A 144,179-nucleotide genomic window follows, 5' to 3' on the forward strand; every position below is an offset into this window, starting at 1 on the left:
TCTGACTGTGCGATCGAAAGACTAGGGTTAGGGGAAAAAGTGGAATAATCATTAACAGTTTTATTCCCCTTGTTTTGCATACTCAAGTCGATAAGCATATCTTGTGTAAGCTTTTGTGACTGCTTGAATCGACTCAGAAAGGCATCGGCAAACTGCTTGATAGAATCGAAGGTAAAACTTACCTCGCTTGGAGTGGAAGCAGATGAAGCAACAGCCGTAGCCATAGTAGATGGTTCGGCGGCGGTGTGAATGTAGGCATCATGAATTCTTCCTTCTTGAACACGCCTTGTCGAGTCTTCTCGAAGCATGCAAGCAATCTATTCTTGGCATCCTCTTGTTCCTTCTGGAACGCAGCCTCGAATTGCTTGCGCGTCTCCTCAGGTATGTCTTCGTACTTGATGTCGATGGGAGTCGCATCTACCTTGGGATCAACCTTCTCACCGGCAATTGCGCCCGATGAACTCAGATCTTCCCCAGAGGAGTCGCCAAAAAGTATGTTGACGCAGAATTGGCCAACACACAAGCGCTAGAACACGCAGGATCGCAACAATCGCAACCGGACGAAGTCCCCTGGCGACCGGTCAGACCGGTCGGGCGCAGAGAGCTTCGCGAAGACCTAGAACCTCAAGCTCGGGAGGGATCCCGTCGGAGCTCGAAGATCTATGGTTGTCTTGATGTTGGCAGGTCACTCAAGACGCCCTTGAATGCCGTAGAGACGAGCAAAGAACAGCACGAGATTGGAAAAGCTAGGGTTTGGAGAAAAATAGGAAAAATGTAAATTGATTGATTCGATTGGGTAGAAGGACCTCAGTCGGCCGTGGCCTTTATATTTATAGGCCAGGGAAGACATACCCCTTCCAGTTTTGTCAGACTGCACAAGCCAGACCGGTCTGACCGGTCGGCCTGACCGGTCAGATCGGTCGGCCTTCGGCATTGCCAATTTTGTCTGCCAACAGGCACAAGAAGTGATTGCCGCACCTCACATTTTTTATTTATTTTTAGTAATTGTTTTCATTTTATTATTTTTCTTCTCCTTTTAGTCATGGCAAACTGGTCAAGAAGGTGAACTCATATCCATGCTCAAAGAAGAACAAACTCAAACAAATCAAAAGCATGGATCTCAACATTGCCAACTTTTATTTGCTTATTTGTTTTCAAGAGACTCTTTCATTTTAGGAAAGTTTTATTTTTCTATTTTTATTATTTTTATTATATATTATTATTCACCAATTTTATCTTTGCATGAAAACTCAAGCAAGCCTGTGGGAAAAATTGTATGAACATAACAAAGCATCATTTGTCCTTAAGCATATAGTGCACATTGAAATGGGAGTTATGCCCCCTTTGTCTGGCATGGAGATTTTATTATTGAAGTGCAAAACAGATCTTGTCTTATCTTCAGTATAAACTCGAGGACTTATGCAATCAATTTTAAAAATTTCCTTGCAGGGTTTTGTCCACAAAATAAATGCATCCAATGTTTATGAAAGTAATAGCACCAAAGCTCATTAACAAATATTCGATACAATGTCAAACTTTGATTAAAGAAGGCTATTTAACCTAAGCATCATGCTTAATTTTAAGGGTTAATTGGATCTGTGTCATTATAACTTTAGGGAAAATTCGATTCATGCCACCACAACTCCGTGAATTTGGGTTTCATGTTGAAAATCATGTCACTCAATGGCATGGATTTCAACATGAAATCCAATTTCAAGAAATTGTAGTGGCATGGATCCAACTAACCCATAACTTTAACATATTTGAACCGCACCATTATATCCCGAGAAACTATGCCAGTGCCATTTCAATTGCACACTTATTTGAAACATGCCATTACATACACTTTCCATGTGTTTATAAAAAAATTTGGACCAAATTGCCCTCATCTTCAACCCTCCACCTCTATCTTATTCCTCCCCCATCTCAGACTGCCGAGTGGCCACCGAGCTGCTGCATGCTCGCCGATAACATGGCTCCCAAGCTGCTGCGGGCATCCCGCGCGGGGAGCACCACCAGGACGAGGCATGGGACGCCACCCACTTGCACGGCATCAATTCCCTCTCTCTTCCACGAGGCACTCGGGTGGAGATTTGGGCTAGGGGCGGAGGCGGAGGTGGAGGTGGAGCCGTGGCACTGGCACTAAGGGCAAGCGGCAGGCTTTGGAGGCTCCAGCCCCAAGGGCGAGACAGCATGGAGTGGCAGCTCTGGCCCCAAGACAAGTGGGTGGAGTGGCAGCGCCGGTCTCAGGGGCGAGCAGCAGGCCCCGCTAGCTCCGGCCCCTGGGGCGAGCGACGCAGAGCAGCTGTGTCGAAGGGGCAAACGGTAGGGAGCAGCAGCGCCGGAGGCTTCAACCTAGGGGAGAATGGCAGGAGCGGCAGCGCCGGCCCTAGGGGCAAGTGCGTGGAGCTTGCAGGCGGGGAGCAGTGGCTGCGGGAGTCACGGGCGGGGCAGCCTTGTGGACACCAGATTTTAGCACATGTCAAGGAAGAGTGCTGCAGAGGAGAAAAAGTTCTGTCTAGCGCGAATGGTGGATTTGGAAGGGTGATCGTACATCGCCAATGGAAATCTTGTTGACTGGAGGAAGGCAAAGTTGACCAGATATTTTGGCTTCGGTTTGGTAGGAGATATCTTGTTTTAGAATTAGTTATATTTTCTAGATTAGAATCGTGCTTTGCCGTGATCGGCTAGGACTGTGTTAGCGTGGGGTATAAATATGAGCCCCCCGGCCATTGTAGAAGATTGATACACATCCACACAACAAGACTTTACTTGCAATTTACTTTTTCGTCGGCGGCTTCGCCATCTTTTTCTTTTTCGCGAGTTCTTTCGAGCTGATCAAGGATGCCTCACATTCGAGTGACTTGGTTTGCTGGTAAGTTTTCGTTTACTGAGTAAATCTGAGGTTTAGCTTACGGGCATATCGCTGTGGCTTTGTTCAGATATATTCAAAAGCTATCGAATTTATCTAAGCTTTGATCTCAGGCGCATCGCTGTTTTCTCGTTTAGATCTATTCACAATTTATCTGGCTTAGTAATCTGTTTAATCGGTTGTTAGCTCTTTGGCTTTCACGTTAGATCTTAAAAAGCTGATTAGATTGGTTATAAGCTAAGCTTTACTCAGATCCATACATTTGTGGGTTTGTGTATTGTTTTCTGGCATGTGTCGGCTTTAGATCTAGCCGTCTAGTTGCATACCGGTATCGGCAGCTTCTTGCTGATCCCTTGTAGATCGATTTTAATACACACTCTTTATACCCAATCTGCTGTTGTTTCTTGTATCGGTAGAGTCTTGCCGATACACTGTGTAAGAGTGATTCGGAAATCCAGCCGATACACTCTTGTATTTGACGGTTTGCTGTTTCCTTGTCAATTTACAGGTCAAATTGACTGGCACGTCTTGGTTTGAATCAAGTGCAGTCCGAGCTTGGCGTACGGGGCTCTCGGGCTTTAGTGTGTGATCGTTTCGCATCAACAGGCCTGAGCTGTTCTTGATGGTGGCCGGAGCTTGGCATGGGCGGTGGCTCGTGCTAGTGGTGCTCCCTGCTCGCGGGATGCTCGCAGCAGCCTGGGAGCCGTGCCGTCGGCCGGGCTACAGCGTCCCGGCGGCCACTTCGGCAATGGAGATGCATGGGGAGAGGAGTGAGATAGAGGTGGGAGGGTATGGTCACATATGTTCTTAAATGACTCCATTTCGACGTGGGCTGGAGGAAGGCACGTAGACCATACCGACTCAAGAAAACAACAAGACAAGATCATACACACGCCCAGTGTGTATGACCATCAGCCTTGGTGGCTTGATTTGTTGGCACAATGCTGTTGGATTGGAGGCACAAAGTACATCTCCTTTGGTTCATGTGAGCAAGCGCCTAACAGAGTGGAGCAGCTAAGGCTTGGAAAAGAAGAGGAGAATTCCTCGTATGTGCGCATGAGCTGCTTGAGTGAAGTTAGCTAGAGACAAAACTGGATGAAGGTTTAAGCCAAAGCTCATATGTGTGCGCAAGAGCCAGGATAAGTTCATCTCTCACTCCTTCCTTCTTCCTTTCTCTCTTTTTTTATCTCTCATTTTTTTACTACTGTAACCTTGCGCAAGGACATCCGTCTCTATCAGGAGCCTTAGTTCTAGAGCACCCAACTAATGGAGATGAAACCAAATTGTTTTGTTATCTAACTAACTCAAGTTGACTTGCAAGACAAATTACTCAACATATTATCATGAAAGGATCACACACATAACCAAGTATATGAATCCAGCATACCAAGATGAATGAAATAAACATTTAGAACAAAGTCAAAACATACATAAAGAGAAGATAGAAGACATACCAATTCTCCATGAAGACTCTAACTCCTTGAATTACAAATCCACACCTGAATTCCACCCCTAAAGCTTTACAAGTGAGGATGGCAACATTTCTATCTTCTACCCATTTAGGGGCCTCCCTCACATATTTATAGAGGGGTGAAACCAGTGCATCCATGGCAAAATCTTGACGTGTGGCACTTGGAAATGCCTTAAAAAGCCATCCAGGAAGCTTCCCTCCAAATGGGAAGGTCAGTGGCTGGCCCCACTGGCTGGCCAACTACCATGGTCGGCCGACCAGTGGGCCTGCCCACTGGCCACCGTCTTTGCTCTGTAGTCTTCCACGAAGCTTCCCATTGTATTTCCACGTGCCTGATCTTTTGTTATGTCGGTTTGGTGCTCTGGTGGGCCCTCCAATCCATGTGATGCCCGCGTGGCGACGTGTGATTGGATGGCATGTTTGCTCCTTGGATCAAAGGGTGTGATTGCCCTATGTTTTCAGCCAAAAACCTGCACTTATAAATGCTACAAGGACTTGTGGAATTTGATGATTTATTAGCAATATGAGTATAAGAAATGCAAGCTCATCCATTTTTTTTGAATTCGGCCCCATTTTTTTTGAATTTTGGCTGAGCACATGAATGCCTGCGAAAGGCTCCAAAAGTGATTGAATGCATGCAGGGGGTAGGCCAATGCAGGCCTAGGAGTGGCTCCGAATGCATTTGGACATGAAAATCATCCAAGTTCATGCATGCACTAGGTTCCAAAACAAGTTGACTGCCATTTTCTCCCAAAAATACCCTTAGGTTGCTTGTTCAAATTCAGATTTTATGAAGGATGCGAATGCAAAAGTTGAGGAATCAAATATGACAAGGGTCTCAATGCAAAAAGATGCAAAAATCATGCAAAAATTCGAATTGAAAACCCCTGGAATGCAAGCATGCAATGGTTGGAAATAAATATGAGATAACTACCGGTTTACCTATCGACAAGGGTTCATAATTTTAAGTCCTTTGAACAAGAGATTTATCCTCAATCAATTTTTAGTTTTCAAAAAGTTCCATTCAAGACATGATGAGGATTTGCCATGTAATTTTGTAGATCATCATGTGTTTAACAAATTACATATGATTCTCATATGGCATGTATTTAACATGAATCATGGATATTCATTGTATATTAGGTGTGCTTATCACATGCCATATGTTTCATTTTAGTGAATCATGGTTGTTTATTAAGTTTTAAATGTGATCAAAACAAACCATGTATAACATGTATTTTTGCTAAATATGTTTATCATGTTCCATGTATTTTTAGCATGTACCTTGTGTGTTTATGGTATCACTAGGCTGAATACTTACCTTAATACGATGTTCCGGGTCTTCGGGGATATCACTGCCTTTCTCTGAATAATATTGCAGATTGACCGTACATTTTTTTTTATTATTCCGAGCTAAAGACCCTGATAAATGCAGAGGGATGCTCAACTCACCATGGATTGCATCATGATACGGCTGGCCCCATTTTGTTTGCATAATCTTCCCTTACCATTACATCAAGCAAAAACAAAAGAAAACCATATTCAAAGAAAATTCGGGGCCTTGCTTATTAAAGGTCGATGATGCAATCAAGACTAATCCAATTGCCAAGAGTTGAACTCTTTTTGAAGTTAATGACCCTCGATCATGCTTTCTTGAGTCGACTCGGATTTCATCATGGAGTTTCCAGCGAATTGAATTCAATCGAACACTACCCTGTTCTCACTTAGAAAAGAGAGAACAACATGGTTGTCCCGACCGGATGTTGGACATTAACCATAGAATTTTTTTCCTGATATTAATAATTCTTTAACTTGTGCCTTCCCCGGCAAATCAACTATAGGAACATAATTAAAATACATGTCCTAGTAACGGCAGCAAGAAATGCTAAACATATCTTAACACAATTACTAAGGAACAACTGTACTTTGAATCATGAACTATTCCGCAAGCGCACGGAATATACCAGTGTTGCATTTTACCCAGTGAGTATACTGAGGTGTCATTTATATTTCCAAAGGGAAGGCGGTGTTATAAAGATACTATTAAGCTAGGGAGAATTACTATAGAGTTAAAAGCCAAGTCTGATCAGGTTTAAATAATAATGATAGCAGTGGTAGTGGGAGATAGAATGAGCTTAACAGATAAACATTCATGAGTAGCATGAAATGTTAACTAAGTCAAGGGAACTAGAGACATTTCATCATCTTTGGCAAGCATAAAACATATAGAGCTATTTAATCAAATCATTGTCAACAGGGACTAAAGATTTCATGCACAACGGGGAGAGCCAAGCATGTCTTACTGATATGACTGTATGGACATCATTGTCATTTATGCATCTCCTACCCTCCTAACCTAACATGGAAGATTACGATGGCACTAACAGGGCTATCACCACCGGCAGGCTACCTCCACAAACCATTGGAAAGGACAACATTCAAACATAAACTTTAACCCAGACACCACGTCTGCATTAACGATTACTACTCTAGCCTTGTGCAAGGACATCTGTCTCTATCAGGAGCCTTAGTTCTAGAGCACCCAATTAAGGGAGATGAAACCAAATTGTGTTGTTATCTAACTAACTCAAGTTGACATGCAAGACAAATTACTCAACATATTATCATGAAAGGATCACACACATAACCAAGCATATGAACCAAGCATACCAAGATGAATGAAATAAACATCTAGAACAAAGTCAAGACATACATAAAGAGAAGATATAAGACATATCAACTCTCCGTGAAGACTCTAACTCCTTGAATTACAACTCCACACCTGAATTCTACCCATAAAGCTTTACAAGTGAGGATGGCTACATTTCTAACTTTTACCCATTTAGGAGCCCCCCATCTCATATTTATAAATGGGTGACTAGTGCATCCATGGCGAAATCTTGATGTGTGACACTTGGAACCGCCTTAAGGAGCCCTCTAGGAAGCTTCCCTTCAAAGGGGAAGGTCAGTGGCTGGCCCCACTAGCCGGCCGACCACCATGGGCCACCGCCTTTTCTCTGTAGTCTTCCACAAAGCTTCCCATTGCATTTCCATGTGCCTGATTTTTTTAACGTCGGTTTGGTGCTCTGGTGGCCCCTCCAATCCATGTGATACCTGTTGGCAGTCCTTAGCCTAACAACATAAATCCACAAGCGTACGGATACCGATGTAGCTTTCACCTTGGAGTATTCTAGGGTATCGAATCCACGAGGAATGAGAAATGTACTGGCAGTGACTCTTGTTTATCCAGGGGGTCTGATGGGAGTGAAGAGGTCTAGATAAGATGGGTCGAGGTGTTCTAACATCGTCTTACTAACTACTCCTGTCAAGAATGCTTGACTTATACTCTAGTTGCTTCGGCGGCCTCAAAGAAGGACTCATACTGGGTTGAGAAGGGAGTCCAACGTCCGTCGGCTACTACTGCTATGAAAAGACCCGAACGTGGTGGACTACAAAGGACGGACAGGGCTATCACCACCTGCTGCCTACCACTATGGTTCCGTGGTGTGGAACACAACCCAAGGTAACTAACCAAGTCTAGGTACCACACCTAAACTATCGAGTTACTTACTCCTATCTCACGTTAAGACAAAGAGCAACCTCAAATAAGTAGAACTTGCTACTTACGCAGACGAGGGATCCTTCAACTAGAGAGATAAAGTATTCAAGTACTAATAAAGTAAAGGAGAGAAAGTAATACTGATGAAAGAAGAGGAAATTACTCGAATCAAAGCTTCATTCCTCGGAGGTACAAAGTTTGAGAGGGGCCGACATTCCGGCTCCTCTCCGGACACTCACCTCGCCTCTCTCCCTATTTTCTAAAGATATGTGGAGCGCTATGCTTCATCTTGGACTTGCTCCAATTCTCCGTGTCTTGAATGAGGGGTGTGGGCTCCCTTTTATAGTGCTTCCAAGGCAGTTGTCACAAAGTCTCCTACACTTCACGCAAGGAGGTCGGCATCGTAACTTCCACACGAAGGCTGGACATGTGGCGTGACAAAGTCAGGCCGGCAGGCCTCCCTTAGGCTGGCCGGCCTAGGAGTCATGCCATCCATCGACCGTCTTCGAATGGATGCTCTTGATGCTCTCTGGAGGTCGGTGCAAAAGGCCGTTTGTCCAACCGATGTTGTTTGGGCCGGGCGGCCTAAACTTAGTCTGGGCGGCTTGGCTCTGGAGCCATTTCGGCCCTCCGTTGTACTGACAGCTCCTCAACGGCTGGAGATCACTCCTGGATGGGTAGATATCTTGTGCTCTGATCATGGCACAGAATTCCTCCGTTTTACCTTAGGGGTTTAAGCCTTCCGGTTCCAACTCGTCCATTCTGGGAAACTACCAATTGCATTGGCCTGAATTCTCCCTCTAGATGGCTCTGGTAAAGTTTCATACCAAAATTCCACAGTAGCTAAGCCGGTCGGCTGGACTCGGGCCTTCCCGTCCAAATAGTGTCCGTTTTGGGTCAATTTTGGATATGTTGTTCCTGAGATCAAATATACACCAAAACTTGTGGAACTCATTAGATATAATGGTTATGTCATGATTATGACCTACGTTTCATGAAATCAGGCGGAGCGTTGGCGGCAAAAATCACCGATATTGACCGCCAACACACCCCCACTTCCAGACATTGCTCACCCCGAGCAATAAGGTCGAAAAAGAGCGAAGCCTGGTTTTATGAACTCAAAGAATGCATAAGAGTTATTTCTAAGCTTTCCTCATACCTGTTGGCATTTCTTAGCGTCACCACTAGGAGTGGTTAGTTCCTAGCAACGGCGCCTCGAAGATGTTGTGTGGTATGTCTTAACATTTACAGAAGGATCCGCAAGCGCACGGATATACTATTGTAGCATTTCACCCGAAAGTATTCAGGGTATCGTTATTTATATTTTCCCAAGGGATGGCTAGGTTGTGTAAAATGTATTTACTTATTTGCATAACCATGACACGTATGAGCAAGATGAAGACCACTGACTATATAGGGGTAAGTGATAAATGAATGATAATCAAGGGTAATGTGACACACACAGAACAGCCAACTCTCATGAATAAAGAATAAATAAGCAATCCTAAGGTTAGTGGGAGCATAGGCAAAGATTCCTAGTATACTATTCATGTTAGCGGATAAGTTACGTTAGCCACATTGCTTAGAGCTACAGGTGCCGGGAAATTAAGGACATCGGGGAGAATGACCTGCACTGGAGAACATCCAGGCCCATTTCATCTTTGGATGAGCTCCTACACTGTACCCGATGTTGGTATTTTGTAACGCCACGAATAAAATCCGCAAGTGCGCGGATACCGCTATAGCTTTCACCCAAGAGTATTCCAGGGTATCGTATCCACTAGGGAACATGAGTACACTACCTACGGGTTCAGGCTGTCCAAGGACACACACACTGGTGTTGGAGGATAAGAAAGAGAGGACTTTCTAAAATCTAGAATATATGTTTAGAACAAGAGATCACATCGCCGTTATACTTCGAGCTAAAGGTATCGACCGGCTTATACAAGCAGATAGCTCCAATATGATGCTCTATCCAATATCCGAACTTGGAGGATTACTAGTGCTCGAACAGGGCTGGCACCACCTGCTGGCTACCTCTAAAAATCGTGTGACTATCAGACAACTGAGTGGTATAGTCTAGCCTAGACACCACGTCTACGCCTTTCCCTACTATCTCTAGAGGCGTACATGGTTATCTTTTTCTATCCGGAGCTCACTCTAGAGTCAAATGCTACTCGCTAGCACACACATCAACTAATATAAGGCAGAGATGATAACTTACGATCTAGACTCTAATTCTAAATAAATAGAGAAAGTCTCGAACACTTATAACCGAATAAGCATCCATCGAGGTACAAGCGGAGAAGAGCGCCGACAGCCCGTCACTTCCCCCGACTATCTCTCTCACTCTCGTAGAGGTATAATTTGGAGAAGAGCGCCATTGCCGGCACCCCTCCTGAGTACCTCTACTCCTAAACTCCCTAAGACTACTCTCACTCAAGTGAGAACTCAAGAGAAGAGATGGTGTGGTGTGTGTGTTCCTGTTCTCACCCCCTCCCCTTGTATTTATAGGAGGGAGCCACGGGCTGAAACTCCTGGAACCGGCCTAAGCAACCAGTGAGGAGGCGCCACATGTCGAGGATGAGGCGGTGGGGCCCATGGGCCAGGTCGGCCGACCTGTAGGTCGGTCGACCTGCCAGGTGGGCCAACCGCCCCCATCTTCATCCAGCAGGCTATCCTGGGCCTCCTTGTCCTAACTCAGTTGATCTTGGCCTATCTTGAGTGGTCTGAACTAGGTTCTTGGGCTACACTTGGTCCATTTGAGCCTGAATCGGTGCTCTAATAATTTCTGTGATTTTATGTCGGGCCAAAGTGTGCTTGAAACCTGCAAAATTAGCTCAAAACTACATGCACACATTCTCAAGCACCATATGTGGAATTTGTTGATAAATAAACCTATCCTAGCATTTATTCCACATTATGGTTGAATTCGGTGCAAGAGCTGACAGTCAAAATGGGTCGTTAGTGACCGTCAACACCCGAACGTCGGGGAGTACGCTAACTGAGAAGCAGCTTCCCGGCGGACCAACAGGGATGTCACCACCTGCGGTCTACCCCAGTCACACCGTAGAGCACCATCATATCTAAAGGATCCTGCATACCCGGGCACCATGCCCGCATATGAGGTCACTACCCTAGCACCCCCAGGTCCCCCACCCTTCGGATGGACAGGTAAGATGCTAAGGCAAGCCCGAAAGTATAACAAACTGATATCCTTACCCAGATCATCTGGTCTAAGCATGCAACTACTACAACTTGGTAAAGTACTGATCAAGACTAAGCAAGCTACGAACATAGCAATATAACCAAGAACGAACTCTGAATGAATAGCATAAAGAAAGTCGGAATACAAAGCCATACCAGAGGCCGAGGATTGCTCGCCGACCCCGAGGACGACTAGATTCGCTAAGGAGATGAAGTACTAGCCTAGCTCCACTACCCTAAGGAGTACAATTCACAAGAGAGTGTAGAGAGAGAGGCTTCCAAGTGGTGTGTGTGGTGAGAGTGGTGGGAGGCCCCTTTTATAGCTTGAGAGGTCGGTTCCCGCCATATCTAAACATGGAAACATGCCAAACCTCCTTCAGGAGGATAGGATCAAGCTTCCCGACAAAAATCAGTGGGAGAGGCAGACAGGTGGGGTCGACCGACCCCCTTGGCGCCTTTTCCCACCGACCTTCTCTGGTTCACTACTCTGTGGATCCTGATGTTAGATGGTCAATGTCAGGGCTTGGTTGGTCGGTTTGTTCTGGTTTGTGGGCCTCCTTTGCTCATGTTACGTAGGACACGATCATCTGCGACTTCTGTCTGCGTATTCGTCGTGTTTTCGTCTTATTCCGAACTTCTGTTCCTGAAATCATAAATTCTCAAAAACAACTATAGAGCTAGGTTAGGGATACAAATATGCGAGTAAGAGGTATAGTTTTTCTTCTTTATTGAGTATAGTTGACGGTCATATTTCGCACTTAACGACCGTCAACAACACCCCCAAGCTAGCCTTTTACTCTTCCCGAGCAAAATAAGGTGCTCGTTGTTGATCAGGAGTTGCTACAATGTTGAATTTCTAACTCATACTTAGGCACAACCAAATGGTTATTACCTTGATTTTGAATAAGTTGGCCTTTTGTTCTTACCTCTTACCTTACTCCTGTGGAGCTTATAGCTTTACCTCATCTTTGGCAGTTGAGAGTTAGAACGGTATCATAGAGTGCTCATATTTCTTTCTCTTTAGCTCAACCGTCAATCCGGAGGTTTTATAAAGTTTTTCAAAAGAAATTTATAAAGTTCCTTGGATTATCTCTCGGATCGCTCAATGTGTATAATTTCTTACCAAGGCTTTTTATTGTGCCTTTCTTCCTCAACCTATCTCTAATGGCTATTTTTGTGGAGCTATAGGTATGGAGGATTTGAAGACATACCTGCTTCTCATATTTTGCTAAGTCAAAGACCGGATCCAAAGGAGAAACAAGTCATAAACCTTGATCAAGATGTGCAAGTGTGTGGATATTTTTGGTGGGTGGTGTATGAACTCCTTTGTATGCACCATCTCTCTTTTTCTTTCTTTTTGGATAAGGGGCTATCTTTTCTTTCTTCTTTTTTGTTTTTCTCATGCCGAAGCATGTGGCATACCTTCTTTGGGTATGCATCTTTTATTCTCTTTTTTTTTGACATGCCGAAGCATATGGCATACCTTCTTTGGGTATGCATCTTTTATTTTCTTTTTGCATAGCCCCATATCGTTGACATAATTTTGAGAGAGATGTGTCACACATGAACTTGGAGTTTTATTTTGTGGATGGATAAAATTTTGCTTACTTCTAGTGTAGAAGCATAGCATGTGGTGGAAATGTGTACGTGATCTTGATCATGGGAGTATGAAATGAATCTCACTAAGGGTCAAAACAATTTGACAAAACTCAATGAGATAGCAAGTTGCATACGTGGATGGTGTTGCAATGAAAATCAACATATGGCTTTGGATGGGAATTTCATATCATCGAGGAACTTTGTTATATTTTTATGTTTTCAAAATTAAATACTCCGAATGTCAAGTATCACATAAGAGAGGATCATAGCAACTCTACTTAACCATATCATAGCTCACAACAACTTAGATTTGGATAATGCTTTTTGCTACCCACAAGTTTCAAGTTTAAGGTATGAACATTTTTAGCCACCAAACTCAAAACTAGGTAGAGCATAAAGTTGTAACTAAGCATATGAAGAAAATTAACAGAGCAACAATTCATCATCTCAAAAAGGAAAACTTACACCATGCTTACTACACATATTAAAATAAAATATTTTTGGTATTTTCTAAGTTTTGCAAATTTTTATTTGTTTTTAGTTATGCAGATTTTTATGGATTTTCTGATTTTGCAAATTTTTATGGGTTTCATGCAAGGTTATGAAAGAAGTAAAGAGAAATGATACAAGTTACCTCTCGTGGGGGTCCTCCCCCAAGCTAGCTTTAGGCTCACTACGGCTGATCAAGGTTGCAACCCGTCCAGCGGCAGTACGCCCTCCACTCCTCTTGTCGCTGCAACTGCAATTGCTCTATGTCGTGGAGTCTTTCGCCAGTGTGACGCTGTTATGCTTCGGTATTGTCGATGTCTTGGTTCAGCGTCTCTTGTATATTGTCACCGTGCACCCGCAGCTCACCTAGCTGCTAGGTGATGGCGTCGAAACCTCGGGACGAACACGTCCGTCTGATGAGGTTCGGGGCTCCACCGGAACTAGAACTGCTGGACCGGCGGCCTAGTGCCTGCCGTGTCCACTCCTCAGTGCTGGCACTGTGCCATGATGAACCACCGGCCTCATGCTGATATGAGTGTTGTGGCTACTGAGGCGGTGGTGTCGGCTCTGCCTCCCTTCTGGTCCTGCTTCTTGTCATCCTGCCAGGCAAACCAGAAGATCTATGCCTACGACCCCCTTCTCGTGGAACGAGAGGGATGGTTAGCGAATGGCAATTATACAAATGGAACTCCGCGTTGGGTAGCGGAATCTCATTTGTATAGCCCAAGTAAAAGAAAATCAAAGAGTCATTCGGGCCTTTCTTAAGTGTGTGACCTTGGATTAAATAGTCCTCGTCGATATACGCACGGTCGCCCTCAGTGAAAGGAATAAATTCCCCTCTAAGGCACCGATACGTGTAGCGATACGAGTAATCAAAGAAGTGCACTCAATAGGACCCGTCATCTTGAAATTCGAAAGCCATTTCTTAACCAAAGCTTGCACGGGGGAGATTTTGATCTTGTTGACCATGGCATAAAGAATGAGCAATTCATCGTTGCGCACGGGTCGGACATCATCTCTTGGAAAGAGAGTGATGGTCAACCACTTATGCCTCAACTGAAGAGTTTGATTATGAATATCGCTGCACCGAGGTGCAAACTTGCCATGGACAACTTGACCTGAAATCCGACCCCAAAACTCATGACGATTAAAACCTCGGCAAGCTTGGGCCAGAGAAATAGGCCAGCGTTTGTTGAAATCGAGGTGGCCGGCAAAAGTTTTCCAAGAAAGCAAATATTCTTTCCCAAAAAGTCGAAAATAAATCCCGTTTTCCACCTTCCGAAGAGTGCAAAGAAATTGGATGGTGAGGAGTCGAGAACCATACTCCTCAACGAGAATGAAGTTATCCCATCCAATTTCATGCCAAACGTTAGAGAAGTCTTCGTACATACCTGTTTTGATAAGGAGGTCCGGATCGAATGCTTGGGTGTGGACGAAGCTTCTGTTCTTGAGGATGGCATAGCCTTGTCATTCACGATCATCTCGCAAGTCGAGGTACAGTGCATCTTCCGCATCAATCTCTATGACCTCGGCTTGCGGTTCGGCCTGCATCTCTTCGTATTGTTCTTCTTCCTCATAGTCCATCGTGTTTGGTGTAGGCGTAGGTTCGGGTGTGTACGAGCTTGAGCCACCCTGCGAACGGGATGAACTTCCACCCGTCATCTTCTTGAATGCGCCGGAGACATTCCACCCTATGCCTTTCATGATGGAACAAAAATGAATGCAACTCGAAAACAGGTTATGTTAGTGAAACTGAATTGAATGTTCTTACCTGTGAGTTACTTCTCCTTTCTTGCAGCAAAGAAATGAGAGAGAGAGGTCTCTTGAAATCAAATCTTGAACAAAAATCCAATGAAAACCCGAGAGTTTGAGAGGGAGTGAGTGAATGCGAGTTGAGTGTGACAGCTCAACACCCACCCCTCGGCTTGTATTTAAAGGGAGAAGCCCGGGCACAACGGCTAGAAGATGGGCATAACAGCTAGTAGCCGTTGGATAAAGCTGACATGGGGGAGCTGACAGGTGGGGTCGGCTGACCCTAGGGTTCAGCCGGCCCCCCTGTGGGGCCTTTGGCTGACATCCAGGGCCCAGGTGTCCTCCAACGGCTCTAAGTTTTGAAAACCTGAGTGCCCGGCCAAACTTTGTCTCGAAAGATGTTCAAATTTATTTTTCAAGGGACTTTCATGCTCGGAAGTATTTTTTTTATTTTTGTGAAAGTCAGAAAAAGTTCTAGAAAAGTTTCTATCATGCAATGATGTTTTAAAAATTCAAGTATGCAGTGGGAAAAAACAAAAAAGTAGAGAAAAACAAAATGATGGAGGGTGAACATGAGATACGTACCGATTTACCTTCGGCAAGGGCTCGTCGTTTAGAGTCTGACGAGTGGGACCTTTCTCCTGCTGTGATTACCACTGCTCGGCTCGTCCTAGAGAATTGGACGAGGATGAGCTTGCAACCTTATGCCACACCTTCTTTGCATGTCTTCTTTTTGATCGGATGGTCGTAGGTCTCGGTAGTTGGGATTCAGGTGCATCCCAAATTGCCTGCCCTTCGTCATCCTGTCGGTTCAGGATGTGTTGCTCTTCCCTCTATTTGAATTTGAAGAACATGTCCTCCTTCCCAACGAGGAAGCGGATTTCTCCTCTTCCCACGTCAATCCTTGCTCTGGCGGCCCTCAGGAAGGGTCGCCCAAGGATGAGCTCGATTCCTAGGTCACCTTCTATATCCATGACTACAAAGTCTGCAAGGACAAAGGAGTCTCGCACGCTAACTAGGACGTTCTTGGCTATCCCTTCGGAATACCAGATTGTAGAGTCTGTGGGCTTCACACACATGTATGTTGGGGTGTTGGGGAGAGAGCAGGGTATAAGAGTTTCTCTTATATCACCATGGGCATAATGTTGACACTGGCCCCCAGGTCGCAGAGTGCATGCTCATAGTATTGATCGAAGATTGAGCAGCTGATCATGGGGACCCCTGGATCTTCTTGAATTGCTGCTACCAGGCCATCCCAAGTGTCATTCTTCGGGGGATTGTACCTGCCTACACGGTTAGTTCGAGGAGTCTGCCGGGGAAGGTTGCCCCACCCGGTAGACACCATATTTGCAGTTTCAATGGGAGATTCGGGTTGCCCCAAGATCTTCCCGTTCTTAGAGACAGGGGCAACAGCAGCTAGTTGAGCCAGTTAAGTTTCTATCGTTTTGTTGAAACTTAGTTGGTTTTTATGGCCAGAAGAAAGAGTTTCAACTTTAGCATGTATGTTTTCTAAAATTTTATTATTGGCAGCAAGCTTTTTGTTTAAAGTTTCATTGATTTTAGCTTGGCCAAAAATAAGATCTCTCAAGGAGGGTTGGTTCGAATTGAAATTTGAGTTGAAATTGTTACCTCCTCCTTGGAATGGCGGGCGTGATTGACCCCACCCCTGGCCTCCTTGTGGACGGAACCCGGTGTTGTTGTTGTTGATGTAGGCTACGTCTTCACAGATTTCAGGGCAGTCTTTCCCCGAGTGTCCACCGTCACCACAAACCTCGCACGTAAAGTACGAGTGCATGGCAAGGACGGGAGCAGGCATGTGTTGCCAGTTCCCTTCATCGATTTTCTTCAGTAGGAGGTCCAGCTTAGCGGCAAGCATATCCGTCTCCTTGACGGTATGCATTCCGCCCTTGGTTCTGGGCTGGGAACGCTCCTCGTTCCAGCCCAGGTTGGAGACCATTTTCTCGATTAAGGCCGTAGCCTTGGCAAATGTGAGATCGAGATAGGCTCCTCCAGCAGCAGCATCAAGGTGGGGTTTGGATGTTGTTGTTAGCCCGTTGTAGAAGCTTTGGAGCATGAGCCACTCGTCCATCCCATGATGAGGACATGCGAGTATATATTCTTGCAGTCTCTCCCAAGCTTCTGGGATGGAGTCCATCCCTGTCTACTGGAAACTTTAAATTCTTCCATGTAGGGCATTTGTTTTACCCAACGGGAAGAATTTAGCAAGGAACGCCGTTGAACATTTGTCCCACGTGCTGACGGCTTCCTTGTTCTGATAAAACCACTGTTTCGCTTTCCCCAAGAGGGAGAAAGGAAACAGGCGGAGCCTGATGGCGTCAGCTGTAATGCTCCATATGGTTATGGTCTTGTAGAGCTCTAGGAAATTCCGGAGATGGGCGTTGGCATCCTCGTTCGGCTTACCACAGAATGGGCTAGCCTACACCATGTTAATGAGGCTGGACTTCAACTCAAAGTTCACGTCCCCAACATCAACGTTGGGTCCAGTTGCCACATTGGCAGCTGAGGGGACGGAGAAGTCGCGGAGAGTCTTCTCAGCCATGAGTTCAGTTGATGGTGCTTGGGAAGCTGGTTCACTTGTCGACTGTGAGATCGGAGGAGGAACGACGCGAGGTCGGACCCTTCTCACGAGCTTCTCAGGATTTTCAACAAAATTTGTTGGCAAGGAGAAACTAGACATACACTACCCTGTTTTCATCCAATCAGGAGAAAACAAAAAGATAGACACATTAGCTTGTATAAGCAGTAGCTACCTCTTGCTTATATTGCCATGTTTATGTACTTTAGTAAATAACTTTACACCTAGTGCCGTCCCCGGCAACGGCGCCAGAAATGCTGGTTGGTATTTCTTAGCATCGCCACTAGGAGTGGTTAGTTCCTAGCAACGGCGCCTCGAAGATGTCGTGTGGTATGTCTTAACGTTTATAGAAGGATCCGCAAGCGCACGGATATACCATTGTAGCATTTCACCCGGAAGTATTCAGGGTATCGTTATTTATATTTTCCCAAGGGATTGCTAGGTTGTGTAAAATGTATTTACTTAGTTGCATAACCATGACACGTATGAGCAAGATGAAGACCACTGACTATACAGGGGTAAGTGATAAATAAATGATAATCAGGGGTAATGTGACACACACAAAACAGCCAACTCTCATGAATAAAGAATAAACAAGCAATCCTAAGGTTAGTGGGAGCATAGGCAAAGATTCCTAGTATACTATTTATGTTAGCGGATAAGTTACGTTAGCCACATTGCTTAGAGCTGCAGGTGCTGGGAAATTAGGGACATCGGGGAGAATGACCCGCACTGGAGAACATCTAGTCCCGTTTCATCTTTGCTTGAACTCCTACACCGTACCCGAACGTCGGGGAGTATGCTAACCGAGAAGCAGCTTCCTGGCGGACCGACAGGGATGTCACCACCTGCGGTCTACCCCAGTCACACCGTGGAGCACCGTCATATCCCGAAGGATCCCGCATACCCGGGTACCATGCCCGCATATGAGGTCACTACCCTAGCACCCCCGGGTCCCCCACCCTTCGGATAGATAGGTAAGATGCTAAGGCAAGCCCGAAAGCACAACGAACCGATATCCTTACCCAGATCATCTGGTCTAAGCATGCAACTACTATAACTTGGTAAAGCACTGATCAAGGCTAAGCAAGCTACGAACATAGCAAGATAACCAAGAACGAACTCTGAATGAATAGCATAAAGAAAGACGGAATACAAAGCCATACCGGAGGCCGAGGATTGCTCGCCGACCCCGAGGACGACTAGATTCGCTAAGGAGATGAAGTACTAGCCTATCTCCACTACCCTATGGAGTACAAGTCACAAGAGAGTGTAGAGAGAGAGGCTTCCAAGTGGTGTGTGTGGTGAGAGTGGTGGGAGGCCCCTTTTATAGCTTGAGAGGTCGGTTCCCACCATCTCTTAACATGGAAACATGCCAAACCGCCTTCAAGAGGATAGGATCAAGCTTCCCCCCAAAAATCAGTGGGAGAGGCAGACAGGTGGGGTCGGCCGACCCCCCCCCCTTGGCACTTTTTCCCACCGACCTTCTCTGGTTCACTGCTCTGTGGGTTCTGATGTCAGATGGTCGGTGTCAGGGCTTGTTTGGTCTGGTTTATGGGCCTCCTTTCTCATGTTACATAGGACACGATCGTCTGCGACTTCTGTCTGCGTATTCGTTGTGTTTTTGTCTTATTGCAGACTTGTGTTCCTGAAATCATAAATTCTCGAAAACAACTGTGGATCTAGGTTAGTGATACAAATATGCGAGTAAGAGGTATAGTTTTCCTTCTTTATTGAGTATAGTTGACGGTCATATTTCGCACTTAACAACCGTCAACAATACCATGGACTCCGGGTGGCTAACACCTTCACCTTCGAATATTGATCCCCAGAACAACTGGATGGAGAACATGATTCACTTTCTTTTCTCTGTACTTGGAGGTTTTTACAAGATTTTCAAAATAAGAGGCATGCTCTCATTTTTTTCAACTCACTCTTAGTTTCTCACTTTATGTTTGAACCTCACTAAGGTCTTTTGAGAAAACCTCTCCTATGCTTAAAAAGGCTTTTGTGTGGCTCAAGGTAGGGATAAACTTGCATATCTTCCTCATTTATTTTGCAAGGTCAAAGATCTTGTCTTTGAGAGATTATGTCACCTTTAGAACTTGGTCATGTGTATGTGTGTGTGAGGGGTGAATGTCCTTTTGAGTGGTGTTTGACTTTGGCTTCTCCATCCTTCCGCTTTTTTTTTCTCGAGTAAGATTGTAAACTCACTTGCTTTTATCTCTTTCTCTTTTCTTTTCAGGGGGATTGAGAGCTTCTGGTGAACCACATTTGATGGACTTTATTGATGAACGTGTATAGTGGATGACCAAAGTAATCGATGATCATGACATTTCTCGAAACGCAATGATGTTTGATCAAGCTCAAAATGTCAAAAGATAGCTATGTGGGTTCAATTCTATTCATGTTTGACTCTGGATAGGACTTGTAAGGTTGAAAGTAAATGAGAGTTGCCTCGTTTTAGCTTTTTTTTAAAAAAAACTCTAGGACTTCGAATTAGAAAGAACATGTCTATCATTTTGTCATATCATGAGGGTCAACAAACAAAAGTTCAAGTGATCCTAAGATATAAGTTCCAAAGGTAACAGTACTCGCATTAGAAATAAAACTTAGGCACCCTTGGCAGTCATGTGTGAATTCATCTCTTCCAAGAATTTCATTCATGTTTTAATTTTATTTCATTTAGAACTAATTTGAATGAAAACCAGGAAGGAAAAAAGGATGGGGTTGCAAACCTCCGTGACGAGTTGTCATGTCGATGTTTTCGTTAGGCACGGGTGTAGTATGGCTACTTGGTCATGACTTGCATCACATTTTGCTCAACTTCGCCAAGGAGTTCGTCTCAGTGTTGTTCATGATGTTCATCTTTGTTTTGCCCTTAGTGTCGAGAGTCGTATTCGCATGTGGAGTTTTGGGAAGCACCTTCACTTTCGAAATATGTCCTCCCCCACGCTCAGATTTTGCAACACTTGGTGCCAAATGCTGAGCGTCGGAGGTTGTAGTTATCTTTCTCCGTTAAATCTGGAAGTGAGTCTCTTTCAATTGCACCAACTCTTTGCTCATTAAGTCCCGACCTGGAAGGTTAGTGACAAGAATACCCGAATTGAGGGAGTCCTAGAATTATGTCTTGAAGCTCAATTCGATTTTATTCTATTGGAAAGTAAAGATTTTTTTGTTCTTGAAATTGATGTGGATTTTTAATTTTAGAAGATTGAAAAAAAATATGGGTTACCTCCCGGCAGTGCTTGTTTATGGTCAGAAGCTCGACCTCGGGAGCTTGATCTTGATGTTGCAGCTAGCTTGGTGTTGTGGCTCCCGCCATCACCAATCTTCGAATTAAACTCTTGATAACTAGCTACAAGATTTGCACAACAAACTACAACGAGATTTTTCTAATGCTGGGGCATGGGATGATTGGACTCTGTGTGCGTGCTAAGAGCGAGAGGAGATGGAGTCTCATCAAAGGAGTATGTATCTTGTGGTCTTTCAAAGATGAAACTTCCAGGCTCCTCATTGACTTCCGAATCCGATATGGAGTTTACTACCTCAAGAGTATCCATAGAGCAGACATTTTCGACATCATACTCTAGCTTATAATACTCATGAGGCGTATCAAAATCAATCCCTGTGATTTGGAAATCCTTGGATTGCTCCGGGTCAAGAAGAAAAGATTTTTCCTCGGAGTCAACAAATGGATCAAGGCATTGATATGATTCTTGGGGTTTGGAGGAACTTGAAGAGATAGAAGCTTTGAACTCCTCATCAAAAAATTCAAACTCGTCCTTCGAGAATTGGAACTCCATGTTAGGGAATGATGAATCCTCCTTTACTTGATCAGTTTCGGACAAGGATTCTTCCTCCGAATTGGGAGTCACTACCTCAGATTCTCCATCAGCATCACTTTCTTCCTTTGGTAATGATGAGACATCACCATCTATGGTCGATTCATCATCGTCAAGACATCACCATCTATGGTCGATTCATCATCGTCAAACATGGACAAGAAGGAAGGTCGATGATTTTCGCTGAAGGGCTCACGATTTCAGGTGGAAGGTTTTGGTTCAACAATCTTTTGTGGGCAGGATGTTGGAATTTGGGCAAAAAGTTCCGCTCTTCGAGTGGGCTCTCGAGATTTTTTAGGTGGGTCTTCATATATTCTGGTATACTCGGTATTCTGAAGGATCCTACCAAGGATGGATTTTCCCTCGCTTACGGTTTTGTGCAAGGACCCTCCGGAGGCCTTGTCTAAAAAGGTCACACTATCTGTTCTAAGGACACAGGAAAAGTGCTGTAATTGCATAGCCTTGGGTATACTCAAGTCTGGGCCTGAAGAAATCAGCTCGGTATAATAAGCCCATGCTGCTACTAGAGATTCTCCCTCTCGTTGCTCGAAAGTTAGAACTTCTATATGAAGGGAAACAATCTTCTTTTTGGGGAAGTAACACACACAAAACTTGTCTTTCAGAATTTTCCAATCGCCCTCTACGCTTCCTACGATTATGGAATACCATTCTTTGGCACGACCAGTCAAAGAGAACTGAAAAAGCTTCCATTTCATGGTTTCATGGTGCATGCCTAGTATTGAAATGATAGAGAAGTTCTGCTCAAATTCACGTAGGTCTGTGTAGCGATTTTCATCCTTGCACCCAGAAAAAGATTGTGATTGAACCATGGCTACGAGACTAGGGCGGATCTCATTGCCTGGTGTAAGGATGGGATGACATGAAGGTGGACGCTCACCGTAATGAGGCCCTGGAGCTGAGAAACCACATATATGCATGGAATCCATGTGGAAGGCAGAGTGATACAAGGATAAACTTGAATCAATACTAGTACAGCTACCGTTTCCCGGCAACGGTGCCAGAAAGCTTGTTGGCAGTCCTTAGCCTGACAGAATAAATCCGCAAGCGTATGGATACCGATGTAGCTTTCACCTTGGAGTATTCCAGGATCGAATCCATGAGGAAAGAGAAATGTACTGGCAGTGACTCTTATTTATCCAGGGGGTATGACAGGAGTGAAGAGGTCCATATAAGATAGGTCGAGGTGTTCTAACGTCGTCTTACTAACTACTCCTGTCAAGAATACTTGACATATACTCTAGTTGCTTCGGCGGCCTAAGAGAAGGACTCAGACTGGGATGAAAAGGGAGTCCAACGTCTGTCGGCAACTACTGCTATGAAAATACCTGAACGTGGTGGACTACAAAGGACGGACAGGGCTACCACCTGCCGCCTACCACTGCAGTTCCGTGGGGTGGAACATAACCCAAGGTAACTAACCAAGTCTAGGTACCACACCTAAACTATCGAGTTACTTACTCCTATCTCATGTTAAGATAAAGAGCAACCTCAAATAAGTAGAACTTGCTAGTTACGCAGACGGGGGATCCCGCAACTAGAGAGATCAAGTATTCGAGTACTAATAAAGTAAAGGAGAGAAAGTAATACTGACGAGAGAAGAGGAAATTACTCGAATTGAAGCTTCATTCCTCAGAGGCACAAAGTTGGATAGGGGCTGACACTCCGGCTCCTCTCTGGACTCTCACCTCGCCTCTCTCCCTATTTTCTAAAGATATGTGGAGCGTTATGCTTCATCTTGGACTTTCTCCAATTCTCTGTGTCTTGAATGAGGGGTGGGGGCTCCCTTTTATAGTGCTTCCAGGGCGGTTGTCATGAAGTCACCTACACTTCATGCAAGGAGGTCGGCGTCGTAACTTCCACGCGAAGGCTGGACACGTGGCATGACAAACTCAGGTCGGCCGGCGTAGGAGTCGTGCCATTTGTCCACCGCCTTCGAATGGACGATCCTGATGCTCTCTGGAGGTTGGTGCAAAAGGTCGTTTGTCCAACTGACGTAGTTTGGGCCGGGAGGCCTAAACTTAGGCCGGCTGGCCTGGCTCTGGAGGCATTTCGGCCCTCTGTTGTACTGACACGCTCCCCAACGGCTGGAGATCACTCCTGGATGGGTAGATATCTTGTGCTCTGATCATGGCAGATAATTCCTCCATTTTGCCTAGGGGTTTAAGCCTTCCGGTTCCAACTAGCCATTGCATTGGACTGAATTCTCCCTCTAGATGGATATGGTAAAGTTTCATTCCAAAATTCCACAGTAGCTATGCCGGTCGGCCGGACTCGGGCCTTCCAGTCCAAACAATGTCCGTTTTGGGCCAATTTTGGATATGTTGTTCCTGAGATCAAATATGTACCAAAACTTGTGGAACCCATAGATATAATGGTTATGGCATGATTAGGCGGAGCGTTGGTGGCGAAAATCACCGATATCGACCACCAACAATGCCCGCGTGACGACGCATGATTGGACGACATGTTTGCTCCTTGGATCAAAGGGTGTGATTGCCCTCTATTTTCAGCCAAAAACCTACACTTATAAAATGCTACAAGGACATGTGGAATTTGGTGATTCATTAGCAATATGAGTGTAAGAAATGCAAGCTCATCCATTTATTTGGAGAATATTGATGCTCAGAATTGGTCGTTTATGGGCGTCAACATAGATCCAAATCTAAGGGAGGTGGCATAATAGGCTCACATGTGGGGATCGCCGCCGCCGACTGCCGATCCTCGCCCACATCAGGATACGGCAAATCCCATAGCATGGACGCCACCAGCTCTTCCGCAGACTAGATATCTGCATCTAGGGCTTCCTTGGGAGCCTGCTCTGTAGGTTTGGGGGCTGCGAACACTTTGCTGCTAGCATCCCCCAATCCATGGCTCGCTTTGTTGTAGGAAAAAAAGCAAATTAAGTACTTGATAAGAGTCAAATGATGATCCAGAACAATGGAAAGAGCACTTACATGGTCGCCTTCTTGATGGGATGCTTCCCTCGCATTGTCAGCTCGGGGAGAGGTTGAACCACCATGATGCCCGGCGTTGCTGAGGCCTTGCTGGCGTCAGCACCCTTCTCCCCTTGAGCGGTGACCTCCTTCTTGGAACCACCCGTTGGAATAGCAGTATCCGATGGAGTGGTCACTGTCTCCCTTGATGGGTCCACTAGGGCGGGGAAGACTTTTGTTCCCGCCCCGGCATCATCCCTAGATGCCGTCGGCCACGGTGCCTTGCTCGCTGGGCTTTAAGAAGAGGAAGAGAGAAATGGAAAAACAACTCAATGAAAATCCTCAAAAGTAGTCGAGTACATTGCAATACAACAGAAATCCAGACTTACATGGTAGCACCGGGATGTGAAGAGGCCTTGCACTTCCGTGTAGTCCTGCGCAGCGCCTTTGGGTGCCCAGCCGCTGCATCCTCGCTTGGGCTAGGACTCCTGTCACCTCCGCCCCCACGTTCAGCTGACCCCCCCCCCAAGCTTCTACACGGTCAAGTTCACTATCAGAACTATCAACGTAATCGTCAAGTATTGGTAGATCACTAGTGCGTGGCTTTGGCCTTGTATCAGCACTTGGGAGGAGATGGGAGGGGCGAGTAATGCCTGGCAAGGACGGAAAACTCCTATAAACATCTACTTCCTCCTATCAAAAGATTGGATGTCAGATATCAACATCCACAAAGTAAAAGTACTCGAATTTCATGAATCAACTGCTTTAACGTACCTGCTTTGGAGGATTTATCACAGAGAAAGTATCAGGGATGTGTGGAACTTTATCCACATTGTCAAGTACTCGCTAGACGCGATGCAGAGCTTCTTTATCAGAGATCTCTATAGTCGAGTAGCGGGATGGGTTGCTGCCCCTGATACTCAAATCCAAAACTTTCCCGAGCCTGTAATGGCTGAATCCTACGCTTCATCCAGTCCATAACTACAGCCGCCCTAGTCATCTTCTCCTTCTTCAGATCTACGATCTAGTCGAGTAGATCCTGGATCTGGCTATTGTCTGCAGGTTCCTTCTTCCACTCAGGCCTGAAGGTTGGGGGTCTGTTGTTAGTCAAAACCAACGGCGAGTAATGACAGGCAACACGATGAGCCGGGAGGCTGCCGGGGCGCTGGCTGGCACCGGTCCCTCGGTCAACGGCCCAGATCCTGGCACACGCCGTCGCTTCCGGAGATGAAGGGCGTGCCACCTGATCTATACCCGATCAGGAGGGTGCGAACGTACCTTTGACAATTTGCCTACAAGCACAGACATGTGTAAACATTAGTCCGAGCCGTGGTTGGCTCCCCGGGACGACTCTTGCATCAGCTTTAAAGAGCCGATCGAGTCCCGGTGTCAGATTGGATCGGCATATCCAGATGGTAATGGATAAAGCAAATAACTGCAAAAACTGCTTCAATTAAATCTAGCTAATCTAATCCACGACGGTAAAAGGTTCACTACTAGATCGGAACATCCTACACGTAGTTAGGCCTAATGAGTGTAAAAGATAACCAAACCTTGACCAGAAAAGAGGCCTAAGAACAAGCGAAAGCCGATTCCTGAATCAATCACTATTAAGATCAAGGCAAAGCATCTAATACGTTGCCGGATCATCCAACCCGTTTGCAAGGCCTACACTAGCAGATATTACGCCAATTCTTAAGAATAAGAACTAATCATAACAGATTAGATCTACTAGATAAAAAAGGAGCAGAGTGTCATCTCTACGCGACTAATTCCATGCAACGAGAATTAGTATAAGATTAAAACATGATCACGCAGAGATGACATGATGTTCGTAGATGATGATCAACAAAAGCACGATGAATCTACTAAAAATCATGCTACGAAAATCAGGATAACTAGTACTACTCGCCATCAAAAACGCTTCAGTGCGAGTAATACCAAGGTAAAAGCAAGAACAACACTGCCCTGATCGCAAGAAACGATCAGGGCAGCATGGCACTTACTTGGACGAAACCCTAGAATTAGGGGTGGCGGTGCGCCGAGAGTTGTTGTTTGCAAAATGTGATGATATTCTTCCTTGACAAATGTCATAGAGTACATATTTATAGTCTGGAGACTTGGACAACAATCTAAACTAACGTGTCCATATCAGACTCTATCTCTAACTCAAACTGAACTAAATCTAAAGATACATGGCCCACATGGCCCAAACGCTCACGCAGGAGCCGATTCGTAAGCCTCCTTTAATTTCTTCATTAAGCCCAACTCAATCGCGGCCCATTAATTAACCTGTTAATTTATGGCGATAACACATGCCCCCCTGGTTTTGGCAATGATAATTCCAAAACCACTTCGTCGCTTCATTTTCTCGTTGATACTCATTAAAATGCACTATAACCACCATGGAAGACGCAACGTCTCTGCAACTGGCTCCTCGTGGAATGTGAAAGTGCCGATTCATCTTCCATTTTTCTTATTTAATCTTACCCTGAACCGACTCCTTTCGCCACAAATTCATCTTCCTCCCTCAGCCAACAGCGCAGAAAACCCTAACTTCTTGTAGCCATGGCGATCTCCTCCTCCTCTGGCTCCAACTCAATCGGCTCTCCTCTCTCCCCCTCTTCCTCGAGTTCCTCTGCCTCTTCCCTCGACCCCATCTCCGAGAGCCAGGAACCGACCCGGAGTATGATCCGACGGCGGCGCACAAGGCACTCGCTTCTCTACATTGGGACGCAGAGGAGTTCGACTACGAAGTCGTCTCCGAGGACGACGAACCCTAGACCGACGACGAAGACCTCCTGCTCCTGTTCTAGGAAGAGCCGGAGGAGAACAGCGACGATTGCTTCTCCTGGGACGGAGCCGACTCCTCCTCGGAAGAAGAAATCGACTCCTCCTCTGTTGAGGAGAACCCGATGGCCGAAAGGGCCTTCCGTTTCCTTGGCTCCTCCGAGGAGGAAAGCAAGGAAAATAGTGATGGCGGCGGCGGCTAGAGCGGTGATGACAAAGCCAGCAATGGCAGCAGCGCCGACGAAAGCAACGGCAGCGACGACAACGTCGACGTCAGCAGCGGCAGAAACGTGCCGGCGCGAAGCCCCAAGCGCCGTAGGCATTAGGCACCAACGGGTGATAGGAAGTACTGTAGGAGTAGTACTGTAGCATAGATTGAGCCGAAAGATTCGTTCCTTTGTCAAATCGGCTCTTTCGCTTGAAAAGACTTTACCTTTAATGAATAAAGTCCCTCATCTCTCAGTTTCTTGCTCGGACAACCCTCCAAAAGCAGATGGCACCGCATCGAGCTTTACCAATAACCAAGAGCCGACGGAATTCAAAATTGGAAGCAACCAGTATAAGAACATAACATCACCTCTACTTTGAACCCAACTTGAAATAGATATTCCAAATTCGAGCGCAATTCAAGAATCCCGCTTCATAAGTTTGAACGAAAACTCACAGCATCCAAAACTTGAACCAAAGTCCGCAAAACAACCAAACCCTAAGTTAGTAGATCTGAACCATGGCGGACTCTGAAGCTCAAACAGCGAGATCTCCAAACATCGATACGGCAATCTTCGGCCTGATGGTAAAATTCAGCCCATCCTTTCAACTTTTTTCAGCTCATCAATCCTCCGAATAAATTAACCTCTGAAATATGACACAATATACAAATTTCTGAATTTTTGAAACTCCAGGCTTCAGACATCCTTTTGCCGCATCCTTCCAATCTCAACTCCTTTTGTCTTGGTCCACGAGCTTATGAAAATCCCACAGATCTGATCTCATGTGAAGCGAATAGAATCCCTTTCATGAGTCAAGACATCAATTTAAATTCCTGGGCCGACTGCTTAAGAGCCTGGCCTAATCCACCTGAAAGCTGGATTACATGGTATAGTAGAGTAGCAAAAACCTATATGCCCTTGTGGCAAGAACTGAACATAGCCGATGCACTCAGTCTATCATCATCCCCCCTAGATAAAGATAAAAACCTTCTGAAGACCATCAGCTATTTCTGGTCTGACGCTCTGAACTGTTTCCTCTTTGGTCATGGACCCATGACCCCTACTCTGCTAGATGTTACCATGATTACTGGCCTATACATTAGGTCCCCTGATCCTGCAGCTCACAGAATGGTAGAAGTCCCCTTCAAACTTTCATCTAAAACAGACTACACAAACTGGAGCACTTACATGAACCAGCACATGAAAATGAAAGGTCTAGTAGGTAAAAAGGAACACACAGCCTTTCTAAATCTTTGGTTACAACATTTCATCTTCTGTGGTCCTTCCTTAGCCCCAACCAAAAATTATCTTCCTTTGGCTTACCATCTGGCCCATGGCAACCGCACCAGCCTAGGCAAGCTTTTCCTCAGAGAAACATAGAGATGTCTCCATTTGATGACAACTAGCTTGCTCAGCCAAAAGAAACTCAGAACTGGAGGCCCTTGGTGGTTCATTCAGTTATGGGCACAACTCTACTTCCAGCACCAGATTCTAAACTTTCAAAGCCTAGCCAAGAATTCCTTCCCTGACGAGAATGGTAAGCCAATTAGATGCACCAGCTATGGCCAAGCCCTATTCAGCCTCCCTGACAGTAAACTGAACTCAACAGATGCAGCAAAATGGTTTAGAGTTTTCTACAAAGGCCTAGAGAATCCCCTCTACTTTCCATTCACTGAATCTGAAGCCTTTGAGAACCCAACTACCTTCAGGCTGGACAGCTTTGCCGATGACAACAGCACTCAGCATCTATATTCTCTGATGATCCGACCCGGCTTCCTTCCTGTCGGCATAAGCACTTCCAACAGAATCATCAAACCAGGTTATGAAACCTATCAACCAGTCATACCAGTCATAGCAATTCGGCCTAGGACAAGTCCCTCCCCACTTCCATATTCACCACTTAGTAGAGAGTAGAGCCGATCTACCTGACGGTCTTTCCAGTTCAAGATGCTACAGCATGTTTGACAATCTCCACATTCCAATACCAGCCGATCTATCATTTACTCCCTCGTCAACCGGCTTTAACACATGGTGGGGAATGTGGAAAACTAATGTATTCAGAAGAGTTTTAGGCCCTCTACTGCAACAAATTGATCCTGAATATACAATCCCCGAGGCAGAGGTACTGGATCCATGCACCTATTCTTTCTAAGCCTTCTATTGCTTTACTTGGCTAACCTTGCTCACCTTGTTTACAGCAACAAGATGGTCCAGAACCCATGACCAGTAACGGGGAGCCATTCCACTTTCTACCAACCGCCCCTGATGTTCTTTTTTTGCAAGGGATCGCCGCCAATGAAGAAAGTGATAATGACTGTTCAGCCAAACTCATCCCAGTCGGCCTCTAAGCGGAGATGAATTTCTGAAAGTGCTGCCCCCTGAGTCCCAACTAAGAAAAGGAAGATCTTCACACGACGAATAATCAAGAAGACAGCACAGCCTCCCTCAGATCCATCAGAATCCAATACCAACTAGGTAATTCACTCTCCGAAACTTTTTCTGAAAAATTCCTTTCTTATGCACATGTACTCTGGTTGATTGTAATCCTTCCTCCAGGACACAGCTGAAGACATCCTTAGCACTGGAAGCCCATCACAACAGAGAACCACCACTCATGAAGTCGATACTGGAAAAACTGAAGTCCAAGAACAGCGAGAACCACCCATCATCCCAGTAGAAATATGTAGTGAACAAACTGCAACAGCCGATGTCGCTGTTGTTGCCCCAACTGAGCCGATCACACTCGGACCGACCATCGCTTCTTCCGCACAACAGGTAACACCGCATGAGCCAATTCTAAATCAGCCGATAACTCTGTTGTTATACCTTGCTCCCAAAACTAACTCTGATATCTCCACAGGGCATCAATGGGTCTGATCGACCTTGGAGCGAAGGTACCACCACCACAGCAGCCGATTGACCTCGCGGATCAGCTTCAATACATCAAAAATCTGCTATCTGCTCCAATCAGTACCCTGGTCGATGACTCCAGTGAAATACAGAAAATCCTCGAGCAGATAGAATACCAACTCCCAGAGTCACTTTGGGTCAAGCTCTGGCCAGCCGGCCATCTTCCCTTCTTTCGGGCAGAGGTTAAAGCAGCGCAACAGAGGATAGAACTAAGGCATTCTCAAATTCCTCTGAAAGCCGACATCGCTGAAAAATGCAAGATGCTAAACCAGAAGAAGGCAACTCTAGATGCCAAAGTCGATATCTCAGTGAGTACAAGGCGACTCAGCCTCCTGGAGAAAGAACTGGCAGAACTCAAAGAAAAAGTCTGCACGACACAGAGACTAATCCAAGAGGAGAAAGCCTCGATTGCAAACTCCAAGCAAGAAGCCCAAGAAATAACCGAGCAAATACGGGCAGAGTTTGCAGAAATCAACACCTTGAGTCAACAGATAGTAACGGGCGATGACAAAGACGACAAAGCAGTCATAGCAAGAGCCGACACCATACGCACAAAAGACATCCATGCCATAGATGAATTCCTGAACTAGTAGAATAATTCGGAAAACATTTAGTGTTGCTTGTTAAACTGAAACTCGTATTTATTAAAAACATCTTAAGTCGATGGTTACACATCGGCGCCTTGCTTCTCATATAATTTTTACTTACTGGCCAACTCAACTTGTTGGCCTTTCTCACTTTTGCTTTTTTTAACTGGCCAACTCAACGTGTTGGCCTATCTCATTTTTGCTTTTTTTTACTGGCCAACTCAACGTGTTGGTCTATCTCATTTATTTTTACTGGCCAACTCAACGTGTTGGCCTTTTATAATGTAGCCAGATGGATCTCATCGGCTCTTGTTAGTCGCCTTCCCACATGCTCGAAAAATATTTCTTGAGGTGTTGGCCATTGACGGCTACAGGAAACTTGACACCATCTAATTCTTCAAGCATGTACGCATTTCCAGGCAGGACCTGATCAACCTTGTACGGTCCATGCCAAGTAGGAGACCACTTACCATACTTCCTGTCTTTAGTTCACTGCCTCCCAAACTAGGTCTCCAACCTGGAATTCTTTCGGCTTGACCTTTTTGTTGTATGCATGAGCAACTTTAGCCTTGTTTTCCTTGATCTTCTCGAGTGACCAAAGTCTTAGCTCTGTAAGATCGTCCACATTATCGCTCATCAAGGCTGCATACTTTTCAGCCTATAGATCATTCTGAAACTCAACACGCCTTGATCCGGTCGTGATCTCCCATGGCAATACAGCGTCTTGACCGTAAATCAGATGGAATGGTGACGTCTTGATGGATCCGTGACACGAAATACGATATGCCCACAAAGCCTCTAACAACACCTCATGCCAGCGCCTAGGATATTCATCGATCTTCCTTTTGATCAGCTTGATAAGGCTCTGGTTGGATGCTTCAGCCTGTCCATTAGCCTGGGCATAATACGGGGATGATCTGATCAGCTTGAACCCCGTGTCATCGGCAAACTTTCTAAATTCCTCTGATATGAAGACCGATCCTCCATCGGTCATAATGGTCTGAGGAATCCCAAACCTAAGAATGATGTGCTCTTTAACGAAACTGATCACATCTTTCGATGCCACCGACCTCATGGGTACCGCCTCCACCCATTTTGTGAAATAATCCGTGACAGCTAACACCCATTGGTGACCTTTGCTAGATGGTGGGTTAATCTGGCCAATCATATCCATGGCCCAACCCCTGAACGGCCATGGCTTAATAATAGGATTCATTACTGATGCCGGCACCATCTGAATCCTGCCGAATCTCTGACATGCCTGACATTCCATGTAATATTTAAAGCAATCCTCAAGCATGGTAGGCTAGTAATATCTCAATCGTCTAATCAGCCATTTCATCTTATGAGCCGATTGATGAGTACCGCAGGCTCCTTCATGAACCTCATGCAAGAGCCGATTCAACTTCGAAGGCCCCAAACATTTAACAACAGTCCTTCCAAAGTCCTGTAGAACATGTCGTCCCCTATCAGAACATACTTCATAGCTTTGAGTCTTATCCTTCTGGGTGCCCCCCGAGCCGAATCCTCCAAATAATTGAAGATATCGGCTCTCCAGTCTCCAAGTTCTAGAAACTGAACCTCTACATCGACCCCATCGGTTGTTTCCTTGTATCCGGAAGCCATCTGTGCCAAGTCATTGGCTTCACTGTTCAAGGTCCTTCGTATCCAGTGGAAATTAATGTACCTAAATTATGACATCAACACACGGCGCTGCATCCATATCGGAAAAAGAAGCTCGCTCTCACATTTATATTCTTCCGTGAGCTGAGAAATCACCAGTTTCGAATCCCCAAATATTTCCACTGGTTCTGCACCAGCTTCCAGGAGTAATTCCATCCCCTTGCGAACGGCCTCATACTCTACTAAATTATTGGTGCATGGAGTAGCTATCTTGATGGAAAAAGAATAAGTCGCCCCACGAGACGATACCAAAAGAATTCCTACGCCGCACCCATCATCACAAGCTGATCCGTCGAAAAACATGGCCCAGGCACGTACAAAAAATGCAGACACATCAGTGTTGACCCTGTCTGGAATGAGATCTGCCAGTGCCTGTCCCTTGACTGCCTTTGCAGGTTAATATCGGATATCGAATTCTGACAACGCAAACATTCATTTTCCTAACCGGCCATTCAGAATAGGAGCCGACAGCATATGCTTGATGACATCCGATTTACATATGACGATCGTTTCCGCCGAGAGCAAAATATGTCGAAGCTTTGTACATGTGAAGAATAAACAAAGGCAAAGCTTTTCAATCTCAGGATACCTGATCTCGGCGTCCAACATGCGCATGCTGAGGTAGAAGATAACCCTATCCTGATCGTCATGTTTCTGAATCAGAACCGAGGCGATGGAAGTGTCACCCACGGATAGGTACACGTAGAAAGGAAAGTCCTATTGAGACCGAACCAATACTGGAGGCTTCGACAAATATTCCTTGATTTCATCAAGAGCCTGCTGCTGTTCTGCCCCCCAGTGAAACTCATCCTCGGACTTGATCTTCACCAGACCCATGAACGGCTCGATACGCCCAGACAGATTGGAGATAAATTGTCTGACAAAGTTGATTTTGCCGATGAGCTTCTGTAACTCCTTCTTCGTAGTAGGCCGCTTCACTATCTTTACCACTTCTTGACTCTTCAAGCCGATCTCGATTCCTCGCTGATGTACCAGGAATCCTAAGAACTAACCGGCCGATACACCAAAGGCACATTTCTTCGGGTTCATTTTGAGCCCAAACTTCCGAGTCCGCTCCAAAACCTTACGCAAATTTTCCAGATGCCCCCAGCCGATGTGGACTTGACCACGACATCATCAATGTAGATTTCTACCAGCTTGCCGATGAGATAATGAAAAATATAATTCATGGCGCGTTGATATGTTGCGCCGGCATTTTTCAATCCAAAGGTACTCTGAACGCGGTCTTGCTTATATCCTCTAAATGCGGTCTTGCTTATATCCTCTGAATGCGGTCTTGCTTATATCCTCTAGGGCCATGAAGATCTGGTTGTAGCCGGCGTTACCATCCATAAAGCTCAGCATTTTGTAACCGGCAGCGGCGTTGATCAATGTTTCTGCCATGGGCATCGGATATTCATCCTTTGGCATTGCTCTGTTGAGGTCTCTGAAATCCACGCAGACTCTCCATCGGCCATCCTTCTTCTGTACAGGGACCACACTGGAGATCCATTCTACATACCTACATGGCCTAATGAACCCTGCGTCCAACATCTTTTGCACCTCTTTCTTGACCTCCTCCAGGACTTCAGCCTTCATCTGCCTTGCTCGTTGTTGAAACGGCCGAAATCCTTTCTTAAGCGGGAGTCGATGTTCGACGATGCTTCTATCCAGACCAGGCATTTCAGTATAATCCCACGCGAAACAATCCCGGTATTCCCTCAACAGTGCTATCATCGGCTCACACAAGCTCGGGTCTAGCTTCTTGCTGATGAATGTTGGTCGCGGCTTATCCCTGGGACCAATATCAACTTCCTCCAAATTGTCAGCTGATGTAAAAACGTACCCCAACTTGTCGTCGCCTGTAAAATCGACTGTGGACGCAGGCGACTCGGAATCATCTGCCACGTCGACAGCAAACACGGGGAGATGACAAAAGAAAATTTTCGGCAGACTGCACGGGCCGGCCGTCACTATATTACCCCTCGAAACTGAATGCTCATTAACTAACCAACTGCCAGAGTAGGCTAAAGTCTGTCCGCAATGTAACAATTTCGACTCTAAACAAGAATTGTCTATTTTTTGGGGCCGGTCGCTGGGACTGGACTCTCTAAACCCACTGGGCTCCGTAGCGTGCCAGGATGTATTTATTCTGTGCGGCCAGTGAATAAGACCAGCCTCAATCCATTTTTTGTCGCTTCGATCTGATCACAGTCTTCCAGCGCGATCCCTGAGATCGGCTCTTGCCCTACCGCGTCCCAGGCATTCATGTCTGCGAGCGAAACCTCGCTGGAGTCATCTGCACGGATCACCTCCACTTCATCGCCATCCCATTGGACCAAACACTGGTCCATCGTGGAAGGAACACAACAATTGGCGTGAATCCAATCCCACCCAAGCAGCACTGTGTACGTACTCTTACTGTTGATGATGAAGAACGAGGTTGGGACGGTCTTGCAGCCAACTGTCAACTCCACATTGAGGACACCCTATGCCTCCGACGGCTGGCCATTGAAATCATTGAGCATCATGTTGGTCTTGATAAGATCAGCAGTGGAACGACCTAATCGGCGCAGTACTGAGTATGACATTAGATTGACCGCGGCGCCAGTGTCGACCAACATCCTGTTCACAGGCTTGCCATCGATGAGGCCCTTGAGATATAATCCCTTCAGGTGCTTGTAGCTTTTCTCCTTGGGCTTCTCGAAGATAATCGGTTGTGGGCCAAGATCCAGCTATGTGACGGCCAATTCCTCCGGTTGGGGCGCCCGAAACTCCGACGGGAGCACGAACACCATATTCACATCAGCCGATGGCTTTTCATCGGCTCTTGGCTGCTTGGGGTGCCACTTCCTCCTTGGAGGGCGCCTTTCCACCCTTCGCGGGTGCCTGACTTGCTCCGCGAGATCCGGACGCACTTTCCTCAGCACATCGAGGTACTTTGCTTCTGCCTCCTCGAGATTGCGTAAGCGCTGCACTCTTTGCTTCTGTGAGCGGCTGAGCCCGTCAGGACACCATCGTGGACGATGATACTTATCCTCCCCTTCTAGCTCAAGATCATCCCTGGATGGCCGCTCAATATGGTCGTCGTGACTTGCTTTGGGCCCCAAGCACTGGAACACCAACGTCTCGCCTGGCTGGCATCCCCGAGGCCTGCACTCCAAGCAATCATCGATAGTAGGCAATCGGCTCATGCCGGAATTCCAACAGTACCTGAAGAATGGGCAATGCCAGTGGTCGCGTATACCCTGGTGCCTCCCCAGCGTCCTCCCTGTGCGGTGCTCATACTCCTCTTCCGATTCATATCGGCAGCGCAACTTGTACTGATACTGGTATTTTTCCAGAATCCGGTTGGAAGCTGGGAGTTGATTGCGGATGTGACGCACTTGTTCTTCAGTAACATGTTATTGCTCCGGCTCGTCTTCATCCTGGGGCCGTTTGCCAGAAGCGGTCTCTTTCCTCTGCTCGTCACGGCAGCACATGGATCCCGCCATGTTAATCTGGAACGCCAAGTTCTGGCCCTTAGGTCTAAAATCCGACAGCTCCACCACGTTAGCTTGTTGGAATGGTTGACTGTCCACCTTCATCATGTGTTGGGCTAGAATTAAACGGTCTTGCTCGATAGCCGATTGGATCTGCCGACGCAGCTCCTTGCAGTCATTTGTGGCATGGGTGAACGAGTGGTGCCACTTGCAGTACAGCCTCCCCTGCAGCTCTTGCGTCGTTGGCAGCTTATGATTCTCTGGGAGCTTCAACTATTTTTCCTTGAGCAGTAAGTCGAATATCTGCTCTGCTTTGGCCATGTCAAAATCAAAGCCCTTCACAAGCCCCTTCTGTTTGACCCACTTGCACGGGACGGGGTTTGCCCCCCGGGTCCACTCTGCCACAACCACTTCTTGTTCCCCGCTAGAATCATCAGAATCATCTGCTTGGGCCATATTCACATGGTGCTTGAATTTTTCCTGGTATAGCTCAGGGTGATAGTGTTCATACGTCGTGAGCTTCTGTACCATGTGCGCCAGAGAGGTGAATTCCAACTGAAAAGCCATATCCTTGATCGGCTTAGCGAGCCCCAGAACTGCCAAATCGACTGCCTCCTTTTCTGTGATATGCGACGAGTAGCATCGATTCTTAACCTCTCTGAAGTGCTGCATGTACTCCGACACACTTTCCCCCTCGCTTTTGCTTGACTTGGGCGAGGTCGGCAATTCCGGCTTCAGCAGCCTCTGAGTGATACTGGGTGTGGAACTGATCTTCCAGCTGCCTCCAAGTGCAGATCGAATCTGGGGCCAATGATGTGTACCATCCAAAGGCTGAGCCTGTGAGAGACTGACAGAAGAACCGGACCCTCAGAGGATCCGATACCGAAATCATCCCGAGCTGAGTTAGGTATCGGCTCACATGCTCGATGGAGCTGGCCCCTTCTGACCCGCTGAACTTGGTGAACTCCGGGAGCCGATACTTGTGTGGTAACGGGATCAAGTCGTATTCGCTTGGGTACGGCTTGGAATAGCCGATCGCCTTTCTCTTGGGCAGAATGCCGAACTGATCCCTTAGTATTGCGCTGATCTGATCCACACTAAGAACTCCTGGGGCCGAGGGCTCAGCACTCGGCCCGGTAGCGTACTTCGCTAGCCATGCCTGTTTCTCCGCATCTGCCCCTGAAGCTCCTGTACCCACCAGATGTCCCGCGCGCGTTGGACTGATGATGTCAGGTATGTACACGCACGTGTAGCCGTGCGGGATCTCCTTAGGCGGCTCGTTCAGGAACTGGCCCTCCCCGGGATCACCGCCGATCTTGTAGACGACGTAGATCGACGAAGCCTACGGACCTGGATTTGTGAGCGAATACGATATTGGCGGCCTAGACTGAAGTGAGTTCTCTCCCCTGTGGCTCCCCAGGATTAGTCCTGATGGGGAGTACCGGTTCTTGATCACCTCTTGGACGACACGATGTGCCACACGCTCGAGCTCATTCACCAGGCTTTCTGAGTGACGTTGAAGCGTGTGAGCCACCATGTAATTCATCTCCTGGCACAGGGCTCTAGTGCGCTCCTCTGATGGTACGAACAAGTCAACGTTGTCGAGAGCTCCTTCGGGTGAGAACCCCTTCCACCTGATGCCGTGGTTGCGGGTCCTCTCGAAAGAGCCGATGAGATCGGCTTCGAACTGAGCTTTGACCTCATCGTATTTCTGCTTGTGCTCGGGGGTCCGCTCTTCATACGTGACAGGGCTGGTGACCGGCGCTTGGCTCTGAGGTCCAGTCATTCCGGCGGTGAACGTTGTTGCTGATGAGGGTCGTCCCACCGGGTGTGCCAGAATGTGTTGTCGGTCAAAACCCACCGGCGAGTAGTGACAGGCAACACGAGGATCCGGGAGGCTGCCGGGGCGCTGGCTGGCACCGGTCCCTCGGTCAACGGCCTAGATCCTAGCACACGCCGTCGCTTCCGGAGATGCAGGGCGTGCCACCTGATCTATACCCGATCAGGAGGGTGCGAACGTGCCTTTGACGATTTGCCTACAAGCACAGACACGTGTAAACATTAGTTCGAGCCGTGGTCGGCTCCCCGGGACGACTCTTGCATCGGCTTTAAAGAGCCGATCGAGTCCCAGTGTCAGATTGGATCTGCATATCTAGATGGTAATGGATAAATCAAATAACTGCAAAAACTGGTTCAATTAAATCTAGCTAATCTAATCCACGCTGGTAAAAGCTTCACTGCTAGATCGGAACATCCTACACGTAGTTAGGCCTAACGAGCGTAAAAGATAACTGAACCTTGACCAGAAAAGAGGCCTAAGAACAACCGAAAGCCGATTCCCATATCAATCCCTATTAAGATCAAGGCAAAGCATCTAATACGTCTCCGGATCAACCAACCCGTTTGCAAGGCCTAAACTAGCAGATATTACGCCAATTCTTAAGAATAAGAGCTAACCATAACAGATTAGATCTACTAGATAAAAAAGGAGCAGAGTGTCATCTCTACGCGACTAATTCCATGCAACGATAATTAGTATAAGATTAAAACATGATCGCGCAGAGATGACATGATGTTCGTAGATGATGAGCAACAAAAGCACGATGAATCTACTAAAAATCATGCTACGAAAATCAGGATAACTAGTACTACTAGCCATCAAAAATGCTTCAGTACGAGTAATACCAAGGTAAAAGCAAGAACAACGCTGCCCTGATCACAAGAAGCGATCAGGGCAGCATGGCGCTTACTTGGACCAAACCCTAGAACTAGGGGTGGCGGTGCGCCGAGAGTTGTTGTTTGCAAAACGTGATGACGTTCTTCCTTGACAAATGTCATAGAGTACATATTTATAGTCCGGAGACTTGGACAACAATCTAAACTAACGTGTCCATATCGGACTCTATCTTAACTCAAACTGAACTAAATCTAAAGATACATGGCCCACATGGCCCAAACGCTCACGCAGGAGCCGATTCGTAAGCCTCCTTTAATTTCTTCATTAAGCCCAACTCACTCGCGGCCCATTAATTAACCTGTTAATTTATGGCGATAACAGGGTCCTGGGGTGACCTCTAGGAACGTGGCTTTATGGTTCCCGATGTACAACCACTTCTGCTTCCAGTCGATTACTTTGCCCGACAACTTATACAGAATATAAACTCTATCTATCCCCAGACGGAGCTGGATGCCTGCTCCACCAACCATAGCAATCTCTTTGGAGTTTGGTTGTGGCTTGAGGTAGAAGAGATGACGAAAAAGTTCGAAGTGGGGCTCAATGCCCAGACAAGCTTCACACAAATGTATGAAGATAGAAATATGGAGGATAGAGTTTGGTATAAGATGACGCAACTGGATTCCATAAAAATATAGAAGACCAGAAAAGATGTTGGAGCAAGGAAGACCAAATCCGCTCTCAAAATAAGGCGCAAAAGCAACAATTTCGCCCGTATTTTCATGCAGACAGTAGTGGCCTAGAGATAGACGCCACTGGACCACAAATCTAGCGTGCAAAAGACCCTCACAAACAAGGGATTGCAAATGAAGCTCTATACACTTAGTTGGCAGCCACCCATCGTAAAGGGTGGATCCAGATTCCGCCTCCTTTCCCTTCACGAATTTCTTGGGCGCCAAACGGATGGTGACCAGTCGCTTCACGCGCATGCACTAGGCTATCCTACTGGAGAGTCAAGGAAGGTGCAAAGCGCGAGAGATGAAGAGGATCTGGACGAGTGCGAGAGCTAAAGTAGATCTAATCTTGCAAAGTGGCGGAGAATGGCGGCCGACATAGTAAAACCCTAATTTACCGTACACTTAAATAGATAGTAGCGGTGGCAAGAGGGTAAATATCGAGAAGTCCAAGCGACAGTTTACCCCTTGCGGTAAATAGGGACCTTCTGAAATTCATTTTACATCCTAGAAAAAAGAAGATACTCAGATATTAGATCCTTAAAATGATTCGATTATTGCATCCAGAGTAAAGATACGGGGAAACATTGGCCATTGGCCGTTACAAAGCTTTAAAGCTTGCTATTCCCAGATTGGGAATAACTATATTTGTATTCTGGGAGAAAAGTTTCAAGAGCAAGGAGGCAAATTACAGTAAGAGCCTTCCAAGTTCTCTTTTTGCATCTTGAAAAGGAATTTCTCCTTCTCCCTGAATTTGCAACAAGGTTTAGTCTCTTTACCGGAGCTGCCATTTCCTGGGAACTTCCATCCTGGAAAACCCAAGAGTATGACACAACCAGATCGCTGATATCCTTGGAGCTCCTTCCACCAGTGTAATTGCAGGGGCAAGACGCCCAGAACAGCTAAGTTGGGAGCCGCACGGATGCAGGTTTTGGTAATGCAGACTATACTTGTCACTCGCAAGTATTCTTCTAGCACCATTCGCTGGAACGTATCTACTTCTATTAGGAGGACGGGAGCTTTTCGAGTGGGAGCACCAATTAAGAGCCATGGCTTCCATGGATGGATGTCCCTGGATGGAGCTCTTGCCCATCTTTTATAGACATGTGTGATTCACTGGTATTCAACCCATGACACTACATCCATAGCGGTCACGGGTGAAATAGAGTAGATTCCTGCCACAGTAAAGCCACATGTGAATGAATAGGAAAGCTATAAACATCCCCTATTTTATTTCTGAGAGATATTTCAGGTAAAAGCGGTGTGGGGTATCTATTTGCACCATTTTTCTGGGATACTTTTCGAAAAAGAGGTCTTTTAGATATCGGATCCGATTTTACTTGCTTATGTCATCAGAATAATATAGATGCCATGACTTAGATCCTTAATTCCAAATCTTGGCTCGGGGGCTCCTCACAAGTATTGGGATTTAGATTTAAGGCTCGGGGGCTGCGGGCCGGGATATGTTGCATCATCAAAGCTTTGTTTTTCAATTTTTTTGGAAGATAAAGAAGAAAAAGACTGAAGTGACCCTCAGCTTGATTCTACAATTCAACCTAAGGCTCGAGGGCTACTCCATATGGAGAGTGAGAACATCGCGCACCATATATAAGAAAGGATTTAGGGCATTGAGCACCTCACAGACTCGAAGCAACCAGAAGTACTTGTAAGACTACTCGAAGCACTTGATAGAAGGTTCAGAAGGGTTCGAATGGATGATCGGAGCACTCAAAGTACTCAAAGATGTCTCCACAAGTATTTGATGCCTGCAGGACTTGGCTACGAAGAGGTTGGGGGCTTGTTAGACCCGGGGCAGCGGGACTGCTTACAGGCATAGAATGTTCTAGAGTAAGGGATAGCGCATGGATGTATCTTACCTCTTTTGTAACTACTCGAACAGGCGTAGGACTAGTTGTAGTACAAGGAAACTACCCGACCCAGTTGAGATTGGACTCCAACAGTACTCAGTCAGGACTTTTCCATGTAACCCTATCCCCCCAGAGTATATAAGGGCGGGTAAGGACCCCCTCGAAGGCAATACAAGCAACCACACAGGACGTAGGGTATTACGCACCTCACGGCCCGAACCTATCTAAATCCTGTGTTGCCTGATCCATCGGGTTCCAGAGCTAGTCGATCCCTTGCCTACAATCCTACTGCTAAGGGTATCCCTGAGCAGGCTTGGTGGCTAAACATTGACATGGGCCAGCTGGGAGACGCCATGTGTCAAAACCCTAAGGCGACATGTGGCCAAATAAGAAAGGAACACTGGACACACACCAACAATCCATGTGTCACAAGCAAGAGGCGTCACATGGCCGGATAAGAAAGTGACACGTGGACAAGCAGGAAGATGCCATGTGTCACAAGCACAAGGCAGCCTGAAAGTGCCACATGGGTAGCTAGGAAGAGGCTATGATGCATCCGCCCCAGGTGGGGTTGGCCGAGGCCCAATAAATTAAGGTTGCTCGGATCCCAATAGTTTTTAGTGCACACCCACTCAGAGAAAGGCCCAATCTCCCTAAAAGACTAGTCCGATAGGGTTAGGGTGGCTCTCCCTTTTAAGGTGGCTTCCTTCTCCCAAGCTAAGCAAGGTGAGATTATTCAGAGGCTCACACGGGTCGCTGCCCACCTACAACTGGGCCACTTGACCCCTTTTTGTTGTGTATTTGCTAGCGGGTAATAGTGGAGGATGTCCTCATCATTCCCACCCCCTTGAACAAGGGCCCAACTCTGATACTAAATGATGCATCTGGCCCGGGTGGGGTTGGCCGAGGACAAATAAATTATGATTGCACAGACCCGAACAGTTCTTAGTGCACACCCACTTGGAGAAAGGCCCAATCTCCCTAAAAGACTAGTCCGATAGGGGAAGGGTGGCTCTCTATTTTAAGGTGGCTTCCTCCTCCCAAGTTAAGCAAGGTGAGATTATTCAAAGACTCACACGGTCGCCGCCCGACTACAACTAGGCCACTTGACCCCTTTTTGTTGAGTCTTTTCCAGCGGGTAATAGTGGAGGATGTCCTCATTAGGCAACGTGTCTCATCCTTAAGGCACCATGTGGCCAAATAGGAAAATGACACATGGTGGAACGAGAATGTGCCATGTGGACATAGAGGAAGATGCCATGTATCCGAACCTGGAGGCGACACGTGGCCTAATGAAGAATGTGACACATGGACCTGTAGAAAGATGACATATGCTGGAACCTGGATGGGACACGTGTTCAATCATGAAATTGACACGTGGCAAGCCGGAACACGACACGTGGTCGAACCTGATGGCTCCTGACTTTTGACACGTGGCATTTCCCAAGCTCACCATGTGTTCGTCTAACGGCGCCTAATGGTGAAACGTGCTGTTGTCACGGCGCCTAACGGCGTGGTGTGCCATGTCATCTACCAGCACGGATGGAGACACGTGGATTCGGTCGTCCAGTGTCGTTTTTACAGTAAGTCACAGAAGCAAAAAATGGTTCGGTGATGAAAGTTGCTTCGTCATAGTAAAAAACAGTTTCATGACGTTATCGGGGAATAAGTTGCGGGACACCTAGCTTGGCGCGTCTTTCCTGATGAATCAAAAATTGTCATTAATTTGTCATTGAACGGTTTTTACGATGAATTTGGCTTATGTCTTGATGAAAACTGTTCGTCACATAAGCAACTATTTCCACTAGTGTTCCATGTCGGGTTAGTTTGGTTTGTGAGTCCTTGGATCTGCATGATCGCCTCTAGTTATTAAGGTGTGTGTTTCCTTGGATTTGAGTTGTGTTTTCTTTTCTCACTAGTACAAAAATGGTCTTTGATTTTTGACATTATTCCCGGTTGTTGTTGGGATCGGGACTAATGAATATTTTAGCTCCGGTCCAACGGCTAGGGGCCGAGGCGAGGACGGAGGGGCCTTTTTGTCCTGGTTCATACCCCAAACTGGGACTATAGGTCTATCTTTAGTCGCGGTTGAAGCTACCAACCGGGATAAAAGGCTCTGATACCCATTAGTCCTAGTTGTAGCTTCGGACCAAGACTAAAATGACCCTTTTAGTTCCGGACAAAGTTAACAACCGAGACAAAAGGTGAGCCGCCCGAAGCACGATCTTTTATTATTATTTCATTCCCCAACTCCCCCCCTCTCTCTCTCCTTGTCTTCCTACTGCAACTCCAATCCACTTAGTCATCATCTACCCATTCATATCCTCTTCTCTCTCCCCATGCTTACCCTCTAGCTGCTTCCCTCATCTCCCACATGCCACGAGAGCGGCCGCAAAGCAGCCGGCTCCCTGGCATGGCCAGCCCCGTTGGGGGCAGCTCGGCCTAGACCTGGTGGGTCGCAGTGCGGGTGGGGGCCAGCACCTCCCCGCCCCTTCCTTCTACCTCATGCACAGGAGCAGCAGTGGGCACGTGGGAGAAGCAGCGCAAGGCCGCGGCAGCCGGCATACGACAGGCATGCGGGACCCGTTAGTTGGCGTGTTGGACCTCCCAACACTACACCCTCTCCTCCATTCCTCCACTTCCCCTTCCCCTCCTCCTTCCTCACGCACGGGAGAAGCGGCGGGCAGGCAGTTGTGGCTGCGACCAACGCAGCAGGGGAAAATGGTCCCTCTCCCTTCTTCCCCTTCATAGGAGCAGCGGCAGGCGGCGCGACCAGACTTCGCTCGCCCTAACCCCAGTGGGCGGCAGCGCGGGTAGCCTGGCTAGGCACCAGCGAGTGGCTCGACCAGATCCTGCTTGGCCTAGCCATGGCGAGTGGCGGCATGGACGGCCTACCAGGCCCTGACGGGCGGCCCGGCCAGACCCCACCTCAGCCTAGCCCTGGCGGGCGGGGGCGCAAATGCTGAGATTATTTTTTTTGCTTTTTTAAATATGTATATGTGGCCGAATTGATTTGTGGATGTTTCGTTTGTAGTTGAGATTGATTTTATGAATGATTGATATGTGATTGTAATTGATTTTGTGTTTGCAATTTTAGAGAAATCTTTCAATTTTGAGAAGCTGGCCCGCCTACGAGAGCCAGACAGCTGATTTTTTTTGTTTCCGAAAATTACATAAATCCCGGTTGAATAGCTACCGGGACAAAAGGTCAGGCACATTAGTCCCGGATAGGTAGTCCCAGTTGGAAAACCGGAACTAAATTAAAGCCGGTTCTAACCGGGACTAATGAAGGATTCTATACTACTGTCTTCCTAAATTCTTCGGCACCCAAATTACGCCAACACTTGTAGAAATTGTTTGTTCAGCCCTATTACCTAGGTTGGTGCTTCATACTTTATATTATTTATGCAGGTTTTGACAGATACTTAACAACTGTCACCGGTCCCTCTCTCTTCCTTTCTCAACAGTGTTTATTTATGAATTTGATGTTTACATGAAAACCTCCCTCGTATATAAACTTTGAACAAGGCATAGAGTTTTGGTAATAACCGCCAAGCAATATGATAAATGTTAGGACTCCTAGTCCTCATTTCCTTCTTCAATCTAATTTCTAGAAATTTCAGAAACCAGAAGTCCAGAACCCACAGTCAGGTTGTTCTACAACAGTAATAGCCAGAACATAACAGGTATATCTCGGGCGTGCTAGATGGGTTGGCTACCTATTCTGTAGCCTGCTACGAGTATACGTACATTCCGTACATTTATAACGGAATATATGTAAAGGCAAAATATGCTATTAAATATATTGCTTGGCTGTTGGTAGGGCCAGGGATATGCCACGGAAGCATCAGGTCATGTTACAAATCTATTATCTTATTATTTGGCCAATAAATAGAGCCTCCACGTGCATTCTCAAGGCCTAAAAATTCCCATGTTAATCGGAGAAAAATAAAAAAATAAAATTTACCCACCACTGCCATTATAATAAAAATTAGTCTAAAATACTCGTGTGCCTATTAAAAATCACCCACCAATGCCATTATGCAAAATAAAATATAAAATATCATTTAGCTATGTATCAGTTACAAACATATACTATTAATAAAAACTAAAGTTAACAACAATCAATCAAAATAAAATGAAAATAAGAATAATTATATGCATAATAGTATTAAAGCTCAGCAAATCAAATTGTTATTATAGGTAGATCATATTTGAATTGTTTTAACCAACAATAAGGTATAATTTAAATATGGTGATATATAGTAAAAAAAAAGTATAATCTTGAACTAAGGATACAACGACATGCAAATATTTAAATTTTCAATACCAGCCGCCCAAATGCGCGGGCTATACGGCTAGTTACTTAATTAAAAGAACGCGCACATGCATACTTTGTAAAGAAACTTTGTATATATATGCCTTGATGCTCTATATATGCCTTGAGTGCATATATACTTATACTTTTGTTCTATCTTCTGGATCCACCTACATGTATATATATGCCTTGATGCTCTATCAATAGCTTCCAGCGGCCACTCAAAGCTTCATGATCATCTGATACAAGCTTCAGCTCTCTATGCATCCACTGAAAGGTTAGTGTGCTTCTTCGACGTTTTTTTGCTTATGTTTCAAGTTTTTATTAACAACGAATGGTGATGTTCTAATCGATCTAAAAAATGGTGATGTTCAAGTTTTTCTACTATCAATATTATTTGTCTCTTGAGTAGTTATCCGTGGTAGATGACCATATATTCAACCACTCTGGCAAAGCAATGAAGTTTGAGGAGCATGGAGTAACGATGATATAATATATTTCTAAGTATACCTGCTACCATCCATTACTAAAAATAGCTAGAAACATAACATGAAACTGATTTGGACCGCTTAGCAGAAATTCACATTATTAAATATAGATTCTTGTGCTATCTAACCGTGTTGATTGACAATTTGTATTTTTATTTATGGTGTTATTTACTGGTGTATTATACACGATCCCAAAAGCTTTGCCGGCCTCGGGTTCCCCTTGTTGACTACAGGTTCCCGAAGTTCCACGAAAAAATAAAAAATTCAACTAAAAATATAGTTGGGTAGATGTTGCAATGATCTATGTTCATATAAAATTTGGTATTGAATAAAGTTTGTGCAAGGAGGAAAAAAAAGAGAAATCAGCATATGAATAGTGCAGGTGTACTGTTTACCTGATATCCATAATAACCCACTAATGTCTCAAGGCTGATTTCACTTTTTTGTTTCACCCCCTGTAACTCAAATATCGCATGATGATATATGCATATTTGTTCTATCCATCCATATATTTATTTTAAATTTTCATGTGCATCTTCTGGTGTGTGTTTTAACGGGAGTAAGAAATCTCCTGGTGTCTTCTTTTAACGGGAGGACACGGAACTGGGGGGAGCACAGAAGTGCTCTATCAGACCAATTTGAACTACGCGTAGACCTGCAATCCAACTAGTTTTGTCTTCATACGTCCTGACATCCAAGACCCAACAGCTCAAAAAACCCGAACAGATCGAACTTGGGAGGATTGCTACACAGAAGTCAACCACCAAATCATGATCTAGTCACTCCCAAAATTGGAAAGACTTCTTCCTCCTTCCTACCATCCTTTTCTTCTCTTTCTCCTCCAACCTCTATGCTCTAGCTGTCTCAATCGATCTCCTGCACCCAAATGATGATCGCATCGGTGTCCTGAATACCTGACGAGCGAGGCCTCTATTGGCCTATGAACACCTTCACTTTTGCGATACTTCTCCACTCCAAACAAGTGTCCATAACTTCCTCTCTCTGTCCAGAGCTGAATTTGTAGCTTGATTCCTCTGGGCCACTTTGATATTGAGGGCCAGATTGTAGGCACTCTGTACAGAAAAAATGCCAGTTTTCTCCATATGCCAAGCAATAGAGAATGAGGCACTTGAACTCTGTGATGCCTTGCTATCAGCAAGGGCCACGAATTGAGCAGGAATGCAGAGACCGTGTGATGGAAACGAATTTAGGAAGATGGGTAGATGATAGCTCTAACAAACGACTGCCGTTTTTCAACCATTTTTTCACCCTGCTGTCTACATTCTTGGATCCCCGTGCGAGGCAAGAGGTTGCGGGTTCGAACCCTATGTACCATATGCGCGCATATTTCATACAAAAAATTGCGTGTGAAGACCTCATCCTATGTTTGAAGTTTTTTAAGGTTCTTGCCATTTAATACATAGGTACTAAAGGTGCATTAGTACCGGGTAAGTTGAGACTTTAGTCTCAGTTCCTTATTACTAGTTGGGAATCGGGTACTAATAGGAGTTCCCAACCAGTACTGATTACCTATTTTCTAGTAGCGAAGGTTGTTATCGTTAGTCAGAAAAACCCACAATACAAATAATTATGAACCTTATTGCATAGATAAATTTGTTAGCTGGCCGTAGTTCCTGCATCGCATGAGTCACGTCAACACAAAAAGCCCCTCTGAATACAACTCTGTCCAAAGCTCCACTTGGACTTCTGAATTTCCAAGTCTTACTTCGAAAGTTCTGGTCCACTTGGGCATTTTCTAACCCTTGCAGCCTTTTGGTCTTCAATATTCGGAACTTATAATTGTTGGGACTGATTAAACTGATCGACCTCCCTCACAAACTCTCAGTGCAAATGCAAGCAAGCACTCCTTTTGCTAGCTTCACTCGTTGTGGATGGAAAAGACACAAGCTAATAGAGATCACACATACACAAACGAGAGTTTTTGTGGCACTGCACACCAGCACCGTATTTCTTTTTCACTTCACCACACCACTATTCACAGATACAGCTCGATGACTTAAATAGTTGGATGGCACAGGCTCACACAGCTCGCCGATCTGGAATTCACTCCACTAACTGCAGCTCACGTACGCGTACTTGTCGGACTCCACGCTCGGCCGCATGACTCGGCCACGCAAAGCCTGCTCATGGACTCATCATGCACACGACAGCTAACCTGCTGGACACAAACTAAAACTCTCACACACACGTAAAACAAGATTAAATCTAACACTAATATCCCCAGAAATTCTGTTGTCCTTCGAAAATTCTGAGTTATGAGTTTCGAAATCAAAATGTTGCCAATTTCGATTATCAACACTTCAGACAGTCATAATCTTCATATCCATTTCAATTGTCTGTTGGAATTGATCTCAACCAGTTGGCCCAACGGCCAACTGGTCCCTTGACCTCGCGCCCTGATCGTGGGCCCAGCCTAAGACGAGGCTGGTGGGCCCCCGTCGCGCAGCCTATAAAGAGGAGGTGGGGACTCACGACTCACAATACGAGGTTCGCCTGCCGCCACTATTCCCCACCTCAAAACCCTAACCCGATCAGAGAGGGGGCTGCAGCGGCGGGAAGCGCCACCATGCCATCGCCGGAGCGCCGTCACCACCGCGACGTCACTTCGCTGCACGACTACGCCATCACTACGCCGGCTCCCCTGCACAGCGACGTCCCCGTCCGCGACGTCATCGCCACCTCGCCGCCCTGCATCGCCAACCCCCCTTGACAAGGACGCTATGGCAGGTGGCTAGTGTAACAGCAAGGTATTTCTCACGATTAGTAAAGTCTTCCCACTGATCTACTGCTAGATGATCCAAAAGTATATCTTACAATGGTATCAGAGCCTATTCTAATGAGTAGATCGAAATTGGGATGGATCCGAACAAGGATCGAAAGAATCAAAGGAAAGAAAATCGATTTCAAATCGGAAAAGAAAAGAACAGAAGGGATTCGATTCGACGAACCCTAACCCTAGCTAAGGGACAGAGGCGGCGGAGACCGACCAGGGTCTCACCGCCGGGGCTACTGCCGGCCGTTGCCGCACGGGACAACAACCAGAGGCGCCGGCTTGCCGGAGCATTACTGCCGTCGCGCGGGTGAGGACACGAACCTCCGCGCTCGAAAGAACTCCGCCCCGCCATGAGCTCGGGGCTCAGGGCACCGTTGCCCAGTCCGCTTGACGGCGGCGTGCTCAGCCAAGGGCGAGCACGAGCACCGGCAAGGGGATCGGCGGCGGCACCATCACCTCCCTCCCTGGTCACCATGGTCGGCCGTCCCTCCATCTCGGGAGATAGAAAGGGGAAGGAGGGCAAAAGAAAGAAGAAAGAAGCCCCGGCCTTGCGCGCGACCATGGCGTGGCGGTCGCTGGCCTGACGTCGGCCTAACCGAGCGCGCGCACCGGCTCCCGTTCGATCGAGAAAGAGAAAGAGAAATGTTTTAGGGTTTTGGGGGGAGACGGCGCCCGCGGGTTTTGTTCCTGCGAAGAACATGGGCAACCGTCCGATCTGATCCAGCGGCCAGGAACGCACGGCGCCAGTCGGGCTGGATTTGGCCCAAGAGGGAGCCACGCGGGGGGCCGAAATCCCGGCCCAGGCCCATGCTGTAGCCTGGGCGCGGGGGAGGCGCGCGCCGAGCGGGCCGCGGGCCAGTGGGCCGCCGGTCCACAGTGGTGATTTTCAATGGGTTTTTTTCAGAAGCATTTTCTATAGAATTTTGAATGAATTACTTTATAGTTTGATCTCTATTCAATTTTGCACCAACTGTATATTGTTTAGAGATAAAACTTCACAGTATTGCTTCTGAAAATATAAATTTCTACATGTTTCCGCTGCAAAGTTTAAATAGTTGCTCTTTACTTTAATTCGAACCAACGAGACAATTAAAGTTTAAGAGCATGATTAAAGAGTTTTTTTAGTAAGTTTTGTACAGTTTTATCTCTATTCAATTTTGAACCAATAAGATAAATTGTTCAGAGAGAAAATGAGTATAAAGTACTGTTTCTAAAAGAAAAGAAAAGTTTTCCGCTGCCATAAAAGAAAGGAAAAGATTCCGCTGTTATACTGTTACTATCTTTCAATTAAGTCGGAACCAACGAGAAGATTTAATTAGAAGAATAGTCTAAATGTCTTAAATGAGACTTTCTATGTGGGTAAAAGACAGAAAAGCTTCCACTATTTAAAGTCACAATTGAGTTTTGGTATTTTTATGCCACTTGAAGTCTCAAAGTTGAGCATCATTGGGATCATAAAGATAATTCTCGAGGAAGAGAAATTTAATGTTAATTATGACATTGTTATTTTCTGACCAACGTTGATGATAACAATATTATAATTTTTATGATTCAAAGTTTAAAGTATCTAGCAATATTTTGCATCAAAGTGATTTTTTTTGAATAGTTAAAGAACTGCTATCAAACTAGAGAAATATATTTTCCTAGTATTGCGCTGCAATAAAGTTGATTATCCTCTAATTAAATTCGAACCAACAGGAGAATTTAATTCTGAGGAGCAAATATATGGTTTTAAAGTTTATTGAGTTTTTCATACGTTAATTCCGTTTCTGCCCAACGGTGATATGGAATTAATGTAAAAGAATATTCTATTTCTGCCCAATGGTAATATAGAATAGAACTTAAAGTTTTAATTGTTGTCTGTTCAGACAAAGATTTTCATGTAGTCCTTCTTAAAGAGACAAAAGAAAATGAACGGAGTACTTGCGACTCATAAAGAAAGAAGGTCATCACAAGAGAAAGTGTATTCTCTTTAAAGAATGTCTTGAAAAAAAAGTACTTATGGATATTGATCCAAGGAAAAGAAGATAGAGCAATAAGAGATTGTTTTGAGAAATATCTATTATCTACTCTCTATGAAGTAGAATTTATTTTGAGCTCATTCAAAGTTGTGATAAGTATATACATGTTTAATTTGACCAACGTCAGAATAAACATGTGTGTCATGGAATATTCGGATTAATTTCTGAATTAATGATTGAACATGATCTAATCTTGGCATTTATGTCTAGGAAGAGTATGGAATAATACCCGCATTGCGGTTAAAATTGGTATAGTTTTATCCTGTATGGTGGGAGAAAGTTGTGATGACTCATGTGCTTTTGATGCATCCCATACTGGGAGAGAACTTTTGGAGTAGCTCTTATGCTATTCTAAAATTGATCGGACACTTCTATTGTGTCACAGTGATCAAGCACTTAATGAGTTTAAGAAGAATGGAAAGTTATATACGAACCTCAAGATAAGGATGATATGCGAGCGTGACTCGCTAAATTATTGGTCATAAAGGACTCTGCTGAGTTCTCGAAGTGAAATGTGGAAAAAGTACTCCCATACAAATTAAGAAATTACTTTGTCCTGCATGACGTAATTATGTGGATGAAGTAATAAAAGTTTCCCCATTCACAAGAGTTATGAATAGATTTCGAAATTGTGGCAGAAAAGTTCATGCCACATTTCGAGGGGGAGAAATGTGAAACAGTTAAGAAAGATACTTCCCTGCACTTTAGATAATGGACAATATGATGCATACTATGCATTGAAAGCAAAAGATGATCTATCAAAGATAAATGTGACCGCAAGGGGGAGTACAACGGTCACTATATTGATACCCCTATATCAAGAAATAGCTAAATTCCAGAACCTTTTTACAGTTCCAAAAGGAAGATAGTGAGTTTGCCAGTATTCATATCGGACAACCCTCAAAGATAGTAAGACGGTGCTTTAGAGCATATATAAAGTGAACCCAAACAAGAGATTTACTGATATGCCATTTTTACAGAAGATGGAATAATCTGGGGGAGCATGGTATGTAGAGACCTAAGACTTGAAGAGAAGTTAGAATGTGTGTCCACTTCGATGATTCAAGAGCAATAAGTTTCTCATACTTGTTGATGTTGTATACAACACCTGTTGTTAACTTTTCAATAGAAGATCAATTAATAATGTAAAGAAGGGTCTTGTTATGCAAGAGCCTATAGAGTCCATTGCCTTTTGGCAAAGAGTAACAACTGCCCTATACAAAGTAAAGAAAATCAAATGGAGGTTGATTCCACCTCATTTGAAGAAGTCACGAGAATTTTATGGGCTAAATCCATGGAAAAGGAAAATAATTCCTAAAAGAGTCACCACAATAGGTTGTAATGGACCTAAAAAAAAGGAAATGTGACTCTAGAGGGAATGGTAAAAGATATAACGCAAGGCTTGTGACAAAAGTTTCACACAAAGAGAAGAAATATTTACATGACACTACTTGACGTTTTGTCATGGAAAGAAAGAATATATGAGATACCACAAGAAGAAACACATTTAAAGCCTTGAGATGGTGGTATCTAAAGTTCATAGAAATAGTAAGAAAAAATTTGGGTTTAAAGAGATCGAGGAGGACAATAGTTTTTAAGGAAAGTTTTAAAGAAAGTTAAAGAATGGGAAATTTTATTTCCACAACTTAAAGATAACACCCTACCCACTAGTGGTGGTGTTAATATGCTATTTCAGATAAAGAATTCTTGTCCTCAAGTTTTTGATCTCGGTGGTTGGTTTTCGTTCTAATAATTGAAACTCATTGAGATAAAAAGAAAGGGGTATTATGGTTACAACAAAGGCATACTTAGAAAGGATTCTAAAGAGATGAAGTATGCATATGAGTAAACCTACGCCTGTTCCTATCGTCAAGGGTAATAGTTTTGGAAATGTTAGTGTTCCAGGAACCAATGAGAGATGGAAATGGTTCCATAAGCTTTAGTTGTTGGAAGTTTTATGAGCGCGCAAGTAAAGAATTTACCCTGACATAGTTCATGTATCCGGGTTATTTTGGCAAAAGCTCAATCCAGATATAGATCACTGGAATGAAATTGAGAATATCGGCCTCATGCTAAGAAAGAAATAACTAGTGCTCTCAAAGGGTTGTGAGTACGAAAGTAGAGCTTGTGAAATATGTAGCGAAATCCACAATTGTCGCTAACTTTCACACTTCGAGTTTTTGTGTGGAAAATCTCCAAAATAAAACAATTAACATCAATGTGTTGCAAAAACATGGTATAGCATGATACGAGGCCGAGGGACAGGCAAAATGGTTAAGGGAACCTGTACCCGGAATTTGATAATGGTTGACAACAGCGATAACCATTTAAGTAGTTTGCTCCTATGACAATGAGTTAAGTGTGGTGCCAAACACATTGACACAAAGTTATACGTTGTAAAGGAGAAAGTCCGGAATTATGTTGAAATGCATTGATTAAAAGAATGACAGACATGTGTTTGTGGATCCACTTATTAAAGGCTTGCCTGCCCAGTGTGTACAGAGAACACACAGTCGACATGGGTCTATGGTATAGCCTATATTTTCCGGACAATAAAGGGCCCCAAAGTTAAAGTATCTATTTTAGAACAGAGACATGTATTGTAGCTGTTGAATCTATCGGCAACCGACCGTGACGATGAAACTGCTCTATGCATTAATCTGTGATGAAATATAAAAAAAGAAGTAAAAGATATAAAGGTGAAAGTACAAAGAGGAGATCAAGGGGGAGAATGTTGGAATTGATCTCAACCAGTTGGCCCAACGGCCAACTGGTCCCTTGACCTCGCGCCCTGATCGGGGGCCCAGCCCAAGACGAGGCTGGTGGGCCCCCGTCGCGCAGCTATAAAGAGGAGGTGGGGACTCACGGCTCACAATACGAGGTTCGCCTGCCGCCACTATTCCCCACCTCAAAACCCTAACCCGATCAGAGAGGGGGGCTGCAGCGGCAGGAAGCGCCACCATGCCATCGCCGGAGCACCGTCACCACCGCGACGTCACTTCGCTGCACGACTACGCCATCACTACACCGGCTCCCCTGCACAGCGACGTCCCCGTCCGCGACGTCATCGCCACCTCGCCGCCCTGCATCGCCAAGCCCCCTTGACAAGGACGCTATGGCAGGTGGCTAGAGTAACAGCAAGGTATTTCTCACGATTAGTAAAGTCTTCCCACTGATCTACTGCTAGATGATCCAAAAGTATATCTGACATTGTCATGAAGTCAAATATGTGATTTGGCCTCATCTTGCTATAGGTTTGTGTGCTTGTCTACTCTGTTTCAAACTGAAACAAGCCAAAATGTGCGGATGTTCTATTTCCGTGCCAATTTTAGTTCTCAGCCTAACCCAAAGTAAGGATACAGCAATTTGTCCCTTATCTACCTGTAGCAGCATCAGATTGCGCTCGCACAGTTGTCGCAGCAGTTTTTCTTGTGCCGGCAATTGAGTTTGTCAATAGGAAGCAGACTGAAAGAGTTACATTGATCATGAGAAAGTAGCGCATATATGTAACTAACAATAGTTCAGAATCCGCATGAAAGTTACTAACTGTCGTTACTCAGCTCATTTAGTTTTGTACTGCCTGCAATGCGATGAACCCATCAGTGAACACACATTAAATAATTACTCCCACCGTGTCAAATTATAGATTCTTTTGATTTTTCTAGGAACATATATTTTTTCTATACACCTAGATATATACTATATTTAGATACATAATAAAAATAATATATCTAGAAAACAACAAAGGTTATTCACGGCAGTCCGGTTGCACGCGTGATGTAAAATAGATCAGTAGCTCCCTGGAGGCCTCCTCGCGCATGCTAGGGCGTCCTCGTGCTGGGGCGTCATGCAGCCTCCCTGGTGGTCCCAGTTCTGCGCATCCCTCGTCTGGATGTGCAGGGTGAACCCTCTGCAGTTCCTTCAGCTCTTCGGCTCTGGGGAGGGAGTGGTGCCATGGCGAAAACCTAGGGCCTGCTTGCGGGCCAATGACGGTGACACCTTCCGGCACCTTTTACCTTCTTAAAGGCATCATTTTTCCCACTTCTCTCCTCTTCAGTGTGTTCTTCGGGCAAAAGTCTTGATCATGCTGGTCGGACGATGATGGGGCATGTGGTATCGCTCCCTCCTTTGAGGCATCATCTTGGAAGCTCTACTGATTGCCGATGGAATCGTTGCCGTACTCCGGCCTGCTTTTGCCTGGTTCTGGTGGTAGTCGTCTGCTCTTCTCCGAGAGTCCCTACTTTGGTACCTGCCTTCACCTTACTTTGCCCACCTCGTCTGGGTTGCACAGGCTATCATCTGGCGGATGCTTTGTCGCCCCTCTTCGCTAGCAGATGCTTTTGCCGCCCCTCTTCACTAGCGGATGCTTTTGCCGCCCCTCTTCACTAGCGGATGCTTTTCCGCCATTGTTGTTCTAGTTGTTGATCGTTTCGGGTGGATGCTTTGCTATCTTGATTCATTGGTCGGATGGATGCTTTGTCACCTTTGAGTTTGGAGACCTTTTGCAATCTTAATGTTGGTGTAACTTTTAGCAGCCTCAGTTGTTTGGTCATGGCTAGGTTCATGTGTTGATGTGTGTTCCCTCCCAGTTGTTCTTCTTGTTCTTGATTGGTGTTAGATTTGCACGCCACTTGCTTGGTGTATCCATCTTAATAGCCTTAGTTTAAGGATTGTATCAGTCGTACAGTTTTCCTCTTAATGAAATACATGCTCAGGTACGTTCGTGAAAAAATAACACTTGGAGACCAGCTAGGATAACAAAGGAACGGATACGGGATACACAGAGACATATTCGCTAGATAATCATAGCTAATCGCTGACGTTCCATGAGAGGAAACGAAGGTCTTGTAGCAGCTCCTACGGCTTTGTTCCTATTGAACGAATATTTTGGTATCCCAAATAAAATAGCAGTCAGCACCTCCTCACGGGTAGCCTAGTTGCTCCCTCATCAGACCATTCACCGGCCCTGCAACAAGGACTGGTTCTATTCTATTTTTTAGATGGAGAAAGGAGAATAATCTTCAAGGCTGTATGGTGATAGATGCAATCATCCCCATTGGCATATTGCATTTACCATACTCTAAGCCAGACAAGGCCGTTGCTTGGTTCAACTTAGGAAGAAATATCCTGGCTAACAATCTGTTAATTTTGTCTGCTCTTATTTTTTTTTCAAATTCAAGACAAGCTGACTCAAGTATTTCAGATATTATCAAGTCCGCTGAACTGCCCGGTTTGGACCAGCCGAACAAAACGCTGGGCCTGCTAGAGCCAATCGTCGACGAGCTGAATGGCGTCGGTCAGCAGGAACAGGAGGTAAGCGAACCAGTCTTCATAGGGCTGGACAAGTCTGCCGAGACACAAGTATTTCAGACACTAACTCCTCGTTGGCTGAACCGGACGTGGAGATGGACGAAGCTATCAAAAGGGCTGTGGCGAAAAACCTGGATAGTACAGGCTCAAGTAAGGCAAATCGAATCAAACCATCCTCGCCTTCTGCTCCCCACGCAGTGATGCCAGGTATAGCATCGCCTTCCCAATGCCCATGTTTATTTCGCCATGCATACATATATATATATATATATATGTATATGTATATGTATATATATATATATATATATGTATATATATATATATATATATGTATATATATATATATATGTATATATATATATATGTATATATATATGTATATATATATATATGTATATATGTATATGTATATATATATATGTATATATGTATATATATATGTATATATATGTATATATATATATGTATATGTATATATATATGTATCTCTATATATATGTATATATGTATGTATGTATATATGTGTATGTATCTATATATGTCTATATATGTATGTATATATGTATGTATATATATGTGTGTATATATGTGTATATATATGTATATATATATGTATGTATATTTATATGCCACAAATATCCTTATAGTTTTTCGCTTTGTATGCCCCAAAAATAATACAATAGTGGGATATATATCTTCGTGTTCTCCAATGCAGTGCCCATGGACTCGAAGATGAGGACAGCAGCAGAGCAAGGGGATGTGGTTAGCATGCAAACACTCGTGGCTTCCAACCCAGAAATGGTTTACTCGGAGACTCTCGAGGAAAAAAAACACGGCCCTCCACCTCGCAGCATCAAAAGGACATACTTGGTTTGTTCATCATTTACTCATGTTCATTAATTTGAATGTCGAGTTTGTCGTTAAGGATAACTATGACGGCGATACGCCATTGCACATGGCCGTGAGAGCGGGGCATCTTCAAGTTGTTGAGCATCTGATTGAATATCTAGCATGGGCACGGAATATACAGAAGAACCTAAAGGTGATCTGCTCACAAATGTGTATCTAATGTTCATTCGGTACATTCTTTGAATCATCCACTTCTCTCTTTGGTATATCTTTTTTAATACGGATCTGCTATAGTTGCTATTGTATGTTGCACAAGCCATTAAAGTGAACTCATTTTTGTCCTGCCAAGTTTGCTAACACAAAAGATTGTTCTATAATTCCCAAATCCCAATAATTTATACACCGTACCGCAGCACAACAAAAGCCCTGTTTGGATACTCTAACTTGGTTAGAAGTTAGAGTTAGTTTCTAACTCTAGACTAACTCTCAACTAACTCTAACCAAAGTGGTGTTATGATGTAAGGGCTAGAGTTAGATTAAATGCACTTTTCCAATTATTTGGCTCCTTTAAAGTCTCTTTGAAATGTGGGGCCCATCACTCTAATCCAAATAAGCACCCCATAGTGGGGATAGTTTTTTGGGTGGGTTAGATACATCCAACCCACTCTAACCCACCATGTTTGGATATTTTTGGGTTAGATGACTCCAATCTAACCCAATCTAACTCTAACCCATGGATCCAAATAAGGCCAAAACTACAAAAAAAAAGTCTATTACTGGGCGTAGTAAATTGCAAAAACTTTAAATCCACTTTTGCAAAACTGTACGTCGATCGAGGCCCATTTGTGGTGCAATGCGGCCTGACTTTGTTTTCACCCTAACTTGGTTGTCGGCATTGGCCTAGGGATTTCCTAATGCCCAAGCAACTACCGTTGCATTTTTTATCTTCAGAGTTTGCAAGAAGTGTTTTATATATCATCCTAAGTAAAATAATTTTATCTTCAATTGTAGCAAATTCCTTTTATTTTTCGAAGAAGTGGTGGCACATCGACATCTGACATCTGAAAGATGGTCGGAGTGATAGTACATGGGAGAGATCGGCCCTGCTACTAGGACGTGAGGGACTGAGGGGGAGGAGGTTGTTGGTTGCGTGGCGTGGCTACGTAGTGGCAGTGTTAGGATAGAGGTAATGACATACGTGTTACGTTCCCATCTAGTATAGATTGAATAATTAGACTACTTGAAGGTTGTAGTCTTCATAGGCTTATTTTTTCCTTTGTTCTTGCCTCGTGGGGTACTTCTCCACATTGTCGGTGCCACTCAAACCTTCTTTCAAGAGTATCCTTGGCCCAAACTTTCTTCTCAACATCAAAACTAAGGCTGTTAAGTTTTTTTAAAAAAACAAAAACTGATATCTTCTTTCTCTTATGTTTTAGAATACTGAGGGAAGTCCTCCACAAGAAAAACAACTTTGCAATTATGCATCTGGCCACAAACATGACAAATAAAGAACTCTTAATGGCGGAGCTCAAATTTCTTCACAATGTACTTCACCTCATAAGCTTGATCTGCCACTTAAGAGTTATTAACCCTATTATAGTCATGTGAACTCTATGGTATAAAGTTCATTAGCAGAATTTAATTCAATGCATTCCACATCTCTTTCAATATATGTGGTGAATGTACGTACACCTCACATAACTGGTTGACTGGAATGCCAACAATGCACTAATAAAAAGAGTATTGGATCACTACCACCAGTTCTCATAGCTGTGAGCCAGATAGACCTTAACTTACCATCTCTTCGTCTGTTTCCATGGATGACACTACCAACTTTCAATGATATCTCCGGTGAGATAAATCTAGGAGAAATCAATTACTACCTCCGCTATTAAATATATGACACCATTGATTTTTTTCTTTCATTTGACTATTCATCATGTATATCTCTACAAATAAATAATTCTACAAGTTCAATCAAAATACTTTATTTAGAGGAGCTCATAGTGGTACTCATTTTACTTTATTTAACTAACTCATTAGATAAATATTATTGGTCAAAGCTTGAGAAAAAAGTCAACAGTGTCATATATTTAATAATAGAGGTAGTATATCGCATAGTTGGTGCGTGTCATGAACCATGATAGAAACCTTTTAATAGTTTTAAATGAATTGTGATAAACAAGGCGTTCAATATTACGGTTTGTGTAGTAGTGATGGGTCAATGAACAATGGTCCTTCTCCTTCCGGTACTTGGTCTATGTTAGAGGAGCTGCCTTTACAAACAATTGCTTCAACTAGCTTCTGGATCGGATGTACAATCCCTATAAATTAGGATTATTGTACATTGCAAAAAGAATGAATATATCCATTGATCAAATGTCATCACAAAATAAGGATATAATGCTAAACAATTGTAACCAACAGTTTAACAGCATCCTGATATGCACTCATTTCTTTGTTAAAACTTAGCAATGGTCCGAATATATATATGGGGCTGTGGTATAGTGAATGTAATGAAACTTAATTATATTTCAAACTTACTAAGACCTAGCTAATTTAAATTAACATAAATGATTGCTAAATTATTAACTGCACTAGAAATAAATAAAATAAAAAATCTCCATATATATATGGCCTTCTTATTGAACACCATATATATGTAATGAACCTATGTATCCATCCTATGAGGGGTATGGGGTGAAAGACTATTGCTTGTCTCCAGCTTAAACATGGTTGTCTAAATGTGTTTCAAGGTTTATCAATTGTGTTAATTACTCTATGGCTCAAAGTGTTTTACAACATATATCTAACCTGATCAAGATATTACTCTATGGAACTAATTAAATGAACACAAGATTGCATAAAAGTAAATGTAAAAATGTAAATGTGGTAAGAGATGAGCAAGAGGGCACAAAGTCCACACAATGACTTATCCTATGATATTGGTGAGAAAACTTGAAATCCCTAGTCCAAGTTAGAGCTCCAATAATTATATGTTCAGTCACTAAGCCTATCCTAATCAAGATGATATTAAGGTCCATCAATGCACTTCACTCAATTTTTTTATGAAATGGGAGGGGCAAGCCGCTATTGGTTGACATATTTATTTGATTAGGCTATATCGAGAATATGTTAAAGTCATACTATGGCTGACATATTTATTAATGTTATCATGCCTTGAAGTGTAAATATAAACACACGGTACCTGTAGCAAGCTTTAAGTTGGAGCTCACTTGGATCATATATACACTATTTATTGCCCAAATGAATGTTTATATTACTAATTTTGAAAATTGAAAGAATTCATTGTTATTCTTCTTTCATGTACAGGAACCACTACTATTGAAAAATAAGAAAGGGAACACCTCGCTGCATGAGTCTCTGGTAAATCACAGGTATGATCTGACTATTAAACTATTAGAAGTTGCCAAAGAGGTCACACCCACGAGGACAGCACTTGAAGCAATAGCCACCATGCATATAGTTGATGACAATGAGGTTGTCACGTTGGACACTGTGCTTCTCCATCTCAGCAATGATGATGGGGATACACCATTATTCCTGGCAGTTAGGGTGGGACGTCTAGAAGGTTTTGAGCGACTGGTCAAATATGTGACAAGTGCAACAAATATCCCGGAAAAAATCATCAAAGGTATCCAGCACACCTCACCTCAACTCACCTATATAAATCTATAATCTTCAGTTCTTCAGAGAGATTTAATTTTTATCGAAGTATATGCTTGAATTGTTCTGTTGCGTTATTGAACTATTGGGACTTAGTGTTGAGTAAAATGCGGGATAGAGGTAAGAAGATATGTGCGATAGGTGGGTAGGAAGGCCATTGTTTCTGCTCGCAAGAAGAAAAAAAAAGGAAGGCCTTTCTTTCACATCTCGATATTTCCCCAAGCTGGGGGTGGGATTTTGGGACGGAAGGAGTACATAACAATCTGAGGTGACTTCACCTAATTTCTAGGATACGGGCCGGGATCAGCTTACCATTACATCAACAACACTCTAGAGTACTATTTGTTTGAATAGCAACCACCCCTCAACAAGCTCCAACCTTACAGGCTACAGCTATCGCTGCAGCTGCGACCGTGGAGACAGCCGTGGGGGTGTGTGTCCACGAGATGGAGCTTTCCAGGAATTCCATGAGGCCGCAGCTGGATGCACCACTGCATAAATCATTTCTAGGGACAGTTAAAACAATATTTCTAGAAGCAGATGCATATGCTTTTCACAACTAAAATGGAACATTTGTAGGGAACCCGCCTTAAAAATGGATTTTTAAGGCCGGAACATGCTATGACCCGCAACACTAAAATCCATTTAATAAAATCAGCAAAATGGAAAAAAGAAATTAGCATAATAAATATAAAAGTTTTTCCTCACACAGTGGCTACTAAGTAGATGGTCCCAAGTCGTGCTATTTATTGCGCACTTGCGCTCTCTAGGGTTCAAACTCTAGAGTTAAAGTCTCGCACATGCTCTCCCATCTATTACACCAAAGAAGTCCCTTGTGGGTAAGGTATGCTATTTTCTTAGGTATTAACTTTGGCAAGTTTTTTTAGGTGCGGGCCACAATACGATTTCTTACTAGAAATAAATTTATAGGGGTGATCCTTATTGCGGCCCATACCTAGAAATTCCCTATTTCCAGAAGCGGTCCTAAACACCAACCGCTTTGAAAAAATGATGATTTTCAAGGGTGATTTGTGTTTTGATGCGCCCCTGAAAATGGAGGCGACGACCCCATCTTTATGCTATCGCCACGTAGATCCAAAGAAATAAAGGAATTAGTGTAATACAAAATAAAAATAGTGCAACAAATGTCAACACTTGGAATACAAATGACAAGAGAAAAATCAGAGGAAATATATCACAATGAATTATGGTTACACCACATCAACACAAAAAATCAGAGGGTGATGGTCAACGGGGAGCTATAGGCCGGGGGAGGGGGGGCGCAATTGGCGTGTTACAGGCATGAAGAGGTCATAGCTGAGTTGGGCAGTACAACCTTTTTTTTTGAAAGAACTACGGCACCCCTTAGGGTGCCTGTAGGAAGTACAATAGCCTAGATGAGATGGAGAAGACGGTGGCCTACCGCATATCCGACCACCGCATCCCCATACAGGTGGGGATGATACGAAGAAGGATCCAGAGGATAGTCGTAGGTGAGGTCCTCCAGTGCCCTCCGCTAACAAGGGGCCCAACATTTGCTGAGGAACATCTTGTGGGCAGTAGCTTGGAGGATGGGTTTCCGTGCATCATGAACAGAAGCTCGGAAGGGTGGCTACTGATGGCCGTGTTCGTGCGGTGCATAGGAGAGGGGCCATCACCCTATTCCTGCATGCGATTTGTAGGAGACACTGGGGGCGAGGGAGTGAGGCGCAAGCTGTGCCTGGCCGCTACTACCACTCCAACCACCTCCTCCTTCGCTGGCTGTTGCCGCTTTATTTCGGTTTGTCCTCCACATGGAAATGGAGAACCCACAACATCCCTCTGCTCCGCCCTAGGATCCTAGCATCTCCCTCACCAATGTCATCTTGCAACTTGATCAGCCGCCTCACCATGGCCTCACGATGTGGGGAGAGGAGGAGGGCCATCGGCTTCGGCTGGACAGTGGAAGCAATTAGTTTTTTCCAGCAATTATTGAAGGAGGTCGATATCGGGGGAGGCGCAAGAGGGAAGGGAAGAGGGGAGGACGGAAGCCCGTGCGTGGGAGTGCAATGCATGAAAGGGGCAGAAACGAAGGGGAACAAAACAATCGGTGAGGGGCAACGATCGGACAATGCTTGTTGATGCAAGCAGAATGACGAAGTGGAGGTGGGGGTGAGGGTCGCATGGAAATTTTCCCCAATTGTTCTTTTTAGAAGTATAGAGATTACCATGACTTGAAGTGTAAATATGAACTCGTGGTATCTACAGAACGAATAGGTTTTCAATCTGGGAGATCACATGTAACATATATGTATCCAAATTCCTACCCAGGTAGTTGTTATGCACCAAGTTTAATGTATATACACAAAACTCATAAACAAATCATGTTAACAAGGGAATAATTCTTACATTGAAATTGAAAGATTGACACTGATATTGTTCTGCGCGTGCAGGAACTACTACTATCAAAAAATAAGAAAGGAAACACCTTGCTGCATGAGTCCGTGGAAAGTCACAGGTACGATGTGGTGATTGAACTATTAGAAGCTTCCCGAGCAATCAGGCTCAAGGCGAGACCACTTGAAGCAATGGCCTCCATGCATGTAGATGAGGGCAATGAGGATGTTACAATGGATATTGTGCTTCTCAGTCTCAGCAATGCTGATGGGGATACACCATTATTCCTCACAATGAAGGTGGGACGTTTGGAAGGTTTTAAGCGACTGATCATATATGTGGCAAGTGCAACAAATGTCCCGAAAAAATCAAAGGTATTCAGCACACCTCATCTCACCTATATAAATTTAGTCTTCAGCTTTTATGAGGGATTTATTTTTTATTTAAGTATATGCTTGAATTGTTCTGCTGCGTTAATGAGATATTGGGACTTAATGTTGAGTAGAATAAGGGAAACAGTTAAGGAGATATGTACATAGGTGGGTAGGAAGGCCTTTGGATTATGTCTCGATATTTTCCCAAGCAATGGCGCCTAAAATGCTTGTGACCAGTATGTCATTACGTTTACAGAAGGATCCGCAAGCGCATGTTGTAGCATTTCATCCAGAGAGTAATAGAAGGATCCACAAGTGCATGTTGTAGCATTTCACCCGGAGAGTATTCAGCTATCGTTATTTATATTTTCCCAAAGTATGGCTGGTGGTAAAGAAACTTGGTACATAATCATGATATTATGCATAAGCTATAGTCCACATCTCATACTGGGGTCAGATGATAGTAGGGTAATGTGACACACACCATTAGCCAACCCTCACGGATAAAGAATAAATAAATAAAGAATAAAACAATAACACTTAGGTTAGCGGGAGCATAAGCAATGAACAAGTGGCCTAGAGCATCTATTCATGTTAGCAAGGGTTATGCTACGGACTCGATTAGGGCTGTAGGTGCCAATGTTTAGCTTTTTACCAGGATGCTCATGACCAAGAATCACAAGGGAGAGGAAAATATACTCAGGCCATAATAGAGTGCCAGGAGGTAGATTTTGTGGAGTCACAAAGACCGTCCAACATGAGTAAGGAGCATCATTGATATTGAATGGGGTGAAACCATCAATTGCTACAGAAAGTTTTACATTTCTCTTATCCATTGCCAAATCTAGAAAGTCCACATCAAATTGCTGCCAAGCTTCTCCATCACAAGGGTGCACTAGCTTACCACATGTTGAGGGATTATATGAATGCATTAGCGTTGTAGTCTCCTGGTGTGCATATAGACTTTGCAACCTATCAGTGATGGGAGGATAACGCAAACTTTGCATGGAATTTTATTCCGTCCTTCCTAATACTGATTATCACCAGAAAAGTCACATTTCTCTTTTTCCTTATTATGTTTGCAAAATAGCATGCAACTGTTATATCAAACATCAATTTTCACATGCGGCATACCAAAACCCTCTAATAATTATCGTGAGCGGTAGAAGTCATTCTGTAACTTCGAATCCGAAGGAAGGAGTTCCTGTATTAACTCTGTAATATCATTATATTTTGCAATAGACATGTTGTATCATGACTTCACCGCAAGGAACCGAGCAACAGCAGAACGACATGAGTGTGGGGTTCTCTCATGCACCAACTCATCTGCACTAACAACCATAGAAAGCATGGGCATATTCTGTTGGTTCATCATCCATTTCAGGTGGATGGCGCCCATCTAGACCAACCAGCATTTGATCCATCTGGTCAATCTAATCAAAACCATCGCCATTTGCAATGGTACCCCATCCATCATGCCTATCAAGCCTCTCACCATGCTCCTCCATGTTTCATAGCCTTTGTTAAAGCCATGCTTACACAAGTGCAGCTCCACAGTAAATGTTTTGTGCCTAAATTAGTTGCAGCACATGGCACAAGCCACTTAAGGCTATCAATTTTCAGCTAGACCCAGAATTGAAAATGCATGATTCAAGAACTGAGTGATTTGATCAATCCATTCATTAGACGGAGCTTTACCATGCTACCAACCACTATACATCCATGTGCACTGTAACATATTAACTAGTTCTATTATTCAATGGCTGCATAGACAAATATTGCATGTTTATACAACTATTTCATTGCCTCTCGTGTCAAGTGTACAGTCACATCAATATCAAAAAAATAGGACACGAGCATGAACCAAATATTACCTTAAGTCACACAAGAACAATCAATGGTCCTAAAATGAGTGCAGTGCAGCTTCCCACTAGGCTCCTCCGATCCTCGCCCCCCCCCCCCCCCCCCCCAATCTTTAGTGATACACAAAGGACACCAAATCAAAACTTTCAGAACAATCTCTATTCTGCCATGTGAATATTACATCAACAATTGCTGAGGTAAAATAATTAAATGAATGAGGCATTGCAATTGTATATCATTGGTACATAGTACAAATCAGAGTCTAGGCTAATATAAGAGGAACTATATGATAAATTTCAGGGGAAATACGAAGACCTGTAACCTTAACATGATTTGAAACGAGAACTTGTCACAAGCTGCATTGGGAAAGCGCCATGGGTCGGTATCAAGGGCTCCAATCCGCCTTCTCGATTTTGGGGTGGCAGCAAAGGAGGGAGTGATGGATTCCTCGACAAAAGCCAAGCTAGCCAAGGGGGTGGCGGCGCTGGGCGTGGGTGGGGACAGAGGCGGCAAAGTGTGGAGGCATCTGCTAGACCCGATGTGGCTTGGCGTGGGGTGGGTATAAATTTGGAAGGGCATTTGGGCCTGAAGTGGAGCATGTGCTCTCGCAGTGGCGGCGGGGACAGCCTCTCGATGAGCCCCGTGAGGTTAGGGTATGGGAGCAGACGGGTGATTTTCCTTCAGTGGAATCCCGGAACAGGAACCGGTGAATCAAAGCCGCATACGATTTGATTCGGTGAGATATAGGGGATGAAGGGTGGGATTGGGGGCATTAACTTGCGCTTGAGGTCGTGGAAGCGGGAGACAAGGGAGGTGAGGTGGTCGACGGCGGCGGGGCTGCTCATGGTGGGGGTGATGGAGGTGGAGGAGAGGCGTGCAGAGGAGTAAGGGAGGAGGTGGGGAAGAAGAGAAGAGGTAGACGAGGAGAGGGGAGGAGGCCGTGGTGACGAAAGTAGTGGTGGAGGTGAGCGCTATCGGGGGTGTAGGCACGACAGGCGGGGTAGGGTGGGAATCGCACGGGTGAAAAAAAATAATTCATTTTTGGCAGAAACATCCCCTAAGTTGCTATTTCTATGGGCCTATCCTTCTCCCACCTCCCTCAAGTGGGTCCTGCGTGAGGGGTACGACGGACCTAACATGGGTGAGAAATGCTTTCAATTGTTTTCGATCTTTATAATATGGAACATAAGGTGTCTACATATATTCACAATTAATTTTTCAGTTATACCACGGCCTCTAAAAATATGTTTTCTCAAGCTGCCCAAATGGGGCGCCACCAACAACACAGGTTATTCTCCATATATTTGGCATGAAGCTTTTGTTTGGGTGGTTAGTTTATAAAAAAATCATTTCTTAGGGCAGTCCCAACCCATAGTTTCCATGGTAGTTTCTATATATTGCCACATCATCAACACACCAGTTGAAAATCTAACCTTCTCAAATCATAATTTCCACAGTGTAGTTTCTATCCAGAGTAGAATTTAATAGCTTCATGTATGCTCCCAAACACAGCTTGGTCACCTGTGGCTACCAGCCGTGTAGCCTTCCTACCACTACAGTATATGCTCCACAATACATTGCACCGATGCCTAGAGCTCGGATGTCTGGAAGATCACCGGCGACTGATGGGCCGGAGACTAAAGCACCACAGGCGGCTAGAATCTTATTCCTCGTCTGGATCTCGAGAGAAGCTTTGCTCCATACATGCATGTTGATCTAATCTTGTAGCTGCCTGGAGATGCTTTGGGGAGGTCGATTGGGAGTGGATTTAGGTGATTGGTGCCGGTGAGCAATCGATTTGCGCCACACGAGGACTCCGTAAATCAGAGGCCATGCGAGGGATGAATTCTGGAGCGTGGGTGCGCCATGGGATGGCAGCGCGCGGGGTGGGTCGCGGTACTGCAGCGGTGTAAGGGCGGGCGGAGGGGAGCGCACCGGATCTGGGGTCGAGGGAGGAAGTCGAGGATAGAAACGATGTCGTCGCCCCAATGCGATTTCGGCAGTTTCTTAGCGCTTTGCGGCACGAGCCGACTTGGTTTCTCTCATGAGAAACGATGTCTTCCGTTTTTTTCCTTCTCTCCTCATTTATTTACATGCCACCTTAGCTTCTTTGCCTACATGGCACCATATTTAATGCTATAGAAACTATCCTAGCTGAAGGGTTGGGACTGGCCTTATACAAGTGAGGCCCACCAACGGCAGCCATGGCCCAAACCCAGCAGCAGCAGCAATGAAATCTTGGGTTGTGTGCAGCCGCACAGGTCACTACAGCACGGCATCCTGACGTCTTTATTTAGCTGGCCTCCTCCATATCTATGAGACTGACTCGGGAGTGTAGCTTAGGAATTCTGTTGTGCGAGGGACGGGACATCTCCTTTTTTTTCCACAAAAAATAGCATGGACGCAGATGCTCAGAAAATTGAAGGTTAGGTTGATTGGTTTCTAAGGAATAATTGGCCGTAGGTTATCCATTGATTGAAAAGAACTCGCTGTAGCATATGCCATGGCAGAGGACAGATGTGCCGTCCATGATGGTGATCGTCCCAAAGTGTGTGGCATGTGTGAAGAGTACGAAAGTCTACATATGCATTCATCTCATGTCCTGATAATTATAATTATATTTTTTATATTACCGTATCATGGTGTCTGAATATGGTATTAACTGGAGGTCACGTATATAGAAATTTAAAATGAACCATTTTAACATAGAAGACTATGGATTTTGCAAAAGAAGTAACGGAACAATTTTTATCAGAATGTTTCTAATATTTTTCTTTTGTTTACAGGAACTACTAATAATGCAGAATAAGAAACGGAATACTTTGCTACATGAGGCAGTGATGCATTGCAGGTATGACATTGCCATAGAGTTATTAGAAGGTGCCAAGAAGTTAACGCTCACACGGGAAACAATTAAAACACAAGTCCGGATTGATATAGAGGATGATGAAGAGGGTGTTAAGCTGGATCATGTGCTTCTCCTTTTGTGGAATATTGACAAGCATACACCGTTGCACCTGGCGGTAGAAGCAAAAGATTTTGAGATGGCTAACATGCTGCTTAAGTGTGATCAAGTGATGAAACAAGAAGTTATTAGCAGAAAGTATGCAAAGGTACTAACTTTTTTTAAACAAAACTAAAACTAAGCATGAACAAATGTCATATCTTACCATGTGGTACCTAAACAATGATTAAATAATTCTCGTGCTAGACTGAGTTACTAGTAAAGTGGGATTGGTACGCCTAGTATCTATAAGTTGAGCATTGGTTGAGTTTTATCTTGGAAAAGCACAAACCATGAAGCAGTTCTTTTACTTGTACTATAACACAAGTGACTTTTACACACACACACCCCACCTTCCTTTCCACATGCGGCTAAATTTACAGACCACTTGATAAGTGCCTGGAGGGCCGAGGGCCCCTATTGTCTTTGAACCACCTGCGAAAATAGGATAAATAAATGCGATACCAAATATGAACCACCTATGAAAAATTTGAAACATTATATATTTGTCCTTTCTATACATTTTTAATTAGTGCATTTTTTGTAATGAAGTAATATGGAGTGAAATATCCAACCCCCCCCCCCCCATCTATATCAGCAGGCCCCTTCTTTTATCTTGTCAATCTCCATCTCTAGCAAAATATATAAAGCATTTGCAAACTTTTTAGGACTACTGAAAATTTAATCCAAAAAACCTTTGAGACATCTTCAAGGTTAAAGTATGGTTTAGATGCCACAATACTTGACACAGTACACGCTGACCGGTGCTGTAGCAGTGTAGCGCATAAAAGCACAGTCTAGGGGACACGGAGAGGCAGTCGATATGTCTTCAGGTTTGGGCGTCTGTTGGATGGGAGCCTTATGTCCTTGTCTGTGAGTTTGGTATTCAGGTTTGGGCACCTGGTGGATGCATGAGAGCCTTAATTACGTCCTTGTCTCTGAGTTTTGTATACATGATATGAGTGAATGATGGTTGGATAGGTCAACGCTCATTGAGAGCCCAGGACCAGCAGGTGACAAGAGGAGAGAATATATATGTGTGTGTTGTCCAACCTCCTCCTCCAAGGCCAGCTGGGGCTGTGCGAATGGAATGTTGGAGGAGGAGAAAATATCTAAGGTTTCCATCGTTCAAGAAGGACAAGGGGTATTTCACGTGATTGCACAATTCTCCAAACTAGATATGAAAATCCACTCCTGCTCTTGGCTGATGGCCGGCAGTCTTGTGGGGGCTGCCTGTCTCGTGCCACTTGTGATGGTGTTGACGCATTGACCCTGCGTTTGCTGTCGAGAGATTGCTTAGTGTGCAATTCTCCCTACTACACAAAGATCAAATGTACTTATGGTAGGGGAATTTGTTAGGATTCCATCATGCATGCTGGCCGCCATGGGAGCCCGTACGTGTCCATCTGGGGTGGTCGCCAAATGGTGGCATGTGTTGATAAGGCATAGTGGCTGCAACTGGTGCGGCCAGTACTCACTCCTGAGGCCCTGGGCGGGCACATTAGTGCTTTGTAGGCCTCATGGGGTGGTCAGGGCCTGACAACAGGCCCCAAGAGCACACAACTAATTATGGTTGAGAGCCTCTCTCGTGCATGGCTCCAATGCCTAGCAAGGCTGACGTGTCAGGGGACGTCTAGATGCCATGCACTCTAGGTTCGTCCATGCTTGCGGCAAGCTAGTGGTCATCGCTTTATAGGTCTCATGGGGTGGTCACACTACTACAAAAACGTTGATTTGTCCCAGTTGGAAAACCGCTGTTGTCCCGGTTTCCCAACCGGAAACGCCTGTCCGGGACAAAAGGGGGTGCCCTTTTGTCCCGGGTGTGGCAACCGGGACAAAAGAGGACCTTTTGTCCCGGTTGGTAACACCAACCGGGACAAAAGGTGCAGCCAGCGCCCACGTGGCTGGCGCACCCTTTTGTCCCGGTTGGTGTTACCAACCGGGACAAAAGGTCTCTTTTTTTCATGTTTTTCTTTTCTCAATTCTTTTTCTATTTCAATTATACTTTTGCATTTCAATTAAACTTATGTATTGGAATTCAGTGTGTATGATCTCCACTAATATATACATATATATAGTTACTTATATAATATTTGTCCTAGATAGTTTTCATATATAAATTAATTCACTTATATATATATGTATACACATATCTATACATGTGAATTCCTTTACATATGAAAATGTCTAGGACCAATATTATATAAATATATATATATACACACATATATATTATTGGAGTGCTTATATATATAATACATACATACTCCATCATATTTGCATAGGTATATTCGTTCTTAATTACATAGTAGAATTCGCCTTTTGGAAATTTAATACATACATACATACTCATAAATAGAAATTTAATACATAGACACACATATATATTTACATAGTTATATTCGTTCTTAATTACATATATACGCGTATATTGTCATATTTGCTGTGATTGTCAATATTAGATATTCCAACATAGTAGAATTCGTCCTTTTGGATCGAGGACTTGCTCAACAATAAATCCGGAGAATTGTTCTTGAATCGCCATAATCTTTTCCTCCGGTATGAGTTTATCGCGCATCTCCCCGACCTATGGAAAAAGGGGATAATTAATTTCGACTAATTAAAATACGAGTTCAAATATTAACAAGTTTTTTTACTTACTTCCTCCTCCCAATCTGTCCAGCCCTTTGGAGGACCTACCAGACCATGGATGTTCTCGCATACATAGTATGCGCACAATACAGTGTCCTGGTTTCTGCCTCATACACTTTAAGAGAGAAGAAATTATCAGGTATTTACATGAATATATAATAAAACTAATGAATCAGTGCAACGAATCATCCAAGCGCGTACCGGAAAATCTGTCTTGATCTTCAATTCCTTGTCAAATTTGCCTGGATGATTTTTAGCGAATTCTTTCCAAACCCTGTGCATGATTAGAACAATTATAGTCAAGTAACAAAGTGATTCAAATTATCGGTCATGGACGGAGTAGTGGTAGGAATTACTTTTTCATCATGTTAAGAAGATTTTCGTATTGTTCTGGAGGTCTCCTCAGTGAGTCCATAACCATGAGTAGGCTCTTCTCGGGAATTATGACAATTAGGACAAAGTGTTCACTGCAAAATTATACGGAGGCAGTTCTTGGTAGTTAAGGTTTAAACAATTCGATTATAGAATAGAAAGAGTTAGACGGAAGGAATCACTCACGCAAAGTTGTAAGGAAACAATATCATTTGCTTGTTGTGATGAACGCTTATGTACTTGAACAAGTTTTGGAATATGTCATCGGGATTGTCACGTAGAAGCCTCCAATTACAAGTAATTGGGTCGATGAAGCCGAGGTGAGAGTATTCCCTTTCTTCTGCAAGTATGTATCTCCATTCTACATGATACCGAATAAATCAAGAGATCAGTATGTTGAGATCATGCAAAACAATACGTAAGGAGAGTAAAATACTTACAGAACCCACAAGCCGACCATAGAGATGTCGAGGGCCTCCTGATGAAATAGTTGGTAAATTTCTTCCCAGTTTATCCATATAATGGCCTCCCCCCGTAAGAAATCGTCATCTTTAATCTTTGCGCCCTGCATGAAGATGCAATCGGCCATCGCACGCATGTAGTGCTGGTGCAGCTTATACGTTTGCGTTGGAAGCACAGACACTACTTCGGGGGGTACAAGAGTTTTGCCGATCTCAAACGTCCATTTGACGACCACATCGGCCTTTGGAATATCTTCTCCCCCTGCAATCTGAGCGGCCGTCAGGTTTGATTCTTTCAGAAATGTAACAAAGTCTTGTTCTTGCGTCGTCTGTCCCACTACGAGAGGCTCTATTGATTGTCCAACAAACATACTTCTTCATGAAACCATTTGCGAAAATATGGCTGTGTAGGATTCTTGAAGATGAGTAATCCTTGTTATTGTTGCAATGAACACACGGGCAGCACATAAAACCATTCTGCTTGTTTGCCTCAGCCACAGACAAAAAATAATGCAGGCCATCAATGAATTCTTTCGAACGTCGGTCAGCATTGTACATCCATTGCCGGTCCATCTGCATTTTAAATAAATCTATTTGAATTCTTTACACGTATCGAATAAATAAAATATATCAAACCCTCCAGCTGCTGAAGCCATATTTTACTGAAAAATACCTTTATTTTCCACAAAATTATAAATTCTTACCATTACAATGCAAAAATTATTTACTATTACAATAACAATGATCAGATTAATAACTCTTGCAAATAACAATGAAATTATATAAAAAAGACGAAATGTATCATTAATCCTTAAGAAATCTCTAATTAATTGAAAGAAATCTCTATAACTTCTAATTACTTTGACACCCTTCAGTTCCAGGAGTACACTCTTTTCAATATCCAGAAACCCTCTAGAAGAAAAATAAACCTTTATTTCTGAAAATGTATATGTCAGTAACCTCAACCCTGCGGTGATGACACTGCCTTTCGGGGGGACACGGTGCGGTACAAGGATGTCACCAATCGGCTAGTCGCAACACCAACATTTACGATTAATAGGCACAGCACTTGGCACAGGCAGCATGCTCGTTGATATGCTCTCAGTACAACAACGGGCATGCTGACTGCGTCAAATGCTGTCTTCTTATCAATCGGAAGTGCTGGTGATGCGACCAACCGATTTGCGACGTCCTTATAGCGCATCGTGTATCCCTGAAAGGTAGTGCCATCACCGTTGGATGGAGATTAACGACGTATACTTGTTTCGAAATAAAGATTTTTTTAGCTTCTAGATGGTTTCAATGTGAGCCTGATTAAATACATCACTAGAGTGTCAAAATAATCCATTCATAATACAAAAAATTCTATAATATACTCATTTCATTAATTCATTCATGAATAAAAAAATCAACTATCCACAATATGGTCATATATACAAGTACATCACATGAAGTATCTACACTCATTCTAAAAATTTCTACTATCCATATACTCATCTAAATCTAAAAGAAAATTACACCTACATATGCAATCTAGCTAGCTAAATGTCCAAGAAATGAGCTAGCTACACATTTTCTCTATTTCTAAAGTATGAAATGAGCTATACAAGCCAAGGAAGAAGAGAAAAACAACCCCCAAACCTTTAGAGCAGATGGATGGACGGGGAATCAAAGATCTTCACAAATGTGGTGAAGAGATGAGCAAGAACTCCTCTATCCCGAGCCAAGAACAGCAAGAAAACAAGTGAGCTGAATGGCTCGGGCGGGGGGAGAGGGAAGGGGATAAGGAGCTCAAGGCCTTTTGTCCCGGTTGGAGGCACCAACCGGGACAAAAGGCTCCCATTTTGTCCCGGTTGGTGTCTCCAACCGGGACAAAAGGCCCCCGTCCCCCCGCTGGCCCGGCTAGCCGTTGGACCCGGGACAAAAACCACCTATTGTCCCGGGCCCAAAGACTGCCGGGACAAATGGCCAGCAACAAAGGCCTGTTTTGTAGTAGTGTCAGGGCCTGACAACAGGCCCCAGGAGCACACAACTAATTATGGTTGAGAGCCTCTCTCATGCAATGGCTTCAATTCCTAGCAATGCTAGGGTGTCAGGGATGTCTGGCTGCCATGCACTCTAGGTTCGTCCATGCTTGTGGCAAGCAAGTGCTCATCGCTAGGCACAAGATGGTTGTGGTGTTTCCTAGGTATGAGTTGGCAAGGGGTCTGCTGAGCTTCTTGAAGATGTCGATGATGAATGAGTTCAGGATTGACATATTCTTGGGGTCACCATGCCATACTTTCCACAGGTCTTTGGTAGCAGAGGTCATGTGGGCCTTTGTGACATAAGATGTAGATCTTGTAGGTCTTCACGATTGGCAATCAGTGATCCATGAATCCCATACGCCCATATGGTAGCTTTTCTTGGACACACTCCTGAGTCCTTGTGCTAGGGGCTTAGGTTGGGACTATACCGCCCTGGATCTAGGCCCATGTGACTTGCTCCAGGCGTCCTTTTTTTGGGATGGGATACCCAGTGTCTCGTGAAGCCGATAGTAGCCCACTAGTGCAGATCTTAGATTTGTATGCCTCATGCATTGTGATGGTGCCATGACTTGGGGAATCGGGATAAAAGGAGCCGAAGCGCCTCTCCCATGCTCAATATAATCGATAGGGATGACACCGGGCCACATGTTTGTGCTCGACCTTGCTGTTGTTATTGTCTTCTTCTTTGAGCACCCTACTTCTTGCTTGAGCATAGTTGGCCATGTTGGACCTCAATGTATCAAGGATGGATCTGACGCAACTAGCTGTCCTGGTAGACCAAATGGTGCTCGAAGACCAGCATGGGGCAACTTTGTTCTATGCTAGCAGCGAGGTGCCATATCTGTAGCATGATCAGGTAGTGACTTTCTAGTGCTTCATCTTGTTGGGTTTATCTCACTCTTCTCACCCTTCTTCGTCATGGTGTTGTGCATGTACTACATCAATCTCATCTACTTCAGCCCCAATTCCATGACCATCATTGAGCAATTCACATATCTTTGACATGCATCAAACTAGAGCAATGGAATAAGTGGGATGAATGGTGCCCGGATTGGTGCAATGTATTAATGAGAATGCGTCGCTCTTGCTAGAACACATTTAGCGCTAAGAGAGGTCGAAGGCTCCATTAACCATGCCTCTTGAGATGCAGCCAGTCCTGGATAGGATCTCCCACCTTTGCACACCAAATTGACTAGGTGAACGGTGGTGTTGTACTTTATCCAATGCACCTTGTCCCCGCTTTTCTAGTGAATGTGCTGGTCTGCTTCTATGCTGAAGCACAGATAGTACTAGCACCTTGGCAAGGGTGTTGTCAATCGCAGTGGTGACTAGCTGACCTGCCACGACAACCGGCCATTGTCGATTACTAGCAAGCTGGAGAAGGTTTTCGCGCTATTCTTATTGTATCACTTTAGACAACTTACATCTCAAGTGATGATCCTAACACTTTCTTGGTCTAATCTTAGTGTACATTGATGCCCAAAACATAAAGGCTTTCGCCAATATTACTTTTAATTTAATTTAATGATGATAGGAAATCTCTCAACATTAGTAGCATATTCTAATCGCCACTTTACTTAGTAAAGCATCATCCTCTTAAGTATTAGGATAGTAACTTTTCCACCTTAATCTCAGTACATACCTTTATCCATGAACATTTAATCATGGTAAGCTATAAGCTTAGTATTTTAATTTTCTTTCGGAATCTTGATCTTGGCAAGATATAATTTGATTCCATCACAAATTTATACTAAAGCTCATAGACTCAATTTATGGCCTCCTTTATAGTGACCTTCAAAACGAATGAGGTCATTCTTTTATGCCAACATCCACTGTTATTATATATCACATATTCATGTTGGGATTAATCAACTTATGAGAATCCTCAACAAAATATATGGCAGCTTAAGATTGAGGTTTACTTAACTAATGGCATGAGTTAAATATTATGAGATTCTGCTACTTGAATCATCGATGCAGGGTAACTAAGCCCACATCTCTCCAAATCATCTCTTCCTCCTTTGTGGGCTCCCACTGACTCCCACTAATCTCTGCATTCTTTTAAGAACACAACAGTTGAAACAACTGATCTTTGCATTCCTTTAGAAACACAATAGTTGAGACAATTATAGTGATAGAAATGGTACCCTTCAGACTTATTAGGATATCCATAAATGGTAGCTCATCATGACATAAGTTCTTTATCTTTAGTATACCATTGATCAATTTCCTTTACTAATCAAGCTCACACCAGCAATGGCTAGAAATGAACAAGAGCAGCAAAGTTTATGGTCAAATATTTACCAAACAGCAATGGCCAGAAATGATAAATATAAGCCATACTTCAAAAGTCTCGAGCTTCATTGAACTAGTCAAATAGCGATGGCTAAAATGAACTAGAGCAACAAAAGTTTGTGAACATGTATCCATTAATCAGCGATGGCCAGAATAATGAATAAAGTCACACTTAACTTTATTTGAGACAATTGGCTTTATGGAGAAATTCTCCTGTCACAATGGTTTTTTTTAGAGCGTTCTCCATCATATTCACCCTTTATATGAGCCGATTTTCTAATTCAGCCTTTTGAATATCAATCTTTATGGGCAAATAAAATATGGTGATAACTCTTTATAGTCTTACATCTAATGATTGGAGTATCTCTCATTCTTATGAGACATTACAACTGGAGTATCTCTTATACTTGATGAGACATTCCAATTCTCCCCTTCGAAATGTGATTTAACTAATAATATCACAATTTCGACAATGTCTCATCAACAACTTATTCAAGCATTGCACAATATGCAAGAAATAAATAAAATAATTCCTTGACAAGATAACAAAATCAACAATGATGATATACTTATTATCTCAAAACTTAACAATTGTTCAAAATCACATATTACTGAAAACAAATATGGCTAAATATATAAAACTAATGCGAAGCATTTAACATCTTCTTCATCATCATCATCATTAAACTTTGCTCCCCTTGAACTCCCCTGATTTTATGAGTCAGACTTAATGACCTACTGGGAATGCATCTCAATCAATCCACCAAAATTTAGGGGAAACTTTAACTTAAAAGAGCTTATGAGACAACTTTATTATCCTTCCTTTGCACTTGATAAAGTGACTCACATAACTTATATCTTACTGGAGTATCCACATTTTGAGCACGCTTATTATAATTCTCTAGTAGAGAAGCCATAAGATATGACACCAGCATATCATCAGAGATGAACCTGCCAAGTGCTTTCAACTCAGCAGCCATATTGTACATGCTCTTAATGTGTATACTTAGTCCATTGTGCCCATCATAACGTGAGGTAGACAGCTTATTTATGAGGAAATTGGAACAATTAATTTAATAACATTTCTCAATGGAGTTCATAAACTCCTTAACACTTAGTTCCCTATCATCCTTCCTATAAGGAAATGTTCCCCTTATGGCATATGAGATCGAATGTTTTATAACTAATTTTGCAAATTCGTTATTTTTTTAACTTAATTGCTCATTATGATTCTCAGTACTTATAGAAGGATTAACAGGTTTATACTCATAAAGTGCATAATCAAAGTCCAGAACTCTGAGAACTGCACACACCTCATTATTCCACTTAGGAAAGTTGGTCCCATTAAAGGGCCTCAATGGAACTTAGTAAGTCCTTATAACTCACTGAAAAATTATAGAATGATGTCTCATTAATCTTATACAATAAGATGCACATAAAAGGCACAATATTAACCCTACGATGGTCTGATTAAAAAACATGCCATAAGTTTCAATTTGCATCACCGATGGGGAAAACAAACGAAACTTATCATTAACTCATAATTAAAACAACGATGGTCAGAATTAATTACAAGTGTACTCTAATCAAACTTCTCGATGGTTCCATTTGATTAGAGAGCATCTTAATTGTACATGGTGGAAAACATATATTTTTTTTAGCTTAAACAATGCGAACTAATGCAATGTTCATCAATAAAGCATAATGAAAACATTAAGGCAAATACACTTATTCTGGAATTTTAAACTCAAACTTAAGCAGTGAAATAACACATAAATCATAAAGAGATTAAATTTCACTGTAGATATAAGCCTTATAAAATCTTAAACTTTGCATTATATAATCAGTGCATAAAACCTTATTAAACTTAATTGCACTGAAAATTTAAACTTTATTGCACTTACAAAAGATAAGGCTCATTAATCTTTAGATTTTTTCTCATTTAACAAGCACATCTAACATTATGAATTAATTGTGCTGAAAAACAAGACTCATCAATAGCCTGAAATTGAACTCATTATCAATGATGATTTTCCATAATTATTTTTAAATTGACCATATAACTTCAGAATTATGGAAAATATCACTATTCATAAGTGAGAAATATCTATCATAGATAAATTAAGAAATAAACTTATTTGCAAAATTATAAACAATAGATATCTCAAATATGAAATAAATACTCATGGACATTAAATAAACATAAAGCTGGTAATTATAGGTGCAACAGTAATTAATGAAAGCCTTTAACTTAAACAATGAGGAAATAAAACTTAAATTATTAAAACAGTAATGGAAAAGGCTTTAAAACTTAAAGTGGGCTAAAGGCTCATAAAAACCAGCCCATAAAACTCTTTGCGCGCGGCCCAAACTGCGCATACGGCCCATTTGGCCCATCTGCCCACAAACCCTAATGTGAAGCGATCTGGATCGTCCGTTCCGATCGGATGGTCATAAACTCATGGCAGCTCACATAAATAGGATATCTCGGTCCGAAGGAACCCTAACAGCTCACTCTTTTTCCCTTCTTGCTCCCTCAGATAGCAGCTCGAGCCGCTGCTCCTTCCTCATGGCACAGGCGCCGGTCTGATGGCGTGCTGCACTGCACACAACGCCGAGCGTCGCGCCTCCGGTTAGGCTCGGGCCGGCTGCCGCGTGCGTCGAGCTCCTGATAGCAGAGCCACCGGTGGTAGGGGGAACCTCGTGCGTCGCGCGCGGGCCTGGCAGGCAGCAGCGCCACCGCGCGTCCGCCTTGTGGGCTGGCTGGCCGCCGCTACCTCATGTGGGCGGGCCCGGCAGGCAGCGCCGTGCGCCTGCCCCTGGGAGCTGGCCGCGGGTCCGCCACGCCTGATGCGGGCCTGAGCTGCGCGTGCAGCTCTGTGGGGGCTGCGGCCACCGAGTCCCCCCGCTGAGTTGATGGCGTAGGCCCTGCAGGGGCACTGGCCTGCAGCTGCCACCTGATGCAGCGTGCCACGGCGTGCGCCGCGAGTGCCTCGCCGGCGCTGCCACCTCATGGCTCTGGACGGTCACTTGATGCGCTCGCCTGACGCCCTTTCGGACCCTCTCGCCGGGTTGCCGTGCGACCGAGTCGCGCGGCTCCCCGTCTGAGGGGCTCCGTTGGGGTGTCCTGCGCCTAATCTCATGGCTCAGATGCACCCTCCAGGTAAGAACTCCTTCAATCTTAGGGTTAGGGTTATAAAAATTGGGAGTTTTGCTTCATTCGTCATTATTTGCCCAATCCTCTCCTTCTCATTGCTTACTGATGCAAGAAAACTCATGGATCTGACTTCAATTGCGGAAATAACAGTGGACAGAGGCTTAATTTTGGGCAAAAATTAAGAACCGAAACCCTAATTGCTTAATTACTCAACTTAATCATGAAATAGCAGTAAAGTGCCTTTGGTCTAAACATGAATTAGCATTAAGCATAAGGATTTGCATCTAATCCGGGACACTTATGCATAAACAGATCAAGATTTCAACTTAAACTTGACTTATCTGAATCAATTAGATCTAATTGCATGATTAGGACTTAATTAAACACATGATTTAGATCTAATTGCATTTAATCATGCAGATAACCCTCAGTCTGCGTACTTAGGCACTAATTGATCACGTAACCATCTAGTACAGCACTGATTATTCAAGCACATTAGAATCTTGAACTGAAACATGATGTGCCGAACAAGATTAACTGGTCCCTGATGAATGTTCGCATGAAGCATCTAATTTGGTTTAATCCGAAAACTAATGGATCAACCAGATTGATCTAATTGCATAAACATGAAAAATTTTATATGTTCATCACTAATTGTAGCACCACAGAACCAATCTGGAACTGAGGTCACGTGAAAACCAATCTGATCATGTAGTTGGGCATAAACAGATCCAATCTGATATTAACAGAGGCTTAAAACTGATGGCTTTGGTTATTAGGATCATGACAGAACTAAAAAGGCTCTTGATACCGATTGTTATGATTTAATTAATCATGAACAGGATCTTAGCTTAGTCTAATCATGATCACTAATTACTTAATGCGGAATTAATTAGATTAATACTGACCAGAACCTTTGAATCCATAAACGCCTCTGTAGTTGTAGTAGTAGGGCTGATGTAGATGAAGTAGAGTTTAATCTTCACCAATTAGAGAGACTTAGATCTCTTGTTGATGAAGATCTTGATGTCGATGATGACCAGCAACTCCCGTCGGTGCCTGCCACGAAGTAGATGAGGAAGTCGCGCTTCCAGCCCCTCCAGTGCCCTAATTGATTGGTGTTTTGCTAATCGCGAGATTAACTGATTAGGGTTGCAGAGGGTACCCCTCTGTCTCATATTTATAGACAGCACTGTGGGACCGGGGCCGACTTATAGATGGAAACATTTGGTGTACCTGCCAATCACGGTACATGACTTATTTAGTATGTTATCTCTAATTTGTGGAAATATTTGCCATGCAAATCTAGGTTGTTATCCTGAGATCACAAATTTCCAACACAGCATTGTGACTTGATCCATACTTAACCATGGATGGACAAGCCAGAGTGCTAAGAATGCCTAGTAACGCTGCGCTGGCTCTCGAAGTGGTGCTAGAGGGCAACGATAGCTCTATGGTGGTGGTGGTGGTGGGGGGGGGGGGGGGGGGGGCATAGTTGGAGTCAGGGTTGATAGCCGTGCACCTGGGATCGGAGGTGCAAGGTGTGTGCCCTCCTCCTACTATAATCAAACAAGGTTTGTCTCCCATCTCTATTGTGGCCACGAGCCTATGAACTTGGATGGCACCCCCGATGTGCTTTTATTGCAGAAGCTGCTCATGCTGTGCTTTTATTGCAGAAGCTGCTCATGCCCGCCATGAAGAATGGTTGACGATCCAGGGATAGGCTACCAACCAGCATGTTTTGGTGGCCAACACTTATGGACGCTTTTGATGTTCTAGGACTAACTAGCCAAGAGGGAGGAAGCCTTGGAGCAGCAGGAGCTGGACATGTTCTTCTGTGAAAATGAGTTGGCAACCTATGTCGGGTCAGTAAATGTTGATGAGCTGTTTTGTGCCATCATGAGGTGGCGGTCGGCGAGCAGGAGCCCGTGATGCTACCACGAGTCCGAAGGGTGGAGAATACCTAAACCTAGTGAGGTAGATGCTAGATGCCAACACTGCAGAATGTGCCTAGGTGGAGTTAGGCACCCAATAGGTGATGGTTTCCTAGTAGGTAGAGCAGGAAATAGCTATCGTTATGCAGAGCTCCTAGCCTAGATTCGCCATCACTATTCTAGCCTACCACCACCCTCTTTGAGTGCCAGTATGATTCTCCTGGTTAAGCTGGTATCTCACTTGATTGTCCAATCAGCCATGTTGGATGCCCAGTTGTGGCAAAAGGTTAGTTAGTCACCGAAGAGATGGTTGCCTGCATCTTCACCAACCACTACAGCCATGACACAGCCTTCAACAAATTCAAAGCCACCAAGGGAGTCAATGCTGAGGATGATGCAAAGGAGGACCACATCTTTGATGAGGCGAGGACGGACACCCGTGCCATGGCGCAAATGATGGAATGCCTGCAGGCCAAGACTTGCACCCCATCCTCTACTAACGCTTCCATGGTCATACCATCTACATGGCCATTACCCGCCGGGCATATTCCATCCTTGGTAGACTTCTCTTTTTATGTATCTCTTGTGTTGGGCCTAATAAGTAATAATGGCCCAATGTGTCTAGTATATTTTAATCTTCTCGACTTGGTGCTCGACACCATAACATCTTGCTCTAGTTGCATTCTTGATGTAGATGTCAAGATGCACGCTTGATAGCATCCCTGAGGTCACTGGCTATGCTGAACATGAAGCCCGTCTTGAGGATCCCCGACCATGGTCATCGACAAGTTTGTGGTCAGTATAGCTGGAATGCTATGACGTACTATTGGTCCCTTCAAGGACTTGCTGCCATAGGCAATCACCCCCCCCCCCCCTTTCTTAATGCAAGAATAGGTTGGGGAAGAGCAACAAGGTATCATGGCACGACTTTGCTAAAAGCCCATACACCTCTCGATCTATGCACCGGAGCTATATATACATGGTTTTGGAGTTCAAATGAGATAGGGGATTAGAGGTGTCCATATCAGCGATTAATTTGTTGGTGTGGGCACCTATGTATAAAACACTACATCTTGACATAGAATCTCGCTCACCTTTATCCACCACTAGTAACTAGAAAATTCCTCACTTTCTACCATATCTAGTTTTAGGTTTTGACACTACCATATCAACACCACCAGGCCTTCACAAGGAAGGTGGAATAAGCATGAAAATTATAGGGAGCTGCCTTCTTTTTTCATGAATAGGTTCATGTATGCATAGAAACAACACTAGGTTACATACAACAGCAGCGCCAAACCATATCCAGAGAATTTGATGGCAAAAACCATGACTAGTAGGGATACTTACATCTTAGCTCACATGCAAGGAGGCCACCACAAGTGTAGAACTTCCACATGTGTGTGATGTTCTGAGCATTAGCTAGGTAGCAGGGATCATACCTCCTTTTACCAACCTTACTAAACTAGAACAGCCAGGTGGGTTGCCAACCTCTAAATACAGACCTACCTAGTGGGTTGGGTTGGGGTGGGGGGGGGGGGGGGCGGATCATCCTGACCGATGCTTCAACATAGTAGATAACATGGTCAACTTACTCGAGTGATCGTGAGTTACCCTTGTGCTGGTGGTACCACCGGACGTGCTTCTTGTATTGGTCAATGTTGATGCGTTCTACCAATGAGGCCTCCATGGACTTCATCTCCAAGATCGTCCGCAGGAGGTGTGGGGACTGCATCAACGAAGGAAATGGATGGTCGGTAAAGCCTTTCTATGGAGATTTCATTAGGGGACTGAAAGTTATCCCACTAGGGAATCGGAACGACTTCCAGGGTGTTGAAGCACTCAATCTAGTGTACTTCCAGCCTTGGAACTTCCTCCCAAGGAAAGCACAGCCCCTACACAACCATTGCGCTGAGGCCTTGGGCCTCTTGCACCCATCATGGGCAGGAACATGGTTTCCTGATTGGTGTAGTTGGGACTATGTTGGTGACAACAGTTCTGAATCTCCTCATCCATGTATAGGAAGAGGAAGTGCTATAGCTTTAGTGTGTCCCCGGTGTGGCAATAGACTCAAATGGAAGCCAGTGACTACATCAACCCCTACATAGTGTGCCTATAGTCAGCAGGCAAAACATTGAGATCGAGGACAACATAGTGATCGTACCCGAAACATTCCAAAGAGGGTTGACACCTGCTAGCTGCTGCCCTAGAAGATGAAAGCACGGCAAAGGGAACATGGAGAGGTCCTCAATTTGTCTTCAAGTCCTAGCCTTGGGGCGGCTAAGAGCCCTAAGTCACGATTTGTATATTTAATGAATTGTTTAAAGAGATGAGTGAACAAATGTGGGATGTAGATCTTCTCCAAGTCTGGCTGGGACCGATCAAGCTCGTCGAGAGCCCAAGAAAACAAGAGATTAGGGAAGAGTGTATGTGTATTTTCCATCATCGTCCTCCGAGGCTGATGCCACCCTTTATAGAATTAGGTGGGGAGCTATGCAAATGGAAGATCAAGAGGATGAGAAAACAACTAGGCAACTTAAAATTCAACTGCTATCTTGGGACAAGTGGCCTTCATACAAGTGCACAACTTTCTGGGCATGATTGGAAATGACACTCCTACGTTTTGCTGATGGCTACTCGCCGATTAGCGCCCAGTCATCACCCGATCTTATGGGGCCTTGCTTGGGCCCAAGTCTTGTCCTCTTGGCGCATGACACAACCCTTCATCGCTGGCTAGCAAAGATTGCTTACCATGCAATATTCCCTGCACTAAGATCAGATATGATATTGCGGTCAGCTTGTAGCTAGGCATAGCATGAAGGGAGGTGAATCCTATAGGATTTCAGCGCATGATATGGTCATCTTGAAACGCCGGGTCCATTATCCCCGATGGGAATGGCATTATCACAAACGGTCCACTGGAGGAGATACCTATGGAAATGATGACATTTTACGCACAAGTTTCACTTTAGCGGTCCGCCTGTGGTAATCGATTTCATAACACCGGGATGTAATTAATAGGGATCGGATAGCCTATAATAAAATGTGTTTTGTTACTAAAAAGAAAAGGAAAACTGAACTGCAACATTTTTGTAACTGCAGGTACAAAAGAATATGTATGTATATAAGAAACTACGTGAAGCAGCAGAGAACGGGGACATAGTATGCCTGATTGAGATCATGGCTTCCAACCCGGATGCAGTTTTCTCCGTGACAGCTGGAAACAATACGGTTCTTCACATTGCTGCAGCACATGGTCACGATCGGTTTGTCCAGGACACCCTGCTTTTTATGAACTTGGATGTGGAGCTGATCGTGAGCCAAAATGTTGATGGAGACACGCCATTGCACCTAGCTGTGAAAACAGGCCAAGTTGAACTTGTTCAGCATCTCTTGCGATATGTGACATGGGCAAGTGGCGTGCCAGCTAACTTACAGGTTAGTATCTCACAAAAAAAATATTAATCTGTCTTTTTTTCAATTCTAATGCAATCAATTAATATGACCCTTAACATGCAACGCCTTCAATGCAAGTGCTTCATCGTTTCCTTGGGCTTCTAAATTATAGCAGTTTTGGGACCAAAATATTGCTGGGCTTCCTCTCCTTCATCCCCAATCCAAAAATCAGCGGGCAAATAATATAAACATATTGATAACCATACCTTTAAGCTGTGTCGGCTCAGAATCCAGTCAATCCACCATCTCCTCAATATCTCCCAATGTAAACACTGCTGTGTCAAACCAAGAGTCACCTGTCACCATATTTGAGACTACGTAGAAATAAATTTTACAATGCTTTGTATTGTGCTGTTGTTTCCTAGGGTACTAAAACAATTTGTTGTTTATATGTATTGTTTATGATTAATTGCATATGTGTTGTTTACCATTGTTGACCCTAAACTTGAGAAACGGTTTCCTAGCTTTGGACACGAGACCATATACATGTCTATAGACATAGAGATTTATAATCGTCTTTCTCTTTTTAACTTTGTGCGATGTCGTTGTGCTCATTTATTATGCATGATATAATGCATTGGAATTTTCCAAATAAAGTCAACCTACCAGGAAATTCAACTGTATTAACATTTCCATTTGTAAGTAGGAACCGCTAATTATGTTAAACAATAAAGGAAATACCTTGCTGCATGAGGCAGCAATACAAGGCACGTACAATATGGCCCATACCCTGTGTGAATATTGTACAAAAGAAGGAAAATGGACCACTCCTAAAGCATACGTCAAGGAATTCAGCGAGTACATTGACCACTGTATCCAGATAAATGACGCGCTCAAGATTTTGGTAAAATAATGACAGTCCTTTTTATTTGTTTCATATTGTGGTTTATATTAAATATCTAATATGCTGAATGTAGCGTTTCATGTTTAGTAAAAGTGTAATCTCGGTCTTCTTTACAAAATTATGCTGCAATTTGGGCAGAAATTGCTTTTAACAATTATATTGCCTTCTACATCCACAAATATAAGAATTTTGATCAATAACATACATAAAATTGATTATCTCAAATAGAAAAGGTTGGATATTATTATAGTTGGTCTCATAGTGAACCTAGTAACATAATGTTTACGTTGTCAGAATCTATTAGTTTTTTGGTACTGATAGTAAAACTTGAAAAAATCTGAGTTAGGAAAAACTAGAAAGTGCTTCTATCTGTAGTTGGAGTAGTTCAACTTGCAATTTTTAGGCAAAATTGATTTGTATCCTGTAAGTTATGTTTATTCATAATTTGGGCTGGGCATCAACACTATTGCATTAACCTGGGTGCATTTTGTATAGAGAATGCACCCACCCTCTCAGTTGCAACTGGATTGTGTACAGTTGCAACTAGCTCGTGTTCAGTTGCAACCGGGTCAGTCTGAGTTGCAACCGGTTCGCGTCCAGTTGCAACCAGGTCGATTTGAGTTGCAACTGGTTCGTGTCCAGTTGCAACCACGTTGGCCTGAGTTGCAACTAGTTATCGCCCAGTTGCAACTGGTTCGCGTCCAGTTGCAACCGAGTCGATCTGAGTTGCAACTATATCATGTCCAATTGCAACTAATTTGTGCCCAGTTGTAATCAGTTCCGCCAAATTGCAATTGGTCAGACATATCAATTGCATCATTAATCTAGTTCAGTAATAACAGGACAAGAACAATTTGCGAATGCATTTAAAGCAACAGCTTTATCGGATACTTTTTCAAGCAACCACATAATCATGAACTTGTTATGCCATTCCAGCCAATTTGAGTAAATCAGGTATCGCTACTGCCATGATATGTGATGTAGCAAGCCACAAATTAAAACTGTACATGGGAAAACATAATAGGTTGGAATTGACTGAGCTAAGGGCTTGTTTGGCATAACTCCGCCTCTAATATCCATGTAAGCTTTGAGCTTGTAGCCAGACAAAATAATAAGGTTTAACATATCAACAAGTTTAACCCAAAAAAATAATTGCTGGCTTAGGTTACTGATAATCATTATTTCCAACCTGCTTGATTCTTGTACGTGCCACCGAGTGAACTGGACATGACCTAACCAGCAACCATGAGTTATGGTCATGGCTGCTGGTGATCGTAGTCATGTCCAATTATATTGTTTTCCAAGAGCACTAGAATGAAGAATTGTGAAACATAGAATCTTGGTAGGCATCTTTTGCAGTTCTACATTCACTACTACAGAAATTAAAGGGTCTGAAAGGATCGAGGCCCAAGAAGGGGGGTTGAATTGGGACTTTTTCAAATTTCTAGCAAGTCCTTAACCTAGACTAATGTTGCCCAATCTACAAAGGTTGATCCTATCAACTAGAGCACACTAGCATCAATATCCTAGGTTGGTAAGCATACTAACATGTTAATCTCCCTTAGGACAATCACACTAGCAAATAAGCAACCTAGTCAATAGAGCAAACTATCATGAGAAGCTTCTAGTCAAAGAGCTACCAAGCAAGAGACAAAGCAAGCACAAGAGATATGAAATGCTAGAAATATAAATGCTAGAGACACGAGACAACCAGATTTTTTTCCCGTGGTATCGAGGAGTTGATACTCCCCCATGTTGGCGGTCGATATCGGTGATTTTCGCCGCCAACGCTCCGCCTGATTTCATGAAATATAGGTCATAACCATGCCATAACCATTATTACTAATGAGTTCCACAAGTTTTGGTGCATATTTAATCTCAGGAACAACATATCCAAAATTGACCCAAAACGGACATTGTTTGGACCGGAAGGCCCGAATCCGGCCGACCGGCATACTTTCGGTGGAATCTTGGCATGAGATTTTACCAGTATCATACAGAGGGAGAAATCAAGCCATTCCAATGGGTAGTTTCCCAGAATGCACGAGTTGGAATCGGAAAGCTTGAACCCTTAGGCAAAATGGAGGAATTATGTGCCATGATCAGAGCACAAGATAACTACCCATCCAGGAGTAATCTCCAGTCATTGAGGAGCGTGTCGGTGCAACGGAGGGCCGAAAGGCTTCCAGAGCCAGGCCGCCCGGCCCAAGAAATGTCGGTTGAGCAAACCGCCTTTTGCACCGACCTCCAGGGAGCATCAGGAGCGTCCACTCGAAAGTGGTGGCCAAATGGCCGAGATCGTAGGCCGGCCGGCCTAGGGGAGGCTGGCCGGCCCCACTTTGCAGCATCTCAAGCTGCCCTTTCGTGTGGAGTGTAAGCCAAGAAGGTAGTTGCGTACACTTGCAGCGGTCTCAAGAACCGACCTCCGGAGCACTATAAATAGGAGCCCCCTCCCTCACTTCAAGACACGGTGAATTGGAGCAAGTCCAAGGTGAAGCGTAGTGCTCCACATATCTTTAGCAATAGGGAGAGAGGCGAGGTGAGAGTCCAGAGAGGAGCTGGAGTGTCGGCCCCTCTCCAACTTTGTGCCTCCGAGGAATGAAGCTTCAATTCGAGTAATTTCCTCTTCTTTCGTTAGTATTACTTTCTCTCCTTTATTTTATTAGTACTTGAATACTTGATCTCTCTAGTTGCGGGATCCCTTGTCTGCATAAGTAGCATGTTCTACTTATTTGAGGTTTCTTCTTGTCTTAATGTGAGGCGGAAGTCAGTGACTCGATAGTTTAGGTGTGGTACCTAGACTTGGTTAGTTACCTTGGGTTGTGTTCCACCCCACGGAACCGCAGTGGTAGGCGGCAGGTGGTGACAGCCCTGTCCATCCTTTGTAGTCCACCACATTCGGATGTTTTCATAGCAGTAGGATTTCCAAAAGTTTGTTGGGCCCCTTCTCACCCCTGTCTGCGCCCTTCGCTTAGGCCGCCGAAGCAACTAGAGTATAAGTCAAGTATTCTTGACAAGAGTAGTTAGTAGTACGATGTTAGACTACCTCTACCTATCTTATCTGGACCTCTTCACTCCCGTCATACCCCCGGGATAAACAAGAATCACTACTCAGTATACTTCTCGTTCCTCATAGATTCGATACCCTGGAATACTCCTGGGTGAAAGCTACATCGGTATCCGTACGCTTGCGGATTTATTCTGTTAGGCTAAGGACTGCCAACACCCCCTAATCCACATTGGAGCACCCACTAAGGGTATCGCTCCCTTGCTTCACCAAGAAGCAAGTATTTACTAAGAATGCTCTTTCTCCATATCCAAAATGGTGAGCTTCACACCATGTACAATCTTCTCTTCTTGGGGCTCCCACAATCTCCAAGAGCCCACCAAGAACCTCCCGATCACCAAGATCGTCTAGGTGTTGTCAAACACCAAGAGTAACAAGCTCTCAAGGCTTCACTTGACCCTCACTATGATGGCCATAAGCTCTAGCACACTTGCTACTCAAGGAATGGTTGAATTCTTCAAGTTTGGATCAATTGCAAGCACTAGATCTTCATCCAATGGCTCAAAGCACTCTCTTCTCTTCTCTGGAGTGGCCTCAGGTATATTCAATGCATCAAAGGCATCATAAATGAGCCAGGGGGTCAACTTATATAGAGTGGAGAAGCACCCCTAATCGTTGGAAGTCAAGGTGCACACAAGTCATAGGCACTGGTTGAACCGCAGGTATGGCAGCGGTTCAACCGGTCACACTGAAGCCAAATAGTAGCCATTGGATTGCTGTCAAAGTGTGCAGGCTTGTGTCATTGCACCGGTGCTTGCTCCTGTGAGGCACCGGTGTAACCGGTGCTGAAGAAAATCTTGAGCTGCTATAGAATAGTATGGTGATTAGACCGGTGCTTGATTTAAGAGCGTCGGTGTAACCGGTGCTGATGAGTCTTTTTTCATCCCCAAGAAAATGCTCTCTGAAGAATGGTACAGTGCTTAGACCGACGGATGACCTTGGGGCACCAGTTCAACCGGTCACACTAAAGGTTTTTTCCACTTGATCCCCACTGCACAGCTCGGTTAGACCGAAGCTTAGGCACCGGTTCAACCGGTGCGCTATGGTTGCACCGATGCCTTGGCGTCGGTTTAACCGGTGCTACCATCTTTTTTTTGTTTTCAGCTGAATTGACTTGGAGTTGTTTCTTTCTTCGAGCTCTTGTTCTTCCTTCTTGGCTTCTTTGAGCTGTCTTGAGTTGAATTGAGCAAGTATGCGAGATTTCTAGGGCCAAATTGATTTGAGTCAAGCTACTAACCCGAGAACCCTTCTTAATAGTACGATCACAAACTAAAAACTATAAAACTCAAACTAAATGAAGTGTCCTTCATCTCTTTGTGACACTTGAATTTTGAAAGGTCCTTAATCTTGAAAATTGAGTCTGTGGTTCGTTTGATCATGAATTTTGAGGGGTCTTTTTTCACATTTCATATGAGCTCAACTTGTAAATATTACTTCCTTCAAAATACACGTTAGTCGCATACGGTCGTCATTAGTAACCGAAACTTACCGAATACATCTACGGGCCTAAATGAGCTTCAGGGTCTTTGATCCTTTCCATTTGTTCCAGCCCGTATTGAACCCAAGACCAATATGGACATTAGTCCCGGTTCCAATGGCTATGGGACGAAAGGGCTCTTTAGTCCCGGTTAAAGCCACCAATCGGGACTAAAGATCTTTAGTCCTGGTTGGTGACTCTAACTGGGACTAAAGTGCCCATCTCTTTAGTCTCGGTTGGTATCACCAACCCGGATTAAATGATTTTAGTCCTAGTTGGTACCGCCAATCCGAACTAAAAGGCTCTCCACGGGTTAGTTCAAAAGGAAGACATCCCATGTAGAGTCACATGTGCTGCGTAGGTGGGGTGGCAAGTAAGTTGGGCGTGAGGCAAGAGGTCTCAGGTTTGATTCCCACGAGGCATTTATAATTATTACGAAAGAAGAATTGCATAAAACACATGCATTCAGTGTGGACGTGAGAGTGCATCAACCTAGTCATTCACAATAATGATGCACTCTACTAGTCATTCACAATAATGATGCACTCTACTAACCACCGATGCCTGATAATATCAATGGAAGTTCAAAGATAACTATGATGCATGATAATATCAATGATCTACTCTACTAATAACTCTACAAAATGTTATGAAATTGTCTCAAATATAAGCTAGATTAGCGAACTTCATGCAATAACAAAATACTCTGAACTTCATTGGTAAACACGAATGAACTTCATGCAGATCATACATTGATATCGTGTCTAGGTGATAAAATTTATGTTGATTGTAGTTTGATATTGAATCTGAGTGATAAAGTTCATGCAAATCAAGGGAAGAGGGCCTCACCTTGACTTTTCAATGGGAATGAAAATATGACTTAGCAGTCAACGATACAGACTGGGTTGGAGCTGAGCATTACTGAGAGCGATAGACTGAGTGGCAGTGTGGACATTGTACAAGCCATTAGAAGTTGTGATCAGGTTGATGCCATGGTGAGCCCTGTTGAAAGTGTTGCTACCACATCAGTGTTGGGACATGCTAGGGCTATAGAACACGATGGGGTCATACACTACAAAAAGAATAAATTATATATGGTTGGCATAGGCGCCAGTGGGCGAAGCACTGAGAGCGGGAACAATGCACTGGTTATCCGGAGACATCTTGGGGAGGGTTGGCACACACCCGCTAGCTGCTGCCCTAGCGGATGAGATATTCAGTTTGTCTTTAGGTTCAAACCTTACGGAGGATAAGTTGCCCAGACCTTGATCTCCCACAAGTCCAGGTGGGCTCTACTGCACCGGGAGTCCATGACCAGTGGAAATAAAGGGAGAGCGTCGCATCTGTTTAGAGTCTAATATAACCTCCTCCATTGAGGCCTATGTTGGTATTTTACCGGCAAGCCTACCTAGGTATACCCTTAGAGTAGGGTTATATGGAACACTAGGTTGGTGCGGTGCCTAGAGTCCTCCCCAAGTACTGCTTGGGTGGTTTCTATCTAAACCGACTAGTACAAGATTGATATGAGTAGTTACATGACGTAGAGATACAGAAAATACCCTACCCTACATCTCAAATGGGATCGTGCCATGTCAGGTATCCCGTGGCCCTAGGTCTGACAAGCCCCCGAGCTCTTCAGAGCCGAGTGGTTGCAGGTCTTCGAGTACTTCTTAAGCCATTGTTGAGTAGTTCGTGACCTTCACGTAAGACATGCCTTCTGAGTACCTCAAGATCGGTACTTAGGTTGCATGGTGCTCGTTCTTGAGTAGTCTTTAAATCTTCAGAAAAATTTTCATATAAGGGGTGCACGAATAGTCGCAGTCCATATGAAGTAACCCCCGAGCCGTAGGTTGAATCAAAGAATCAGGCTGAAGGTCCATCCTAAATTTTTATTTCAGTCTTCAGATATTTTTGAAAAATAAATGCCTGAGGATACGTACCAAGTAGCCCCCAAGCCTTCTATCCAAATTCCAAGATTTTGGGAAAAAGGATCCAAAAATATCATGGCATATCCAGATTTGTGCATGATTTGATAGAAATTCCAAATGCCTCTTTATTGGAATGAATCCCTGAAAAATGACTATGATAAGTATCTTCCCAAAAGTTTCATGTGCGCAGCCCCAAGAATGGGGGCTAAACAGGCCATCGATGTCGCGTCGAGTATCTTATTACGTCCAGCCCCCAAGCATAGGAACTAGACGAGCCGCCGATGTCGCGTCTAGCCCCCAAGCTTGCGAGCTAGACGAGCCACCAAAGGCACATCGAGTGGTAGGCGGTGCTAGCCCCCGAGCCTGGGGGCAAATGAAGCCATAGTAGATGTACCGAGCTGAAGTTTAATCTAAAAAATGGCAATGCATACATTATGTAGAATAATGCGAAGATACCGAGTTTTACTCAGTAATGAACAACTCTCGAAGTGTATGGTTGTATGAAAAATGTGTGTGACTCCCCTTCCCTCTAGCAAGGCACTGAATAGAACGCATGTGCGTCCTCTGCCCTGTCTCGCTACACACCTAACCTCGCTGACCACTACTCACGGAGAGGATGATGGCTAAACACAGGCAACATTGCTCGGAAGACTGGCATGTACGCGACATGCAAGAGTTTAAGGTTTCACGATTGGGGTCTGAACCATACAAGTTATCTCAGGAATTGCTAGAGGGATGTGGGGTTGGGCAAGGACTCGGAAGTCAGAGTCAACATCGACTCTCCAAGAAAGCAACGTGTCATGGTGGGAAAAAAAAACGCGCGCGGAGCGCATCCAGAAAGGGACAGCCCGACTGCCTATACAGTGGACAGACTAGCTCGGCAGTTGGGAGCATGCACGACAAATTAGTCGATCTTGTGAAGAACAAGTCTACAAAAGGTATAAGTCACTTAGCTTGATTTTTGGACGTGTTGTCGATGAAACTGTATCGGTCGTTGATGGAGCCGCGGCGGTTTGTTGATGAAGCCAACTAGGCGGAGTTATTCCGACTAGTTGTGATAATGTGAGGCCCGTTCTTGGTTAGTTTTTAATGTAAAATAGCCAAGAGGAGTAGTCGAAGTAGTCTTAGCCATGACACGATATGGAGTCGAGCCGAGTAGTCATACCTTTTACTGGTAGCTTTCTTGATGTGTGAGTAGCAATTTCCCCAGTTCTGGCATGATGCACGGATAGAGAAGCAACATCATACTCCCTCCATTCTTGATAGTCCTATTTCAAAAACTCAAATGTTCACAAATGCTAGTTATATTTGCTATTGGTTTGGGCTATGATAATAAATAGCACTAGTAACGAGGAGTTCCCAGTTAAAACTTTGGATGAGCAACAAAAAAGTTTGTGTTGCATTTATTATATGATAAGTAAGGTTGTTTTTCTTGGTCACTATATCAAGGTGAAATAGAACTATCAAAAGAGAATGGAGGGAGTATCATCCTTGATTGATGTCTAGATTGATTTTTTTTTCTCTCCGCCTCGGATGGCACCTTAACTCGGCAACACGAGGAAGCCTAAATCAACCTGGCGAGTTGCAAACCAATCTCACCAAGCTGACTGGATAGCCAGCTGCCGCATGCTCACAATGGGCCGCCTGCCCCGCACTGGGCCATGTGCATCCAGCACGCGACTGGGTGGCCAGGTGCTAGCGCAGCGCTTGTGAGGGAGAGCCACCTGCTCCGCTGCCCCTACGTGCTACCTTTAGCAGCTGCGACATGCAGTTGGCTACGATCATCTGTCTCACCCTTGCATGCCGCACTACTCCATCGATGTAGCATCCCTGCGCTCGATTGGAGGAGACCCACACCATGCGCACGCGGATTGGGGAAAAGAAAGAAAAATTGTGAGTTGCGTCAAAGAAACTAGAATGATCTAGTATCAATATTTTGAACGAACTCACCTAGTTGATGATTACTGTCATCGAGTTCACCACGGGTTCGCCGGAGATAAGCCCCACGGTGGGCGCCGGCTATTAGTGTTTTATCGGCAATCGTACCTTGGGATACCCTTTGGTAGTACTTTGTTCGTAGGGATCGCCAATATCAGGAACACGATGGTGCAAGCAATACAAGGGTATAGACAGGTTCGGGATGTGAGTTGCATAATACCCTACGTCCTGTGTGGTGGTTAGTATTGCTTGAGGGATAATGAAAGATGTGTCTATGCTATTCTATGCCTTGGAAGGGTCTCCGCCCACCCTTGTATCGGTTGGGGGAGCAGGGTTACATTAAACCCTAGGTCGGTGCGGCGCCTAAAGTCCTCCTCAAGTACTACTCAGGTGGTTTCTATCTAAACCGTCTAGTACAAGATTGATATGAGTAGTTACATGATGTACAGATACAAAACATGCCCCACCCTACATCTTGTACAGAACCGTGCAACGTCAACCGTAGCCCCTAGTTTGATAGCCTAGGCCTCCCCTTTAAAGAAGTCGCGGAATGGCTATGCGAGCGGTACATCGAAGGAGGGGGAAATTGGTGGTGAATCCAGCCATCAACACCTCTCCAAGGGACCGATGACCTTCTTGCAAGTGCACAACTATTTGGGATGATTGGAAAAAAAGTTTCTTACCCTTGGCCAATGGCTGCCAACTAGTCAGCGCCCTGACATTGCCCAATCAATTGGGGCTTGCCCGAGGCTTGGTGGCACACCGAGAATGCAAAGGCACAAGACTATACTCATCCCTGCAGCCTTGGGCTACGACAATAGGGCGTTGTGGGCCTCGGTGGGCTGTCGAGAGCCGACAACATACCCAAGAGCACACAAGAGATGGTGGTCCGGGGCCACTCCCAAGGACGGCTCCCATCAAAGATCTCCTGATATCACCTAAGAGCAAAGCTAATAGTCCCAGCCAGCAGCCAGCTGGGAGGCTGCCAACGCACCGTTCGATGAAGGCAGGTCCCACATCTATTCAATGTAGCACTCCTCACCAAGCCAATAGCAGTGTGCACAAGCCTCTCCGCCGGCGGAGAGCGAGCACGTAGCAAGTCGCCCGCCCGACTTTCTCTCTCTGTTTTTCTCACCTCCACGTCGGATTTCGCCGGTATCTCACCCATTACTATACTTGCTCTAAAGCGAAGTGAATAGACGAGATGGATTTAAATTTAATCGAATAAAATAGAAAAAATTCTGAATCAGTTCAACCGGCTCCAACATGGCTCCACCAGGTTTCGTGGTTAAGCCAGCCAGAACCTAGTTAAACAGCGATCAGAAAATTGTTTCAAATTAATCTCAAAATGGGAGGACAGAAGTGAATTCAAGAATTGCCAAAATCTTGGGAAGGTGTATGCTTGAAAACCATGGAACACTTGCACTTAAAAAGCTCAGAACAAGTAGATCAGCCTAGAATCCTAAAACTCAACATGAACAAGAGTATGAACGAGATGAACCATAAGAACTAAAAGATGCATTGCCAACCAAGGGAGGGAATGCATCATTTTGTTTCTTGAAGTTCGGTACTTCCAAGGAAGGACATATTATTGAGAAGCTTGGTAGCACTTTAGACAAATCTCTTTCAACACTTTTTCTTGCTTCAATATATTGATCTCTTCCCTTGTGGAGGTGAGATTGATGCCTTCACAAACTTACCATGGCTCGCCATAAGCTAGAGAGCTAATCGGGCAATGCCTTGCGGTCCAGGAGGTTCACCTGTAAGATAACAAATGCTTCATGATTGTTTGAGGAAGTCACCTGTGCACAAAAATGTGAATGGCTCACTCCTGTTCTCAATCACCCAATCTCATAGACTCTCACCCTCCCAACACAACTCACTATATTTCTATAGAGAACTCATAAAGAGGGAGTGGGGAGAGGTCTTATGGGCTCTTGGAGTGTTTTCTTCGTATTCGAATCAGCAGTCAAAGAAGGATAGGGGAGGGAGGTACATCCCCCAAAACCTAGATGTATGTGCTATCCCGACAGATCGCGGGTGAGCTAGGTCAAACCCAGTTGATTAGAGTCACTTACCATGAATAAATAGAGTAATTAATAATATGGTTGAACCAACATCAAGCCCAGTTGAACCAGGCCAAGTGGGTTAAAATGCAGATCCAACATAGAAAGGATAACTCGGTAGAGCCAAGATCAAACTTGTTTGAATAGAACCAGAACACAAAGCCAAGATAAAAAGGATATAACTTCTCACTTTGAATCCCTAATTAGGTGAGCATGAACTCTAAAGAATTCTTGTATAGAGGTCTATCCAACTCATCTACAACAATCTCTAAGATCACCTAGTGCATATATTGTGAAAAATGGTTGTCTCAAGTTAACAATTAGATTTTGTTAGTTTGAGCACTGAGACTAGTCAAACCATTTGGTGTCACATCCCCCTTGTTAGATTGGCATGCCTATACTCAAGACTAATGATAAACTATAACATAACATCTTGAGCTTGACTAACTTGATCATTGTTACTTCTCTTCAATTCCCACCAAATGAGGGTGCAACCTTTCTGGTCTCTTGAGAACACCATCCTTGAACTAGTGACCTTGGATTTCTTGACAAATATCTACAACTTCATGTCTACATGACACCATGATTCATCATGATTCAACAATGATTTGATGCTTTGAATCATGCGACTCAACATGGCTTGGATTCATGCCTTGGTGTTTGGCCAACACTTGCTACATCATACAATCATTCCTTTGTGCCAAGCCACTTGCTTGCCCTTCACACTTGTTTAGATTCTCATTACCAAGCTATTGCAAACACTTCATCACCTTCCATCCTCTATCAAACATAGCATTACAATAATAATAATAATAATAATAATAATAATAATAATAATATGCACTCGTTGAATTCCATTTCTTCAATACCATCACATTTTGCTTTTTAATATATGCTTTTATAACAAAATTGTGACCAAGTAAACTTGTACCTTAATTTTCCTAGAATTGCTAAGTACATGATCAAACATCTTTTTTCCTAATTAAAATACCATCCTTGTGATCAAGCAACATATATTCAACTCCCTTGGATTCACCATTGTTCTTGATCACTTACCTCTTCTCACCATAATGCACTCATGAATTCTATTTTCTCCACATAGTGTTCATTTCACTATATTTCACCATATTGATGTTGTGACCAGACAGGATTCTATATGAACTTCTTCTTGAACAACTAAGCACTCGATCACCTTTCTCCCGAATGTCGTATTATTGATCAATCATGATGCAGTTTTTACTTTTCTTTGATTATACAAGCAAAAAACCAATTAGTCCATACAAACTCATTTGCATCACTGTATCTTCTGCTTATTTCGATCTTTGCATTCCATAGCTTTGTTACTTTTGCATGATTTTGTATGATATGATCTTGACTTTATCATTTACAAGAAAAGCCTATCCCAAACTCAACAAGCTGATTGGTTCTTTAATTGTTTATGTCATTGAATCACAAAAACACACAAGGGCCAAAGATGCACTTTCACCTTGCGTGTAGCAAAGTTGGGGTGTCTATGGACCCATGGTTATAGGGTACTCTGGGGGGCCTCCATGCTTGAGAGTGCTTGTGGTCATCCTCGAGCATGGAGGCATCCACATTGAATCCTTCTAGAGGCTGCTAAAGGACTTGCGAAGCTTCTCCAAGATGTCAAAGCAAGGAGTTCATGATGGACGTGGCGCTGGAAGAGCAATGCCCTCCACTTCTGTTTGTCTTGATTATGGAGGCTCTATAGTCCTTAGACACCTTGAAGATGGAGATCCTATAGGTCTCCATGCTTGTTTGTGAGGGACTCAAGTGATATCCTATAACCACGTGGAAAGTTTCCCCAAGCACACTCCTTGTTCTCGAGATTGCATGGCGGGCGCTATGCCGGGCACACGCCATGGGCCGGGACAAGACACTCAGTATCTTGACACTGTCAATAGTTTATATTAAGAAAGGGATAACTCAATATTAGTGTTGGTAAGTCTCGATATTATGGTAGGAGGTGCATATGCCTCGGCATAACCTCCTTTGAGAACTGAAGCACACTCTGGATTGGTAATTGAGTTTGTGTGAGGCTAGTAAGGGGGGAAATTGAATTTTGTAGGGGACAACAATAGAGTTTTTGAAGTAGCTGCTTTGTCAGATACAGATTCTTTCAGTCAATCAGAACATATTTGTTTGATATACGTTGCATATGGAGAAGAAGGGGAGGACATCTATTTATTTAGAGGAAAATCATCTGGGGAGGACATCTATTTATTTAGAGGAAAAACATCCCCCTTTTTATCAACATCGGTCAATCTGGAACAGTTGGATGGCAAGGGAAGAGCAAGAAGATGAATCAGGCAAACGATGGTCCTCATAAAAATCTCTTTCCAACCCTTCCTCTTCTCCTAAATCATTTTCCTCATGTCCACCATTGTCTGCGTAAGTGGATATTCTTCTCCCTTCAATCTTCTAGATTGTCTGTGTAAATAGATTGACTTTAGTCTGAATAGTATGTAGGATTCACAAAGACAAGAAGTGCAAACAGTCAATAGCAGCAATAGATGGTTTGTTACCAATATCAATCAGTACTTATATAAGAAAACTTAATACTAACTAGAACTAAAGTGTTCTAAATCATGTTAGAAATGCAAAACAACCTAAAAATACGGATTAAACTTTACTCAAGGACAAAAATTGTAATCTTCTATATCTCCAAATACTACAACTAAATGTATTTAGTACTACCTTGGTAATCATACCCTAGGTCAATGACCCACAGGATTAATGAAATATTGACAAAACTAGTTACCACCTCTAGTTAGCACCAATGAAAGTACAAAGTATCGTTTTGGTCAAAACTTGTTAGCACCTCTAGTTGACACAACGGAGCAACTCAATGTTTTCAATATTAATTAGTAGTATGTCATAGAAATTCCAAAATATCATTGATACACAATCCAAAGAAACTGATAGAATATTGTCAGACAAACCCAAACTATGTTGTCCATCACTTTTCCAAGGCATTTGTAAAAGTCCATTACTTTTATAAAAGTCACTAATCACTTGTAGAAGTGATGGACAACATCCAATGACCGCCACCTTTCCCTTATCACAAATGTCCTAGGTAAGTCCTAGTACGCCACTAATTTGTGATTTGCCGTAATACTGCCCATCACATTCAACAATAGATTACTGGTGACAAGCAGTATTTTTTTCCCGTCACATGTAAGTTATAGATGACAGGTGAAGAACACACTGCCCGCAGCCTATATGACCGATGCTTGTTAGAAGCAGCAATTAATTGCACTTCTCTTCACGTACTAGCTATAAAACCTAGCACTAAACGAAAGCTAATGCCTCATGGATATCTTGTACCTGCTTGATAAGCATAATGCAGCATTCTAGTGAACCGGACATATAAGTCATCAACTCATGCTTTATAAAAATGGAAAGTTCAAGACATTATTGGACGCAAGAATGAGTCAAGACATTTTTGGATGCAAGATTGAGGAAATCACATATATCCACACGATAAAGACTAAGTTTAGTATTTTCTTGAGGCCCCAAATTCAATGTACTTGATACCTTTCCTTTTCGTGCATGGCTCTTTACATTCCAACATAGAGTCAGACATGATGACCGTGAGCTAGGCATAACTAATTCATGCACTTGAAGTTCCATATGATCCTTTCTTTACAACTCAACCATGAGGAAACATGTCATAGGATTCAAAGTTCAACTTGCATGTGACATGTTCCCTCTTGCTTGAATTGTAATGTAATTATTATATTGTGCAATAATTAGAATTGCTTGGCGCATCTAAGATTGTACTCCATGCGGGAATGGAACGGGCCATGCACAAAAATGAAAGCCGACAATGAGAGATGGATACAGGCAAGCTCCTAGTGGTTGATCTCAGGTCCTAAGAGAAAACCTAACTCAATCTTTGATCTTGTGAACAAATGATTGCCACACTCTTTTACAATGGTATGTCCATTTCTTTCTAGTGTTTCTAGAAGTTGAGGCCATGACTTAAAAGTCATATCTAGTAGAGGCACAAATTATTAGCTAAGCTTAAGTGACGGATTTTCCTAACAGAGTGTGATCAAGACTACCTATCCCCAACTATATAAATAGAGGATTGAAGATATGTCTAGAAGTGATCGAATTGGAGAACAGAAACTCAAGGGGCACGAGGAATCCAGATGTCCCTCAAGCAACCATATCATAAGTTCCTGATGAGTAATCTTAGACATAAACATCCATTATAATATACATATATTAAATTATTACTAACATATAGGACCAAGGGATAGTTCTATCTTCGAGCTTGAATAATTCCTTGTCAGTGTGTCCTTAGTTTTCAATATCCGGTAGTTGCTAGCCGGGTAGGCCCCTATGTCTTCCCTCTCATTGTGAGAAAATTGCAGGTTACCAATCACCAACAATACATAGTATACACAGGTAATATTACAAGAACTGTGCATTGCGAATCTTTAAAAAATTAGTATACATCTTCATTTTGTTTGAAGTCTCGGTCCATCATGTGGATTGTACCTCGATTACATATGAGACCATTGTATTGCCCAAAATACACATTCTCCCGATATGTTTTATACGTAACATTATAAATATTGCACTAACCATTACATCCTTAATATTGTACAACCTCCATTCTTAACTATATGACACAATTGGCTTTTTTCTGAAATTTTGACCACCAAGATTTACTTACTCAATAAGTTCAGTGAAGTAAGATAAGTATCACTAGATTTATCATCAAATGTACTTTAGATTTGACTTGTCGATATCTATTTCCAGAAATATGCATAGAAAAGATGAAAAGTCAAATGAACAAAAAAGTCAATGGTGTCATATATTTAAGAATGTAGGTAGTATTTCCTTACTAATACTTTTTGACATTCAATAATATTGACAATGTAGAGAGTAGCACATAACAAGTGATCTTTGTATATAAGAAAAGTGAAATAATTTATCACATATTCATTTGATTTGCGTGGGCTGTGTTGTGTTTTTTTGGCTATTTTGCTTTCATCTGGAACAACAAAACTACTTACTGAGCAGTACTTGAATTCAGGGGTCTCCTGTAATAACTGCAAATAAAGAAGGGAATATACCATTGCACCTTGCAGTGATGAATCGAATCTCCGATTCAGCACTAGCGCTATTGGATGCTGATCCAAGATGTGCCCACGAGCCAAATATGTCAATGCAGTCACCACTCTACATCGCTGTTATGAATGGTCTTGACCATGTCATCAACAAAATTGCCAATCAGGGGTTGTCAGTAGCCTCCATCTCTATCTCCATTCATGGCACTGCTCTGCACCAAGCCGTGTTGGCTGATAACACCAGTAAGAACATTTATGCGTATATATTTAATTACCCTATTTATTTTCTGAAATATAAACATAATTTATTCACAAAATTCCATTGGAGCAAGCCCGCCTAAAAAATGACAACTAATATATCTTTAGCCCCCTCAACTATCACAACTTGTGCCAAAGTAAGTATACTGTTCGCTTGGCTGTGGCTGATGGCTGGTGCTGATTTGTTATGTGAGAAAAGTACTACTAGCTGGCTAATTGCTTGTGGCTGGTGCTGATTAAGTATGAGAGAAAAACACTACTAGCTGGTTGGCTGTGTTTCTGTCTTCTTACACTGCACTCACCGAAACATTAAATTTTGTATTACCAAATTTCGTCAACTTTTTTTAATCTCTTCCTACTTGATAAATAATTGCTAGCAGCTACCCCCCCCCCCACCCCCTCTTGCCCATTACTATGAGATATTTTTATAGAACATTTTGGTACTTAGCTTTTTACGCTCTATACTGTTCTGTGTATTTGATATCACATTTCTATGCAGGGGCACTGGAGATATTGCTGACTAAATATGAGAAGCTACTGGAGGTTCCAGACTAGAAGGTAGCTCTGCCCTTCACTATGCAGCGAAGATGAATAACTCACGTATCATATCTTTACTGCTCAATAAGGACTACAATCTGGCCTATAAGCAGAATAATAAACAGCGTATCCCGCTCCACGTGGCCACTGAATATGTCTCGTTGGAAGCTGCAAGTGAGTTATTGAAGCAAAGACCTGATGTCATCGAAATGGTGGATATCAATGGGCAAAATGTCTACCACATTGCCGTTGTCAACAACAGGTTGAACATGCTCAAGTGGTTTCACCGGTGGCTACCGAAGGACCTTGTGAACCACAGGGATATGGATGGCAAGACACCATTGCATCTTGCAACCAAGCTAAGCTTGATTGAACATGCATTGTTGCTACTCAAGGATTCGAGGGTCAACCCTTGTGTTGTTAACAATGAAGGAGACACTGCATTTTCCATGTCTGACAGAATAGGAATATTAAATATGATGCCTGGTGAGGTAAATATCATCACAGAATAAAGCCATTACAAATTTTTTAACAAGAGCCTTACAGTTTTATTCCTTATTTGAAGTGGTAAATTATTTGTCATTCACCACTATTTGAAGTAAAGAATACATGAATAAAATGGCTTGCTAAATTTGCACCGGAAGCTTCTCAACATTTGATAATTCAACCGTCTTGTATAAATTAATGTCAAGTCAAATTCGATGCTTATTTCATAATTAGTTTTAAAAGAAATCTAAACACAGTTCCTCCTAGATATATACATATTTTTACATGTACCTGATTGTAAAGAGATGAGATAATATGAATATATGATACGAGCGAATCTGAATGGTGAGTCTGTTTAGAGGAAAAGTTGTTTGAATTATTCTATAGTATAATATGTATATATATACAATGTCTTGCTAAAGATGCCCTAGAAACAACCCTTTAACTCAAGTACAAGATAACAATGTGCTATCATAATCCCTTGTATCTTTTACCTATGGAAACAAAATAGCAATATGATGTCCTATATGTGGTAAAAGAATCTTTTACCTACAGTATAATATATAATAGTATGGTTAGCAACATCATCAATATGATTATAAAATCTATTACAAGCAACACATGAAAATATTAATCTCACCATGAAATAAATAATGTGCACCAAGGACTTAATTATAATGTTAATCATATCAGTACGTAAAGTACATAATTCTTTAAGTAATTGCCTGTCTCAATGCTAGCATAAAAAGTATTACCATTTGTATGTTCCTCCGGGAATTATTTACCTCTCCGTCCATTGCTGAGGTAAACAAGTGAACAAGCAGTTATCTTGTCTTAGGTCAACTGTTTGTCTACTTGCATCGCCGTCTCTATCTTATAAGCATAAGAATGGTACTATATATACAAGTTTTAAGTATATAGTTGAAATTGAGAAAGAATAAGTATTTCAATAATAAAAGTAAGGAATTAAACAATCCATGAAACTAACTAGATAACCCTTTAGTCCCGGTTGGTGGCTTTAGTCCAGGTTGGGGCCACCAACCGGGACTAAAGGGTGACTTTTAGTCCCGGTTGGTGGCTTCAACCGGAACTAACGCTCCCCGCTGCCCCCTAACCGTTGGATCCGGGACTAAATCCTTCATTGGTCCTGGGTCCAATGGTGGCCGGGACTAATGTGCAGGACCAAAGGCTATTTCTGTAGTAGTGTTTCTATAATAATTCTACTTATGATTATAGTTTTGTATGATATAATAATTGAACTATTAAGAGTAATAACTGTTCAAAAAAGTTCTCCTAACAAATAACAAAATACACAATGTGAAAAAATGGAGGGAGTTTTTTTTTGTTTTCGTACTTGATGGACGGGTTAGCAAAGACTCAGGAGAAGCTACTGAAGCTCTTGCTAGCTGTTAGCAACGTGGCTTTGTTTAGATGTATTGTGTGTTACTGCAGTATGAAAATTCATTCACTCCTTAATGTTTATGTGTTATAGACTTCGTTACATACATATATTATTTCTTATCTCTATAACAAGTTTCTCAGTAATGTACATCCGGTATTACATATATATGCCTACACACACACACACACAAAACAGATTATAATGCAATCAGTTTATAATGCTGAAGTTGTTATATGAATTTTATTGTAGGCTTACTTGTGGAAGAAGCTGAAGAAGTATCAGTCCACCAGATGCAAGAGGAAAAGGGCGGAGAAGGTTAATAACACCACTGTAGGGCAGGCTCTTCACCGTTGTAGGCCCATTGTTAACAATGATTTACCACTATTTTTGAAAAATCCATCCGGATCAGCTGACTCCAACAAAAGCACCTGCCTCCGTGGTCCTATTGCTACTTATCTCAGGAGATATGTTTTAGTACCCACCCTGATAGCCATGGCCACCTTCATGGCAACACTAAGGCACACCCGACAGTTTGGCTTTGCAATTGTCAAGGACCATCTGGCTTTCAAGATAATTATCATCTGCAATACCATATCGATGTGCAGCTCGATTGTTGTCATCTTGTCCTCCATATTGCAATTGTTTGATCCCGTAAAGCTTATGTTGCACGAGATGATTTGGGCCAGCAGGCTGATTGTCCTTGCCGGGTTTATGATGGTTATGTCCATGGTGACTACTATATACCTCACTATACCAGCATCACGATGGCTTGCATGATAATGCTGAAGAGGCTATTATTGTTGCCCAAGAACTGGTCAGTATGAAAACAAAATTATTATTCATATTGACAATATGTAGCATGTAATTAAATTAAGTTGGTGAGCATCGGGCCCATAAAGTCATGGACATGGAATATACAAAAGAACCTAAAGGTGATGACCTCACAAATGTGTATTTAATGTTTATTCAGTACATGCTTTGAATCATATAGTTCTCTCTATGGTACATCTTTTTAATTAGTACGGATCTGCTATAGTTGTGGACCTTTTTTAATTTGAATGTGGCTTCATACTCTTGCACTATTGTTCGCAGTCACTATAAAACATTTCGATTGCCACACATTTCAAATAATGAACAATACTGAAGAATGCAGTTCAGCCCAGAGCATTGGCACCGGAAAGTATGGACTCGAGATGAGCGTTAGTTTAGTATAGTAATAACCTAAAGGCACAAATGTTCTAAAGGTTTGTAATTTCATCGTATCACCTTTTATAGTTGCATGGTGTGTTTCTTGCTGTAGAGATAAATAAATTTATGGATTCAATTTTGCAATTGGAGAGAGGAGAATTTTTTTTACTCATACATTCATTTGAACTATAATTATTTGTAGTTCGCATATATAGATGTTTCTAGTTGAAGAAATGGATCAAATGATGATAACTAATAACTAAATTGGGAAAAACTAGAATTGTGTGTTTTTACTTAGAGAAAGAGAAATTTGTGGAATTTTTTAGTGGAGAGAATGAGAGATTTTTATTCATATATCCATTAGAACTCGAAAATTTTATTCTTACATACATGGAATATTGACGCTTGTCGCCTATAGATCTGCAGCATAGGCTGATGATAGTGCGTGTCCTGTTGGTGCCACAATCGAGAAGCAACGTTATATGCACCAGATCAAGTTACACATTCAGCGACAAATAGTGAATAACAGAAATAGTGCCACAAATAGTCGAATATAATTATTACAAAATGACATAAGTCTTGATGAAGGCATAATAAATAAAGCACTTGATTATTGCAGTAATTCTTGCAGCGGAACCACCAAACTGCACAGGCAGTCCACTGGGGGAACATAAGCCTAAAACTCTTGGAAAACCTCTGAAAACTCCACAAATGTCTTTTGTTTTGCGCAGCATTGATTTTGCAAGGACGAGTACAGTTATGATTGATACTCAGCAAGTGTATAAGTAAAGAAATGACATGCAAGCACTACTATAGAAATAGCCTTTGGTCCTGCAAATTAGTCCCGGCCACCGTTGGATCTGGGACCAATGAAGGCTTTAGTCCCGGGTCCAACGTCTAGGGAGCAGCAGGGAGCTTTAGTCCCGGTTGGAGCCACCAACCGGGACTAAAAGTCACCCTTTAGTCCTAGTTGGTGGCTCCAATCAGGACTAAAGAGCCCAACTCTTTAGTCCCGGTTGGTAACACCAACCCGGACTAAAGGACATTTTAGTCCCCGTTGGTGTTACCAACCCGGACAAAGGCCCCTCCACGTGATAGTTCAAAAGGAAGTCATCCTATACTGAGTCACATGTACTGCTTAGGTGAGTTGGCAAGTAAACTATGCGCGAGGCAAGAGGTCCTGGGAGCGAATCCCGCGGGCGCAAAAAAAAAATTTAGCGTCAGGGTCATTTTGTCCCACTACTAGAAAACATGCCAAACATCCACCCTAAAAGTACCAGTATGAAGATGAACTGGTACCTATGCTAACATGAGTACTGGTTCATCTTCATACTGGTACTTTTGGGGTGTATGGAACCTGTAGATGAGCCTTAAGTACCGTTTGGTACCTAAGGTTGTCCATAGGTACCGAGTGATAACTTTTACATTAGTACTGGGTGGTACCAGCAACCGGTGCCTATGGACGAGCCTTAGGTACCGGTTCGTGTTACCAACCGGTACCTTAGGAGCCTTAGGTACCGGTTGGTGGTACCAACCGGTACATTAGGCTCATCCATAGGTTACTTCAAAAGGAAAACATCTATCTTTCCATCAGAAGTTATGTGTAGGTGAGATGGTAAGAAAGATACACGCGAGGCAAGAGATATTGAGGTCGTATCCGAACCTAACTATTTTTGACAAAAATACTAGCCTTAGGCACCGGTTCTTTTACCCGGTGCTCATGACCGAGACTTTTAGTCTCGGTTTCCGGGTACCGGTTCTAGAACCGGTGCCTAAGGCTTGTATCAACCGGTACCAAAAGACTTTTTTCTAGTAGTGTCCCAGTTCTACCACCCGGGACTAAAGAGGCTTTAGTCCCGAAAGCCGAGTCCTGGTTCCAAAACCAAGACGAAAGGTAGTTTGGAACCGAGACAAAAAGCATGATCTGTAGTAGTGAAGGCACAAGGATTAAGGTTGCCTAACTGACTGTTGTTGGTATTTTAGTTGACAAATTATTAGCAACCTATTTACTGATATGACTGTTTTTGTTGTTGTTTCGTACACCATCTAGTACTATACGCCGTGATTCTCCATAGCTCATGGCTAACACTCAAAGACAAGGGTTTATACTAGTTCGGGCGATCGTCGTACGCATTCTTTGCATTCGAGCACTGGGTGCTTACCACAGGGTGCTTGCAAGCGTGCGAATATGGGTGTATGATATGAGTGTCTAAAGACCAGAGAGAGAAGGCCCAGCTCTGCCTTCTATATCCTGTGGGCTGCGCTACATTTTAGAAGAAAGGGTGCCTCACCCCTATGGTTGATATCCCAGAGGAGGAGGTCGTGAGCTATATACATGTCCTAGCTAGATGCTCCGGGATCGTTACAATCCATCACGTCTCGATGTCGGGTCTCGCTTTCCAGGTCTCGTTCACCAGTTCAACTACAACGTCCGACATGGCTTCAGTCTTGTCCGCCATCCCCTTGGTAGGACATGGTGTGGGCATGGTTGCTGTACAACAGCCCTAGTCTGTCGGGGCTGTCCTCATGGCTCTACTGGCTGGGTCAATGCTTTGCCTGGGGTTCGGGGGGTCGGATCACCTCTCCTATAGGATCAAGAACACCGACTAGAGGGGGGGTGAATAGGCGGTTTAAAACTAAAAACACCAACACTAGAGAAATTTAATTAGTAACTGTAAGGATCGATGGACCAAGAGGGGGGGTGAATTGGACCTTTTTCAAATTTCTAAAACAATTAAAGCAACCTTAACCTATGCAACGCTAGTAAGGCTCAATTCACCAACCGGTTAACTAAGCAAACTACACAAGCTAACAAAGATATGAAACTGAGCAAGGTAGAGCTAAGTTATGATCTCTAAAGACAAGCACATGAATAATTGCATGAAAGTAAGTGCTTGAAATGAAAGAGTGGGCAAGAGACAACCGGATTTTTTTCCGTGGTGTCGATGTGTTGGCACACACCACTAATCCACGTTGTGACACTCAATAAGAGTCTTGTCACCTCCCATGTCACCGAGACTTGGGCGCTCACTAAGAGTCTCCGTTCACCATCCCGGCGTGGTGGAGCTCAAGCCACGTACAACCTTCTTCGGGCTCCCACAATCCTTGGCAAGCTCCGGAAGAAATACCTTCAATCACCAAGATCGCCTAGGTGCTGCCAATCACCAAGAGTAACAAGCTAGGGCCTTCACTTGAGCAAGAACCGATCACCAAGAACGGATGCACACAAGCTTCTCTCTACTCAAGTCCTTAGTCTTGCTTCTTGATTGATTGAATGAACAAGTATGTGAAAGATGAAGCTCAAGGTGGATCTCAACAATGTATGAGTGTAAAAATGTGTCCAGGTGTTAAGAGAGAGCAAAATGACCCATTGGAGGGGTATATATAGGCAGCTCACACAAATAGAGCCGTTGGAGAAAAGCTGCCAGAAAACTGCGTAGCGCCGGTTAATCCGACGATCCTCCAATAGCCAGCGTCGGTTTAACCGATGAATGTAAACTGCCCCTTCTGAAAACTTGCCGTTACAACTTGGGCAGATTAACCGATGTATCATCGGTTTAACCGGTGAGTGTAGTTGTCCACTGATCAACTGAAAAACCAAGTCTCTGGACAACTGCACCGATGTTAACTCAAAACCATCGTCGGTTTAACCGGTGAGTACAACTTCAGAAATCCCTGGAAAAACTATCTCACTGGTCAATTGCACCGACGTCTCAATTCAAACAGCGTCGTTTTAACCGGTGTATAGAACTTGAAACACCCTGGAAAAACCAACTCTGGACTAATGCACCGATGTTAAATTCAAACACGTCGGTTTAACCGGTGTATTGACTTGTCCAGACTCTGCTGACTTCGTTTAACCGACGTATAGAAAAATGAAATCGTCGGTTAAACCGGTGTTAAAGACTTTTTCTGATTTTGCCTTTTCTGATTTGAGTCTTGAACGAAATCCAAATATTCTTGAGATATAAGTTGAAAACCACTTATTTGAACTTCTAGGAACCTGAGTGACCATAGTGTGCATCCATTTTTGATTGACCATGTCCATGCTCAAGTTACTTGGCCTTAACCCCTCTTAATAGTGCGATCACTACAAAACTATAAAACCTATACTAACCTAAGTGTCCTTCTCAACCTTATGACACTTAGGACTAGAAAGATCCTTAGTCTTGACATATAATTGAGTTGAATACCGAGATCGCCTTTTTGAATAATGAAATTGAGGGGCCTCTTTTGACATGACCAAATGAGCGGTAATGATACATTAAGCTGCACAAACTCATTAGTCACAATAATGGTTGTCATTAATCACCGAAACATACCATGAGGGCCTATATGCTTACAGTAACAAAGGAAAGCCCTATCTCATGCTACAACTATCTCTAGTTTGGGTTTGCAACCTAGGGTGACAAGATACAACTCAAGCTCTAGTAATGTAAATTGCTCAAAGTAAATGCAAGAATTAAAGAGAGCAAAAGAAATAACCGAGCTTGACACAAGAAGTTTTTCCCGTGGTGTCGATGACTTGCCGGTCACCCCTAATCCACGTTGAGGTGGATTCCATGAGTCAACCGCTCCTCTATCAAGAACTCTCTTGATCTTGAGCCGGCTTGAATCAAGGAACCACTCCACACCTCGATTCCACTAGAGTTGCTCTTCAACACTCCGGTGAGATGAGCACAAAACCTCTCACAACCGAAATCGGGGCTCCTCAACAATCTCCTTGGAGGTGCTCCACGAAATCCACGTCTCCAAGCCATCTAGGGAGTAGCAACTCCCAAGAATAACAAGTCGATGACGCTTGCTTGAAGTTTCCCTAATGCCACAAAGTTCAAACTCTTAATGCAATGCACTATGATGCTCACACAATCTCAAGAATGCAATCTCTAAGCAAGAATGTGTGAGAGAGGGATGGGTCAGCTCTAAAGAGTCAAGTATGCAGTCCAAATGGCCAAGAGAGCCTCCCCAAGGCCGGGCAATGAGTATATATAGAGATCCCCTCAAAAACTAGCCGTTACACTCTTTTCTGCGTAATCGCGGACCATCCGCGGTTCAAAAACCGGACCATCCACACTTAAAAATCAGTGAGTCAGAGTGCAATAATTGTGTGTCAGAACTAGCCATTGGAGCCCTGGCGTACCGTCCGTGCCCTAGGGGCGGACTGTCCGCGGTTACAAGTTCTAAATCATCAGAGACGAAAAAAGTCTCTGGTCACTTTTCAAATTGATTGGCGGACCGTCCGAGTCCCCGGGGCGGACCGTCCGCCGTTCAATCACAAAGCCCACCAGAGACCCAAAACGTCTTTGGACAATTTGTTAGCTGACCGGCAGACCGTCCGCGCCCCAGGGGCGGACCGTCCGCTGTTCAACCCATCGGCGCAACCAAAGATGCAAGGTCTCTGGACAAATCGAAGTTAGAGGGGCGGACCGTCTGCCCGCCTGGGCCGGACCGTCCGCCTGTCGTTTATCTTGCCCACCAGAGACAAAACATGTCTCTGGTCATTTTTCAAAGTGTATGGCGGACCGTCCGCGCCACAAGGGCGGACCGTCCGCACTTAGGCAGTCAGCACTCAATCTTTTGATCCCTTTTTCAAACTTTTCAAAATGACGTTAGCCCTCATGCATGCATCTAGACATTTTGAGCAAAATGGCACTAAAGACCCATCAAGCACGAGTACATGACCCATCTTGATAGTACGGCTATCTATCCAACAAACCCGATCATTTTACATCCACTAAACGCCTTATGACCGGTAAAATGCAAAAGCCCTATTTGATACCTTTGCCTTGAGCCCGAGCTTTGGACATCATCTCCAAAACATCATATGATCACAATCAAATCCCTTTCATCCGTGGATCAACCTATGCTCTTTATCTCAAATGAAATTGTTAATCCACAAACCGTTGTCATTAATTACCAAATCTCGAATTAGGAGCCTAGATGCTTTCAATCTCCTTTTTGGTAATTGATGACAACACTAATTTTGGAGTGATAAAAAGAGTTCAAGTCAACTTTATATACAAGGCATATTAGACTTGGAATTAAACTTTGGAAGAACTTACTCATTTTTCTTGAAAATTTTAGAATATGATATGAATAAATTCACCTAAGTCCTATGAGTAGAGAGAACTCCCACTTGATATGTGCATATAATTTAGAAATGAAATCCAAGAGCACATATATATGAAATCTGAAAATTTTGACGGAGTTTTCCCTACAAGTGAAAATCGAGGCATACAACATACAAGATATACATATGATATGAACTTCAAGTAATTAGCACAACCTCAACAAACCACAAAGATGAACATAATCGATAAGAGTATCACAAGCCAACGTAGTTCACAAATTACAAACTGAATCCGCAAATCTCAAAGTTCATGCAATATAAGACATAAATATGCAATGCAACAGAGTTCGACACAAATAAAGTTCAACACAAATAAACCACGAGTGGCAAGCGGAAGCAAAGCGAATAATCTCCATGTGAAGTCCATGAGTTGTTGACACAGATTCGCGCCAACACACTCCAATGCGCTAGAACGCGCAGGAGATTGTCAAAACGATCTGAACCAGCGATGCCCTGGCGGACCGGTCTGACCGGTTCCGCAGACCAGTCTGACCGGTGTGGAGCAGAGAACCACGAAGACCTAGAAACGTGAGCTCGGGAGGGACCCCGTCGGAGCTTGCGCGGCTAGGGTTGCTCTGAGGTCGGCAGGCCACTCAGAACGTCTTCAAACGTCGTCGAGACGAAAGAAGAAAGCAATCTAGGGTTGGAAAAGACTAGGGTTTGAGAGATAAAAAATAATGCGATATTTTGATTGATTCGATTGGGAATACCTCAATCGGCCTTAGCCTTTATATTTATAGGCCGGGGAAGTCGTACCCCTCTCCAAGTCGGTTTATCAAGATATGCATTTAGAGAACCATTATAGCACTGGCATACCTTAGATACTTGCTGCACCACCAGAAGAGAATCTCCAAAGGCTTCAACATGCTTCACGCCCATGGATTGCACTAATTCCAAGCCAAATAGAAGAGCCTCATATTCAACTTGGTTATTTGTGCACTCTTCTCCCAATCGGTTTGAAAATTCAAAAACGGCACCATTCGGAGAAATAAGAACAGCACCAATCCCTTGACCATCATCACAAACCAATCCATCAAAGTACAACTTCCATGGTGTGCAAGTAATATAGCCGACTTCTAGATCATGCTTGTCATTAATCCGATGCTCAACAATAAAATCCGCTACAATTTGGCCTCTCATAGATTTTAAAGGTTCACAAGCCAAATCATATTCAACCAAAGCATAAGCCCACTTGCCGATTCTACCACTCAAAATCGGTTTTTGTAACATATGTTTGATCACATCGGTTTGATATACTACTATGCAAGTACTAGATAGTAGATAATGCCTTAATTTGGTACAAGCATAATAAAGAGACAAACACAACTTCTCAATAAATGTATACCTCGTCTCCGCATCAATAAGTCGTCGGCTTAAATAAGTAATGATATACTCTTTCCCTTTGGTTTCTTGAGTCAAAACAGCCCCAATAATCTTGTCCTCAGCAGCCACATAAAGTCTGAAAGGTACTCATCTCCTAGGTGCTTTGAGTACGGGTGGCGAAGACAAAAAAATCTTGATCTTCTCAAATGCCTCTTGCTGTTTTGCCCCCCAAGTAAATTCGGTTTCATCTTTCAACCGAAAAATAGGAGTAAAAGCATCGATCTTCCCGGACAAGTTAGATATAAACTTCTCAAGAAATTTACCTTGCCCAAGAACTGTTGTAAATCCTTCTTGCATGTAGGGGCTTCAACCTTCCTCATGGCTTCAATTCTTTTAGGATCAACCTCTATTCCCTTCTCATGAATAATAAAGCCAAGAAACTTTCCAGCCGATACACCAAAAGCACATTTGAGTGGATTCATCTTCAAACCATACCGGCGCATCCTCTCAAGAGCAAGTCTCAAATCGGCTAAATGATGATCCAAACCGGCCGATTTAATGACAATATCATCAACGTACACCTCCAAGATGACACCAAGAAAATCATGGAAGATTAAATTCATAGCTCTTTGATAAGTAGCACCCGCATTTTTCAAACCAAAAGTCATAACAACCCACTCAAACAAGCTGACAAATCCTGGACATCTAAAGGCCATTTTAGATATATCTTCTTCGGCCATGAATATTTGATTGTAACTAGCGTTACCATCAAGAAAACTAATGACACGATGTCCGGAAGACTCATTGATCAACATATCGGCTATAGGCATAGGATATTCATCCTTGGGAGTAGCTTTATTAAGATCTCTAAAATCAATGCACACTCTAATTTTCCCCGAATCCTTTTTCTCAACGGGCACAATATTAGAGATCCAATCAGCATAACAACAAGACCGAATAAATCCAGCATCAAGTAAATGATTAATTTTAGTTTTAATTCGGTCATAAATAATGGGATTGAAATGCCTAACCGGTTGTTTATAAGGTCTAAAACCGGCTTTAATTGGTAAACGATGCTCAACAAGATCACGACTTAAACCGGCCATTTCATGATACTCCCAAGCAAAACAATCAACGTATTCCTTCAATAAATTAACCAAATCGGCTTTATATTCAGCCTATATATTTTTGTTTACAAAGGTCTGCCCAGGGATGGTTCCATCACCAAAGTCTACCTTTTCTAAAGGATCGGCCGATGCAAACCCTTGGCCCAGCTTGTCTAGATCATTAGAATCTTCAATGGCTTCACACATATCGTTCGTACGCGCCCGATACTGATCTAGCCTCTGCTGTAACCACTCTGTGTTGGACCGGTCTGACCGGTCGGGGTGTCCAGTCTGACCGGTCGGCTCTGTGCACCGAACGGGACTGGACCGGTCTGACCGGTCGGCACAAGTGGTCTGACTGGTCGCTTCTGGAGCTTCTGTTGTACTCATCTGATTTGCATTAAATGATTTAGCCAATTATCCATCGGCTTTAGTACAGCAGAAACAAAACCATCCTTAGTGCAACTAATCAAATCATAATCGGACAGATCTACGCCCGATAAACACTTGACGTTGTCGTGTGCACTAATAGAGTCCGAATCGGCTAAAGCAACAAAGGATGAAGTGTCCCCATGGACAATCTCAACCTCATCGCCGATCCACTGAACAAGAAACTAATGCAAGGTTGAATGAATGCACTGATTTGCATGAATCCAATCCCTCCCAAGAATCAAATTGTAGTTACCTTGCACCTCCGAGACGAACAAAGCCGTAGCAAGCGTCTTGCTTCCAATGGTGAGCTCCATGGAAGCAACTCCCTTGGCGCTAAGGGGCTCGCTCCCTCCAACACCACTGACCGTCATGTTAGTCCTCGTCTTGGCCACCGAACTTCTTGAACAGCGAGTAGGGCATAAGATTTACAATGGCCCCACCATCCACTAGCATGCGAGTCACCGGCTTCCAGTTGATGTGTCCCCTAAGGTAAAGAGCCTTCAGATGGTTGTCCTTCTCGCTTGGCTTCTCGAACACAGCTTCACGGGGCCCAAACTGAAGATGAGCCAAATCCTCTTCCGGAACCACGAAGTAATCCGAAGACATGTGCACCACATTAATCTCCAAGTTGGTGTGCTCCAGAGACGCTTCATAATCCACCAATTCCTCATCTTCTATTGTCAGATGAACTGCTGGGGCTTCGTCTACAGAAGTAACTGAAACGGGCGGTGCCGATTCGGCTGCTGGCTCCGCAGTAGGCTCTACCGGTCTGACCGGTTGGTCAGACCGGTCTGACCGGTCTATCTGACCGGTCGGCTGCGGTAGTCCAACCGGTCTGGCTGGCTGATCAGCTATCTTGACCTTCCAAACCTTGCTCTAAGGGAACATGGGCCTGTTTCTGTTGAAGTCCTCATCCCTCATCTTCTCTTTTTCTTGCTCCTTCTTTTCTTTGTTGCGAAGGCGCTGCAATATCCTCTTCTGTGTATGAGTTAAACCTGAAGGGCACCACCTAGGCCAATGGTACTTATCTGCTGCGCTCTTGCTGCTACCGGCCTCATGATCATTGGCCATGACCGGCGTTTGTGAAGGAACCTCAACCGATTTCTCTATGTCCATCGATATTTTGCCCGTATCCTTTATGGGCACCTTGACTTCACCGATTTGAACAACATCGGTTTTAGGCATCTCTGGATCAGCAACAGGCTTCTGCTCCTCTTTCTTTTCCTTGATGCGATACTCGAATCTTGGAGCAGAAACCTGGCCCGGCCTTTGGTGAGACCGGTCTGACCGGTCAGAGGTGACCGGTCTGACCGGTACAGCCTGCTGCACTGGATCAGATTGGCGTGGTCCCAATCGGTCGTGCACGGGCACCCTGGAGCTTTCCCCTTGATAATATGGAGGATAAGGCATCAGGAAACACTGCATCCATATCCCTTCATGCTCCCATGCCGGATTTGTTCCACTTGATGCCGGTGGCACCCATGGCATGATAGCATACATCTTCTGGGGAGGATACAATGTGACAACATCACCTCTGCGCCTGCTGGATTCCCTCCTTGGAGACACTGGACGATCTTGGCGCGGTGGCGATCGCGGTCTCTTTTTTAGCGGCCGATCTTTTTGAACGGCCTTTGTGTGCTTGTTCAACAACTGGTCGAAGGTGGGCTTCTGATTAGCAGGCCTTCCCTGCACCTTCACCTCGTTGGTCTTCCAAGTACCCACTTCCGGACGCTTTGGCTTGAAAGTCCGGGGATGGTCACCAGAGCGGTCTGACCGGCTGTTGGAACCGGTCTGACCGGTCGGAGACACCGGTCTGACCGGTCGTGCCTAATCAGCAGATCGATTTTCTGGTGGAGAGCTTCCTTGCCCCCCGAGTCTGGGATTTCTGACAATGATCTTCAGAGTATCCTTGCCATCATCAGCCTTCTCTTTGATAACTTCCCGGGCAAGGATCTTTTCACTTGTATTCATCGGTCTTGGATCACCGATGACAACATGCTTCCCCTTAGCTCCTTCGGCTTGTTCCGGCCGAATGAGCACCTTTGGATTGTTCAATTCCAGCGTATGAACAGAGAAAGGAGCCTTATCAATTTGCATCTCAGAAAGTACCAATCGTCTTTCATTAATGGATGATTGTACTTGTCGACGAAAAAGATTACAATCATTAGTAGCATGAGATGTAAAGTTATGCCACTTACAATATGCATGTATTTTAAGTTCGTCGGGAGATGGAATAGCATGTGACAATCGGATGTTACCATTCTTAAGCAATTCATCAAAAATCCGATCACACTTAGAAACATCAAAAGTAAATTTCAGTTCCTCATGCCGATTCTTTTGAATCGGCTTGAGAGACAGAACTGAACCTGGTTTGGCCTTTGATGGCCAAAAAAACTCAGCAGCATATACTTCCTTGCTATCATCATCCGAACTATCCGAATCATGATCAAGAATATGTGTGTTGGACCGATGAGGCTTGAAAGTATCTTTAGCATTTTTAAGTTTAAACTCTAAACCCATGACTTTGACTTGCAAGAAATTCACAGTATGATATTCAAAGCCCAAGAGTTTCTCTTTAAAATAAGAACGTAAACCATTAAACGCCAAATCCACCATATCCTTTTCGGAAATTGTCAAACTAAAACCCCGATTTTTAATTTATTTAAATCTTTTGAAATAATCCGAAGAAGATTCATCACGACCTTGCTTAATCGATGTTAAGTCCAACAATTTTGCTTCGGTTTCCCCACTAAAGAAGTGATCATGAAACTTATGCTCCAACTGAGCCCAATTGCGAATAGAATTAGGAGCAAGCGAGGAAAACCAAGAGAAAGCCGTTCCAGTCAAAGATAAAGAAAATAAATGCACACGCAAAGCGTCATTGAAACCGGCTTCTCCCAACTGCAAGACATATTGACTAACGTGTTCCCAAGTCGTACGAGAATTATCACCATTAAATTTTGTAAACTCGGGAATGCGCCAACCAGCAGGAAAAGGGGTAAAATCAAACTCGGCGGGATAAGGTTTCTGATACAAATGCGTAGTACCCATATCCACCCCAAGCTTACTTTTAATCGCATTTGCCAGATCTTCTTTGAACTTAAGGAGATCGGCCTGATAGTGTTGGCTGGTATAAAACTCAGAAAAATGATGTGCATTAGAATTTCCATGCGCCATCGTCTGTGAAGAAGTCGGGATCGGTCCTTGGTTAGGTCCAGATCCTCGTGGCCCTCCCGCTACAGTAGTAGTGCGAGGTGGTGTATACAGTGACAATTCATTAGTTCGGCTAGGGGTAGCCGAACCTGGAATTGTCTCAAGAGGCGTCGGCGACGGTACTGAGTAACCGGTTTGATAACCGATCTGACCGGTCGGACTGGTTTGATAACCGGTCTGACCGGTCTGTGGGACCGGTCCGGCTGGTGCTGTGTGCACGGTCGACGGTGGTGGGGTTTGCCCTGAGAACGAGTTCGGCGGCATACCATAGAGTGGTTCAGATGTGAACTCAGGGGTAGCCGAACTCGAATCTAATGAGTTAGGATCTGACATGGGTTGTTTACCTTTAAGCGCATCAACATCACTACTCAATTTAATCAAAATGTCACCCGCAGCAGCTTGTGCAGCAACAATCTTTTGATCCATTATGGATGACATTCTATCAAACATATCAGAGGGAGAGAGGCTTACATTGGGGATCTCTTCAATCTTATCCTTGCTAAGCTTGAGAGACGGCAGTACGAACTCCTCCACCCTCTTGACGAGGCCACCACGATCCTTCTTGAAGCCTTTCAAGAATTGTGCCTTGACGTGCTCCTCCACAAGAAGGTTGGCCTTGCGCTCCTCTTCGGTGACCTCCTCCATTGTAGCCGTAATGATGTTTTCCTTGTCGATCTCTGAAGAGCCCATCTTCTTCAAGGAGTAGATTAGATCGGTTTTAAAACCAGATTAATCTGTTCCCCAGCGGAGTCGCCAAAAAGTGTGTTGACACAGAATCGCGCCAACACACTCGAATGCGCTAGAACGCGCAGGAGATCATCAAAATGATCTGAACCAGCGATGTCCTGGCGGACCGGTCTGACCGGTTCTGCAGACCGGTCTGACCGGTTTGGAGCAAAGAACCGCGAAGACCTAGAAACGCGAGCTCGGGAAGGACCCCGTCGGAGCTTGCGCGGCTAGGGTTGCTATAAGGTCGGCAGGCCACTCAGAACGTCTTCAAACGTCGTCGAGACGAAAGAAGAAAGCAATCTAGGGTTGGAAAAGACTAGGGTTTGAGAGATAAAAATTAATGCGATATTTTGATTGATTCGATTAGGAATACCTCAATCGGCCTTAGCCTTTATATTTATAGGCCGGGGAAGTCGTACCCCTCTCCAAGTCGGTTTATATAAGAATTTCCAAAATAAAACGAAGCCTACTCGGATTACAACTGGACAGACCGGTCTGACCGGTCGGGCCCGACTGGTTAGACCGGTCGGCCTTTGAACTGCCAGAATTGGCAGTCAACATGAGCTCCCCCTAGATCCAAGCCTGCATCACTTCGAGCGTCCTTCTCCCCCTTTGGCATCAATTGCCAAGAAGATCAGTCCATCGGTGGCGGAGGCGGTGGTGGCTGGTTGAAGGGCTAATGTGGATAGAACTGTGGAGGCGGCACTGGAGCCGGGAAGACTGAGTAAAAATGATCTAAGAACCCTGAGAAAGCAGTGTTGAAAGTATCAAAGCGCTGCTCTAACTGTTGTTGTCTTGCCTCAAGCTGCTGGAACTACTCAGAAGAGGGCATATCCTCAAAGCAAGAATCCAAAGCTTTTATGTCTGAGTGGAGACCCTCCTGAACTCCTCTCATCTGGGCTATCATAGGCTGGAACATGGTCTCCTGAAAGTGTTGTGTCATCTGCTGCTGCATGTTCTGGAAGCCTAAGTTCATCTGAGTCTGCATCTGAGTCACAAGGCCATCCATATGAGAAGTCATACCCTGCTGTATCGATGCAAAGTATGGGTCAGAGTACCCAGCTGGAGGAGCCCACTGTGGCTGCACTGGAGGCTGTGGAGGTGGCATAGCATGCTGTGCTGCAACTGCTCCCATGTGACCATCATCGTCACAATCATCATCATCCCCATGCTCATGTTCTTCCTCATCCATGTCATCACCGGGGAAGGGAGTCAAGGGCCTCAGAAGAAATGATGTGTCATTCTTGAAAGGCCTAAAAGGAATGTGCTTGCACTCACAAATCCCCCTGAAACTTGTCTTGGATTTGATGATAGACATAATGTATGGTGCAAAGTACAGATTCATCTCAAGATTGAGTCTCAAGTCTGCAAGCTGATCCATAATGAGAGCTATGACAATGATTCTGTTTCCATTCATGACATGAGAGATCACAATCCAGTAGAGACCTCTAATCTTGTCCTTGTTTCCACTCTTAGGCATAAAGGTGATTCTTGCAATTTTGTTTATGACAGCAGGATAATGCCTAAGACATTGAGTGCCCCCAAACACTCTAGCAATCCCAACATTAGCAGGCTCATAATAGATAGGATAATTAGTTTCAGGTAGAGGATTTTCCAACACAATATCCACAGTTTGCGCATTCTTCATGAAATCATAGTCTAACTAGTTTGCAGCGGCACATTCAGCAAAAGTAGTATAATATACCCTCTTCCTTGTTTTCCACCAAATCTTTTCTTCTTCCATGCTAATTTCTAAGGTGGCATAGAACTGGCGAATGACTATCTCATTCCAATCACATCTATGCTGCAGAAAGATAGCTAATACCATTTGCTCAAACCTATCAACAAGCTCAGACATGACTGGTTATGATCTCATATAAGCTAGGTCTATGGTTTGATGCTTGAAGACAGTTTTCATAACCATGTGACCAAAATATGCATCTTGTTGTACCGTGGTACTAAAATAGAGAATGTTGGTGTCACGTGGTTCGTTGAGCTGATTCACTGACCTTGCATTTGAGTATGACTCAGTGGTCCACTGCATACTCGGAAGATCTAACCCCATAAGATCGGTGACATCATCCTCGTCACCTTCAACATCTTCCTCTGAAGAATCATCCCCAACACCCCCAACAAACGATCCAGCAGCCAAGTCACTTGGGTTAGGGGCATAATCTTCATCACCTGAATCATGTCCATCTCTTTGCCTTTTCGAGGAAACGGCCTTTTCTATCTTGGAAGTAGTGTCCATGAGAAGCATCTGAGGTGGCCTGAGATCAATGATTAATCATAAGAACAATTGTCCAGGCATTAGAATCAATCCACAATGAAACATGTCAATTCAGCAGTTATTCTGAAAATCTAACAGTAGCGGACCATTCGCACTCTGAACGCAGACCGTCCGCGGTTCACTGAACCACCAGCGCGGACCGTCCGCGGTCAGCAGGCGGACTATCCGCGACCCATCTGTTCTGCACAGTAACTCAAAATCGCCCAAGATTTGATTCAACCATAATTTGTGTTCTAGTGCAAATCTACCAACCAAATTTTTACCATAACATCTCCTCAACACTAGCAATAAGATCCCCCAAATGATTTCTCAAATCAATGGTCCAAAAACATATCAGAGCACCCCAAACCCTAGCCTCTTTCATGATGAAATCCAAGAATATAAGGAGAGGAATTATTGAAATACCGAGAGGACATGATGGAGAATCACGAGAAGGGTCCGGGGATGCGCTCGGACCGTCCGGGAATCATGACAAATGTCCTCCCCCTTGAAGTCTCCTCCCACGTGCTTGAGGGTGAAAGAGATGGTGGAGAGATGCTTTTGGTCGGGTTTGGTGGGGAGAAGAGAGAGACATCCCAATATAAGTCAAGTCTGGCTAACCCCACCATTCTGCGCACGGGCGGACCGTCCGCGGTCCATGGGCGGACTGTCTACCAGTGCATACAGAACCCCGTGTAACTGACCAGTCACGGACTGTCCGCGGTCCACGGCGGACCGTCCGCAAGTGCCCTGCTGGCACACAGGCGAACCGTCCGCGGACCAATGGCGGACAGTCCGCAGTACACTTCTGCGGCTGAATTCATCTCTGCAGAGCCTCTAGTGAAAAATTCCATGAACGGCGGACTGTCCGCCTCTTACCCGCGTACCGTCCGTGCTACCAAATTTCTAACAGCTCTAAATTTTGCCAACTTTCACAATTCCAACTTCAATTCAGGATCATTGCTCCAATAAAATTCCAAAAATCTCAAAACTAGCATGAATACCATCCAAAGGCTCATATGAGCGAGTAACAACAAGAAGTCAAAAATAAATCAAGTGAAATCAAGAAAACTCATAAATGGCTCAAAAATTCAAAAAAAAATTCAGAAAAATGAAACAAGGAATGCATAGAAGAACCACATGCCATATGTACTAGTTTTCAAGCCACATTTGAGAAGTCAGTGATATTTAAGTCATTTATCAACTTACAAAACCGAGATTCATCCAATGGCTTGGTAAATATATCGGCCAATTGATCATCCGTGCCAATTCCATCAATCTTGATATCACCCTTATTCACATGATCTCTAAGAAAATGATGACAGATATCAATATGCTTGTTTCTTGAATGTTGCACCAAATTAGTTGCAATTTTCACGGCGCTTTCATTATCACACAATAAAAGAATCTCATCAAACTTTACACCAAAGTCAAGAAGAGTTTGCTTCATCCACAACAATTGTGCACAACAACTTCCGGCCGAAATATATCCTGCTTCGGCGGTTGAAAGAGCCACAGAATTTTATTTCTTTGAAGACCAAGATACAAGAGATCTTCTAAGAAATTGACAACCACCGAAGGTGCTTTTCCTACCAATTTTGCACCCAGCATAATCTGAATCCAAAAATCCAACCAAGTCAAAATGAGCACTCTTGGGATACCATAAACCAATATTTAGAGTGAACTTCAAGTATCTCAAGGTCCTTTTGATGGCGGTCAAATGACATTCTCTAGGTACGGCTTGAAATCGTGCACACATGCAAACACTAAACATGATGTCTGGCCTAGATGCGGTCAAATAATGAAAACTACCGATCATAGAATAGTAAAGCTTTTGGTCAACCGGGTTACCTCCCTCATCTAGATCGAGATGCCCATTTGTAGCAGTAGGAGTCTTGATTGGTTTTGCATCTTCCATGCCAATTTTATTCAAAATATCCTTCATATATTTAGATTGACACACAAAGGTGCCTTACTTGAGTTGCTTGATTTGAAGTCCAAGAAAGAAACTCAATTCACCAATCATAGACATCTCAAATTCCCTAGACATCATTTCACCAAATTCCTCACAAAAACTTGGGTTAATTGAACCAAAAATAATATCATCAACATAAATTTGGCAAACAAACAAATTCTTAGCAATAGCTTTAGTGAACAAGTGGTGTCAATCTTACCAATTTTGAAGCCCTTAGTAATAAGAAAATCCCACAATCTTTCATACCAAGCCCGTGGAGCTTGCTTAAGACCATAGAAAGCTTTGGAGAGGTTGTATACATGATTTGGCTTCTTAGGATCTTCAAAACCGGGAGATTGCTCAACAAATACGAGTTCACTAATCTTGCCATTCAAGAAAACACTTTTCACATCCATTTGATAAAGTTTTATGTTGTGAGAGCATGCATATGCTAATAAAATTCTAATAGCTTCTAATCTAGCAACGGGAGCAAAAGTCTCACCAAAATCCAAACCTTCGACTTGAGTGAAGCCTTGAGCCACCAATCTTGCCTTGTTTCTCACAACAATTCCTTCTTCATTTTGCTTGTTTCTAAAGACCCATTTAGTGCCAATGACATTATAATTCTTGGGCCTTTCCACTAGATCCCAAACTGAATTCCGGGTGAAAAGATTCAATTCTTCATGCATAGCATTCACCCAATCCGGATCTCTCGATCTACACGATTAGGTTCAAGAAAAGATACAAAACAATAGTGTTCACAAAACGATGCAATGCGAGATCGAGTTTGGACACCCTTACTAATATCATACATGATTTGGTCCACGGGGTGATTCTTTGCAAGAACATGATGAATTCTTTGAGGAACAATGGGCTCTTGAGTTGATGTAGAAGGTGAACTAGATGAACCCACTTGATCTTGTACTTGAGAATCATCATTACTTGAATCTGGTACAATTGGTTGTGCTTGATCATTTGAGATAGAGGTTGAAGGATTTACTCTAATAGAAATAGAAGGACCATCTTCATCCTCATCTTCTTCTCTTGGTCTAACATCACCAATTGACATATTCTTCATTACATTTCTCAAGCCATCGCTTCTCACATCATCAAGATTATCTTGTTCATCATGAGACCCATTTGTTTCATCAAACTCCACATCATATGCTTCTTCAACAATACCATGACTTTTGTTGTAGACCCGATAAGCCTTGCTATAAGATGAATACCCAAGAAGAAAACCTTCATCACATTTGCTTTGGAACTTTGATAACCGAGTTCCCTTCTTGAGAATATAGCATTTGCAACCAAACACTCTAAGATATGAGATATTTGGCTTCCTTCCAATGAGCAATTCATATGGGGTCTTGTTATGAAATCTATGACAATATAGCCTATTAGAAGCATGACAAGCAGTGTTGATTGCTTCGGCCCAAAAACTATCCGAAACATTATACTCGGAGAGCATTGATCTTGCCATATCAAACAAGGTCCTATTTTTCCTTTCAACAAGACCATTTTGCTCTAGAGTGTACTTGGTTGAACTCATGCTTGATTCCTTTTCATCACACCATTCTTCAACTCGTGTGTTCCTAAACTCACTTCCATTGTCACTTCTCACTTTTTTCACCTTGAGCTCAAATTCATTCTCGGCCCTTGTTATGAATTTCTTGAATGTATCATATGTATCGGCCTTGTCATGAAGAAAGAAAACCCATGGATATCTTGAATAATCATCCACTACCACAAGACAATAGCAATTCCCTCTAATGCTTCTATATATTGTAGGACCAAATAAATCCATATGCAATAATTTCAATGGTCTCTCGGTTGACATAACACTCTTGGTGGGATGAGCATTTGCAACTTGCTTTCTAGCTTGACATGCACTACATAACTTATTTTTTTCAAATTTCACATTCTTCAAGCCAACAACTAAATCATGCTTTAAGAGTCAGTCGAGTTGTTTCATGCCAACATGACCAAGTCTTCTATGCCATAGCCAATCCAAAGATGATTGAGAGAATAAGCAAGTAGACAAATTTGCCTCTGTAGTAGCAAAATCCACAAGATATACATCCTCATGTCTAAATCCCGTGAAGATATGATCATTTCCATCCAAACTAGTCACTACAACATCATCTTTAGTAAAATTACACTTATAACCAAAATCACAAAGTTAAGTGACCGACAAGAGATTGAACTTGAGAGAATCAACTAGTAAAACTTTTGAAAGAGAATGATCACTTGAGATAGCAATTGTACCAACTCCTTTGACGTTGCCTCGGCTATTGTCACCAAAAATAATATCACTATAGCCAACCACATCATCATCAAGGGAGGAAAACATCACTGGATCTCCGGTCATATATTGAGTGCACCCACTATCAAGCACCCAATGTCTTCCTCCTGCCTTGTAATTCACCTACAAAAGAGAAGTAACTCTTTTAGGTACCCAAATTTTCTTGGGTCCTTGGATGTTAGTGACCAAAGTATTAGTCACCCAAATGACATTCTTTTTAGCACCATATATAGGTAACCCAAAATATTTAGCACTAACACAATCCTTAGAAACTTCATAAGAACATAGCTAGAATCAAAGGATATGGCTTTGTTGTTGGTGCAATTCTTCTCATTATGGCCCATCTTCTTGCACTTTTCACAATATGGCCATCCATCTTTCTTCACAAATACGGTCTTGGTGTCATAAAAAGCCTTCTTACCTTTCTTTGGAATATATCCAAGACCTTTCCTATTCAAGGTGAACTTTTGGCTTGACCAACAATGGTTGAATTTGGCTCTACTATCATAGCACTTGCTCAAGTCATTGGTCAAACAAATCACCTCCTTCTTCAATATTTCATTCTCCAAGACAAGTGACTCTTCACAAGAAGATATATCACTTGTGCTACATGAGGGGTTAGTAGAGCTAGATACACAATATGATTTGCATGTTTCACTACTAGCCCCCATGCTCAAATTTGCTTTGTCCTTGTGATCAAGCAAGGTCTTGTGAGCTTCCTCAAGCTTCTCATGAATTTTCTTAAGATTTTCATGAGGAGTCTTTAGATCCTCATAGGAAGCTTGGAGTGAACCATATTTCAACTCCAAATCCTTCAACTTTGCCTTTTCCTTGATCACAAGTTCACCGGCATCGTTGAGCATGTCTATAAGATCATCATATGAAATTCTTCAATTTCATCATCTTGTAATACCTTTACACCATCCTTTGCCATAAGACAATGTGGTGTAGAGAAGAGTGATGGAGCCTTCTTGATGGCGATCCCGGCAACTCCCTTAGATGGATTCTCATCATCATCATCATCGGAGCTTGCATCGGAATCCCACTCAACAAAATAGGCTTGACTATTTTTCTTCTTGTTGATGAACTTCTTCTTCTTCTCATCATTTTTCTTGTCTTTTTTGTTCTTGTCATTCTTCTTGTTTGGACAATTTATGATGATGTGGCCCACATCACAACATTGAAAGCATGTCTTGTCAACAAAAGGATTTTTCCTTGATAATTGTCCTCTCTTACCAAAGTTCTTCTTGCTCATCATTCTATTGAACCTCTTGACAAAGAGAGCCATCTCCTCATCCGATTCTTCTTCTTGACAACCACTTTCTTCTTTATTTTTGCAATCTTGAGCCTTAAAAGCCACACTTTTCTTTTTCTCATCAATTGCTCCACCATGAGCTTCATCTTGAGATTTCTTGAACATATCATGAGCAGGGTTTTTTTTCCTGACCGGTTAACCCAAACCGCCGGCCACCGGTTCCGGTTTACCGGACCGGTTGGACCGGTAACCGGTGGAAACCGGTTGAATTCAAATCCAAATTCAAATAAATTCAAAAGCTCCCATGCAACCGGTTCCGACCGGTTTACCGGCCAGTTTGACCGGTTTACCGACTGGTTTTACCGGTTTACCGGTCGGTTTGACCGGTTTGAATTCAAATCCAAATTCAAAAGCTCCCGTGCAACCGGTTTACCGGCCGGTTTGACCGGTTTGACTGGTGGGCCTTAATGGGCCGGCCCATTTTTTTTCTTTTTTGATTTAACTTCAAATCCCCTCAAACTATACTAAATGAACGAATTTTTTAGAAAATTTGACACCATTAGGTTCGTCGCACCTTAAAGTATTTTTAGGAATTTTTTGGGAATTTTTCATTTTTTTGAATTTAAATTTAAATTTTGAATTTTGGCCGGTTGGGTACCGGCCGAAACCGGAACCGGTCCGGACCGGTTTGACCGGTAACCGGTCAAATCGAACCGGTTCCCACCGCTTAGGTAAACCCTGATCATGAGTAAGCACTTCTCCCAATATTTGTGTGGGAGTAGCGGTCTTCACATTTGACCTCACAAGCAAGGTTACAATAGTGTCATATCTTTCCGGAAGACTTCTAAGAAACTTGTGAGAGAAATCCGCATCCAGCACTTCAAATCCAAGACCCTTGAGCTCATTCACAATATCATTTAGCCGATTAAACATCTCGGCTAAACTCTCATCATTCTTCATGGTAAATTCACTAAACTTGCCCTTGAGCACAAATAATTTGGCATCCTTCACACTTGATGTGCCCTCATGAATTTCCATGAGCTTCTTCATTATCTCATTTGCATTTGTGATACTTTTAACTCTATTGAACTCACTTACATCAAGAGCACTAAAGAGCACATTCACCCCATGATCATTTAGCACTTCATTTTCTTCATCTAGGGGGGTCAAATTCTTTGTGTCTAGGATGACATACCCATCATTCACAACCCTTCATAACTTTCTACTCATAGCCTTGAGATGAGCCGACATCCTAGTCTTCTAACAATCATAATTGTTTCCATCAAAGAAGGGTGGCTTCCCAACATGAATACCATTATCACTAGTCATTGTTCTACTCCAAAATGGTTAAATCCGCAATTAAGGAGTACTTAGCTCTGGTACCACTTGTAGGATCAAGAACACCGACTAAAGGGGGGTGAATAGGCGGTTTAAAACTAAAAATGCCAACACTAGATAAATTTAATTAGTAACAAAGCAAAGCCCTATGTCATGCTACAACCATCTCTAGTTTGGGTTTGCAACCTAGGGTGACAAGATACAACTCAAGCTCTAGTAATGTAAATTGCTCAAAGTAAATGCAAGAATTGAAGAGAGCAAAAGAAATAACCGAGCTTGACACAAGAAGTTTTTCCCGTGGTGTCGATGACTTGCCGGTCACCCCTAATCCACGTTGAGGTGGATTCCAAGAGTCAACCGCTCCTCTATCAAGAACTCTCTTGATCTTGAGCCGGCTTGAATCAAGGAACCACTCCACAACTTGATTCCACTAGAGTTGCTCTTCACCACTCCGGTGAGGTGAGCACAAAACCTCTCACAACCGAAATCGGGGCTCCTCAACAATCTCCTTGGAGGTGCTCCACGAAATCCACTTCTCCAAGCCGTCTAGGGAGCGGCAACTCCCAAGAGTAACAAGTCGATGATGCTTGCCTGAAGTTTCCCTAGTGCCACAAAGCTCAAACTCTTAATGCAATGCACTAGGATGCTCGCATACTCTCAAGAATGCAATCTCTAAGCAAGAATGTATGAGAGAGGGGTGGGTCAGCTCTAAAGAGTCAAGTATGCAGTCCAAATGGCCAAGAGAGCCTCCCCAAGGCCGGGCAATGAGCATATATAGAGATCCCCTTAAAAACTAGTCGTTACACTCTTTTCTGCGTAATCGCGGACCGTCTGCGGTTCAAAAACCGGACCATCTGCCCTTAAAAACCAGTGAGTCAGAGTTCAATGATTGTGTGTCAGAACTAGCCGTTGGAGCCCTGGCGGACCGTCCACGCCCTAGGGGCGGACCGTCCGCGGTTATAAGTTCTAAACCATCAGAGACGAAAAACGTCTCTGGTCACTTTTCAAAGTGACCGGCGGACCGTCCGCGCCCCCGGGGCGGACCATCCGCCGTTCAATCACAAAGCCCACCAGAGACCCAAAACGTCTCTGGACAATTTGTTAACTGACCGACGGACCATCCGCGCCCCAGGGCCGGACCGTCCGCCGTTCAACCCATCGGCGCAACCAGAGATGCAAGGTCTCTGGACAAATCGAAGTTAGAGGGGCGGACCATCTGCCCGCCTGGGCCGGACCGTCCGCCCATCGTTTATCTTGCCCACCAGAGACAAAACATGTCTCTGGTCATTTTTCAAAGTGTATGGCGGACCGTTCGCACCCCAAGGGCGGACCATCCGCACTTAGGCAGTCAGTACTCAATCTTTTGATCCCTTTTTCAAACTTTTCAAAACGACATTAGCCCTCATGCATGCATCTAGACATTTTGAGCAAAATGGCACTAAAGACCCGTCAAGCACGAGTACATGACTCCTCTTGATAGTACGGCTATCTATCCAACAAACCCAATCATTTTACATCCACTAAACGTCTTATGACCGGTAAAATGCAAAAGCCCTATTTGATACCTTTGCCTTGAGCCCGAGCTTTGCACATCATCTCCAAAACATCATATGATCACAATCAAATCTCTTTCATCCGTGGATCAACCTATGCTCATTATCTCAAATAAAATTTTTAATCCACAAACCATTGTCATTAATACCAAAACTCGAATTAGGGGCCTAGATGGTTTCATCTCCCCGAGCCTCGCGAGTGCGCTATGGGCCCTATTAGATAGTAGACAGGCGCATCTCCCTCGCCCTATCCCTGATGGCGGAGGGCAATGGATTATTGCCCATTCCGTTGCATGGAGAAGGGTCCTCTACGGATCAGGATGAAGGCTCCAACAAGACGCCCGGATATTTAGGGATCTTACCCGACCTTCTTCCTTATAACAACCTGAGTAAATCCCGTGATACTTGTACCCCACGGCTCCTGGACTGTATAAAGGAGGCATGGGTAGACACATACGGAACTCATCTCATCGCTACACCATCTGAAACCCTAATTCAACACTGAACACAAGACATAGGGTATTACGCTCATTGTGACCCGAACCTATCTAAGCCTTTGCATCTTCGTGTTACCATCGAGATCTTGGTCCTGATATCCCCATCCTGAAACTCTACCGCCAGGTATATCCCTGGTGGACTAGCCGGAATAGCAATATGACACTTTGCCTGCAAGGGATCCGAGTTGTGTCACACCCAACGGGTGCAGTGGAACAAATACAGCGAAAGCAAAGCAACAAAAAATAGAGGAAAACAACTTGGACTGGAAGAGAAACTACTCGGACTATGCAGAAATACTTACGGCGTTGGTCGGCCGCTTCAGGTAGTGGGCATTTGGGTGGCCCTTTTCCTAGATCAGCCCCTGCATCATGCGGGCCACCGGTTTGCAGCTTCTTCCCGGGAGACCTTGCGGTTCTGCCACCGGGTCGGGTCGGTGCGACCCCAGTACTCGAAGCCGGGGTGGAGCCTTTCCTATCGGCTATGTAAGGCGCTTGCAGAAGGACAGGGCCACTGTGGGCCCCATTAGCTTCAGAGCCAACAGGTCTGCGATCTCAGCGAGGAGGCGATCCACCTGGACCATCTCCTCAGTGGGCAGCTCTTCCAGGCACGCCCGATACTCCGCCGCGTGCCTGGTCTGCGCCGAGAGGCTGGGGACGGGGTTCGCTACCAGGAACCGCTCCTTGTTCCACCCCTTGTTGCTGTTACGGAGGTTGAAGTCGGGGTAGACCCTCGCCTAGCGTAGAGAGAAGGTGGGTCCACCCACTATGTTATGATGGTCGTTGGATGGATGCCCCTTAAGACGGTACAGCGCCCGGCTCGTAGATGGGCAACTAAACAAAGCTCCTAGAGACATTCCCTTGTGATCCACGTTCCGTTGCATCCAGCTCAGGAGTGGTGGACTGGTGGCGCGCTCCGTCCAGCCGCTGGTGGGACGTCCCGCTCTGTCTAGTGACCTAATCACAGGCCCGAAACGGATAAACAAAGCCGCTCACCGGGTGGCCGCCGACCCCGATGATTGGATTGGCTCCAAGTCTCGGGCACATGCTTGCCGTTAGGTGGGTGCAGGATCACCAGTGGGAGCAGCTGTCCTTCCTAACCGCTCATTATGCACTCCTTCCTAACCGCTCACTATGCCCGATGACCTGGCACGTGCCACACACATGGTGCATCCGCTGTAATCCTATAACGCATGCAGCTGTGCCGAGCTCCGCCAACCGTCCATCTGGCCACGAGCGGACCGATCGCTTGCAGTTGCAGCCTGGGCGGGGGGGGGGGGGCGGGGGGGGTGGGGGGGGGTAGAGGACGTAACCGTTAAGCAGCAAGGCGTTGCGACGTTAATACCTAGCCATGGTGGTAGCTAGCTAGCGCATGGTACGCTATTGTGCTACAGCGCCCAGCCACATGGCGCTTGCCGTTCAGTTGCCTCAGAGCAAGGGCGCGTAGGCCCAGGCGGTCAGGCAAGGCAGGGCACATGGATCGTCGCCCACTCGCCCAGGCCACCGGGGCCGGTCAATCCAGACGCTAGTTAGCGCCAGTAGTTCTGTTACCTACTTTTTCAAATGCAAAATTGTTAAGACATTGTGGCAGGAGCTGGAATTGGAAGCAAAGAGGGAAGATCTGATGAAAAGAGGTGCTGAGGGCCCGTAGTTATTGTTGGCTATGGGTCGGCATTTGTGGTGCGGTGGTGATCCTGGTGGTGGCAAGATTATCTTTAAGCCGGAAGAATGATTTCAAGAAGGAAGTACGTGGTCATTTATGTAGGATTAAATCTTCTCTGCATGATTCCATAAACTTATGGCTCGATGCTCTGTAATTACCAGCTATGGTTTGCTGTTCTCCCTCTCTCCTCTCTTTGGCTAACCTCTAGTTAAGCCATTTCTGTAAGTTTTCCAAAACTTCTATTTAATTAATGTTGCCGGGGGCTCTTGCCCCACTGTTTTTGCTCAAAAAAAAAAAGATTATCTTTAAGCCACGGCGGCTTAGCGAATCTTGACGAAGCAGTGTCCAGTGGCGGTGTGTCGCTTCAAGGTGGTTACTTCTGTGTTGTGAGGAGGTGGATGTGGCGAGGCCCCCACCAGTTTGAGGAGTTGAGATGTCTGGAGGGTCGAGATTTGGTTTTGCTTAGAGGTGGTGGCCGGGAGATCGACGATTATGGGCGTGTGGCTTGGGGTTGACAGCGCTATCATGGAGGAGCTGTGAGTCTCTACTCAAGCTTGCAGCGGGCTGCGTCAGCTTTGGCGTGGAACAGCGTTGCATGACGACGTTTGCTTTGGTAGATTCTTGTTGGCTCCTTTCCTAGAGTGTGATGGTGTGGCGTCGTGTTGGGTTTTCGCTTGGTTTTCCATAATTAACTGAGCAATATATGGTTTGGCCTCGTTCCTCTTAATATGAGGCACCTTCTTCTTCTTATATGACATGGCAGTGCTCCTGCCTTTAATTTCAAAAAACAATCTAATGAAAAAACAGTCGGCAATGGAGACGATTCGATATGTTCTGGATTTGAAGGGGACTGCACAAATACGGATCATACTTCTGCTCTGGTGATGGTGGCTGGAACGGAATCGTATAAGGGAAGGAGAACCTGGGAGAAGTTCGGGCGCTATAGCTTTTGTTATTTCCAGGCTATCTGATGAATGGCAGAAGAGAGGGGTACTGTGGTGGCAACACAGAAGCAGAAATGGTGCAGACATAGGTCTCGTTAGGTTTTTCAGTTTACATCATAAGTCGTGTTACATTGCATTGCATGTTTAAACATCAATTAGGAGTACTAAATATAAATTTATTATAAAACTAATTTCATAAATCATAACTTAATCACGAGACAATTCTATTAAAGCCTAATTAGTTCATAATTTGATCACCAATTGCTACAGTAACCATCCACTTATCGTGTATTAATTATACTTAATAGATTCGTATAGAGCCCTAATTGTAACTTATACAATTAGTTTTATATTAAATTGATATCCGAATATTCGAATTGACATTCGAACATTCAATGTGACAGCTACTTAAAAAATCAAATATCAAATGAGACATGAAAATAAACACGGGTGGTGCTTTCGTGCCAAGTGCTGAAACGGTGTGTGGGGCTGTGATCAGGGATAATGCAGGATCAGTGATTTGTGCAGGTGACGGATGACACGACCACTCCATGGAGAATTGATGGCTTGTCATGAAGGATTACGAGCTGCGGGTGAGAAGGGTATTAGCAAGGTGGTGATTGAGACTGATTCAGTACTGGTCATGTTATCTCTAGAATCAAACAGTTCCACGCTTGCGCCGACGGGTGGCATCGTCTTCGAGATGGCTCCCATGTGCGTTCCAAAAAGGTGCTAAGAGGATAGAGAAAATAGTAGAAGAGGTGTCATACATTAGAGCACTGGTGCTAGCTTAGCAATTTCTAGCACCGGTGTCTTGTTTGGGCATCCGGTGCCAGAGGAGAGAGAGGGAGGGAAGGCTATGGCTTGTGGGCCCCAACTTCATCCATAATGAGGTGCAACACGGTGGTGGAGTGAATTTTGTTAAGATAGTAACCATGACGTGGTCAAATCTTAGCACCTCCCCATATTTCATACACTGAAGTTGCCCTAATAGACTTGCGCATGCTATTGCAGCATTAGGTTGTAACCTTGCCGTGCTTGCTAGAATGTTACCCCACCAGGTATTGAGGACGTCTAGTGATTAGTGAGTTAATGGAATTCATATGGAGTGAGATAACACGCGATCTATTGCGCTTTAGGGGATCGAGCGACCCCCTCCACATTTTCTGTTTTGGAGCAGCGTCCCTAATTTCACGCGTGCAGAATTCAACTACAGCAGGAACGAAAGATATGGCCATGCATGGAGTAATCAGTGACCCCGGGTCCCACCACATGCAAGATGAGTGTAAGCTAAAAAAATCTTTTATCTCCCTGGTTCGGACTCCGTTTTCAAAATCAATTGCACCATTGTGTTCTAGACGACGAGGCGAACAAAAGTAGATCTCACTTGCATATATTTTAATGACATTTTGCAACAGGAGTAAGTTGCTATATGTTACACACATAAGTTGCCGCAGGAAAGAAGATGTCACACACATAAATTGTAAGGTAAAAGTTACCACAAAATGCGTTACAAGTGGGATCTAGTTTTCATAAAAACAAACTTACCATAAACCCATAACTTGTTATAAACATATACTAGTTGCCACAAAATCGAAGGTGTCATATACATGAGTTGCCATAAAACAAAAATGGTATTATACACATGAGTTGCTATAAAAATAGATAGTGACATACGCATAAGTTACCACAAAAGTGTCATACATATACACATGAGTTGTCCTAAAAACACAAAATGTGCCATACACATGAGTTGTCATGAAAATATACAGTGCCATACACATGAGTTGCCACAAAACTGGAGGTGTCATATACGTGAGTTGTCACACATAAGATATAAGTTGCCGTAAAAAAAATTATAAGTTGCCACAAAAAACATAATTTGTTATAAGTTGCTACTAGTGTAAAATATCATCAAAACATATGCAAAGTAGGGTCTAGTTTTGTTCGTCTCGTCACGTAGAACACAACGGTGCAATCGGTTCTCGAAACGGAGCTCGTACGAGGGAGATAAAACTTTTTTTATGAGGAAGCTTTTAGCTAAAAAGCTCATAGCCTTTGCATCGAAGGGAGAGAGACATAAGTACTTCTCGAAGGAAAAGTAGGCCGTGGCGGGCTGATGAGTGGTCGCAGGCATGCAGCTCTTCGGCCGCGCGCTCTCGATCTGGGCCAAGCCAGGTCGAGTTACGGTCGCGCTGGTGGGCTGCGTGGGGGTCGCGCGCATCGGCGCGAGCGCGACTCAGCGTGCAGTAACATTTTCCGATTCATATTCCCATAAAAAGTAAGGATCAAATATACCCATGAGGTCACCCTAAACAAGCCCATTAAGGATCGATATACCCAGAACGACAGTCTAGACCGGCCCATCAAGCTATGAAGCCCAATACATTCCGAAAGCCCAAGACCTGCTGTGAACAAAGTTATTCTAGAAATTTTATGATAATATTTTTTTAAAAAAAAAGTAAAATACCATTGCCCCTATTTATTATCTATAATTTATATTTAGCATTAATTATTTTTGCATTCACTTGTACTTTCTAGATATGGTAAGATGACTTATTTTTTAGAAAAATTTGAATGCTAGCGTAACTTGTTTTTTCTTTTGGACAGAGGGAGTATACAGTAAGATCTTGTTTGGTTCAAGGATGCTTATTATAAGCCTCTCCAAATAAGCCTTAAATGAGTTTTTTGGCCCTCAAACACTACCAGCAAATAAGCACAACAAACATATCCGGAAGGGTATTGTGCTTATTGTGCTTATTTGCTGGTGGGGTTCACCAGATATTCACACCCATGCTCTTTTCTAGTATGTTTATTGTGCTTATTTGCTTATTATCCAAACAGATTTGAGATTTATTTTAGGCATGGTTTTAAATAGCGGGCTATAGCCCCTCTATAGCTCCGCTATAGCCTTTTCAGAGAGTCTCCGCTACGCTTTTTGTATTTGTGCCGCTATGACAGCTATAGACGCTAAATCGGGCCATAGCTGCACTAAATGCCGTAGCTTTAGCGCCGCTATAGCCTTATCATCAGCTCAATGCTACTGTTTATGTCTTTTGGGCAAATGAATATTTGATTGTATGTTTTTTATTGTATGGTCAACTTAAATAATGTTTTCGTAGCCCTACAAACATATTTATGTTTATGAAATTCGCTAATTACTATATTTTTGTGCATCTATTACTTGTATTTTTCATGATTTAGTAGTAAACCGCTATTTGCTATAGCCCGCTATAGCCTCCGCTATAGCCTCTTTGCCTCGAAAAAAAATACGCCATTATTTACCATAGCCCGCTATTTAAAACCATGATTTTAGGTCTACCATGACAGGGTGCTTATTAGTTTAAATTAAACCTCCACCTTCCAAACAGACTCTAAGTGCAGATGTAGTAGAGGTCACGAACCCAAGTGTAACGACCCAAATGTAATTATCATGCTAAGCATTGCATCAAGAGCTTTTGTTAACATTCATAAAAAATTTGTGCTTGATTTGAATGCATCTAAATTTAATTCTGAATTGTTTATACATGTGGAACCCATGCTTTGTGAAGCAACTTGCATTCTCATTATATGAATTATGTTGGGAATTATTATAATAAAATACTACTTTAAAAAACTTGAATTTAGGTGAATCATGTCATCATATGCATCCTCAAATAATTTCAAAATGGGTATAGCAGGATTTCCGGAATATCCGGATTTTATTCCGGAGCCTCCGGGTTGGTCTGGTCCGGAGTATCCGGACCTGAACTCGGAGTATCCAGATTTGGGGAGTTGAGTACGTGTCAAACACACAGCACATGGACGCCACGTACCCCTCCTCAGGCCCACATGTCAGCCAGAGTTCACCTCCACCATCAGCACCCCCTGCCCTCCTTGTTGCCTATCTCCTTTACAACAGAACACTCTCTCCCTCTCCTTGCTCGGAGAACCAAGCCATTGAGGAGAGAACCACCTCTCCTCACCAAATCCACCCCACCCTCGCTAGAGTTCAACGGAGGACCAGCGGAGGACGACGCCGACAAGCTCTACACCACCTTGGCCACGTCTTCCTCACCGGAGACCAAGGAGAAGGCAAACCCAAAGCCTCTTCCTCATCTTCCCCAAGATCCAAGGATGAACTCGAACCGATCTACGCCAACGCTGCTCTACTCCAACAAGTGGCCCCTTGCTCGTGCCCTACTCATCACCGGTGGGCTCCATTAGCTGTTCACCTTCCTTCTTGTACCCTCATTCAAGATCCTTAGCCTATCCATGGCCTTTTACCATTGATGACCTAGAGCTCTGAAACCCCAGTGCATGTCGGTTCACAGGCCGGAGTTTCCGGACCTAAACCCGGAGTTTCCGGGTCATTTCCGGAGTTTCCAGGTCAGCGAAGCCCGGAGTATCTGGGTCCATACCCGGAGTATCCGGGTTACTGTATCAATTGGGTACTATTTGACTAATTTAATGCATAAGTCTGCATCATCTTGTAAAATTCATATAAAATTGAATATAGCTCCGATTGACGTGAAAAAAAAATTTGTTGGTTTTGTCTTGATGTTCTCTACCTGCTAAAAATATGTTTGCTCCCAAAATAATTATATTATTTTTCAGTTTCTTAAATAATATGTTTATCTTGGTAATTGCATAATTAATTCTATGTTAGTCCAAAAATTATGAAACCAATTTTGCTAGCTTCCTTATGATGTGTACTATCCATTAAACATATTGTTTTGTATGAATTGTTTGTATATTGGTAAAGTTTAATCTATGTTTGCTTAACACTAGTTAAATAGTTTATTACACAATAAATACATATGTACCTCAAAAATTGTGAATCCAGTTTTATTTACTTTTCTCAACCTTTATCTTCTGTATAAAATTGATACACCTATGAGATAGTTATATACTATTGTAGTTTTTAATTTAACTAGCTTAAACTAGCTTGCTAAGTAGTTGGATGCATGGTCAATTATTTTATGATGCTCCTAAAATCATGAAACACTCTTGGTAGTTTCCTATGGCCATGATATGATTGTTATCGCCATAAATTAACAGGGTTAATTTATGGGCCGAAAGCAAGATGGGCTTAAAGCAGAAGATTGAAGAAGACTTGTAAATCGGCTCCTGCGTGAGCACCTGGGCCACATGGGCCATGTATCTTTAGATTTGGTTTAAGATTAGAGATAGAGTCCAATCGGGACAAGATTAGTTTAGATTGTTTCCCAAGTCTCCGGACTATAAATATGTACCCTATGTTATTCAAGAAAAAAGAACGTCATCACGTCTCGCAAAACAACAATCTCGGCGCATCGCCACCCCTAATCCTAGGGTTTTCATCCAAGTAAGCGCCATGCTGCCCTGATCGCTTCTCGCGATCAGGGCAGCGTTGTTCTTGCTTTTACCTTGGTATTACTTGTACTGAAGCATTTTTTATGAAGAGTAATGCTAGTTATCTCGATGTTCATAGCATGGCTTTTAGTAGATCTGTTGTGCTTTGTTGCTTATCATCAACGAATATCATGTTGTCTTTACGCGATTCATGGCATCGTCTTATACTAGCTTTTGTTGCATAGAGCTAGCTGCGTAAAGGCAACACCCTGCTTCTTTTATGTCTAGTAGATCTGATCTGTTATGTTTTGCTCTTATCTCTAAGAGTTGGCATAATATCTGTTAGATTAGGCCTTGCAAACGGGTTGGATGATCCGGTGGTGTATTAGATGCTTTATCTTAGCCTTAATAGGGATTGTTCCGGGAATCGGCTATTGCTATTTCTTAGGCCTCTGTTTTGGGTTATGGTTTAGTTATCTGTTACGTTCATTAGGCCCAGTCACGTGTAGGATGTTCCGATCTAGCAGTGAAGCTTTTACCATCGTGGATTAGATTGATTAGATTTAATTGAAGCAGCTTTACAATTATTTGCTTTATTCATCAATATCTGGATAGATGCAGATCCGATATGACACCGGGACTTGATCGGCTCTTTAAAGCCGATGCAAGAGTTGTCCCGGGGAGCCGACCACGGCTCGGACTTATGTTTCCACGTATTTGTGTATGCAGGCTAACCGTCGCAAGCACGTTCGCACCTTCCTGATCGGGTATAGGTCAGGTGGCACGCCCTGCGTCTTCACAAGCCGCGGCACGCGCTGGAATTGCGGGCCATCGACAAGGGAGCAGTGCCTGCCAGTGCCCCGGCAACCTCCCGGCTCTTCATATTGCCTGTCGCTGCTCGCCGGTGGGTTTCGACCGACAACACATTCTGGCACGCCCAGTGGGACGCTCATCAACAGCAACGCCCACCACAGAGATGACAGGAGCTCAAGATCAAGAACCCGCTCCCAAGCCCATCACGTATGAAGAGCTCCCTCCTGAACACAAGAAGAAGTATGACGAGATCAAAGCTCTGCTGGAAGCCGATCTCATCGGCTCTTTTGAGAGGACCCTCAACCATGGCATCAGGTGGAAGGGGTTCCCACCAGAAGGCGCTCTCGACAACGTAGATTTGTCTGTACCATCGGAGGAGCGCACCAGGGCCCTGCGTCAGGAGATGAACTACATGGTGGCCCATACGCTTCATCGGCACTCTCAGAGCCAGATGAACGAGCTCGAGCGCGTGGCGCATCGCGTCATCCAGGAGATAATCAAGAACCAGTACTCTCCATCGGGACCAACCCTGGGGAGTCACATAGAGGAAGCTGCACTGCATTCTAGGCCAATATTGCCATTCTCATTTGCAGCTCCAAAACCACAAAATTTGCCGATCTACATCGTCCACAAGATCGGCGGTGATCCTGGAGAAGGCCAATTCCTCACCGAGCCACCCAAGGAGATCCCGCTCGGCTACACGTGCGCCTACATCCTTGACAGCGTCAATCCAACACGCTCGGTGCAGATGGTAAACCCAGGAGCTTCTGGAGCAGACGCGGAGAAACAAGCGTGGCTGGTGAAGTACGCTACCGGGCCGAGTGCTGAGCCATCGGCCCCAGGAGTTCTTAGTGTGGAGCAGGTCAGTGCAATATTGAGAGACCAGTTTGGCATCCTGCCCAGGAGAAAAGCGATCGGCTATTCCAAGCCGTATCCAAGTGACTACAACTTGATCCCACTGCCACCCAAGTATCGGCTTCTTGAGTTCACCAAGTTCAATGGGTCAGAAGGAGCCAGCTCCATCGAGCATGTGAGCCGATACTTAACGCAGCTTGGGATAATCTCAGTATCGGATCCTCTTAGGGTCGGTTCTTCGGCCAATCTCTTACAAGCCCAGCTTTTGGATGGTACGCGTCATTGGCTCCAGATTCTATTCGAACTTGGAGGCAGCTAGAAGATCAGTTCCATACTCAGTATCACAGAGATGTTGAAGCTGCGATTGCCGACCTCGCCCAAGTCAGGCAGAAGCGAGGAGAGACTGTGTCAGAATATATATAGTGCTTCAGAGAGGTTAAGAACCGATGCTACACGTCGCGCATCACAGAGAAGGAGGCAGTCGACTTGGCTGTTCTGGGGCTCGCTAAGCCTATCAAGGATCTGGCTTTTCAGTTGGAGTTCACCTCTCTGGCACACATGGTGCAGAAGCTTACGGCATATGAGCTTTACCATCCTAAACTGTACCAGGACAAGTTCAAGCGCCATGTAAACATGGCCCAGGTGGATGAATCTGATGACTCTGGCGAGAAGCAAGAAGTGGCCGCGGCAGAGTGGACTCGGGGGGCAAACCCTGTCCCGTGCAAGTGGGTCAGACAGCAGGGGCTTGTGAAGGGCTTCGACTTCGATGTGACCAAAGCAGAGCAGATATTTGATCTGCTCCTCAAAGAAAAACAGCTGAAGCTCCCAGAGAATCACAAGCTGCCAACCGCACAAGAGCTGCAGGGAGGATTGTACTGCAAATGGCACCACTCGTTCACTCATGCCACGGCTATCGAGCAAGGCCGATTAATTCTGGCTCAACAGACGATGAAGGTCGACAGAAAGCCCTTCCCACAAGCCAACGTGGTAGAGTTGTCGGACTTCACTCCTACGGGCCAGAATTTTTCATTCCAGATCAACATGGCGGGGCCCGTACGCTGTCGTGACGAGCAAAGGAGAGAGGCCGTTTCTGGCAAACGGCCCCAGGATCAAAATGAGTCAGGGCTACAGCACATTACAGAAGAGCAAGTGCATCACATCCGTAACCAGCTTCTTGCTTCCGATGGGCTCCTGGAAAAATATGAGTATCAGCACAAGCTGCGTCGCCGCTATCAATCGGAAGAGGAGGAGTACGAGTACCGCACAGGGAGGACGCTGGGAAGGCGCCAGGCTGTACGCGATAACTGGCATTGCCCGTTCTTCAGGTACTGTTGGAATTCCGGCATGAGCTGATTGCCTACCATAGATGATTGCTTGGAGTGCAGGCCTCAGACACGCCAGCCAGGCGAGACATCAGTGTTCCGGCGCTTATGTCCCAAGGTGCGTCACGATGATCACGTCCAGTGGCCGACCAGGGGTGATTCGGAGCCAGAAGAAGAAGATAGGTACCATCGCCCACGGTGGTGTCCTGACGGGCTTAATCGCTCGCAGAAGCGCAGAGTGCAGTGCTTGCGCAATCTGGAAGAGGCAGAAGCAAAGTACCTTGACGTGCTGAGGAAGGCGCGTCCGGATCTCGCGGAACAAGTCAAGCGCCCGCGAAGGGTGGAAAGGCGCCCTCCAAGAAAAGAGTGGCGCCCCAAGCAGACAAAAGCCGATGAGAAGCCATCGGCTGATGTGAACATGGTGTTCGTGCTCCCGTCAGAATTCCGGGCACCTCAACCGGAGGATTTGCCTGTTGCACAGTTGGATCTTGGCCCCCGGCGGATCATCTTCGAGAAGCCAAAGGAAAAAAGCTACAAACATTTGAAGGGGCTATATCTCAAACGCTTCATCAATGGTAAACCCGTTAACAGGATGTTGGTTGACACCGGCGCTGCAGTCAACCTGATGCCATATTCGGTGCTACGCCGGTTGGGGCGTTCTTCTGCCGACCTAATCAAGACCAATGTGATGCTCAATGACTTTAACGGGCAAGCATCAGAGGCAATGGGGGTCCTTAATGTGGAGCTGACAGTGGGCCGCAAGACGATCCCGACTTCGTTCTTCATCGTCAATAGCAAGAGTACGTACGCGGTATTGTTTGGGAGGGATTGGATTCACGCCAACTGTTGTATCCCTTCCACAATGCATCAGTATCTCGTCCAATGGGATGGCGATGAAGTGGAGGTGGTCCGTGCAGATGACTCCAGCGAGGTCTCGCTCGCAGATATGAATGCTTGGGATGCGGAAGGACAAGAGCCGATCTCAGGGATCGCCCTGGAAGATTGTGATCGGATCGAAGCGACAAAAACGGACTGAGGCTGGTCTTATCCACTGGCCTCACAGAGTAGACGCATCCTGGCATGCCACGGGATGTAATAGAGATAGAGAGGCCGGTCCCTGCGACCGGCCCCAAAAAATAAAAAAATCATGTGTGGGTTCGGAATTCTTACATCATGTACATACGATGGCCTGCTTTGGCAGTTGGCCACTCATCGACTATTTGGTTCCGAATGATAATGGAAGTATAGAAGCGGCCAGCCCGTGCGGTTGGCCAAATAATTTTTCTTGTCATCTCCCTGTGTTTGCCGCTGATCTTGTGGATAACGAAGACTCGCCTGCGTTTGCAGCTGGTTTTTCAGATGACGGCAAGCTGGGATACGGGTTCACGTCAGATGATGATTTGGAAGAGGTTGACATCGGTCCTGGGGATAAGCCACGGCCGACATTTATCAGCAAGAAGTTGGATCCGGTCTTGCGTGAGGAGATGATTGCACTGCTGAAAGAGTACCGGGACTATTTTGCATGGGATTACACTGAGATGCCCGGTCTAGACAGAAGCATCATCAAGCATCGGCTCCCGCTTAAGAAAGGGTTTCGGCCATTTTAGCAACGAACACGTCTGATGAAGGCCGAAGTCCTAGAGGAAGTCAGAAAGAGGTGGAGAAGATGTTGGATGCTGGGTTCATCAGGCCGTACCGGTATGCAGAATGGATCTCTAGCGTGGTACCGGTGCAAAAGAAGGATGGCCGATGGCGTGTCTGCGTCGATTTTAGAGATCTCAACAGAGCGACGCCAAAGGACGAATACCCGATGCCTGTTGCAGAGACATTGATCAACACAGCTGCCGGCCACAAAATGATGAGTTTTATGGACGGTAATGCCGGCTACAACCAGATCTTCATGGCCCCAGAAGACGTGAACAAGACCGCGTTCAGAGTACCAGGCGCGGTCGGCTTGTTCGAGTACTTGGTAATGACCTTTGGACTGAAAAATGCCGGTGCAACGTACCAACGTGCCATGAATTATATTTTTCATGATCTCATTGGCAAACTGGTAGAGATCTATATTGATGATGTTGTGGTCAAGTCCAAATCTGCTGGGGGGGCACCTAGAAGATCTGCGCCAAGTTTTGGAACGGACTCAAAGCTTTGGGCTCAAAATGAACCCAAAGAAATGTGCCTTTGGAGTATCGGCCGGTCAATTTCTGGGATTCCTGGTGCATGAACGGGGAATCGAGATCGACCTGAAGAGTCAAGAAGCTATAAAGACGATGAAGCCACCTACTACAAAGAAAGAGTTGCAGAAGCTCATCGGTAAAATTAACTTTGTCAGACGATTTATTTCTAATCTGTCTGGGCGCATTGAACCGTTCATGGGTTTGGTGAAGATCAAATCCGATGATGAGTTTCGCTGGGGGGCAGAACAGCAGCAAGCTTTCAATGAAATCAAAGAATATTTGACAAAGCCTCCAGTGTTGGTTCCTCCTCAGCAAGATAGGCCGTTCTATGTGTATCCGTCCGTGGGTAACACTTCCATTGCTTCGGTGTTAGTCAGAAGCACGATGGCCAGGAAAGGGTGGTTTTCTACCTCAGCAGGCGCATGTTAGACGCCGAGACCAGGTACCCTGAAATTGAGAAGCTTTGCCTTTGCTTATTCTTTACATGCACAAAGCTTCGTCATATTTTGCTCTCGGCGGAAACAATTGCTATATGCAAATCGGATGTCATAAAGCATATGCTGTCGGCTCCTGTTCGGAAAGGCCGGCTTGGAAAATGGATGTTTGCATTGTCAGAGTTCGATATTCGGTATCAGCTTGCAAAAGCAGTCAAAGGATAGGCACTGGCGGATCTTGTTGTAGACAGGATCAGTACTGATATTGCTGCACTATTTATTCGTGCTTGGGCTATGTTTTTTGACGGATCGGCTTGTGATGATGGATGCGGTGTGGGAATTCTGTTGGTGTTGCCTCGAGGGGCGACTTACTCCTTTTCCATCAGGATGACTGCCCCATGTACCAATAATTTGGTGGAATATGAAGCCATTCGCAAAGGAATGGAACTGCTCCTCGAAGCTGGTGCAGAAGCGGTGGAAATTTTGGAGATTCAAAGCTGGTGATTTCTCAGCTCACGGAAGAATATAGATGTGAGAGCGAGGCTCTTTTCCCAATATGGATGCAATGCCGTGAGTTGATGTCACAATTCAGGTACATCAATTTCCACTGGATACGCAGAACTCTGAACAATGAAGCCAATGATTTGGCTCAGATGGCTTCTGGCTACAAAGAAACAGCCGATGGAGTCGACGTAGAGGTTCAGTTTCTGGAACCCGAAGACTGGAGAGCCGATATCTTCAATTACTTGAAGGATTCGGCTCGGGGGGCACCCAGAAGGATAAGACTCAAGGCCATGAAGTATGTTCTGATAGGGGATGACAAGTTCTACAGGACCTTGGAAGGACTACTACTTAAATGTCTGGGACCTCAGAGTCAAATCGGCCCTTGCATGAGGTTCATGAAGGAGCCTGCTGTACTCATCAATCGGCTCATAAGATGAAGTGGCTGATTAGGCGATCGGGTTATTACTGGCCCACTATGCTTGAAGATTGCTTCAAATATTACAAAGGAGGTCAGGCATGTCAGAGGTTTGGCAAAATTCAGATAGTGCCAGCATCAGTAATGAATCATATCATCAAACCGTGGCCATTCAGAGGTTGGGGCATGGACATGATTGGTCTGCTACAGATTATTTCACAAAGTGGGTAGAAGCAGTGCCCATGAGGTCAGTAGCGTCAAGAGATGTGATCAGCTTTGTCAAAGAGCACATCATCCACAGATTTGGAATTCCTCAAACTATTACGACCGATGGAGGATCGGTCTTCATATCGGAGGAGTTCACAAAGTTTGCCGATGACATGGGGATTAAGCTAATCAGATCATCTCCATATTATGCCCAAGCTAATGGGCAGGCTGAAGCATCCAACCAGATCCTCATCAAGCTCATAAAGCGAAAGATCGATGAATATCCTAGGCACTGGCATGAGGTTTTGTCAGAAGCTTTGTGGGCATATCATATTTCATGTCACGGGTCCACCAAGACATCGCCGTACCATTTAGTCTACGGCCAAGACGCTGTGCTACCATGGGAGATCACGGCCGGA

The 144,179-nt window shown here is 44.1% G+C and overlaps 1 protein-coding gene and 1 non-coding gene across 2 annotated transcripts; both read left to right on the forward strand.

The window, feature by feature from the left end:
* The first annotated feature begins 17,036 nt into the window (after window positions 1-17,036).
* Window positions 17,037-17,143, forward strand: LOC120663145. The gene has a single exon (XR_005670368.1). It is a non-coding gene; the product is annotated as a small nucleolar RNA R71 (small nucleolar RNA).
* A 38,959-nt stretch (window positions 17,144-56,102) lies between these two features.
* On the forward strand, window positions 56,103-104,813 carry LOC120659924 (ankyrin repeat-containing protein At5g02620-like). The gene is made up of 11 exons (XM_039938191.1): window positions 56,103-56,215; window positions 56,308-56,419; window positions 56,928-57,254; window positions 60,395-60,716; window positions 63,181-63,498; window positions 68,148-68,474; window positions 84,366-84,701; window positions 85,366-85,563; window positions 101,111-101,387; window positions 101,902-102,430; window positions 104,077-104,813. The coding sequence occupies exons 5-10, from the start codon at window positions 63,316-63,318 to the stop codon at window positions 101,955-101,957; spliced, it is 1,377 nt and encodes a 458-aa protein (XP_039794125.1). The 5' UTR covers window positions 56,103-56,215; window positions 56,308-56,419; window positions 56,928-57,254; window positions 60,395-60,716; window positions 63,181-63,315; the 3' UTR covers window positions 101,958-102,430; window positions 104,077-104,813.
* Window positions 104,814-144,179: the final 39,366 nt, after the last annotated feature.

The sequence above is a fragment of the Panicum virgatum genome, chromosome 2N (genome assembly GCF_016808335.1).
Source record: "Panicum virgatum strain AP13 chromosome 2N, P.virgatum_v5, whole genome shotgun sequence".
Classification (NCBI taxonomy): domain Eukaryota; kingdom Viridiplantae; phylum Streptophyta; class Magnoliopsida; order Poales; family Poaceae; genus Panicum; species Panicum virgatum.

What these genes read in the sequence shown, in the direction of transcription:
- LOC120659924 (XM_039938191.1), top strand. Translation starts at nt 63,316, where the DNA reads ATGGCCTCCATGCATGTAGATGAGGGCAATGAGGATGTTACAATGGAT. An exon ending in ATGTCCCGAAAAAATCAAAG is followed by an intron (nt 63,499 to 68,147) that starts GTATTCAGCACA and finishes TTTTGTTTACAG; the next exon opens with GAACTACTAATAATGCAGAA. An exon ending in ATGACGCGCTCAAGATTTTG is followed by an intron (nt 85,564 to 101,110) that starts GTAAAATAATGA and finishes ACTTGAATTCAG; the next exon opens with GGGTCTCCTGTAATAACTGC.